Source organism: Centroberyx affinis, unplaced genomic scaffold (genome assembly GCF_046629955.1).
Source record: "Centroberyx affinis isolate AG114_WGS23_722 - 3 ecotype Tasmania unplaced genomic scaffold, CSIRO-AGI_Caff_v1 ptg001088l_1, whole genome shotgun sequence".
In the NCBI taxonomy this organism is placed as follows: Eukaryota; Metazoa; Chordata; class Actinopteri; order Beryciformes; family Berycidae; genus Centroberyx; species Centroberyx affinis.
The window spans coordinates 190-141,043 of NW_027279633.1; the positions used below are offsets into that span (position 1 = coordinate 190).

General features: G+C 43.1%; 11 protein-coding genes across 14 annotated transcripts; 4 read left to right on the forward strand and 7 right to left on the reverse strand.

Annotated features, from left to right (window-relative positions):
- The first annotated feature begins 10,128 nt into the window (after positions 1-10,128).
- On the forward strand, positions 10,129-34,149 carry LOC139647525 (adenosine kinase-like). Its single transcript, XM_071523441.1, has 6 exons — positions 10,129-10,243; positions 10,703-10,873; positions 22,703-22,738; positions 25,913-26,027; positions 32,295-32,381; positions 32,717-34,149. Exons 2-6 carry the CDS (start codon positions 10,781-10,783, stop codon positions 32,839-32,841), a joined length of 456 nt encoding a protein of 151 aa, XP_071379542.1. The 5' UTR covers positions 10,129-10,243; positions 10,703-10,780; the 3' UTR covers positions 32,842-34,149.
- Positions 34,150-35,856: 1,707 nt separating this feature from the next.
- Positions 35,857-55,605, forward strand: kat6b (K(lysine) acetyltransferase 6B). Of its 2 annotated transcripts, none has more exons than XM_071523397.1 (17): positions 35,857-35,995; positions 38,122-38,967; positions 42,571-42,679; positions 43,749-43,864; positions 44,092-44,173; positions 44,663-44,792; positions 44,972-45,939; positions 47,088-47,209; positions 47,357-47,469; positions 47,599-47,740; positions 47,870-48,031; positions 48,369-48,462; positions 50,013-50,244; positions 50,512-50,671; positions 51,134-51,418; positions 52,323-52,608; positions 52,750-55,605. In XM_071523397.1, exons 2-17 carry the CDS (start codon positions 38,350-38,352, stop codon positions 55,599-55,601), a joined length of 6,471 nt encoding a protein of 2,156 aa, XP_071379498.1. In that variant the 5' UTR covers positions 35,857-35,995; positions 38,122-38,349; the 3' UTR covers positions 55,602-55,605. The 2 variants fall into 2 exon arrangements, with proteins under 2 accessions (XP_071379498.1, XP_071379497.1); XM_071523396.1 differs by lacking the exon at positions 35,857-35,995 and adding an exon at positions 37,208-37,318.
- A 1,525-nt stretch (positions 55,606-57,130) lies between these two features.
- Positions 57,131-58,813, reverse strand: LOC139647496 (dual specificity phosphatase 29-like). The gene is made up of 4 exons (XM_071523398.1): positions 58,700-58,813; positions 58,333-58,546; positions 58,027-58,250; positions 57,131-57,402 (listed from the first exon to the last, which is right to left on the reverse strand). The coding sequence occupies exons 2-4, from the start codon at positions 58,506-58,508 to the stop codon at positions 57,149-57,151; spliced, it is 654 nt and encodes a 217-aa protein (XP_071379499.1). The 5' UTR covers positions 58,509-58,546; positions 58,700-58,813; the 3' UTR covers positions 57,131-57,148.
- Positions 58,814-59,986: 1,173 nt separating this feature from the next.
- Positions 59,987-61,201, reverse strand: LOC139647505 (dual specificity phosphatase 29-like). The gene is made up of 3 exons (XM_071523413.1): positions 61,074-61,201; positions 60,629-60,846; positions 59,987-60,189 (listed from the first exon to the last, which is right to left on the reverse strand). The coding sequence occupies exons 1-3, from the start codon at positions 61,199-61,201 to the stop codon at positions 59,987-59,989; spliced, it is 549 nt and encodes a 182-aa protein (XP_071379514.1).
- A 561-nt stretch (positions 61,202-61,762) lies between these two features.
- Positions 61,763-65,358, reverse strand: LOC139647504 (dual specificity phosphatase 29-like). Its single transcript, XM_071523412.1, has 4 exons — positions 65,287-65,358; positions 63,681-63,866; positions 62,907-63,127; positions 61,763-62,125 (listed from the first exon to the last, which is right to left on the reverse strand). Exons 2-4 carry the CDS (start codon positions 63,833-63,835, stop codon positions 61,929-61,931), a joined length of 573 nt encoding a protein of 190 aa, XP_071379513.1. The 5' UTR covers positions 63,836-63,866; positions 65,287-65,358; the 3' UTR covers positions 61,763-61,928.
- A 1,152-nt stretch (positions 65,359-66,510) lies between these two features.
- On the reverse strand, positions 66,511-67,883 carry LOC139647508 (dual specificity protein phosphatase 26-like). The gene is made up of 3 exons (XM_071523418.1): positions 67,756-67,883; positions 67,335-67,552; positions 66,511-66,722 (listed from the first exon to the last, which is right to left on the reverse strand). Exons 1-3 carry the CDS (start codon positions 67,881-67,883, stop codon positions 66,511-66,513), a joined length of 558 nt encoding a protein of 185 aa, XP_071379519.1.
- Positions 67,884-68,632: 749 nt separating this feature from the next.
- LOC139647507 (dual specificity protein phosphatase 13A-like) lies at positions 68,633-69,453 on the reverse strand. Its single transcript, XM_071523417.1, has 3 exons — positions 69,317-69,453; positions 68,945-69,162; positions 68,633-68,829 (listed from the first exon to the last, which is right to left on the reverse strand). The coding sequence occupies exons 1-3, from the start codon at positions 69,451-69,453 to the stop codon at positions 68,633-68,635; spliced, it is 552 nt and encodes a 183-aa protein (XP_071379518.1).
- A 448-nt stretch (positions 69,454-69,901) lies between these two features.
- On the forward strand, positions 69,902-75,395 carry LOC139647521 (sphingomyelin synthase-related protein 1-like). Its single transcript, XM_071523437.1, has 6 exons — positions 69,902-70,034; positions 71,130-71,705; positions 72,508-72,603; positions 72,768-72,885; positions 73,021-73,171; positions 73,482-75,395. The coding sequence occupies exons 2-6, from the start codon at positions 71,149-71,151 to the stop codon at positions 73,784-73,786; spliced, it is 1,227 nt and encodes a 408-aa protein (XP_071379538.1). The 5' UTR covers positions 69,902-70,034; positions 71,130-71,148; the 3' UTR covers positions 73,787-75,395.
- Positions 75,396-75,837: 442 nt separating this feature from the next.
- On the forward strand, positions 75,838-79,393 carry LOC139647498 (non-selective voltage-gated ion channel VDAC2-like). The gene is made up of 9 exons (XM_071523402.1): positions 75,838-75,973; positions 77,389-77,460; positions 77,583-77,632; positions 77,967-78,119; positions 78,211-78,263; positions 78,411-78,638; positions 78,782-78,932; positions 79,111-79,168; positions 79,253-79,393. Exons 2-9 carry the CDS (start codon positions 77,394-77,396, stop codon positions 79,342-79,344), a joined length of 852 nt encoding a protein of 283 aa, XP_071379503.1. The 5' UTR covers positions 75,838-75,973; positions 77,389-77,393; the 3' UTR covers positions 79,345-79,393.
- A 756-nt stretch (positions 79,394-80,149) lies between these two features.
- LOC139647500 (catechol O-methyltransferase domain-containing protein 1-like) lies at positions 80,150-84,674 on the reverse strand. Of its 3 annotated transcripts, none has more exons than XM_071523403.1 (7): positions 83,947-84,075; positions 83,269-83,399; positions 82,998-83,103; positions 82,679-82,797; positions 81,674-81,728; positions 81,028-81,161; positions 80,150-80,867 (listed from the first exon to the last, which is right to left on the reverse strand). In XM_071523403.1, the coding sequence occupies exons 1-7, from the start codon at positions 84,029-84,031 to the stop codon at positions 80,715-80,717; spliced, it is 783 nt and encodes a 260-aa protein (XP_071379504.1). In that variant the 5' UTR covers positions 84,032-84,075; the 3' UTR covers positions 80,150-80,714. The 3 variants fall into 3 exon arrangements, with proteins under 3 accessions (XP_071379504.1, XP_071379506.1, XP_071379505.1); XM_071523405.1 differs by lacking the exon at positions 83,947-84,075 and adding an exon at positions 84,513-84,674 and having other exon boundaries at positions 80,154-80,867; XM_071523404.1 differs by having other exon boundaries at positions 80,712-80,867; positions 83,269-83,374; positions 83,928-84,061.
- A 21,125-nt stretch (positions 84,675-105,799) lies between these two features.
- LOC139647524 (zinc finger protein 503-like) lies at positions 105,800-108,400 on the reverse strand. Its single transcript, XM_071523440.1, has 2 exons — positions 107,961-108,400; positions 105,800-107,297 (listed from the first exon to the last, which is right to left on the reverse strand). The coding sequence occupies exons 1-2, from the start codon at positions 108,213-108,215 to the stop codon at positions 105,858-105,860; spliced, it is 1,695 nt and encodes a 564-aa protein (XP_071379541.1). The 5' UTR covers positions 108,216-108,400; the 3' UTR covers positions 105,800-105,857.
- Positions 108,401-140,854: the final 32,454 nt, after the last annotated feature.

The window sequence follows — 140,854 nt, forward strand, 5'->3', positions numbered from 1 at the left end:
TGCCTGACAGATAAAGGACCTCGAAACATTGTGTATGGTCTGTGTGCGAGGGAGAGGGGGTGGGGGGTGGAGGGAGGAAACCTCTTCAGAGGAAGGACTGGGGTTTTCCACATACCGCCCAGACATTCTCACACATGTTGAGTTTGTCTGTGTGCATCTTTGAAGATGCAAATGTGTCAACCACATGTAACCAACCACCCAGAGAGAAGCTGAGATGCTCAACTGCCTTTCTCACGGCTCTTAAATGGCTGCCAGTGATCTTCAGCAGCCCTGCTTGTCTGTAAAGCCTGCAGTTCTTTTTTAATGAACAGATAAGTTTATGCTGGATATTGAATAATTTGTGCACATTTATTATTGAGCTCAAAAGTCAGTATAACCACATTAGAAGACAGAAGGGAGGTTGATTGTATAATTTTATTACCTCTCGTGTGTAGCAAACTATTATTATAGATTATCTGTGTAATCATGATACAAATGTGATACATAGGCCATTAATTGGCCATTAATATAAATCACAAGTTTAACTGAGTCAGTAAATGGATTCAGAAGTTATTAATGTTCCTACACGTGTTGCATGACATCCCAGATAGAATAGCTTATATTTTGCACATACCTCCTCAATTAAGAGAATATTTTTAGCTCAAACTAGCCAGCCAGCTTTGACTTCTGGTGTGAAAATGACAGCACATCATAGCTTGGCGTACCCTGACTGAGGAGGCTGTTCGTAAATTATTAATGTTTTCCCTTGCACTGTCACCTATCATTGCAATATCCCCTCTACTCTTGCATTTGAAATGCAGCTCCATCACCTAGTCCTGCAGTGTGGCAAGTCATGTTTCTGGCTCTCATTTCAATATCTAAAGTGAAAGGTCGGAATGATATATTCAGTCCTGCCGCGGTAAGAGTGACTTACATGGTACCAGTTCAAGATGGGTACACTTTCGCGAGGCCCACCCAGCCTGTCGAGCAAACTGATAATGAATCAATCTGTGTGAACGGTGTGAAACATTTATAGGTGCCCCCTGCGTGAGGCCAATTAGAGCGGCCTCGGTGGCCCCTGCCGTCTGAGCCAGGGAAGCCCCTCGCATTGTCATATCAATATTCCTCTGTTGATCTCCAGCTGAGACAAGTCCGGCTGCTCTTTCCACACATGCTAATTTGCATTCCCCAGCATGTGTGGGAGATGCCAGGCCGGCTGCCTCTCTCCCTTGTTCTCGAACCTACTGTTGCCTCTCTCTCCTTCTCTTTTTTTTTTTTTTTTTTGAGAGGGAAAGGTTTCTTTATTTCTGGCATGCCAGAGAAGGGCCCTCTGAGGATTACATTGGCTAAGCCCTTATCACTCCAGGAAATTCACTGCCTGCTTAAAAAAGTGGTAGGAGTAGAAAATCAAGGGGAAGTGTTATTCTTTTTAAGTTTCTCCCTATTCCCATGGAAAGTTATTACGGGTTTGAAGAAAAGTCCTTTTTTTGGCACTCAAGTTTTCTCGTAACTGCATTTCATATTTCACCCCTCTCTCTTTTTTTTTTTTTCCAAGCGGCTGGTGGAATTTTAGAAGTGGAAAATGTGAAGGCAGGTGCTTGAGAGAAAGAGAGGGAGAGGGAGAGAGGGAGGCTCAGGGAGGGCTGTGCTCACTGGGAAGCGATGTTAAACATCCAGGGGAAATGTTTGTTATTCTAATGGGATACCACCATGGTAACAGCTTTTAGAGACTCCCAAGGCTTTGTGCGGAGTATATGCAAGCTTTCATCAATCTCCCCTAATTTCTTTGGGGATTAACAAATATAATCAGGCCTTTCTCCAAGTCATCACCTGCTTATCGACATGAATATGATGCTGAAATTTAGCAGAACATACTCCTGTCGGATGCAGCAAAAGTGATACATAGGCCATTAATATAAATCACAAGTTCAAGTGAGTCAGTAAATGGATTTGCGAGTTATTACTGTTCCTTTTGTGTGACTACACTAGTGTTGCATGACATCCCAGACAGAATAGCTTACATTTTGCACATACCTACTCATTTTTATGAAATCCTTGCAACTGAGACCAAAGCACTTTTGCAAGCATTACATCTCAGTCTCCACTGTATAAGTTTTATATGTTTCAGATAGAGGTAATGAATTATGTTATTTTCGGTTTTAATACCTTTACAGGGATTAAAAGGCAATAGAGTGAACTCATTTACAAGACCGGGAAAAAAAGGAAAACCTGTCGGATGAGGAGCCCCCGTGTTTAAAAGGCTCCAATAACTCGTAAGCCCCTCTCAGTTTTATACCTTTTTCTCTCCCTCTGCAGATTTCCTTAAGTGGCTTATGTGAATTGCAATTGCCACATTGAAGCTAGGAATATACAGAATACATTTCTCCCCGGCCGTGACCAGCTAACAGCGCATTGAACTCGTGCGTGTGGTGATGGAGAGGTTTCACACACAGTACTGTAGCGCTCTACTCACTGCGCTGTGGGAGTATAGCCTGACCTAAAGCTAAGCCCCCAGCCGGAACAGCCTTCCATCAAACTCACAACACTGCTCTCTTATCTACTGGCATTTCTGTCTGATACAAATAGCCAAGAAGTGATATAGTTGGCTACATGTCATATCTGGCATTGTAGTATGCTCTATCTGCTCCCCCCTCTGTGAAATATAATGCTTTTAACTTACCAGCTTTTGGCTTGGCTATTTTTTACAACTGTAGCGGAGACAGAGACCAGTGTGTTTGCTCGTCTTGGCCAAAGGCCAGAGGCTCTTTCTGATATAATCCCCACCATCGATCAGACTTTGTTTACTCTAACATGGTTTCTCTCCCCTCCAGCAATTAGGAGGCAACCTTCCACCTCCTGCTCCTCAGACCAGCTTTATACGTTTATTTTTTCCTTAAGTGGTAATTTTTCATGTTGCGGGTAAGCTCTGAGAAGTGTGGGCGTATATTAAGTAATGGATACTCTTCAACCATAGAGTGACATATTGAATATGAAATTTAAAGTTTCTCTTAATATTTCTTTTTCTTATTGATTTCATGAAGTCTTTGAAGAGGAGTCCTCCAATCACAGAGCACTGGCAGGCGTGCACAGCACCGTCTCGTTTTCTGGATGATTCACACATTTGGAAGGCCCATGCAGAACTCCACAGCCCATGTGTTTCATTTAGGATGCTGCACTTAGGAATCTCAAGTACTATGAAATTTTAGAGAAATGTTGATAGGGAAGCTGAGGATGGCTCTCCTGTCCGTCTTGAGAGCCACTTGTCATGATACACCAGGCAAGAAATTGATATGTGATCGCAAACACAGTGGTGACCAGTTTGTGGGCCTGGTAGACATTGTCCTGGTGTATCATCTTGTCCTACAGAGAAGTAATATTAACACTAGGTGCCTTTGGCCCGTACTGCCAATGTTTACATGGTTTTTCATTTTTATGAGGTAAAGGATTACAATGTTTTTGATCAGTTTTAATTTTACATTTACAACTCATCCTGTTTCTTGTACTTTTGGCAGACTTCCCTGACGCCTACAAGCGAAATCTGAATTGTTGTGGGGTTTTTTTTGTTTGTTAGAAAGATTCATATTTCCTGGTTGCGCTTAAATCTATCTTGGTTCCAAGATGCCGTCCCCCAGTGGGCGAAGCTCTTAGTACAGTAGTGATATTTAAGTGCTTAGAGGAAGAAAGATTCCTGTGCTTTTTGAGTCCAGTGAACAACAGCTCTTTCACAAGAACTCGCAGAGAGATTGGTGAATGACTTTTTTTTTCAGCGGCATTATCTTTTAAAAGTTTAAAGCGGCTGCAAAAAAAAAGTTTAAAGCTGCTGCAACGTCTTATAGCCTCTGCCATTTTATTTCTTTGATCACTAAGATTTTGAAGTCCCGCTGTGGTATTTCCATCAGCTGTGATTAGCCGTGCGCAGGTAGGAAAGTGCCTCCTCCACTCCGCGGTGAATTGTGACAGCAATTTGAGTTTCAGCAGAAACCGGCCCCTCCTCTTACACAACAACAACCGCGGCGACAACAGAATCTTTATTTTAATAAAGATCCCGCGGAAAGAGATTATGCTTGCATCGATATGACTGGTAAACTCTCTGGCTCTGTGCACCGTTGCATCTCGCGGCCTGTTTTTGCCCCATGCTCTTCCTCTGTGTGTGTTTACATCATCTGTGTGTGCACTCAATATTTCTCCTGCCTCGCTCCGAAGAAAACAAAGACGATCAGAGTCGACTCCTAGCATCATCACAGTGCTGGGAAGAGAAAAACACAGGGAATAAATAAATGAACTCCAAAGTTTCCTGGCCTTGATGGTATTTCGTACTAGTAGTCATTTTATATAGCCATGTCATTTTTTTCTGCACAATTCCACAGTGCATTGGCTTTGCTTGATTTGATTTAGGACCTCCAGTTTCAAGGAAATTGGGCTAAGGGTATGAAAGTTCACACTTCTTGCCTCGAGGCAATTGATTTTTCTGAACTTGATTTTAGCGGTGTACCAATACCAGTATTGAGTATTAGCCCTGTTTTGTATCAGTGGAATCCAAAGTTTCTAAGAACCATGAGTGCAATACTATTTTATAATGCTGAAATGTTGTCAGCGGTTACAAAATTACATGGGGAAATCCATTCGATTATATTAACACTTACAAAGTCTGTAAAATCTAACAGTCTGTGCAGTTTTAAAGTCTGTAAAATCTTTTTTTTAGAATTATCTATAGATTAAAATAAAATATCTTGTTATTATCAAGAAAATGACTCATATTGTCCATTGGTACTACCAAGTAATCATGCTCAAAATGAGTATTAAAATGATATTGTGGTTTGTACTTTGGAAAGCTGCTGCAATATTCTACGACTCTCTACTCATTTCAAATTCTAATTTGGCGATTAGGCAAAAAGCTGTTGATCTGTTTGTGTTTTCATCCGGGGCCATCATATTACAGTTGCAATTAGATGATTCTTTAAACAGGCATGAATAATTAAGAGTTCTCTTTTCGCCATGTGCTCTCCTGTTTTGCTGGTGCTGAGCGCTCACAGTCAGAAGTTATTATTAGACTGAATTTAAGCAGCCCCATGTCCTCAACTCCAAACAGTGGGTACCAAGCTCCTGCATTGAGTTTGACAGCCTTCACACAATATTGTGCAGGGGCGCTCCCTTTGCTTCTCATGCTGGTTAAATGTAATATGGCAGATGGATAGTATTTGGAGGGAGAGCGGGGTCTCACCCTCCCTCTCGCTCTCTTTTCTCCGTCTCTTGCCAGTACCTCAGACATTTCAAGGGGGAGAAATATGTATCAAATTAACTCTAAGCAACAGGGCCTCCAAGCACCCTGCCCTTGTCTTTTCAGCAATCAGAGCTTTGTTATTTTAGTCTTTCAACCAAAACCAAATTTGATTCAATGGCTTCAGCAATTACCTGCAATTTTCCAACCTGGTGCGCTAGCCCTCACTGGAGTGACTGTGAACAGTGAAAGATTGTCTCGTCGGCTCCCCATCCTAGTGTTTAAGTTAAGTGCGCTAATTCATTTACATCCACGGAGTGGCACATTTGGAAATGTTCACTTCTGTGCAACGGCGTTGGGGAATGTCTGCAGAGATTTGGTTTCTGTCTGCGCAACCTCTGTGGTTACCAAGCCGTTGAAACTAGAAACCCCTCGGCAGTGTAGGCACCCCAACATTGAACCCCTGCTTTATACATCTGACCCATATATTAATATGTCCTTTCAAGCCAATTCAGCAGAGACAAGTCTGAAGTCTCGACATCTGTTTCCACATAGGTGTGTTTTGCAGACTTTTATTCCATTTTCCATCAACCCCCACCAACTCTTCTTCCATTCCCCATCCTGTACTGATGTAGTGTAGGAACTGCTCAAACTTGACTCCAGAAATATTTGTGTGTGTGTGTGTGTGCGTATGTGCGTGCGTGCGTGTGTGTGTGTGTGTGTGTGTGTGTGTGTGTGGTGTGTCAGAGTGATGTTTCCCCTTCAGAGGTACTGAAGGAGAGAGAACTGCTCGCACTAAAATGCTAATTAAGTGCAGTGTGGCAGACAAGGACACTTGAGAGTGTATGCATTAGCAAGTTTTAACTCCCTGCAAACCAAACAGTTTGTTCTTGCCTAAGCTCCTAGTCATGGAGGCAAAACAATAGTAGAAACCAAAGTGAAAGATAAACTTACTGCGGAACATGAAAGTCTGTGTGTGTGTGTGAGAGAGAGAGAGAGAAAGAGAAGCACAGTTCTTTATTGTGCTCCTTTTTCATTACCAACATAACATAGTTTTAGGAGAAAAAAAAGCATCTCTACTTTACTGGAATGATTTTTTTTTTGTTTCATCTCTTTACAGAGGTAACATATGGTATCTGTAAGGGAGTCAGTTTGTGCTATGCACTGAATTATTTTGTGGATTAGTATTGGCATTTAAATGCTCTTGGCTTTAAATCTTGTCTGTTTTAGATCTTAAGTACATTCCTTGGCATTCCCTCTCCCTCTCAGGCTGGCCTCTTACCCTGCCCAACACATTTTTGAAACTGTGGAGCTTAACAGGAGAGCAAAAGCCAGCCATTTGAGCAGACCCCGAAGCTGATCTCAAATTACCGTTGGTGAGATCCCGCTCAAATCACACCGATTCTTTCAATGTTGTGATGCCAGCAACATTTTAACCTCACGCTGGGGTTAAATAACATTTTTTTTTAATTTGTGCAAGTAGTTTGCTCCATTACTTTTATGCCGTGGAGGCAACTGAGGTTAATGTAATTATGTTCTCTGATGGCCGTACAAATTGCAGGCTGGTAGTGTGACACACACTCCCCTGAAGTGTTCTGCGGTTGGCTCTAATGTCTTGTTTTATCCACGCTCATTAGGATGACCTTGGCCAGGTATGTTTGGTTATCGCCATGACCTTCTAGGTGCATCTCTATATTTCATATGTGCCACAGGAGACCTTCACAACATCAGGGAAAAATATTTGCTAGTTTTGGAAATAGAGTAATATTTAAACCAGAGAAAATTCAGAGAAATAAATAGTGTAGCAGTAAGTAATGTCTCTGCCCAGTTGTTAAATCCAGCGTTTGTGGCACATTTATGTTGCCCTGGAGAGCCTGGCTGACATGATACCCCCTTCCCTCTTCTCCAAGTGGCCTTTAAAAGCACAGCCTCCCTTAGTTTCCAGTACAGTTGGCCTCCCTCCAGCTTCTTCAGAAGAAGTGGATGAATTCCTAGATGTCTGATAAGGTTGACCAGAACATGATTCTTAATGTTAGAGAAAGAAGAAGAAGAGGCAGATGCTATCAGTGCGGTTGGGTTGGATTGCCTTGCAGTCAGATCAAACATTCTAAAAGTGCCGGGAATGCTGAATCACGCCGCAAGTTTTTTTCCCCTCTGAAGTCCATTTGTTATCTTTTCTATTGGCTTAATTGAACTTGTTTCTAAATGAAACCAACTGGCCATTCCGATGCAAACAAAACATCATTAGCGCTATGAAAATCCCAGGTGCTTTGTAGCTTTCCACACTCATTTTCCTTTGAAACCGTTTCGGAGGAAAATAGAAAAGCCTTAAAAGAGTTCCTCTCCTTCATCCTCCTATTTTTTTTTTACCCACTCAAGGCACTTTGTGGCACCATTATTCACTTACCTGTGTTTGTCCTCTCTTTCTCCTATCTATCGAGCCAGAGACTGACACCGATTCCTGCACTCTCCTCATGTGTGAAGGTCTGTTTGTATGTGTGTATTTGTGTAAAACAGCAGGCCCTTGGATATAGGGGAGTAAAATATATCTTGCAACAGTAGCGTAGCGTGCCAGAGGTGTCTTGATGGAGATGGAGTCATACTGAGCTAATGAAGCGCCAAACCTTGGCTATCGATCCACCTCGCAACGGCGCTTTACAAAGATAACTGAGGAGGAGAACAGTGTGTGGCATCACGCACGCTCTGATCTGTGTGACATCTAATTCTGTGTAATGAACCCTCTGCACCAGAGATCATGATGGGGGGCTGTCTATGGTAATGACAGGGAGAGCATGGCCGGGGCAGCCTTTGAACAGCTTTGATAGAAACACTGCTGGTGAGCTTACTGGGCTTTCCAGACAATGAGGAAATTATCACTGGAACGAGCCCCTCTGTAAAAGAGCTGTGATTAGGGGACTTTGATGAAATTTAGTACAAATGTAGTGGTCATATTTACACTTTGCAACAAGGTGGCGATCGTTTGTACCCCCTCCATCTTTCCTCTGAGTAATGGGAAGTGTCAAACAAAAGCGTCATGATACAGTATTTTAAACACACCCCTTCCCCCGGCAGAATTAAAATAGACCTGGAAAAAAGCTTTTCCTTTTCCATGACCACCTCTGGTGGCGCAAATGAAAATGCCCTTCCCAAAATAGATCATTTTTACCCTTCAGATGTCCATTTTTATTTTAAGCCCGGTGACACCATGCCATCCATCACACCCAGCTTTTCAGATGTGAGGAGCCCCGGGAAAAACAGTGATACAATGCAGAGAAAGTGTGACTGTGTGCTGCCGCTGCAGAGTGAGACCTCTATGGTTAGATTACCACAAATTTCATCTCAGACTAGCATTTAGACATTTTCTTTGTGTGAGTAAAGTGGAAGTCATTTCTCTTTTAGGGTAAACATTGAAAATGGATGCGTTGCCTTCCAACTCTTCCCTCAAATTACCGCCTGACATGGCCAAACATTGCTCCGCATTATTGTTTGCCAGGAAAATGCATTTCTGAACGTTTTATTAAATGTTTTGGCTGGATGGAAATTGTACGAAGTGTACCCAGCACTTTGATCATCCTGACCTGGAAATGTGATAGTCACCCCACTTCACAAGGCTCTCTGACACCTGGGAAACTGGATCTGGTATTCTTGATACATGATCTGCACCACAGCACTAAAGACTTAACTTCTCCTATTTCTTAGTCCGCAAAGACTAAGTACTGAACTGGAATTTCACATGGCTCAGACTTCTGCTTTTTCCCACAAGCCGCTGGAGTCGCAATGTTTGGAGTTTGGTAGAAAAAAAATGTCCTGTATTGTTTTATGAACGGCATTCTTCAAGCTTTTCTGTTGCTTCAAACACAGAAACAAAAACCTTTTAATAGGGATTTTTTTGACAATATTTTTAGAAACTATATATGAATGCATGCACTGAAAAGAAACTCATACTGAGAACACTTCAGTGCCTTGAAGAAAAAAAGATGTCGAAGTCAAGTCCATAAGTAATGGAGCGGTTAATGTTAGTGCTTCACAATTTAAAAAAGTAGATATACTGTACATGAATGCATATAATTGACCCAGAAATCAACTAAACGGGTTGCAATTCTGGTTCACAGAGCATTAAGTTAGAGTTCTGTGCAATCTAATGCCATGGCATTGGCAGTGATAGTGAAGTTTAGAGGTAAATTACATAGAGCCAGTGTGTGATTAGAGAAGCCGTGGCACGGCTTTTAAAGTTCACCACCCCTCAGGATATTTGATCGAGCCGTGGGCCTTTGATCAGTGGTAACATTATGGTAACCATGACAGTTTATTTTCAACTACAAAAAGACCATTTGTGTCAGAAAACAATCTCCCCTCCTCTGACACATTGGCACACTGCAAAAGAAAAATGTCAGGGTCAATGATGGGCCATTAGCCCAGAGTGAGTTCCTTTTGTGTTCCCAGACCCATTCAAAACACCTTTAGTCTACAACAGATGGTACCATGACACAGCAACCACTTGCACTGACCCAGTCCTAAACTTAAAGACGTTTCCCAAAAAACACGTGACATACAGTACAGTAAAGTAATGAGAAAGTTAGAGAGTGAAAGACAGCATAAATGTGTAATAAAGTATTCACCCGCTTGGCACCACTGAGTTGTAATGCCTTGTACATTTGATTGACTACACCGTCACCCTCTATTCATTGGTATTATACCCTATTCTTTTTCATGAAGGTCGCTCTTCCATTGCTGCAAATGTCATACGTGCTTTAATGAGAACTGCACTGTTGCCCACAATGGAAGCTTTTCAGCAAGATTAAATGTATCACCATGCAGAAACTTTTTTTCCCCCCGCTTTCCCCTGCCCCTATTGTGACACAGTGGTTTTATAGAGAAGCTTGTTGCTGAAAAACAAGGTTAAGAAGATCAGTATCAAAGGAGGAGTGTTTTTGTGTGGTTTGCAGTAGAGTCTCGCTTCAGGTTTCAACCTGAAACACAAAGGTGTTTTCTTACCTGATTTGTATTCATTCACACAATGAGTGGACCTGCCTCTCTTGTTTCCAAGTAAGGAGAGTCCAGACGAGACTTTTGTTCCCCCTATCATCGGATACGTGCATGTTGCTTCCTCCAGTACAAGCCTTGGAGCCCGGCCACAAGCTTTGTCCTGGATGGATTTTTCCTGCCTTTTTCCTCTTCTTTGTTGCACTGTATATGTTCCAAGAAACCATTTCAGATAAATGCTTAAGAGAGCTACTGCTGTTTTTTGCTCTTGTGTTATTTTAATAATACCACACCTTGTCACCCTAAAATTGCCTTGTCAGAATCCAAAAGCCACAAATTAGCAGTTTGAAGTCTTTTAGTCCAAAGGAGGCTGTAGTTCAGTCCATTTTGGCCCATGTTCTGCTGTCAGGCCTCAAACGGTGCTGTCTGTGCAGCGGAGCTGTGGGGATTGTTTTTTTTCGGGTAGGGGCAATCAAAACACTGAAAACATGATGTGAGTGAATATTATTGTCTTGTTTCCAGGGTTTTTTCCTGACCGTGTCCCCGGAGTCGATCCTGAAGGTGGCTAAGCACGCTTCCGAGAACAACAAAGTCTTCTGCATGAACCTTTCTGCACCTTTCATCAGCCAGTTCTTTAAGGAGCCTTTGATGAAGGTCATGCCATACGTCGACATCTTGTTTGGCAACGAGACGGTAAGTGAAACAGGACGTTTGACGGGGCCTCTAGGATAGATATACCCTGTTTGCTAAGTTCAAAACACATTGTTCTGGTTTAGGTTTGGGTTTGTTTGTGTGTGTATGTGCTTACATTTTGAAGATCTTATCCTCTCACCTTGTTGAAAGGAAAATGAAATGCCCTGTCCGCTCTCACTCCTCTCCTTTCTCCCCAGTACCCATTTAACTTTTCACTTAGCCACTGTCCCATAAAGAGATGGATAAGAATTATCCCGGTAATCATTCATCTTAATCGCGTCACCATTTCATGCCAGTTAATCTATTGATTTTTCTCGCCGGTGTGGAAGCGAGTAGTCGGTTGGAGGTCGAGCTGTGGTCACAGGCTGCGGTGCTGCTGGGAAGTATCCTCTAACAGGCCGGCCGAGCCTGACTCGGAGGTACCGCCTCGACAAACTGCACCTTTGGGGGGGGTGTGGGGGTGTGTGTGTGCGTGTGTATGGGGAGGGGGAGAGGGGTGGGGGGGGGGGGTGTATCTGGACTGAACTCGCCTCCCCGCTGCTAAAGCTACTAAACAGAGCCCTTTCTTTACGTTAGAGATGGGGTCCACAGACCAGGATAGAATTGGAAGAAACTGCTCAGCATTTGAGGATTTATTGCTGTTGCTGACTTCAGCTTATCCGCTCTTTTCTTTTCTCTCCCTCCATAAGCTCCACAAGACCTCCTTTTTGCATATGCACCCCTCTCTCTCTCTCTCTCTCTCTCTCCTAATTGCCGTGAGGAACGATTTCTGTCTCCTAAAGCAGGGTGTACATTTTGCAAACGTTATGTATTTTCGGGTGGGTGGCACTGTAACTGTTTGCTTAAGAAGTTTGCTCACACCTCCAGTCATTACAGTTTAATGACTAGGGATAATTACAACGTGCGTTTGTTGAAGGAGATTATCTTTCTGAGACTCTGTCAGGGCTTGCTCCCCGGATTGAAGCTCGTTAAGCGCGGCGAAGTAACAGATTCGGTGGAAATCTGAGCATATAGTCGCCGCTAAGGCCCCCCCCCCCCCCCCCCTCAAGCGGCGAGGTCTTCCGGGGGTCTGCAGGACTAATGCCTGTCCAGACTGTTTTGACTCCTTTTGGCCTTCCCCCCCCCCGCCTGGAGGAGTGGACGGGGCGCGACTGCTCATACAGTCGAGCCCCGGACCTCCCGTTGCGCACGAGCCAGACGAGGTTGGCGGTCATGCAGCGGTGCATGGTGAGTGACAGGCAACGGGGCCGCCTCGTCCACGCTCACCCCCCCACCACCAGCCCCCCCACCCCCCACCCCCGGCCCCGCTCTCGCCCCAACTGCCCCTCCACCCACCCCCTCCACCCTCCCCCCTCCAGTGATGGATCAGCCTCAGCCCGTGATGCTTTCATAACAAGTCACTGACAGTCAGGATCATACAGACTGACTCCCATAGCCTTGCAGAATATGCCATGAGGGAAGGCTAATGTGTCTGCCTGTCTCTGTCTCTGTCTTCCTCTCCCAGAGTCAGAACAGATGAAGCCTCTGTTTTGAGCTTTTACTGAGTCACTGAGAGAATACGTTAACGCAGGTTTAAAATCTGATGTTTTGAAAATGACTAATAATCATTTTGGGTGAGATTGAAAATCCCCTTTCTTGAGAATTTAAACACTGTTCCAAGCGAGTCCTTTAATTGCCGTGATTAGGATCTTATTTCAGTCGGATCACAATTCTCGTTTGATCGTTTGAAATTTCAAAACAATCCGGCAACACCAGAGACTCCAAAATGTCAATAGCCTCTGTGTTTCTTTTCTTGTTTTTGCCTGCTTCTGATGTTGAAATGTGTCTGTGTTTCTGACTGAGGCTGCCCTGGGTAATTCTGCTGTAACTCGATCCTGCTGGTACTTGTTTGAAACCTGGCATCAGCAGGCCTGCCTGCCTGCCTGGCCTATCGGCAGCCGCGTACTTATATAACAGTCTCCCATCCGTCCTGTAATTACTGCCTTTTTGGGGCATAGTCTAGTGTCTGCTCCTCCGCTGTTGGGGAGGTGGAGAGGCGAGAGACGCAGTTTCTATGGTGCCAGGGCCTCTGAGGTGGTGGGGATGGAGGAGTCTGCGAGGCACAGAGACATCAGACGCTACTTCACTTAATTGGCAAACATGTCGTGTGATAACCTGGGAACAGCACAGGCCTAATTGAGTCCTCCTGTGCTGTCCTCTTCTGACTACCTGACATGGAACCCAGGGCATTACATTTCCCTCCATTTAATGGCTACAGTTAATTAGGCCTGAATGAGGGAATCATTACTGCTGGAAAAACCACATGCCAGTGGATTCACCGATAAAATTAGCCACAATTTGCTTTTGCCATTTGAGCATCGCAGATAAACCACACAATGGGGGGGAAAGGATTGGACCATTACCGCCGGATTTGTATTGTGGAATTTTAGACATATCATAGACAAATGGAACGATTAATTGAGACTGAATTAATCACCCTGACTGATGTTCCATAAGCCAGGATTCATGGCTGTCTCAATTTAGATCATTTCAAGTACTTGGGCCTTTTTTTTTTTTTTTTATCTGGGCAGCAGGAGTAACAGCGAAATGGTTTAAAAATGTGCTTCCCTCATAAAACGGTACCGCAGATGAGGAGCTTAGATTTTTGCCCCACAGCCAATACCCCTTCCTCCCACCTCCTCTCTCCTCTGCCATTGACATTATATACCACCCCCATACAGGAGCTCCACATGCCTTCCATTGCTGTCCAATCCGTTCTGCAACTCCACACTCAGAGGGAGCTTATTTATGTGGGTCCCAGCCCCGTCTTCCAAACGAGAGTCCGCCATTGTAATTGAATACTCAATAGGCGAGCCATTTAACAAAAGTGGAAATGGCATACGGCTATGTATTAATGTACTTTGCCGAGGCAAAAGGAGCCATCATCATTTCTATGTTCAAGCTGTTTTTAAAGAGCATTTAGCCCTCCATCTCCCCAGGCCATGAGAGCAAAATGACACGGATTTCTTCTTCCTCTGTACTTTGTGAATGTTCCTTGCCTAATATTTTGTATGGTTATCTTGCTTATTTTCCCATCCATCCCTCAGCACCTTTCCGTGATCTAGGTGGAGGGATACAAGCAGCTCTACAGAAGGTTATTGTCATGAAAAGCCCCTCAGGCGCTTTGGCTCTCAGCCCTGTTTTTCTCCATCTGCATGCAGTGTGTGTGAGGTGGTGGGGGCTCTAATGATTTTTCCAGGACAGGCTGAAGTGGGTGTGTGAGTAGATGTGTGTCTCTGTCTCTGTGTCTGTGTGTTTGTGCGCATGGAAAAAAAAAAAGAAGGCAGGCAGAGATACATGGGCAATATGGCGTCATTTCTTAACATCTCCATGGATTCGTCATCCGGCTTTGTTTGTTTGATGGACTGCTAGGAAGCCTTATCTCTGTGGCAAGGCCCGTGGCTGTTTATCGCCGCGGTGACGTGTGCGGGACTGTGGAAGTGCGTGCTCTCTGCTGTCAGTATGTGTGGGTGATGGCAAGTTCACTAAAGACCCCCGAGGGTATGAGGGGTGTTCTCGCAAAAAAAAAAAAAGAGAAAGAATTTCCCCTTGACAGCTCACCCACAGCGGACTGGAGATGTGCTTCTCAACAGTAGCTTGGGGAAAATATCCCGTCTCACTGCCTAAAACAAAGAGATGTGAGAGCCAGATTAGCGTATTACTGAAACAGCTTTCCTTTTAGGCTCTCGCTCTCCCTCGCTCGCTCTCTCCTCCTGTCAGAGCTGTCTGTAGAGAGAGGGAAGAACATGAGACATTAACCTCCATGTGTTTATTCACAAGGCCCCACAGGCCAACTGGGAGGACGAACACAGAACCATCTCTAAACCCCAGTCAAGCGGAACAATCACGATGTGTCATTGGAGGAAAAGACATGAAGTATTAGCTCCTGCTCTCCTTTGTGTCTTTCACGACTGAATTTTAATTGAATGTACTATTTCTGTGATGAGTCACATGCATTCCGTCAGTGCCAGAGTACATTGACCTTCAATGTGAGGTACACTCAGTGACTCGTATGATGAGTCATAGCGCGCATTAGCCGAGGTGAATTGCTAAATGCAAAGGCGGCCTTGTTTTTTAATTGAATAGTAGATCATATGAAGTGTCATTACAAGACACTGCAGCCACTGCAATTAAACAATCAGCCTCTTTCTGCATGTGTACACGCAGAGAGAAGATTGAGTATAGTGCAGGAGAAGTATTATCTCTCCGACATTCTTCTGTTTTTCCTGGCCTGCCTGTTTGCGAGTCATGGTACTTTGGGAGCCAGCATGGCTCCACCAGAGGAGTCCGGCTAACCACTGTAATTGTGCCGTGCCGAAGCCGCCTTCCCCAACCCCAGGATTGAACCATGAAATATTTGAAAATGCCGGGGTTAAAAGAAGGGGGTCTTTGGCAGTGCGACGTGAAATGTGAGACCATAGAGCATCTTTAACAAGGAGGCGGATAGAAAGGCAGCCAGCCGGACAGCCGGGGCACACGGTGGAGTCCTCTGAAGGAGAATAATTATGGATGTAAGAGGAGATATTGCGCTGGGAGCAGATCAATAGTGCCCGCGCTCTGCTGGCGCTGAGGCCAGTGTATTTCTGTCACAGCAGGAGCGAGTGCAGGATGTCGGCTTGTTGCTGGAGGGACTCGCAGAAGTTTGAACACCGGCGGGCTTCCCGATACCCTCGCAGCCCTCGTGCCTGTCCTTCTCCTGATTCAGTGGAACTCAGTGGATTCTGGCTGTTTGCTTCCCCCCCCCCCCCCCCCTCCTCCCCAATCCTCTTATCCACACGGAGTTGGCGGAGAGGACTGCCCTTTGTCTACTCGTGATTGTATTCCCACAGTCCAGGGAAAACAGTCATGTTTTCCAGCGCCTTTTGGTGGACTCCCCTACCCTCCTTATGGTTAGCAAATTCTGGATGAGAAATGGTATCCCACACCATGGAATGATTCCCCGCAGATTTCCAAATGACACAGACACTATCAGCATAATCTACCCACCCATAATACCGAATGAATTTGCTCCATGCCATGGAGGATGGAACCTATGGGCTTGTTTTAGAAACCTCACTTAGCTCAGTCTGCCCATCGCTCCCACTTGAACTGAATGAATTGGTTGTTTTTATGACCTAAATTATTGTGGGCCTTTTGATTGCATCATGCCAAGTATTTCCTTCTAGAAAAGCCCTGCGGTTATTTTCCTCTCCCTGCAGCACCTATCACATGCTAGCTGTGTGCATGCATGTGAAATGATTTAGCCTAGCTGTTGAAGGGCCCCTGCCCTGCATGCTGCTTTTCATCTGGCAAGTGGCCATCTCATGCCACATCAACAGATAACGCATTGGACATCATCTCAATTTTTGTATGGCCAATTTATTCAGACAAAGCTCTCATGTCCCTTGCACACACAAATGGTTTGAATTATTTTGAGGGCTTTTTTCTCCCCGGGTTTTTCATTGTCTGAAGCATGCAAATCCCTCCAGACCAGATCTTTGTTTCTCATTAGGAGGTAAATAGAGCAGGCCAAATGCTCATATGTTTATTATACACAGGAGGGCCCGATCGCCGTTCTCTCCAATTCAGCGCAGAAAAAAGCTGCTTGTTTTCTTGACCTTTTGTTTGCAGAGCCTGCAACCAAATATGTATCAAATAGATCAGATAATAAGCTTTGAGAAACTGATGGACTATTAGAAAATTGGATACAACCTCATCAGAACCTTTCATAGCACACTTTCATAGCAAGATAATATTTATCTAGCATGAAAAATGAATGTGTAATTACATAAATATAGATATGCAATTTACTAAATACATGGTTGAGCACTGTGAAATGGAAGCAAGCCAAACACAACTATGCATCATGCATTGGTTTGAGACTGAAGACATGTATTGGTTGTTAATAGTTCCTGTGATTAATAATAATAGTCATACTAATAGTAATAATGATAGTGCAGAGCACTTTTTGAAACAAAGTTATAAAGTGCTTTAATAAAAGAGCAGCAAAAAAAGAAATACAGCAAACACAATAACAAGCAACAACCAAAAGGGAATGAATCTTGGACTACAAACAAATCAACAAAATTGCAAAATCATAATGTTAGCGCTGCAGTTAACAGCAAGTTTATGAGGCGCTCAATGACCCCAAACTCCACCAATGCTGAACAATTCCCCAACTCATCATTCCTATCTCTTAAATTTGAAGTTTGATTTCTTGACCCTGCAAACATACCCTTAAGATTTGGAACCAAGTCTCTATCTCCGTTTGTTTCATAGTTATGGCTGAAAACAATAATTGTCTACTGCCGGTAATCCCAGGGCCAGATCACCAGCAAAATCTAATCAATTGTTCCTTGGCCCAAGGCCAAACTCTCAACCAAATTTCATGGAAATCTCTTTGCAAGTTTTTGAGATATCCTGCTGACAGACAAACAGGGCCGAAAACAAAACTTCATCGATGGAGGTAAAAATGAGTTTTCAGTTCAGAAGATAGAGAGTTAGCTACTTTCTTCAGGCAAGTTATTCCAATATTAAGGGGCGCTGATGGCAAACGCTCAATTACTTTTTAACTTTAGTCTAGACTTCAGAACAGTCAAGAGAGCTTTGTGTGTAGATCTAAGACTACGATTTTTTACATGGGGAGATAGCTTCATTATGTAAGCTGGGGCTAATCTATTTATTGCTTTAAAAGTAATTAGTAAAATCTCAATTCTAAATTCAACTGGAAGCAAATGTAATGCTTGAATGGGAGTTATATGATCTCTGCTTTTAGCTCTAGTTAAAAGCCATTAGCTCTACTTGGCGCGCAGAGGAGATCATCCGCCATTTTCCCCTCATCTCATTTCGTTCCTTGAGAGATAGCCAGTCTCTGGTACTCTGACGTTGTGTGCTGACCCCATGTTAAAGCCCAGAGGTGAGATGTGTGATAGAGGCCCTTAGTGCTGATAAGGCCATCAGGCTGATAACTAACTCCCCCCAGCACAAAGCTGCTACTACTGCTGCCACGGCATCCATTAGCCCCACCGGAGGAACCCGGTGCATGCCTGTTCCCTCCTGCTCTATCGGAGGTTACATCCTGTGTTCTGCAGCCCTTATGCAAACCCTGCTTTCCCATGCTGAGATCGCTATCAGCGGAGATATTTATGTACTGCACATGTTTCCGATTGTTTAACCTTTGGACCTGCGCTGTAGGTATTGGTGCGGTCTCTGTGGGCTTGGTAAGAGACCTCTCTCCTGCCCTTGTAGACAGACTGAGATAGATAGGAGCAGAGGCTGTTACTGGAGGTGTGTAATGGAATGGCAGGCAGGGGCACTGTTGAAATTGGCCAGATGAAAGCTTAGGTCAACCCTGCACTTGGTTGCTATCAAGCTTAGGCAAATCTCATCATACTGGATTTAAAGAAAAATATTGATGTTTTTCAATTTTGGGGTTATTTTCTTGATTTCATCCCATTTCCTAATTGCATAGCTCTGTCATGATTTGTAGCATCCCATTAATTCACATATTTTCATGCTGCTGATGCTGAGGTGTTTGCACACCCTGCAGTGTTGGTACATAATATAAGTGTACTGTATAATGAAACTTTAGCTATCAATTTAAACAAGACCCATATTATTCCTCCTGAGCGCATTGATTAAAATTCTACTTATCAGTTATCAACTTTATTCCTTAAAAGGAACAAGGCAACCGTTTTTCTAAGCAAAAGTGACATTGCAGTTTGCAGCAATGGATTATATAATGCACATAGCCTCGGGTTAATGGAGAGATTTGATGGAATTTCAAAAATAATACCATCTTATGTGATGTTCAAGGTATTACAAATTTAAATTTTCTATCTCACAATGCACCACGCACTGAACAATGGTCTAAGTCGGTCTAAAGCAGAGGGAAAATAAAAGAGATGAGCAAAAAATCTCACTATCAGGTGTTTTTTCTCTAAAGTGCTTTTTCCCAACTTTGCTTCGAGAGATCAGAAAAACACTGATAAGAAGACAAATTGGAGGGAATGCATTTGGGAGCTGGAAGACGCTCTAGTTTGGAATCAAGCTAAACTGTCTGTGCATGCCAGTTGTAAATTGTCAACAATAAACAACCTGACTTGCGGATTTAACCTATGCGATCGCACAGAATGTAAGAAATTAACTAGGCTGAGTCGAAACACGCCACTTAATGGCTCAGTAACAATAAAGTAATGCCATCATCTGTTGTCGAGTAAATTCCCAGAGGCAGTAACAGCGACTCCTGCCTCTCTGTAGTGTGTCGTTTGTTGCGTGTGCGCTCATCCCCCGTGTTTGTGGCATGTCACGCTTGAGCGGGAATGCTGCATTCTCCCGGGAGCTTCAGGAGGACCGGGGTACAGGTGATTTATTCCTCCTAATCTGTCCTCCGCAGTAGCAGGCGGCCGGCCCTCCTTTCCGCCCCGGCTGTAGGGAGGCGCTATCGGCTCGCGTTATCATATTAATAATCACCCGCAGCGCTTATCGCCGCCCACATCGGCAGCGTCCCGTTCCGACAGCACCCCGGGCCCCCGTGCTGTGCTGGGGGGGGGGGGGGGGTCGACACGCCGGCGTCCAGCGAGAGCCGCGTCGCTTGACCCCGAGGCCGCTTCAAGGGCACCCGCGTTCCCCGCCGACGCCGCTGCCTTGATTAGTTATTCATTTCCCACCACCACCCCCCCCCCCCCCCCGCCCTGTAATGTATGCTGTAGTAATCTGGGTGGAAGCGCTTGAATTGAATGCCAGATGTTGTTTTTTTTACTGGGCATTTATGAAAGCCGTCTGACTCGCCTCGCCGACGTCTTCGGTGAATCTGTCACATGCCGCGGTCTTACATGTGTAAATAGTGATAAACGGCTGAATTATTTGCGATGTCACGACCTGATCACGTTCAGTTCAGCTTAAAGGGATCGTAAGTGATTTGTCTTTTCCGACCGATCTGTCCCGGGCCCGATAATTTGTTTTCCTCCGGTTTGCACAGTTTGATCAGAGAGCCAGTCGAAAAGAAATATTTCACAACCTTGTCATATTGTGTTTCAAAAGAAGTCTATAACAGTGGAAATCAGTTCTTCTTCAAAATTGTTTCCATGGCTTAAAACTCGAAACAAGCTCTTATTGAAATGCCCAGAAAGGAAGAAGAAAACACAGGTCTTGTGGTAAATAACTTGTCAGGCTTACCCTCCTCAGTATCCCATCTCCCCCCCCCACCCAATGTCAAACACAATTCAATTTCTGCCTCAGCATCAGCTTGGGCTAACACGGTCAAGCAAATGCCTATTTTCTGAATGGCCTGGGGGAGTTACGCTTTTCAGCTTATCAACTTTTATTAACCTTAGCACTGAGGTTTACTCTTTGATTTAGATTCTTCGGGAAACTCTGAAATAGGATTTTTTTTTTTCTCGCTCTCCTTCTGTGACATATGCTCAACAACTTGTTACACAGAAGAGGGAAAAAAAAAACAAAGGCTTGTTGCGGTTTGTTAACGGTGTTATTTTAGCTCGAGGGCCAATAACTTCTCTAATTGTATTCATTTCTTTTCTTGTGGGTCTCCTTATCTGCCATGCCGCTTCAAGAGCAAACAAACACTTTTAACCCTGTTCAGGCCAAAGGGAATTGAGAGGAAATGTGAGTTGTGAGATATATTTGCGATAAGGTAATAGTTTGAATGTAAGTGCAGTGTATCTGCGGTTTCAGCAATTTATGTTCAGTGGAGAAAAGAAAAGAAAATCCATACAGCGTGGATAACTTCATGGAGGATACACCCATACTATGCCTGCTCAGAGCAGCTCTAAGCCATGCTTGTTGGCTCCTGTCACTTATGGTGTCAAGGAAAAAAAAAAAAAAATAGAAAGTGTGAAGCTTTGAAAAATGCCCTTTGCATGAAGTGTGTATTTCCTCTTTCATTTTGCTTGGCAAGAAATTGTAGGCTCCCGCCCCCCTGACTGGGCTTTGGATTATTAGCTTAAGCTCTCTAAAAATATCCCTTTGACTGTATGAGCCTCTGACAGCAGCAACATCTCACACATTCTGATAGCTTTATACTAACTATGGCTGCAGAGGGCTCACGCTCTCAGCCCGGCGTGTTATCTTTTACCTCGTTCGCCCAAGGAAGAGAACGAGGAGAACTCGTCGTCCCCCCCCCCCCCCCCCGAAATCTGCAACAGTCGTCTCTACTTAGGAATAAGACTTAGAGCGGATCATCAAAGGAGAGCACGCAATCGCTGCAATCTCCGAACAAATGAGATGCTTTTTTGAGGACGGGAGGATTTCGCCCAGATGTCACTCGAAGCACTTGTCATTGTAGTGACAGCTGTAGAGGCACATGGACCATCATTTGAAGACTGTCTACCACAACATACCAAAACACCACACATCAAATGTACAACATGCACAGCCTAAAATATGTTATCTATTAAACACTCTGAGCCCTTAAGGAATAGTGACTTTTATTGCCCATTAGTTCAGTTTTATTAGCTCGTCTGTGCAGTTGAAATAATTGCATATTTACCAACATATTTATCATACCAATATATTAGCTTCCGCTAAGCTTATAGTACCAAGTATTTTTGATGTAGGCATCCATAACAGCCCATAGAAATTAATAAATTCCTAAAAGGGATTACACTGCACACAGGTGGCTCATAGAAATTGCTTCAATTATCTTTTCTACTAACACCCACTCCCTCTTGAAAGGCTTTTCTCACAAATGTTACAGTTGCTAACTAGAGAGAGAGAGAGAGGGAGAGAGACGTGTGCCGCCCAGCAACACTGTTATTCAGCCTTCATTCATGTGTCGTTTTAAAGGCTTTCTAAAGACTTTGAGATGAAATATCTCTGTTTTGACAAGACATTTTTCAAGCTGCTCATGCCCCTGTGAGATGCCTCGTACTTGTCTGTGATGGAATGTTCCTGAGGAGAAAAGTCAATATGTGGTTGTAAATAAATGAAAACAAATGTGAGACCTAAACCCTCAATAGATTGAAGAGGCAGAGGGGAAAAAAAGACAGCTCACCTTTACTCATTATAAAAGGCTTGAGTACCGCACCTAATTGACTAGCCCCTCTGCCTGCCTGTGTGTGTGTGTGTGTGGTTGGGGGGTGATGAATTGACATATTGCTGGCGCTGTAATGTTGATCCAAGGCAGAGAGCCATGAGGCTTTTCTCCTGGGACCAGTAACCTTATTGTTCCATGTCATCTCCTCCCCTTCTGTTTGAGGACCAGGTTGTCAACCTCTCCCCAAGGTCACGCAAACACCAGCCCCCCTTTTCATATAATTGGATCATTTAGCATCATAGCATCGACTTATTGCTCTGTCTGGGGTCAAAAGTGAATTTAGTGCATGAAGTTGTCTCTCACGGTTTGCGGCAGCATATTGAATTGACATGCAACAGCTCCTGCTGTGGAATACAAGGAAGCAAGAGAACTACTTATTAGTAGACTAAAACCACATATAGCAGGTGCCGTATTTTATGTGACCGGCATTGAATTTCAGTGTTGGGGATTCCCCCATATCAACACATATTTATGGTTTCAGTGGTAGTTTCGTGGCTGCAGGCTGAAATGGTGTTGTTATCTCATGCTGCTGTTGTAAGATGAGATGAAGTGGGGCAATAGATTAAATGGGTGGGCTGCATGCCTAGTAAATCAGGAGTTGGCATAGCAATACCACCTCAAGTTACTCATTCTCAAGTGACACTGCCACACATGTGAGTAGCTGAAGGAAGTGAGATGTCTTTACTTTATGTCTAGAGTGTGACATCCTGCTCTGTTTGTGCCTCTATAATTAACTGCTCATATGTGTTTTATTTCAGGAAGCGGCCACTTTTGCCAAAGAGCAAGGCTTTGAGGTGAGTTGACCAGTAATTGCACACTAAACAGATCCTAAAGGTTTATTTTTGCTGATAATGAAGTTCTTTTTGGACAGTGATTGATGTGCTATTATACTCTCCAGGCCTTGCAGCAGTTGCTATGGAAACCTGGCAGTCGTCATGGTTTCTTTGTTCAGCCAGCTCTCTGTTATGACGCACTCTGCTAGGTCTGCACCCAACATCGCCTACAGATGTTATTTATTGAATTTTGAAAAGCCTCTTGGGAAGCTGAGAAGTTGGGCATGGTTTCAAGCCTTCCTCTGCAGGCTTGGGGCTCGTCAGGTTGCCTGGTTAAAAAGCCTCCTCATTAGCTTCATTGCACCCAGGGATGATATGTCTTCCCTTGCCTGCTATAGCACTACACCAAATTGAACCACACAGTAGTCTTTTAATAACCAAATTACAGCCACCTGTGGTTTTAGATTATGTAAATGAAAATTACAGCGCTTGTTACTCCATAGAATGTACAGTATGTGTTTTTTAAGTGGGGCTGCCTCTTAAGTGTAAAATGAATGTTCACTCAGTCGCTATTTTTTGCTTTTATTTTGCATATTCGCAGCGACACTCCGCCGCTTTTTAAATATGAAATCAAAAACACAAATAGCCTGCGTGCGAGTTTTGAAATGGGCTTAGGTATTTTAAGTGCCTTCTCCCTTTCAAAGGTAGAGCTGCCTTGAATATGGCTCTGCTCTGTGTGAATAATTGTCATCCAGAATCACTAACGGTGTGATCAACGTGACTGGAATAGAAATGCAATCCTGATGGCAGTGACAGGTTTAAGAGAGGAGAAGGGATGAAGGCAGGGGAAGAGGGGGGGGTGGGTGGCAGAGGAGGGGGGGGGGGGGGGGGGGGGCTCACATCACAAAAAATATATATAAAGGGCAAAGCGTAGACTCTCCTAGTAGTAACAATTCTTTGACATTTTCTATGTCAACTTGGGTCAGAACACTCTGCGAAATTGCATTGGATGAATGTGATTTCTCAGATAACATCGCTAGTATGTACTTATTTCTAGATGGTTGCAGTTCAAAGAGGTTTTCTCCACAAATTTGTCATTTTTTTTCTTGTCACTTTTTGATGACAATTTTGCTTGGTGTGTACGAGCAGGTCCCCATACAGGTTCACGTTGAATTAGGGCCCAACAGATACATTGGTACACCAGTGTTATTGGCTGAAATGAGACCGTCACAGATGCTGATATGCTGCTGATGATGCACCAGTAAAATTAGCACAAAATGTATTTTGCTACAGTTGCTTAGTCACATTTACACTAGAAAAAATAAGCACTAGTAGTCAAAAACTCAGTGTATACAAGTGTTTCTCACAATGCTATTTGTGACTTGTAAGGGAAGTAATGTTGATTTATATTCGACAACAGTGAAGTTTAATGGTCAGTATGGCCAAGTTTAAGGGATATAATTGGATATTATTATAATTCCTCTCCAGTTGTCAATATGTGACCCACAAATGTTGTATAACACACTCTAATGTTTCAGTAAGCTGTGTATTGTCACATTATGGAAAACTAACGAAAATGTCAGAAGCAGTTCTTCAGCTGAAATGCAAGATAAAAAGCTTGTCCTCTCCAAAACAGCAATCAGTAGATCCGAACACACTTAGTAGCCTGATTGTGATCTCTTTCCTTTAAATGCTCAAAGAAATATCTGCACAGCAGCAGTAATTGAATCTTTCCCTGGCAGTGTTTCACAACCAGCCTGCATTGGAGAGGATCAATTCCTCATTGGCTTCAATACAGAAACAGAATTTAACACCCTTATAAAGCTTTCATATTTCATGGTTTGTTGATTTATGTCTGATCAATTGCCTCACAATCATATTTATTGTTATTTGTCAGCAGTAAACCAAATTGACCATATAATTTGTCAATTCATTTGTTTTGCACTCACATTGAACGTTATTATTTTTCTGTATTGTTTTGCCATAGGAAGTTGTCAGGTAAGTGGTCTATTTCTGCCAGGCAAAGGGAGTTGTGTGTGTGTGTGTGTGTGTGAGTGAGAGTGTGTGTGTATTGCTTCCCCTGCTCAACAACCATGATGCTTACCCTTCCACCTCTGGCCCTAGAACCTTTTAGGTCCTAAACCTGAGTACAGTGCCTTTTTTATGTCAGCGAACATAAAACCAAAGGGTGACAATGTGCCAAAAGTCTTGTGTGGTTTTGCATTCGGTGTCTGGAGGAGTGCTTGTGGTTACATCCAGTCACAGTGACAAATTGCTTTTTTTGCCATTGCCTGCTAACAGCCTCTGTATTAACCTCACCATTAGCACTTACTTAGAGTGTTACACCCATTTTTCCTCTGCCCAAGGTCTCCCCGGACCTCTTAGGGCTGATTAAAGGACGTTTGGGAAGCATTTAGAGGTGTTAAACCTCATTGGCCTGAGTGAGCCAGTGTAGCTGGTGGTATTGGGTTGGAGCCTATCTCTCTGATTACTCCCATCACCGCAGTATTTGCTTGCCCCGAAGGTTCTCGAGTGTTAGCTATGATACTGATGCTAGAAAGCGTCCACGACCCTTAATGCTAGCTCTCAGTGTGCTGTATTACGGAAATGTAGAGTCCACCCCACTGCGAGATGGTGATAAAGACATTCCACCTGCTCATAGTACATCATGATGAGTTAATAATAAAGTAGCACTGACAGGTGTGGGTTTTTTTTATCCCTCTCATGATCAAAGGCAAGCACTCCGGAGAGTTCTGTCGTCTCCAGGCGAATATCCATTCTGTGCAGATGCTGAGGAGAGATGGCCTGTTTCAGGAAGAGAATGATACAGTACATGCACCACCTATCCCTTCAGCTCACAAAAGTAGCTTTATCTGACAACAGCATATCTTCACGAGGTTATTTTCATCTCACTTAGGGAATATGGCATTCTAATATTTTTCAGCCCTCTTTAATTCTTCTATAACTGCATCGAAGTACCATTGAGCCACCGCTATTGATCTCTTTTGAAATGGTTTCATAGCCCATCTATTTTCATTATCACTTGATCCCTCTGCCAATATTGGAAAAAGCTGACCCGTCTCAGTCACACTTGTGATCTTTGATTAACTCCCCAGAAATTGCTTCTCATTACTGTATTCATTTGGACGATGTTAAACTCTGTTACTTCAATCCACTGGTCCTGTATCTTCGCAGACGGATGACATTGCAGAGATTGCGAAGAAGGCCCAGAACCTGCCCAAGGAGAACAAGAAGAGACAGCGAGTGGTGGTCTTCACCCAGGGCAAGGACGACACTGTTGCAACTGTTGGTAGGCAAAACATTATTTTTTTTGCTTATCTCTGCATTGTTGCACTTAAGCACAACTCGAAGCCATCCCAACTTCGGCCCCTTTTGGACATCTTTACCCTTCACTTAAACCTCATATCTCAAAATTGCAGAACGCCGCCTTAAATAGATGATAGATCGCCGACTGAAGAGAGCTGAATGGTATCAGTAATTTCTTTGAAGTTAACCTCCAATATTGACACCAGATGTTTAAAAAAAAAAAAACCAGAATGCTTGCACTACATTCAGTCATTTCAGAGCATAAAAGACGTGTGGAGGATGCAGAGAGCAGGCATTGATTTGTGAAGTACTTCTAACTTTGTCTTGGACAGATTCCAGACCGGTCCTCAGCAATTTTTAATGCATCAACTCTTACATCCTGCCCTTTTTTCTCCCAAACGCTGGCAGCGTGACCTTGGGGAGAGGTTGACAACGTGGTCCTCAAATCAATCCAATTTCTTTGATACAGGGCATATTTGTTAGTGGACTTTAAAAGGCGGTGTCATCGCAACTGTGCAGGGGTTGCAGGGGTAAGCTATGTGGGGAGAGATGATAGTTTCCGATTACTGCTGGGAGCCTTTGCCTTTGTTTGGAGCCACGGGGTGTCTCTCCTCATTGCCCTTGCAGTTCAGACTAGTGAGACGTGCACAGGGAAAGATGGCCTCAGGTAAAGACTCCAACATATCACTCATCACTGGGGACTGCAGAGAAGCACAACTACAGCAGTACTGTTAGCACTCCTGGACACCAGCATTGATCCAACACTAGTCTTCAAATGTGTTGGATTGAATGTCTTCAGCTCCATACTGTTGGCAAGAACGGAAAAACATTTCCAAACACAAAGCTTTTAAAAGATATATATATATATATATATATACAGTATATGTTCTCACCTCAGGAAATATTATGCAATAGAATTATCAGCATGACTAGATAATGCCACAAAAGGTATATTCTCCATGATGAATAGCATTTTTTCAGCGAACAAACAAACTGGATTTTTCATTACGGAAGCGCAGTGTTATTGGAAGTTAAGTTCCCTTTCATGCGGATTTGAAAGAAGTCTTTTAGCGGAACTCCTGAAGCCCGGCGCTTTAAAAAGAAAATGAAGCCATCCATTGTCTTGGAGGTGTTTCACGGTGATGGATAATTCCTGCCTGCGTCTCTCATTGCTCCTGCATGGAGACAGAGCTGCGCGCCTCTGTGAACTTTATATAAAATACATGATGAATGCAGGCAGGATGAAAGACAATGTGTTTCAGATGTCATCTACAAAGGCAAACATGATAAATGTCATTGAATGTGCTATCATTGGGATGAAGCCGTTACAGTAGTAGGTGCAGAGGAATCGGTGTGTGTGCGAACATTGCTATTCACGCCAGCCAAATAAATGTCAATGTAAAAAGAGAATTAAAGATTTTCATTTCCCAGAGGCGGCGCTCTAATAAACTTGATCTCTCATTTTGTTTGCAATTTGTCCTCCTGTCAGGATTTGATCATTTGCCAGCCTCTGCATGTCATGTTAAACCATTTTATAGTGATTAAGGATGGGAGAATGCCTTCCCCTGTGGTATAATTCTCCAAAAAGAGATGTCAATTTGTTTTTGTTATCTGTTTTTTTTTTTTTCCTGCCGTTCATTTGCCGACTCAACCGGTCTTTCATCACGCCGCTGCTTCAAACGTGCCTTTTAAGAGCCGTGAGCAGGGGAAATGGTCCTTTATTTAGCTGCCACTGACACCGCTGAACTACACTGGGCTTTTGCTTATACACCCATTAAAGCACTAATTAAGATCATTGTGCCCTGAACCTTAACGGTGAGGAGATCTAATAAACGATCATTCAGTGGGGGTTGCCACTCTAATCGCTGATAAGGACTTGATAAAGCCTGAGTCGGCTCCTCGGCGGGTTTTTAGGGCTCTCGAGGGGGCAAGGCAGGCAGATTTTAACTCGGAGAAACAGGACCTGATCTATACATGTTAATCACATGAGGCGGAGGCGGTTAAGTTGCTGCAAATATTGGCTACAGGGCAAAGGCTTCATCTTATAGATTTTTTTCTCTCTCAAAAAGTAAAGAGTGATTAGTCATTCTCACCAGATATGGATTCAACTTTGCAGCATTATTTTAAGATTTAATTGAGAAAATCTTAAGATTGTCTGTGGGAAAAAAAAGAGTCTGTGTTTGTGTTCCAAATTCCAAAATAGACAGAATCAATTAACAGCTTACGCACCGAGAGTCACTTCCTCTCTTTTGCTTGGCATCTCACATCGGAGTGTTTTCTTTCATGTTTCGCTGAAGGATGTTGGTTTGCGATGATCTTTTGCCTGTGGTTACAGTAATTACAGGCATATGTATTTTTTTTCTAACTCAATTGTGAATAAAGATGCTGGTTATGATGAGGAAACAGATTGAATGTCAACTCGCTCCTAACCTGTCGTGTTTGCCAAGAAAGTGGTAATGTTGTTTTCCTCTCAGAGGCAGAGTTTGGCTAAAGCGCAAAAGGAAGCGTTCCAGAAGAAGTATTCTTGGGCAAGTTTCTCACATGGAGATATTGTGTTTAAACTCCGCAGTATACTTGAGTGCGTGCCTTCGAGCGAAGTAGTCATTTATAATTCCCAGCGACTTGGCAGGCCACGATTTATTATGATGTTTTAATTGTTGAATTTGTGTCGATAATAAAATGTTACATTGCCACGGTTGATTTTAATGACCTGCCAACCATTTGCTCTACCTGCTATCTGTCGAAACAACATCGGTGTCTCTTGGAAGAGAATCAAGTGAAGCATGTAATAATTTCACAGTCAAAACGATGCTTAATGTGCTCATTTTCCAATAAAGTTGACCTTGCCTTATTTGCATCAGCTTTTTTTTTTTTTTTTTTTAACAGGAGAGCATTTTCTCTGTCGTTGCTGTGGTGTGAATTGGCATTGTTAAAAAGAATAGCCAATAATAAAGGGCTTAATTGATACTCATTTCAAAGAGAGTCGCTTGTTGAAAGAATTTCTTGAGTTTAATCACCACCATTCAAGGGTTGTAATGAGGGAATTATGAGGAGTGAATTAACAAAAGCACACAATTACAGCTTATTGGAAGGAAGTATTTGAATTCTCAGAGCCTTACAGTTTCTCAGTATGTTACAGGTTAACTCAAACTACACACATACTATACTCCCTCACTTTCACAAGCTATCTGCTGGTTCACTTATTTTGTCAGACCAAAATCTTTGCCCTAGAAAACGTACGGCAGAGTTTTATTGACTGCAAATAATGGTGGCGCTCTCATTACAGTGAAATGTGAAATGAGTTCAGCAAAGCGATGTTTTCAGACATGCTACAAGCCAGTAACAACAGAGACACAGAGTTTTTGGCAGGAGAGTTTTTTATTGCCATTTCCATGACAGACCTTTGCCAATGAGCTCTTTGTTACAGACGGCCGGGGGAATTGGCGGACCGTAACCTGAGCTAACATGTCAGTCAAATTTAATAATTTGCCTCAAAGAGGTTATGTGAACTTTCCCGAGCGGCAAAGTGCAAGTATTGGCAACGATGATTGAAGGGAGAGGAACGGGGTATGCTGCGATGTCTCGTGCCATGTTTCCAGCGATGGCGGTTCGGCTTACTGTAAATGCCGTCAACTACATGATACAGGCCACATTGAGTGCGTTTAGACTATGAGCCTGGTCCTAGGCTAAGGTCTTAGTCAGGATATGGTGTTTACAGTAACCAGTTTCTTCATGTACCTGTGTACATGGAGATAGTCTAACGTTCTGCAGTTTCCTCACTGTGTTCATTAGTGACGCGTTATTGTGATGCGTGTGTCTCCGTGGAAACGGCACATGCACTGTTTACCAAACTCAACAATAAACAAGATATGGTGTTTACATGCCAGAATATGCCGGTTGATATCGGTGTATCCCAGCTAGCATGTTTTGGTTTTCTTATTTGGGATATGGGCTTATTCCGGTTATTGTAAACGGGACATGGCGTTTACATGTGTCAACTCATAAACATATTTGAATATCTATGTATCTATATATCTATATATATAGACACATCTTGAGTGTTACAAGCTCTTACACTTCTCCACCTGTTTTAAAAAGTATTTAGAGGATTTTAATAAGGATAACATAGCAAAATTGCTCAGTAATAACCCTGTAATTACATATAATTTATTACGGTAGTGAAATGGTGCCAGTCAGTGAAGTCGTTTTATCACACTGGCGAATATCTACTTGATGTGAGGTTACCTGGTAAGTCTTTCTTATGAGTGAGACTGCACCACCCACACTGGAGAGAATAACCATTTGTTTTAACCTGTGTAAACATATTTACCCAGTGAATTTTATTTGATGTTCCTGGGTCTGCCGAACAGCAGAATCCACGCTGAACAACTGCACCAGCTTCAGATTTTTCTCTCACAGTCCACATAGCACCTGGTCTCTGTTTTGAGTAGCGTGTCGCATAAGCAGAATCACAATTAATGATTTCAATTTCTTAACTGTGGCGTAATTGACAAACTATAATTTATTATTAGCACATTTTTCATGTAAGATGTGCGGTTAATCATTTCAAGAGGGAGGAGGATTCTCAAGCTTCATCTGCGACATTAATTAAGCAAAGTCGTTATGCTACTAATTAGCTGATCCTAAAAGGATCTTGGTCTATTGTAATTTATTATCAAAGTGACAATCAGCTGCTTTCCTGAAAAGGGGAAATGCTCTTTCAATCAAACCATATGTGTGCTTGTTATGTCATTATGAAAACAACGTCTCACTCGTTATCTGAAATACCTTTATCAAGCACCTGACCTTTAATCAAGTCACATTCTTCTGTGCAAGGTGTTGTAGTTCAGGATTATTTGATGGTGTTTCTTTCCCAATCGGTGTCTTACAGTAATTCACATGAATGATATCAGGTGTTGAGCATATGCCAGGCTGCAGGTTGTGCGCCTATTGCCCTGTAATACAAGGACAGGAGTGTATTCAAATTGATAAGGCGGAGTGTCTTGTCTGCAGCTCAAATATTCTGTGAGGCATAGTTAGATTAGCAGGGGGCCTCATTAAACTACTTTTGTAGTTTTTTCTCCTCATGTCTGCTTAAACTCCCAACCTCTTTTTCTCAATAAGAGGTCTGTCAGCCTCCTCGTGTTCCTTTCATCCACATGTCAGTCTTTTGTCTCCTGCACCTTTTTGAAGGTTCATGTCGGCACCAGAAACCTTGGATTGTTTGAAGCTTGTGTGTGTGGTTTAGATTGTTCTGACATAAGTTGCTGATTTAATGTCATTCTACACCTCAAGACTTTGTCATCTGGTAGATTTTTTGTTTCTTTTTTTTCTCTCCTTTTAACTGGAAGTTTCTTTGAAGTGCATATGCTACTGATAATTGAAGCAATATAATCCACTGAAGATAATAAAGAGACCCTCATTTAATGGATTCCATTTTGAATTGAAACAGCGTAACTGTTCTTGCGTTGTTAGTTATTCATCGTAGCGCTCGCCGAAAACTTCAGAGATGTCGAGGATTTGCTTTCAACTCATCTACTATTTATTCTAAGCCATTGCAGCATATCAGAGTATTTTATTTACAAAAGTCTCAGTTAATGTTTACATGACAAATTCAACATCTAATTGACCTGGGCATTGAAAAAAGATATAGGTAGAATTGCGTTTTCCACTCGTCTCTGTAATTTCAAATTCACATAGACATTTGTTCAATGCACGCAGCATGCTGTGAGATACAGACCTTTTGTGGCTTATAGGTTCCCATACTTTCTAAAACTGTTGGCAGATATTCAACTTTGTCAATCTGGGCATACAAAGCAAACTAAGCAGTGTAGAAATAGCTTCCATGTTCTGTTCAGGCAAAACTTTAACTTTGAGTTCCCACTTTGACTGGCTTTCAGTTCCTAATTAGTGTTTGAATCAATGCACTCAGCAGTAACAATGTAGTATGTGTTGGAATTGATTATTGGCATAATCTTATATTTTACACAGGTTATGTATCAGACATAAACGCAGCCTGTGCTTCTTGGATTTTAGCTCATGTGACCAATGGACTCATTTGACCAAGCAGGTGATGCTTGGTCAAATGAGTCACAAACGATAACAAAGCCATGGCGAGTGTAATGCCCAGTGAATAATGTAATAGCAACATCCAGTTAAGGAGATAATAAGCCAGAAATTTGAACACAAGTGTCCATTGGTGTTCTCCTTTAATTAGCAGTGTTCCCCTCTGTCTCTGTCCCTACTGTAGGTGAGAAGGTGACCATGTTCCCTGTTTTGGACATCGACCAGAATGATATTGTGGACACTAATGGAGCAGGAGATGCCTTCGTGGGAGGTACAGTGTGATCCAAACTTGCACAAATTAGTCTCTACACAGCTTGATTTCTATGTCCATTCCCAATTAACCTTTGATACAGGCCACCTATGTGACATCGTAATGGCTTTAGATTATATGAGCATGATATTTACCCTGCTGTTTTTACCCTGTATGAACTGATCATAGCACCACATAAAGTAGTCATCATTTGAATCCTGTTGAGGATGAAACGGGGTTGTGCCTTATTTCAAATGTCATTAGTACCAGGCTTGTGTGAACGGTGACTTTTCCCCCTAACTATTTCTGAGGTAATGAACGGTTATTGGTCGACCCCTGCACCTCTGTCTACCCAGGGTTCCTGTCCGAGCTGGTCCAGGAGAGAGCGTTGGAGGAGTGCATCCGGGCCGGACACTATGCGGCCAACGTCATCATCAGACGGGTCGGCTGCACCTTCCCGGAGAAGCCAGACTTCCATTGATGCATCCGAGCACTGTGCATTTCTGTGTCTTTTCCTAAGATGCTTGTATATGTATGCTAAGGTTTTGTGTACAATTTTTATATTTACAGTGACTCCGTGGGAGTAAGTCGGTGTTGCAACTTGAATATTTTTTTTCAGACTTCAATCTCAAATGTTTTAATACAATTTAAACAATATACTAGCTTCATTTTCCATATGTTGGAATACTGTGGTATTCAATAATTGACAATTCTAACTGGACGAAATGGGAGAAGAATATTTTACTGTTGTTATTACATAAATAAAATAAACAACATCAAGCTCATCCTACCAGGATACTACCCAGCTGTTTCCAAAAACCTTCAGTATCAACATTTAAGATTAGTTTCACAAGTAGAAAAAGTTTCTTGACATATGCCCACTTCTTTGCCCAATTTGAGCAAGAAATACAAAAACAATGTTGTAGCACACAGACTTTGTGTCTTTCCCTAGCATTATTTAATCAAGGACAGGCTCCATCATGCTAATCATTTTTGGACAGCTCAACCCCCCTCATTAGCAGGGGGGTCCAGGGCCAGCCTGGTGTCCTGGTTCCGCTCAGTAATCTCCACTGGTGCTCGCCCGGGTCCTAACTGGCCGCTCACACAGTCTGGATCTCCATCGCATAGCTAAAGGAGGTCATTTTTCTCAGTTAAGGGATTAGTGGTTGCTCTTCATGGTGATCATTAGAGGGACCTGAAAATTAGGCTGATCCTTCGTACCCAGCTGTGCTGTCGCTGGGGGTTGGAGACAAGGATCAGAGGGAGGCCCCTCCCCTCCCCCTCCCACTGAGCATGGGCCAGCACAAGTGTTGGCCGGTGTTTCTCAAAAGTGTTTTCAGAATCAATCATCTGCTCTAGAGAGACGTGTGACTGACTATACCATTTTATGTTATTAGAAAACAACCTGTTAGATCATATTTTCCTTTTTTACATTTTTTTTAAGAACATTATTAAATGTCAGGAGGAATTTTCACACTCCCTGCACCAGGGCTCCGTTTTCAGTAATAAGGCATAGTTTATGCATTTATGCTAATCGGGGGCATCTAGGTGAAAACATTCTCCAGCCAAAATGTTATTAACAACTTTGAGACACTTTTTTTTCATCAGCATTTTTAAGGTTTCACACAGATGCGCTTTGAAAAGGACCACATTTCTGATTGGGCAAGATCACACTCCATGGCAGCTGGTTCATTTGCTTCTCAAGATGACAGATGGCAAAACACAAACACAAAAAGAGGGAGCCATGATTAAGTAATGAGAATGCTTACCACAATAAGGAAACTGCTAAACATACTTTTCACACTTTTCCTAGTAAACTTTGCTTTACTCAATGAATGCAAGAGGTGGAAAAACAAACAATAAACCAACACATTTAATTTTCAATTTACAGTTGTTATAATATTGACTCATTTTTTTACAAGCTGAGGAACCCCAAACACAGAAAACAAACTTGAAAATGTTTAATGCCAGTTTGATTGTGTGGAAATCTGTCTTAGCTGTGAAGATTCTGGACAATATACGCTGTTAGCAACTTTGAAAGTAGGGAAGGAAAAACTTGACTCTCTGGTATTTGCCTACAAATGCGGGTTCACGACCAGAATCTCCTCTTTGAATGCAGGCAAAGGAGTAACTGGGGCCCCGGCCAGTGTTTTGCCCCGCAGATGGGCAGCAGTGTTTGTGAACACCAGTGTGGCAGTTGGCAGGGATTGAGTAGGGGGATGGGCAGATTGCAATGGCACATGCTCCAATTCAAATTATCCCTGGACCCATGCAGCAGTGGAGGACCTGCTGGGGCCCAGGGTGGCATTCATTATAACCAGACACAAGCGGGTTTGGTCAGTGCCTCTGTCCTGACACCAATCCTCACCTCATCAAACCACAACTCTCTTTATCCACATTTCCTCTCACTGTCTACCCTTACTACATAAACACATATTACAAAATAACTATTCATTTGTGTACATTCCTCAGAAACACTGTCAGTTAATAGATGAAAATGAATGTAATTAGTTGTATGGCAGGAAAAAATTAAATGCACTGCAATGGTGGCAAAGGCGCACAGGCAGATAGAAAACAGCAACAATATCATCAAGGTAATAAGCAGAGTATCTCATGGAGATGTGTGACCTAATCAGAGCATGACAAGTGTACTAAACAAATGAGTTTAGTGGATGTAAATGCACAAAAAGTCTGTTTTTTGTATAAGTTCAATGTTTTCAAAAGGCATATCTTCAATGTTGGCTATACAGTGCAGTATGTGTTTATAGTCCTATGGGAATTACCAATTCTCTCAGATTACACATGTATTGCTGCATGTAGAATAAGCATTCTGTCACTTCTAATACTGCTAAGGACTTTATGAATGATCTTTTTAAGATTGGAAATTTAATGGTCAACTTTATTGAAAACTATCCCTCTTCTTTGGGCATAGTCAGATAATTATTGGGTTAAGGTGTTGGTGTATAATATCCCATTCTACTGCCCAGGATACAGAAGGATAGTTATATGAGATAGTGCCACAATGACTCATTTCCTATATATATTTATTAAAAAAAAAAAAAGTCAGAATTTATATGTTTATATGAAAATCAAAAACATCTTGTAGTGGGCTTATCCAGCTCTATACACTGATTATTTTTTTATATCCATGGAAGTTAACATTGCCCATAGAGAGAATTAATGTTAACAGTAGACTGTTATGACATTAAAATGTGAGGCATGTTACTCCGCGCGACTAATCGGGAAACATGAAGTGCAAAATGTTTGCGCGTGCCATTCCTCACAGCTCATCACTGGACATGTTGATGGAGGGGAAAAAAAGTGAAATTGACAGTATCATTGTAGGAGCGCACTAAAGGGGCGACGGTCCGCTCCACTACACTGAAGTAGGGATGTCTACGGTGGAAGAAGAAGAAGGGGGAGGGTACCACTTTGTCACAGGCTGCTATGTAGATTAACCTTTCAATTAGTTGTTATCAGGTCCTCTCTATGTCTCGGTGCGAGCTTTTCAGCCTTCGTTTAAGAGATCAAATACCACGAAATCGCATGGATATGTCGCTGCATGTTTATCCTTCGACGTTTCAATCATCCCGATAATGAAGAGGAGTATCCGAGGGGGGGAAAAACTTGAAGAGGTAAACTACCAGCAAATATTTACGGTAGCCTGTGCCCTCTTTTTTCTTCCACACTAGTTATATGTTCATCCTTGCATGAAAACTTGGCGTAATTTGTTTTGCCTCCTCGCCCACGGCAGCGCGAGGTAGGTAGGTTCATCTAGCAAAACGATGTAAATTCAAGGAGGCTGTGTATCATTTCCTAATATAATATGGAAAACGAGAATAGAGCGGCTGAGAAATGGGAGCAAAAGAAACTAGCGATACATAATTGAGGAGCAGTGATGAAGGAGCTACTCTCCCGATAGTCGTGTAACTTCTATTTCCCCCAGAACATCTTTTTCTCCAGGGCTCATTATTTTTCTCATCGGAAATATTTGATAGGCTAGTTAATAGTGATAAAGAGGTCATGCCATCATTTTGCCTAGTCTAACACAGGACGTTAATATTGTCGTTGGCAGGCGTTGAGCGTACAGAAAACCTACTTTTTGCTCAACGGAAGGTTTATTTATGGCCGCATTTAACGCCACATAGTTTATATGTTAAATATTACGAAAAGAGGAGCTCTTGTCGGAGCTGGGGAAATAGTGAAAGGGAAGAATATACGAGATGAAGGGGGGGAAAGGCGATAGCTTGCACACATTTTAGCCTGCAGTAGTCTGTTTAACCCCAAGAATATGCTACCTGGAAAAAAAAACGTGCCGCTTTAAATCAATGGTCGAGCCTTTGCAGGTTTTATGCAAACAAATGATGGATTTAACAAACAGCCAATTAAAGTCTAAAATGATCCAAATCACTTTCAAGTGTAACCAACTGTTTCAAGGAGGAATCCAAGTAAAGGTGGGCTGGTGTTAAACGCTTTGCAACTAACGTTACATTTCTAACATATGTAATAAGTATTATGGCAATTATCACATGTCATAGTGTGTACCATAACTTGATAATAACCTGTCACTGCGATAGAACTGTTAGTCCAAATAACGTGAGTGGTAAAGGTAAATGATATCAATTCATTACACGAGGCACCTTAAGAGGCGGGTCAATTGAGTGAAGTGACAGATCATACAGCCAGTGCCGTGCCTTTTAGAGTGAGCTCATACATAAAGATTGACATGTGCTTTATCAAACCAGAAATCGGATCTTGTCTTTACAGCCAATATTGAAGTTGCTAGGGAGGGCACATTAGTGTAGGTAAGGTTTAATGAGACTCCATTGGATTGTAATCAGCGTCATGTCGGATTCATGTAAACTACAACATTGTAACAAAATGGCGACTGTTTAGGTGACATCAGTAATGCTGGCAACATTGTCATTATCTACTCAACTCAGCGGACACAACTCTAGGTTTGTTACACAGTTATTATCGGTTTCTTCGTTCGTTAGGCTGCGTAATGATTTGCAGACGTACTATAAACATCCAACGGCAGCTGTCAGGAAGTGAGCATTGATTATATGCAACTGTCATTAAAGCTCGCGCTGATCACTTTGTCGTTGCAGATGTCGAGCTGTCAAAGTCGCGTGCGGACAACTAACGGTTAAACTTTACAGTTTATCTCTTGTATATTTTTAATCAATTTCTCCACATTAGGCTATACTATAAACGATTATACGGAGACATTGGAATTTTCATCCACTAGAAGAAATGTTAACTTGCAAAATTTTTCTGTCGAAAAATATATATGAAACCGAAAATATATATATATATTTTCTATATTCGTCTATCGAGGAGACTGTCTACAGTTTTCTAAAGCTCAGTAGAAGTTGCTGCCTACCTGTTATAGTTAGTAGCCTAACTTGGTTCTTTAACAAAACTGTCTAGTATTTGAAATAGATATCATCTGGTTTGGTCTGTGGATTATGGTGTCAGGCTATGGATTAAGTCACTCTAATTTCCTTAGCAGCCAACTCAGCCCCTTGCATCTGTTTTTATCCATCTGTTTCTCATGTTTTATCACGTTTTAAAAGTTCTAGATTCCTCTATTGTATTTCCCATGTACTGTAGGCTAGAAACGGTAGGCCTAACCCAGGATCACAGGAAAGTTTGTGAATTACCCACATGTTAAGTAAATTAAGACAAATTACCATATAGTGACCAAGAGATGCTGGTGTGTTCTACGTATTTGACCAATTTGTGTTTTTTCCTTCAGATTTGAACTGGAACTTCAGTAAATAATGCTCCAGGTCAATTAGTAACTACCATTGTGGAATTTACTAGTGCCATTTTTTCATCAAGTTCCAGGATTGAGAAAAATATCTGGATGCTGCAGCGGAACATAACTTTTTGATCCTATCAAAGATGTGGATGTACCAAATGTTTAGCAGCAGAAAGGGGGAATCTGTATGGATCACTTTTTCGTGAATCTAATTATTCAACCATGGTAAAACTTGCAAACCCTCTGTACACGGAGTGGATTCTTGAAGCAATACAGAAGATCAAAAGGCAAAAGCAGAGGCCCTCGGAGGAGAGAATTTGTCATGCAGTGGCAACATCACATGGACTGGACAAGAGGACTGTTCTTGAGCAGTTGGAATTAAGTGTTCATGATGGCTCTATTCTCAAGGTTACAAATAAGGGGAGTGCCTCGTACAAGGACCCAGGAAACCCTGGGAGAGTTGGATCGCTCCCACCTGCAAACGTCTCTGTGCCATCAAAGGGATCTATATGGAATTCAAGTGATCTGCGCCATATTGATTGGAATAAAATTCTTAAGAGGGCCATTGAGGGCCTGGACGATACCCATGGCTCCTCACTGAAGAACATTGAGAGGTACCTGAGGAACCAGGACGACCTATCAAACATTGTTGATAACCCCGCTTTCCGGCAGAGGTTACGGCTGGCGGCCAAGCGGTGCGTTAACAACGGCAGGTTGCTAAAGAACGGCCCGCGGTATAAGCTCAACCATGGAAGTATGGAGGGAAGGGGCGCCAGGTGTCCAAGTGCTTCCCCCTTGGTCCTGTCAACAGTGACACTTCTCCCCCATGAGAGAGACCAGGTACACTCACCATGGCCTCTGCACTGTCACTCCATGACCACATGCTGATCTCCACTTCTTCTTAGCTTTCCCTGTGTCTTATGCTGGTCTCAATAATCAGTCTGAATAATCAGAAAGTCATGCTGACAGTGTGTGGCAGTCTGATGTAGGCTTCCCACAAGTTATGTAACTCTAGCCTAATGACCTTTAAGGATGTGACTGTTGGCTGTCTTGTGAGTTGCATGGTGTTAATGAGCAAAATTGGGATATTTTATTGGTTAACTTAAACATAAGCATTTATGAGGGCAAGTGGGGGAAGCCAGTCCCTGCCAGCCGGCCTGTAACATGCGAGGTAGGACCGAAGTTTCTGAGACTACACACAGCCATTATGACCTTTGTGTTTACCAAGATGCCTGAGAGAGGAAATAAAAGCTAGCATATAAACAAACTTTCAGGCTGCATGGTTTCCGCTGACACTGGCACCTAAGGGGTGCTTTTCAGCTTGCAGAGATTGAGTCTGTGTCACTGGCACTCAGCAGTAACACACACTGCAGATGAATGTCTCTAAAATTACAGCAGTTTTGTACTTGCTTGACAATTTGAAGACACTATCAAGTGCAGGAGGGTGTTGTATGGAAAATTGTTTTCTCTGTACGGTCCTAAAATGCAGGGCAGGGTCCCAGATAGTTTGTTGTGAATCTGTCTTTTGCAGATCATATCTCGATGCTTATGAAGATAAAGTGTGGTCTAATAGTGTGTGTTAAAGTCATGCATCTCAAATGGTGAACAGCGTCGGGCTACAGAGACATCACCCTGCTCCCCACCAGTTTCACAGTGAATAATCAGGAAATGACACCTTGATACTGCAGCCACAACTGTGACTGTGTCTGCGGTCAGGCCAAAAGTGAAACTGAGAACTGTTTAGAGACACAGTGTCCTGCAATGGTTCTCATAGCTGAAGTAGGCCCACTGTTTTCCATTTGGAACATTTCAACCTATTGCTCCCGGCTCGATGACATCACCTAGCCTAGTTCAGGTTTACCATTCACTTCAAAGGATGAGACGTCTCTCTGCCTGCACAGTTCTTGAAGCACAGCTAGCGTGTCTGTGTTGAGAATAAGAGATACTTGGAGGAAAAAAAGAGCAGTCTTGGTTTAGAGTTTATTAGATTCTGAAGAGACTCTGGCAGGAACAAAGGCAAGGAATGAGACTTTTTTTTCCTGCTGTGTTATGCAACCACTTGAGCTCTCTCTCTCTCTCTCTCTCTCTCTCTCTCTCTCTCCACCAGCAGTGTTCTAATAGGACCCCACCCCCTCACTCAGGACAGCCTGCTCTTTTGAAGCAGCATAATTTCCTGTAATGTACTTAATTTGGAATCCCCAAGTAAATCAGTAACATCTCCTCAGCCCCTGTTTGTTTCTGTATTTTCACATTTTTATGTTTTTTATTTAATCAATGAGCACTTTGAGCTATGCTTTCGGTTTAATCACCAGGCTGGAACATATTCCTAATGGAAATAAATTCTCCAGTGGCCTCTGGATTAGACTTCATAGTATAGTCAGTGGAGACCTATATTATAAAACTTGCCTATCAACCGTAGGCATTATACATGCAATATGCACACACAACACATGCTAGCAGGGATTATCAAGTTCAAACTCTATTTTCTCTCCTGTATTTCTAATTCTCTTCACACTGTAGAACTTGTGTATTTATGACATCTGTTAACCCTAATTCACCCTGATTGGTGGACCATTTCAACTTGTCTCTGCAGGGAACATAATATTAAACATGACTCACATGCAACTTCTTACCAAAGAGTCATACAGCGTGACTCTTCAGTAATGACAACAGTAAGGCCTTGTTTTTAACTGCAACTTCAGCAGAGCATTACTAGATTCTTTGGATTCATTTTAACAACTTGGCTTCTTATGTTAAATTGTCTTTTTGAGTATAGTAGAGATAAAGCACAATGGCTTGTGATCAAGAACAAAAGCTAATATTTGGCATGTCGTCTGCGTTTAGACAGAAAGCTCTGTAGAGAATGTGATTTGGACTTTGATGAGCCCTGTTTTTCACACTTTCTCCAGTCAGTTTAAGAAAACATAGGGTTTATGTGCATTTGGAATATGAACAGTATCTACAGTTAGGCCTGTTCAGCGAGATTGTTTCCAGTTGTAGACCTGACTAACATATCTAATCAGATGTGTTACTCCTACTTGAGACACGTATGAAAATCACTGATAACCTTTGAGCCGCTATGTTGTCTCCTACAGGTTCAGCCATCCCACACAGTAGCATTTACGTGTTTTTTTTATGTTGGGGAAAGTTTATATTCATGGCTCTGTGAGCAGCAATCAGCTCCTAATGCCAGTGCCTGCTTTCAAATATTGACCTGGCAGGTTGGAAAATAGAGTAATCATTGATGTGGCAGTAAACTGCTTTCCCTCACCGTATCAATCAATTGATACAACAGCCAGGAACAATGACCAAATTCCCACTGTACCCTTGCTGTATTTCCCCTCCCCGAGTTTCATTTGGATGGTATGACAGGTTGAAAGGATGGTCTTGTCGTGTGCCTGTTGGAGGGGGAAAAAAGATCTCCCTGATTGCCTGTGCAGGTCAGGAGGAGGTCGGGACCGATAGAGATTTGGAGGTCAAACATTTGTTTGAGGTCAGGATGTTGATCTGCCTCATAGAAACTAGGAACTAATTATGGGCATCCCCGGAGTGCCCTTCGAAGCCCCAGTCAATTGATGAGGCCTTAGTGTGTAAACTGATGATGAGGTGGGTTATTTATGGTCACACCCTGTGAGTGTTATTTTCCGTTAAGAACCTCCTCTCAGTCAAAGAGGCAGCAGTTTGTTTGATGCTCCTCAAGGGGCTCCTGTATGTAATATTGTGTTTAAAGGTGTGTCATATGAAAGCCATTTGGTTCAGTCTAAATTTAGTCTCATGATGATTTCAGCCAATGATTGGTTTGGCTTTGACCGGCTAGTATATGAAGAGTTGACACTAAGTCTTGCCCACTTTTCTGAAGTCTGCCTTTCTTAGGTCTAAGTGATCAATGGGGAAATCCTCTTAAACCTTGAGCTCATATTTTTCTACTTCTGAACTTAACTCTAAGCCCTTAAATGAGTGTTTGTTCTGAGACGTGCAGCATCTACAATGGATCGTTGCAGCAACAATGAGAGCATGTTTTATTATTGAGGTAATTTGATTACATGCTGGTTAATCCTTTCAGACTGTAGTGCAAGCTTTAAGAATTGGATTAAGCCCTTAAACTATGATTACTAAGATCACTTACCCATTCAGATGTGATGGATAAAGGAGGAGGACCTCGAATGCACCATCCCTCTTTGGATGAGACGTGTTAATGAGTCAGTTCTGGTCTGTGAGAACTCAAATCAGGGATGATCGTTTTATTCTTTGAGCTTCTAGGTTATCTTTTCGCCGCTTTCATTACAGCCACACAAAGGTTTTGTCTTCTGCCTCGATACCTTAACCAGCCGCATCTACATTGATCTCAAATCCACTTACTGACAAGAGAAAATGGTCCAAACAGACCGTCTTTGCATATTTCTATTTTTTAAACAGTTTCTCTCTGTTTGTTTTCCCACCCAGCTCCGGGTTGACCCTATCCCAATATGCAGTTTCTGTCTGGGAACGAAAGAGTCAAATCGGGACAAGCAGCCAGAGGAGCTGCTGTCCTGTGCAGACTGTGGGAGCAGTGGTAAGTTGCCTTGTGCATCACTTCACCTAACACAATGACAGGGAAGTTCTCCTAAGCCCAGCCCTCTACATAACAATATACTGAAAAATTGTGAGTATGTTAGCAAGGCTCAGGCAGTGAGGCCCTTTGCTGCAACAAGGTCATTCTGCAAAGTGTGAATGTATGGTTAAATACAGTGAGGCATGATACCTTTAGACTGGTAGCAGCAACTCTCAACATTGCTGGGGCAGATGCCAAATTCTTGCTCTATGTTTTGCACTGGGGTTGAATTCTTTCCCTTGAAGGGATTTGTTGGAAGAACAATGTTGAAATTGAGTAGCTGAGGGGATCCAAATTGCTTGCAACCCATAATGGGCTAAAGAAGGGCAGATGCTCCATAAGTGGCCATTAGAATTTGAAATCACCCAAGTCATTTTCGCTCAATTCAGATTGCACTAGCTTCTTATGGAGCACACTAGCCAGAGCGGATCAAAGATCAACCATTTTCCGCTGCAGATTGGTGGCATTTCCTTTACTGTTCTTTTGTTCCAGACAAAATTGCTAACCCTCCATAAAATTACCTCTCCTAAGGAGTCATTTGTGTTTGAACAATTATTTTAAATGCCGTAAGGAATTGTTCTCCCGGTGACATTTTTATAGCTCAAATTTGACTAAGTAGCGTTGAGGTGGTTTTCATTAACCGCTCATAGTGTACACAAATTGTGCTCTCACTGTAAAACAGCTGTTTTACAACCATGAGAGGGAGCCGGGTGAGGGAGAAGGCAAGCTTTTACATGACTTTCATGGATCGGCTTCCATTAGAATGAGTGCTGCTACTGTTTCTGCCTCATTAAGATCAAATTATCTGTAATTAGCGGCTCAGATGTTTGATCATACTGTTTTTAGACACAGCTTGTGTAAAAAAAAGAGTTCCGGACATACAGGCCCACCATTGTTGATGATGCAATATGTTAATATTTAACCTCCTTGTGTGAATAATGGGAAGGCCATGTCTCCAGCTCTGTAGCACTGACAGTCAAAGATGGTATAAATGTGTAACGCTAATATGCCTTTTTAATTACTTCTGAAGGGCATCCATCATGTCTGAAGTTTTCCCCTGAGTTAACCTCAAATGTGAAGAGATTACGGTGGCAATGTATCGAATGCAAAACCTGCAGTTCCTGTCGAATACAGGGGAAAAATGCTGTAAGTACTTTATTGCACAGTTCTTAAAACATAGCATTTTCACTGTTGTAGGCTTGGAGGTAGATCCCCTTTTGTGTCTCCCCAAGGATTTGTTGGTTTTCCCTCAGATTTGTAAAGCCTCTCTTGTGCACAATTGGGCTTATTTTTCCAAAAGACCTTCAATGACAGAGGGTGTTACATGTATGCAACAGGGACATCCCTAACACATGCCTCCTGTTCCCTTTCAGGATGAGATGCTGTTCTGCGATTCATGTGATCGGGGCTTTCACATGGAATGCTGTGACCCACCGCTTTCAAGAATGCCAAAAGGTAAGGTGTTTACACTGTCTGGCTTCTAGGTTTCCCTCTCTCCTGTCAATTCAAAGCCTTTTCTTTATAGAAGGCCTTTTGGGGCTGTCACTCAGCACAGTGAGGCAGCAATGGCTTATTAGGAGCTTTGCATGCATATCAAATTATTCTAGCATCCCTGGGGAGATTTGCTATCTCTGGATTACAGTACCGGCCCTACAGCTAGGCTTGTAATGATTGTGCACGTAGTAGGACATTTGGCAGGCAATTCATACAAGTCACATAGCTTTGCTTGAAACAAGCTGACACGAAGTCTATTTCAGTGGACAGTGAATTGACCCAATGTTTTTCTTATGGATTTTCCTTTTGTGCTGAGTAATTGATTGTCATTGTGAGCGGGAGGGATTCTCGCCAGCGCGCGGTATAAAAGGAAATGTTTCAAATGAATGTATGTCCTCTGAATTGATGAACCCACCTAAGCGATGCTCTCTGTATTTGGACACCCTCCAGGAACCTGGGTCTGCCAAGTCTGCAGGCCAAAGGAGAATGGGAAGAAATTGCTGCACAAGAAAGCCGATCAGATCAAACGTCGATATGCAAAGCCTATTGGAAGGCCCAGAAATAAGCTCAAACAAAGAATGTAAGTTTGCCATGACCTGAATATTGCAGTTTCTTTTTGCTAAAGAACAATTAATATGGTATGAACCCACCTCGTAGTTTTCCAGTGCATTGCACACCAGCTATTTCACCTTTTCTTATGTTTACATTTTATCTCTTCTCCTTTTTGTGAATTTTAATTTGGTTTGCTTCCCCTCGCAGGTCTGTAACCAGTGGTGACGGCTCCATGGTAGCACTTGGAGGAAGGGGGTCACCTGGTAGGGGTCAAAAGATTACCGTCTGTTCCACACCTTCATCTGGTCATGCTGCATCTGTGAAGGACGCCAGAGACAGATTGGCTGTTGCAGACCCCTGTTGGGCGGGCGACGCCACCCAATTCACCACCTCCACCCCCACCACCACTCCCCCCCTCACGCCCACCTCCACCCCAGCTACACTCACCGTTAACAAGAAAACCAAAGGGCTTATCGATGGGCTTTCCAAATTCTTTACCCCCTCCCCCGTCGGCCGTAGGTCGCGAGCTGTAACCTTAGAGTCGCCCGCCAAACAGTCTTGTTCTAGGGACAAGGGTCCACAGAAACTGCCCAAGCCACCGCAGTCGATCGCCTTCGTGGCCGACGGCGCTCAAAAGCTAACTCCCTCCCCCTCTGCACTTCCACCCCCTCCCACGTTGCCAGGACTTAGCCCCCCCTCGCAGGTGTCCAACAGCTCAACCTCTGCTAACTCCCCCCAGAGCTCTTCCAGCCAGTCTAGTGTTCCCTCCCTGAGTAGTCTCTGCAATAGCAACCAACTTAAGGGACTCTTTGATGGACTCTCGCACATATATGCCACTCAGGGACAGTCGCGGAAAAAGGGACTACCTTGCTACGCACCGCCTAAGCGCATGCACCGTAAGCAGGATTTGTCCTGTACGTCCAAAACGGGCCCCCAGCGCCTGGGAAAGAAAGAGTTTAACAAAAATAGGTTACTGTCTCACTCCACATCTGCTGGGCCGGGCCGACCCAGAGGACACCCGTTTAAGATGGTCAGTCATTTCAAACGTAACCCCTTTCTTAAAAAGCACAGGACGCTAGGCAGGCTGAGATATAAAGTGAGCCCTCAGAAGGGAGCCCCCTCACCAGGAAAGGGAGACTTGACAGACGGAAGAATTAAGCCTGAGCACAATCATGGTAAGCAAGGCTCTAACCTCCAACCAAGACCTGCGTCTCCACAATTTTAATCTTTTTTTATTTTTTTATTTTTTTTTAACTCAAAGCTTGACACTCGCAGTTATTATTTTTTCCAGACTTGAGCTAATCTTTTCTTTGAGAGAGAAGCTCATTTTGGCACCCTCAACATTTTAACAGTTCTCTACTAATCTTATGCCACCTAATTTGAATTCATTTAGTTTCTTAACCCAGTTTCGTTGCGTTTGACTTGGCTGCGGAATCTACGTGGCTTCCATCCTCTTGCCCGTCGGCTTTTGTCATAGTGCATGGCCCACTAACTCCCTCATGTTGCTCCTTGCTCTGTCCTTGACCCTCTGCAGTAGTCCGCACATTGTGATCGCTGCCTAGTAGTGACTGTAGTCGCATCAGCACTCTTCCTCCCATTCCACCCTCTCTCACAATCACTGTCACCACTCAACTTCACCTCCAATGGTCATTAGACACATACAACCCAGTGATTCACCCACCCAGGTTGACTCAGAGCTGACACGATGATTACAGCCACAAGGGCAATAACCCTTACATTTGACTGTCTTCAGGAGATAGTCGCAGTTTGAAAAACAAACAAGCAAGAAAAAACAAATGGATATATGTTTCAAGGGGTTCTAAACAATACAGTGCATAAGCACATCTGACAGTGTAACTCAAGTAGCTAATTTCCATAAATATGTTAATGACACATCACTTCCACTTGTAATGGATTTTTGTTTTGGTGGTTAACTCATGGTGTTGATGTATTTCATGAAATTACTGCTTGCTTTCCAACATCAGTTGCTTTTCATGTCTACACTAGCTCCCTTCACTGCATCTGCTTTTTAATTCATGGGAAACTGTCTTGGTGGATGACTAAGCACATGAAAGCAGTTACGCAATTAGAGTGATTTAGTTTCACTTCATTACATTAGGGATTTTCATATAAACATGCAAAGATGATACATTATGAAATTCCTCAGAGACATGGCCTCGAACAGGCTCAGCAACAATACTCACAGTATAAGCACATTTGCATAGAATGCATTTATGAGATTATTCAGCCACAGCTACTTCAAACAGGCCAGTGTTGATGCACTATCTGGTGTGTTGATGTTGTGTTATTGTGCCTGCAACAGGCCACAAGGGTGAGCTGCGTGTGAAGCAGGAGGCCCAAGCTGGCTTTGTGGCCATGTCCAGAGACCACGTCACAGAGGAGGATGTGGAGATGTTCACACGCGTCCAGGAACTCTCTGCGCAGGTGAGAAAACTGGCAAAAGGCCTCCGTACTTCCTCGCACGTCTAAACGCTGTGATCGAACACCTTTGAACACCATCTGGAAATTTAGCAGTCAGTCTGTCAGGGGGCACTACATTGATCCGTTTGCTTTTGTCGGATCTCTTTTCAGAGAACTGGATCTTTGATTAACACCGACTCAACACGATACCCCGCCATCATTGAGTTCGGGAAGTATGAGATTCAAACCTGGTACTCGTCACCTTACCCGCCTGAATATTCAAGGTAGAGCTAATCGCTAAGTTTCAAACAAATAATGCAAATTTCTTTGTTAGTGAAGCTGGAATCTACTTGTTCTTTGTAAAACCTGTTATACTGTGTACAAACTGCAGGTCTCCCTTTTGTCTCCATCAGATTGCAAAAGCTTTATCTGTGCGAGTTCTGTCTGAAGTACATGAGAAGCAAAAACATCCTCCAGAGACACACAAAGAAGTGTGGCTGGTTCCACCCACCAGCCAATGAGATCTACAGAAAGGATGACCTTTCTGTGTTTGAGGTCAGCTGCCCTTTACAGCAATAAAGCAATAACTGTATGCTGCATGAGATTCCACTGAATGGATTCTGGGAGGGGAAAAAATATAACTGTTTGAACAATGTCCTCTTGCTCTTTTTATTCCGCGTTTAGGTTGATGGAAATGTCAGCAAACTATTCTGCCAAAACCTCTGCCTGTTAGCCAAGCTTTTCCTGGATCACAAGACCTTGTATTATGATGTGGAGCCTTTCCTCTTCTACATACTTACAAAGAATGATGAGAAAGGCTGTCATCTTGTGGGCTATTTCTCCAAGGTAAGAATTATAGAGTGATTATATGGGAAATGAAGAAATACCGCACATAATTTCTGAATGGTGATACTGATACAGAGAGGCCTTGCTGTAATTTGTCAGTTTTTGTAATGTGGATTTAATGTATTCACAACGGATTGATATTTTTTAATGAAAGCTTATCACTCTGTGTGTGTATTTGTGTGTGTGGGTGTGTGCGCATATCTGTGTGTGTGTGTGTGTGTGTGTGTGTGTGTGTGTGTGTGCGTGCGCGCGCTCTAGACAAGGACAATGGCAGGTGCAGTAAATTGCCAGCTTCAGCAGAGCTCTGACATACTTGATCTGTTTCTCCTTCCCTCAGGAAAAGCTTTGCCAGCAGAAGTACAATGTCTCCTGCATAATGATCATGCCTCAGTACCAAAGGCAAGGATTTGGAAGGTTCCTTATTGATTTCAGTAAGTTCCTTAATGCGTTTTAGCCCACCAAACTGTGTTTTTTTTCTCTGTCTTTACAAACATTTTCAGATTAAGGGGTGAATTTGTGGCTTGTGGCAAGGTACTGTTATTTGGTTAAGGCTTTGAAGTGGCCAAATCAAGAGCATTCATGTTCAGTACTTAAGCAATCACATATGATTAGGAGTGAGAAAGCGTTAGATTCTTTCTGCATACATTATTATTTGATGGCCATAAGTATTGGCCTAAGCATTGCCTCAAGAGGTCTTTTGTTGAAAGTACCCCCCGTTCCCCCCCCCTTTGAATTCTGATGAGGTATTGAGGCTGATTTGGTTTTTATGTTTTAGTCCGGCAAAATGCAACACATGTAATATTTAAGGCCTTGCGGTCCACTTATGAAAACAAGTGCTGCCTTGAGTGGGTTTCTGTGTTTAGGCAGCGGATTTGGCCAGTTTTGTCATCATAGCACTTTTATTAGTTCAAGGGTTTTCTCTTTGCCGAGGTTGTGCGAGTGTGAGGAAGAGAGAGAAAAGGGGAGAGCGAGGGGAGGGTGAGCGGTAATGGAGCATTTGATTTCCTGTTCACTTTGGGAGCCATTGAGACACAGAGATGCGAGAGGATCTGTGATATTGAGAGTGTGCTGATAACAAAGACAGGGATTAAGGGAGATTGAACACAGCTGAGTTCTGAGCTCTTTGAAGGCTTTATTGGAAAATGTAGCTTTGGAGCTGGAAGTTGTTTAGATTAAGATTTTCTGTTATATTGGATTGTATTAGAGGAACACTTTGTCTCAGGTAGCTCTGAGAGGAGAGCATTAGTGGTTGCCAGTGTGAAAAATGTTCCCTTTCAAATCATAATTCAAAGGATTCAGAGTAGCTATTTTGTTTTGGTTTATTAATGGTAATATACTTGTAAAATGACATGGAATGAAATATGACTTTTTGTAATTAGTTTATTTGAATATTCATTGCTCTGTGTTTGTTATCACTGGCTCCTCTTCTCAGCTTTGGTAATGAATGTTGTCACGATTACTGGAATATTATGTGTTCACTGTTTGGTGATTAGATTTGCTTGTTTGGTTCTCGGTAGTGGGTGCACATTAAAAGGCATTAATTAATTTCATGCTGCTCATAATGGATGACCCTTGACATGGCCGCTATAAAACTAATTACACACAGATACCTTTTAGTATTAGTTTTTTTTCTTGTTCATTATCTCTCTTAAGTACAGCCTCTTGTGAGAAATGACATCCAGCTGCTTCTCTGTTTTGCTCTGTAGATTTGTTTCCTCTTTTCTCCCCTCTTTCAACCTCTTTTGTTGCCCTTGCCAGCATGTATCATAGCGTCTGACAGAGGTTGAAGGAGAGGAAAACTGATTGCCTCACCTCCCTTTATACTATTTGAAGGTGAAATCCCAACCAGGGTTTCATGTCACATCCTTACATGAATATGTAATTCATAAGGGAGGGGGAAATTGAATTGCAATCTGAAATAACCCAGCAGCCTCTGGCTTGACTAAAGCATTTTGTTTTTGTTTGAATTGTGTCTTTTTAGGTTACCTTCTCACCAGGCAAGAAGGACAAGCCGGCTCCCCGGAGAAGCCGCTGTCAGATCTGGGTCGCTTATCCTACCTGGCATATTGGAAAAGTGTCATACTGGAGTACCTTTATAAGCACCCAGATAAACACATCAGCGTTAAAGGAATAAGCAGGGCCACTGGGATGTGTCCACATGACATCGCCGCTACTCTCCAGCAGCTCGGCATGATTGACAGACAGGATGGCAGGTCAGTTTCCAAGCCGCAGCCTCCTTCAGCCTGTGCTGCCGCTTCTGCATGCTGTCTGACTTATCCAGGCCAGCGGGTATTTTTAACAGCGTATCCATTAATGCCGCTGAATATTGACAGAAGTAAGTCAGGTTAAGCACCCCCAAGGACACGGAGCACCTGCTCTCCCAAAGAGCCTGTCTTTATGCTCGTATTTAACCACTCGTCACCTAGTACTTCTCTCTTTACTGGACGCGTACTCATGGCTGTTTTCTTCCTATCGCCTAGGATCGTGGTGATCAGAAGAGAGCGATTGATCCAGAGGCACATGGAGAGGCTGAGGGCCAACGCGCGTCTGAACGAAGTGGACCCCGACGCCCTCCACTGGACTCCTGCCACGACCCTCAACGCCGTCCTGTCTGAGGAGGAGAGGGAGGCAGAGATGGATGTACGTTCCCTTGTTAAGCAGCAGAAACTGGCGCCCGCTGCTCCATTAGAGACTAGGGATCAGGTTATTTGTGTACAAATGCCTGCGATGCTTTTGTTGGTTGTCTGTTTGATTAGCCGGGGAGTTCAAATAGAGGCCATTAATGGGTAAAGCATGCTCACTGTCAGTAGGCATTTAATGTTGTGCAAAATTGCCCTAAATCAGTTCACTACATAATTGATAGCACTAAATATTCCATGAAATGCAATCTCTCCATGGTTGCTTAACGGAAATGTTTCCCTCCACAATCGGCAAACATCCAATCAAGAGGCTGTTCTTATTATCAGGAGGAACCTGCGGTGATTCATTTGTCATGATGTTAATTCCAATCTCTTGTTTTCCCATTAGCCTCGTTGCTCAGATGTTGGAGCGGCGCGTGCGTCTTTTCCCAGAGATAATGCCTCTTGTCTGTTTAATTACCAGGCTGAGCGGCTGAAGGAGCAGGCCAGTTGCTGGGAGAAGGAGGAGCGAGAGGGCTACATCATGACTCATGGTAGCAGGCATCCCCCCACTAAGGTCCACTGCAAGGTCCCCTACAGGACCTACGAGCGCCGCGCCGCACCCTCCTGGGACAGGGGCCTTCAGGAATTAGAGGACGCCAGCGAGGATGACGAAGCTGATGATGATGATGACGACGATGACGACGACTCTGATGTCTCACCGCCCATCCTGACAAAAGCCCATGCAATGCTTGCAGCGAAGAGAAAGGTGACTGTTTTTGTTTGTTGATGTGAATCATACTCCCTTTTGCATCACCACAAGTCGGCTATTTCCCCAATGGGATTATCTCATTGATTGTCTGGAGTGTTATTCCAGTACGAAGTGGAATTGAATTTATATCATCAGATATTTTCTGTCATTAGGGAGCATGTTGTGTACTCGGGTGAGATTGAAGGGTTTGATAAATATTCATGAATTCAGTGGAGGGTTCACTGCCTTCCCCATGTCATCTGGAGCCTCCCTGTGGGCCTGCAGCTGTAGATAATAGATTGTGTTTTCACTGCTGGTGTCGAGACTGTGCAGGCTAAACCTTGTACCATTGTCAATGGTCATGGTTAATTTACTGCCCTCCTCTGTGCTGCTCACATCTGTTCTGTCTATATGGCACTGCCCCCTTGTGCTGGAGATAATATTACAGCCTGATGTCAGGGAGAGCGTTCAACAATAACAGTATGGAATCCAGGAAAAGAATGGCAGTGGCTGTCAGAGTTTATTTAGTGCATTAGTTACAGTATTGATTTCACATTCTTCTTGTAAATGATTCAGAGAGGAGAACGGTTGTTATCTGTAGTAGGCAGCCAGTGGGAAACGCTGGAGAATGTAGAATATGGACTGTGGTTTTAGTTTACTCTGCCTGTCTCATTTGTGGTTTTCCACACCAGGCCGTCCTCATCTGTGGGAATGCATTGCTCAAACATTTAGGCTCACAGTGTGGTTTTAACATTTTACATTTAGCACAAAAGCCTGAATGGATTTCCTCTATCCTCATAGAGGTCGTCCAACTAGTGCCCTACTTTGCAGTCTTCATTTCTACAAAACAAAATCTAGTTTGATGGGGGTTTTACTCTACGTTCATTGTTTATTGTTTCTTGTTTTGTCTTGTGTGTTTCAGAGAACCATTGTGCTCAAGAAGAGAGGGCGTAAGAGAAAACAAATAAACAGCAGCGTGACAACAGAAACCATCTCCGAGACGACGGAGGTGCTGAATGAGCCTTTCGATAACTCTGAGGATGAGCGCCCCATGCCCCTGCTGGAGCGCACCTGCAGAGTGGGCGAGATGGAGGAGGAAGAGGAGGAGGAGGAGGTCAAGACACCGATTATACCAGTGAAACGCCGGAGAGGTCGCCCGAGGCTGGAGAAAAATGTGCAGAAAGACAATCTGGAACACTGGAAAGAAGGTATTTGCATCTTGACTGATATTTGTATTTTTTTCCGCAAGGCACAGTATGTGTTATTAACAAATTGTTCTATAACTGGCTATGTATTGAATCTCTCTGGTGAAATAGAAGTACTACATTGTGTTTTTTTCCCCACTTTAGGAGCTGATCGGCTCTCCAAGAGACCCAGCAGACCACGTCCAGTGAAACGGAAGAAAGGCTGGCCCAAAGGAGTGAAACGGGGCCCTCCCAAATGGAGGCTAAAGAACGAGCGCAAGATGGGCTTCAAGCTCAACCTTTACACTCCCCCTGAAACTCCCATGGAGGCCGAGCAGCACCACATCCAGACCGAGGAGCCGAAGGGGGAATCGGACCAGGACCCCGTCGGCGCAGAGGAGGGCAGCAAAGCCGGCAGAGAGCTGGCTAGTCCTGATACGACGCTAGAGAGGCTCCCCTCTAGGCCCCAAAGTCCCGTCGACCACGGCTCACATAAGATGAGCTCCCCCGAGGGCTCGCCCATGGCCTCTCCACTGTGCTCTCCTGCCGGCTCTCCTGCCGCCATGTCCCCCAGGCAAGAGGACAGAAGTGCGTCCCCAGAGCCACCTGAGGACGACCCGCAGGAGAGCGAGCACGAGCAGGACTCCCCAGCCAAAGACCTGGAACATAGCACCGAGGGCGCCGTATTACTGGAGAATGACAATGAGGAAGAGGATGAGGAAGAAGAGCATAGGACTCGCGCCGAGGATCAGGACGCAGACGATGAAGACGAAAGTCACATCAAGGCGACGGAGCCTGAGAACAGCAAGGCAGAGCTGGAACCAAGTTCGAAAGAAATGCCCGAATGCACCCCACCTTTTTTAGATCCAAAAGAAGACAATGACTCTGAGTTGAGTCAGCAGGTTTCTACAGTACCGTGTAGTGAAGAGCTACCAGCTACCACTGCAGAAAGCATCCAGGACGCGATGACAGAAACGGCAGTAGCAACAACAACAGCAGCAGTAGCAGTCGCTTCAGTAGCAGCCGTAGACTCTGACAACCCTGTGGATTCTGAGTCAGAGGAGGAGAGTGCTCCCAGTCCTTGTCCTGATCATCCACCTCCTCAGCCACTAGAGAGGCCAGCACTTAGTCCAGTGCTGAGGGAGGACCCCCCAATCTGCCCAGAGATCGACTCTGAGACGGCCCAGGCCGTTCAGTCCCTAACCCAGGAGACTGAGCAGGAAAGTGTGTTCCAGGACTGTGTGGAGAGCCAGGAGGCCTGCAGGAGCCTCCAGACTTACGCCCATGTGGCCCAGAGCCCCCAGCTCACCTCCATGGACGATTGCCCCCAGTCAGACCACAGCAGTCCCCTTTCCTCAGCACACTCCCACCCCAGCCAGTCGGTACGCTCCGTCAACAGCCCTGCCGTCTCCATCCTGGAGAGCGGCTACACCCAGATCAGCCCGGACCACAGTGCTATCTCGGTACCCTCGCTCCACAACATGGAGACTAGTCCCATGATGGACGTGCCGTCGGTGTCGGACCACTCGCAGCAGGTGGTGGACAGCGGCTTCAGCGACCTGGGCAGCATCGAGAGCACCACGGAAAACTACGAGAACCCCAGCAGCTACGATTCCACCATGGGGGGCAGCATCTGTGGGGCGGGCCCCTCCCAGAACAGCTGCTCCTATGGCAGCATCCCCCCCAGTGGCCTGGCCCAGAGCAGCTGCGCCGTGAGCCAGCAAATGGCTGCTGTCAACCCGGGCAGCTGTGGCATGATTCAGCAGAACAGCCTGAGTTCGCCACAGCACTGCAACGTCAAGTCGCCGCAGGGTTGCGTGGTGGTGGAGAGGCCCCCTAGCAACAGCCAGCACAGCCAACACAGTCAACACAGCCAGCGCAGCCAGCATAGTCAACACAGTCAACATAGTCAACACAACCCCCACAGCAGGCATGGCCCACACAATCAGCATAGCCAACACAATCAGCACGGTCCACACAATCAGCTTAGCCAGCACAGTCAACACAATCCCCACAACCAGCATAGTCACCACCACAATCATCACCTCCAGCACAATCAGCTCAGCCAGCACAATCAGCATGCTCAGCATAGCCTTCACAATCAACACAGTCAACACAGCCAGCAGCAGCCTATGGCACAGTGTGCCATGCCCACCAACTTTGCCACGCCCATGCAGCTGGCAGACATTCCCGAATCTGGCAACCCAAACCTTGCCATTTATGAGAGGATGAACCACCAGGGGGAATATGGCAGCGGGCACTACTCCCAGCCCTCTGCCACCTTCAGTCTGGCCAAACTGCAGCAGCTCACCAACACACTGATGGACCACCCTCACTCGCTGCCTTTCAACCACTCGGCCTCACACCCCATCACATCTTATGCAAACAGTCCTTCCCTGTCATCGCAGCACTCTGGCCTGGTGTCCTTGTCCCAGTCCCCGCACAGGGTGCCCAACCCCCAGGTGCAGGCCACCATGACCCCGCCCCCCAACCTCAGCTCCCCGCCCCCCATGATGCTGCAGCGCAACATGGGCATCCCCCCCTCCCAAAGGATCCAGACTCAGATGGCGTCCAAGAGCCACATCTCCATGCGCTCCAAGTCGGCCCCGCTGTCCCACCACCAGCAACAGATGTATGCCCGCCCGCCCCAGACTGTGGCCATGCAGGCGCCCTCCAGGACGCTGGCAGCCATGCCACGCATGAACATGAGCGTAAACATCATGCCGGCACCAGCCTACAATGTCAACTCCATGAACATGCCCTCCCTCAATGCCATGAATGGCTACAGCATGAGCCAGCCCATGATGAACAGTGGCTACCATGGCAACCATGCCTATATGAACCAGTCGCCCCAGTACTCTATGCAGATGGGCATGATGGGAACACAGCCATACCCCCAGCAGCCCATGCAGGCTCCACCACATGGCAACATGGTGTACACTCCAGCTGGTCACCATGGCTACATGAACACAGGCATGTCCAAGCAGTCCCTCAAAGGGCCTTTCATCAGGCGGTAACTCTCAGTCGGACTGGGCTGGTTCTTCTCGTGTGCATTTTACTATTTCAAGATGCACAGATTTGGCCTTTTTTTTGTTGGTGTCTTTTTGTTATCATTGTTTGTTATTACTTAAAAACCAGCAGCACTTGGAAAGAATGCAAAAATTTTCATCAATGAGTAAACTTTAAAGCTATGTATAAGTATTTTTGTTCCTCCAGATGGGAAGCCTTACATCATTACGATGAAAATCTATTTAATTAGTGTTAGTGTCTCTGATGTGTCTTTAGAGCAGGTGGGTTCAGAGCTCGGGGGTAGAGATTTCATCAGTGGTATTGCAGTTGTGTAGCAGCCTCAAATGAAGCCATTTAATGTGCCTGCTACAAGTGGAGTTAGTGGCTATATGAACCTGTTCAGTGTACCTGTCTAACAGTGCTGACAATTAGTTTGTACTATACTCATGCCTTTGTATATTTAAATTATTGTACTTATTTTGTAAAGTGACAACTAGCATGCTTCAGTCTCTGTTAGTGACAGTGCATTGAGTAGTACTGTACAAGTGTTGTGCTTAATAGCAAGCCATTTTAAAGATATCTGGCCTTTATTAGGTTTCCCTCCACAGGGAGAAAGATGAAACTATATTTTGTTAATTCTAATAATGTAAAAAAATGTAAACTTAGTCCTGTTTTCTGTTCTGTTTGAGAGGTTTTATTGCTATGTATGTATAATTCTGAAGTCTTTTGTAACAGATCTCCTTGAGGCAGCTTTCTGTTTTATAAAGCAGACTGATTTCTGTCAAAATAACAAAGCATATCTCAGTGTTTGTACCCTGACAATTCTAAAACATTTCAAAGTGTCCGGAAGTGTGGCAGAATTTAAAAAGAACTAAATGATTATAATGATGAATAACAATAAAGAAAAATATAAATTTAGTCCAAAGTTGATATTTTACATAATGCCTTTAAAGTTACATTTTCATTCCATCTGTAGATTTGTTTTCTATCTTTATAAAATGTTGGATTTATATTTTACCGAAGTGTAGAAGAGTAGAGCCTGTGAATAGACCAAACTAAGCTAATGGATTGCATGTAAAACGCAACTTGTACTTGTGTTTTTGTTTATATTGCTCTTTTGTAGCCTTTGTACCTGTACAGAGTTGCTGGTAAGAACAGGGGGGAAATACCTGGCTATGTGCACAAAAATTGGACAGAATGACATTCTTGTATTTATGACTTTTCTCCTTTTGTCAGTCACTTAAAATGCTGTACATTTTAGCATAAGAATAAATTATGATTGACCATGTACATGATTCTGCTCTGTTGATTTAATACATTTACTGAGTGGGAGGGGACAAACGTTGAAAGCCTTTATCCCCCTTGAAAGTTTGTTGACAAGATAGATTTTGAATCTATAGTAATGCAAGCAGTTCTTTTCGCTACAGAAAAGTATTTTGAAGTAATACAGGAAACCCTCATGTTGCTTCTTACTACCTACTTGTTAGCCTATCATCTCTGTGCACATGCAGTTTTTGTGTAATCGATCCAAATTAAATGCTTCCTTTGGGGTGCGTCATGTTTCGCTCTTGTCGTGGTCATCTTTCCTCTCGTCATGTTGTCCGTCTGCGGAGCCTGTCCTTTCTTCCAGGAGACGCGTGTCCAGCTGTCTCAGCTGTTTCAGGAAGCCCCAGTTGGGTACGATGCGCCTGCGTTTCTTCACGTGCTCGATGGCGTCCACCACTGTCATGTTCTTGCAGATCATTAGGTAGGCCAGGAAAAGGGTGGCGGACCGACTCCTTCCCATGACACAGTGTACCAGGAGTTTATCTGGAGATACATAAAATCACTTTATGAATTAACTGATCAATTCCAATTCAACTGAGGAACTGGAATTGGAATTGGAATTTGAAAAAAAATACAGGAAACAGAATTGAATTGGAATTTGGGGAAGTTTCATTCAATGGAATTCTGCGAAATTCTGTGTTTTTTTTGTTTCTTCTTACCTTTTCATATCTGAGAATACACATAGTGTTATATATTATCAATACTGAATATAATAAAATATTGAAAGTACCTTTCAGGTGGTATTTGATACATAACGTAATGGTAATACGTACATTATGATTGAATATATTTGTTCAACTGTCTTTTATTTGATTCCTAATGTTTGATTTATAATATTTATCAAGTCAAGACAACCTCTCTTAGAAGTGGAATTTCACAGAATTTAATGAAATTCAATTCAATTCCAATTCTGTTTCCTTAGAGCTGGGTGCAATTCCAATTCCAACTCCAGGAACTGAATTGGAATTTGTCATGCATTCTCAATTCAATTCATGAATGGCCCCAACCCTGATATAAATGATAGTAGTTAAAATTAGGGAATTGTTATAACATTACACAGATTTTTTTTTTGTGTGTGTGTTTGTCCATGCAAGTCTATTGTCTTACTCTGAGGTTTGCTTAGTGTTTCATCAATGAATTGGGCAGCAGAGAAGAAGTACTGGCTGAGGTCAAAGGTGGGAACGTCCTCTGCCACCACGCCATAGTAGACGATGTCCATGTCGCTGTAGTACTCGGCTCCTGTGTCCACGTTGTTCCATGTCCCCTCTGCTGCGTTCAAGATGTGTGTCACGTCCAACTTCCTCAGATTATACTTGTCTTTCGCTGTCTCCCTGTAAGAGGTCGGTGTGAATATTCTAATTCGGATCAGCTGTTATCTTGTGTTTTATTCAGGCTTTCTACTGTCTTACTCACTCATCCCCGATGTAGACATTAGGCCAGACCTCGTTGACGTGAGTGTACGCCACACTCCCACGGTTAAGGATTTTCTCCAGCTCATAGCCCCCAGGTGTGACATATTCATCCATAGATGCCTCCGCTGCCTTTGCAACATTTATCTTCATGCCAGTCTTTGACTCGTGAGAAGTCATTTTCTCACTGTAGCTTCCTTTCACACATGATGCATTACCTTGAGGGGGGGAAGAAAAAAAAGAATTTGGTTTGCCACAGTTCCCTTTTCCCTCCACCATTTTTCCATATACAATGATATACTCGCATTATATTTCTTTCACATGCATCACTGATGCTTCCGCTGTTACAATGCAGGCAAAGCACAACTCACCGGGAGATTGAAATCCTCGCTTTTCCTACAGGAGAATTTGGTTTATTCATTTTGATAACGTGTTGTCAAGCCGTCCTTAAAAACAGAACGAGTTGAGGTTTAATTCTGGCAGGCTTGAGTCGGGGCAGAGATTGTGTAACTGGTCTGTGACGGGCATCAAATGCAGGGGATATTTTTAGGGCTGTGATGTGGCAGCCCCCCCTGACCTTAGCTGCCGCGCTCCCTGCCTGTGGGGAAAACTTCCACCCAGTCCCTGCCATCCACTTCTAAACACACAACTTTAATCTCCGCTGCTGGCAGGAAGCCGTGCTTATCCAAACTTTGCACTTGCCAAAGGATACCCATATTCACTGGAGTGAACAGGGCATTCCGAGCTTCTGCTCAGCCATATGAGCGACTCCTTGAAATTGTGTCAGTCTCTCTCAGCCCTTTCTGCATATCTTAGACTCCAGGAGAAAGCGGCTCCACAATACCCGTTAAGGATGTTCTGCATCTTCTCGGGCCCCCCGGGGCAAAGAGAACCGAAATGTGTCAGACTGTTAGACAGATGAGGTTTTTCACAAGATGGCACATGCCTTTGATTCTCTGTTATATGATATGCATGGTCCATTCACTGATCTAAATGCAAGCCCCAAAAGTGAGAGTGTGATGATGGCTGTATTGCAGAATGGCTGGATGAAGCTGGTAACATGTCAGGCAGAGTTTTCACACCATCAGACTCCTTTATTTTTCCCTCATATCTTCATACTCTGCCATCATTCATTCTGACAGTGAAATCATTAAACCTGTGATATCCAATTCCTTTTATTTTGACAGCATCTCTCCCTCTCTCTCTCTCTCTCTCTCTCTCTCTCTCTCCGCGTGCTCTGGAGAGTATTTCTTATTAAGATGGCTTCAGTGTTTCATCTCTTTTCAAAGTCTGACCTGAATCTGTATACACGCTCAAAACCATGCTGGCATATTTCTGTCATCTTGTATCAAGCCTCTTAAGACATCACAGTTTTAATAGTACGCCGCTGGATTTCAGCAGTTTAGACACAGTATTTTGAGAAAAAGTGAATAAATAAGTGGAGCATTGTTTATTTATAGGCAGACGCCGGCTTTGTGTTGTTCAAGCGCGGGAAGGGTTTCGTCTGTTGTGTTGCGTTTGTTCGAGCGGCTCTAACAAGCAGGAGCCAAATTCTGAAATTTGTTGTGATATTGATTGTGTTAGACGCAAACTATGCCTTAACACCCAGAAGTCCGGGCTATGAGGAAACTCTCTTGATGCGTCAGTCTATAATAATATCACTTCCTCTTCCTCTCCGGGGCCAGGGACGAGTCCAGGTGGCAGAGCTGGCTCAGAAATCCAGCGTTTGGGAGGATGTTTCTGTGCCTGCGGACGGCCTGGACTGCCTCCACGAGGGTGAGCCTCTCCCTGATCATGAGGAAGGCTAACACAAGAGCGGCCGACCGGCTGATTCCCCTCGCACAGTGGACCAGCACCTTCCCTGCATGGATGATAGAGAGAAATCACCTCAACTGTCAGCTGTTTCTACAAGGATTGCACTCTGTAGCTCATACAGCCAAATAACTAGCATAGTCAGTGATTCTCAACCTTTTTCATATCAAGGACCCCTAATTTATCACACATTAGGGCCTGAGAATATTTTTTATTGTTAGATATGATTTTGTCCAGAATTCCATGACTATCTGTATTGTAGATAGAGAGATAACAGTGAAACTATGATCAAAAGAGTCATTCTTCTACATTCTCTAATTGTGTTAACATCTTGTAAATTAAATAATGGTGGGGACCCCCTGGAACCCCCCTCACGGACCCCCCGGTGGTCCCCGGACCCCACGTCGAGAACCACTAACTGACTATGAAGGACACGTGCTCCTAACGTCTTGTATTCGGATCCGTCTGTGGCTCAGCTGGACCCGCACCTTGTTGGGCCAGAGCTTTGTGAATGAAATCGGCAGTCTGAGTGAAGAATGGGCTCAGGTCAAAGTCTTTATGGTCTGCTGCTTGCACTCCATGATACAGTATGTTGGTGTCTTTGTAGAAGCCTGGGCCGGTGTCGATGTGCTGCGGCCCGTCGGCGGCATTCACCACATGCGTCACCCCGAGATTCACTAGGAGGCATTTATCCTGAGCAGTTGCCCTACACACACACACACACACACACACACACACACACACACACACAAATGGCAGCTGTGTTTCCCTGCTGTAAACCCCAATAAATACACTTTCCAGCTCTGACTCAAACGTACAGATTTCCACATTTTCCATTCTTTAGCCAAATGAAGAGCGTGCTTGCATTTGTCACAGTGTCACACCGAAATTACCATATTGCAGCTGAACCCCCGAGGTGCGAATGTCACTTACGCATCTCCAACGTAGAGGTTGGGCCAAACCTCGTTGACGGCGCCGGTGGGCCGTCTGTTCTTCAGCAGAAGGCCGAGCAGATCGCAGGTGGGCGGTGTCTGATACCCTGGCTCCTCCTCTGGGCTCATCTCTGCTTCCTTCACACAGCCCTTAGCCATATTGTATAATTATGGCAAATTATACCAAACACAAAGGTTTCACAGTTAGATTACTTACCGAAATTCTCTTTTTTGATTTGCTTGATTTGGAAAGTTGTGCAAAATTCTGAAGTTTTTTTTGCTGTTTTTGATCCTCCCAAGTAATTTTTTTTGCTTCCTGTAGGCGTTAGGAAAGGAACTAGAGTCAACTCTATTGGTGTAGCTGGCTCTGTTTTACATTTGAGCTAGTGGATAATGTTGTTTCAAGGCTGCACCTTGTTGGAAAGGGACAGCTGAGTATGCCTATGTCTAGGCAGGAGGGGTGCAGGCTATTTATTCCTCAGATGATGATGACAGAAGCCAGACTGCTTGTGTTGTGACAACTTTTACTATCCACCCACAGCAGTGTTTCCAGTTGGAATAGTGTACTTGAATCACACCATTATAAAATATATTGTCAGGTTTCATTCAAAGCAAAGCAAATTGTAACAAATGTAGGAATTTATTGCAGTATCAAGCACTTCAATTACTTCACACATTGTCAATGGGCAAAAATGGAATTAATAATGAAATATACTTAAAATGTGCTTTTCTTTACATTCATATCCTCTACTTCTAAACCAGATATTGACAGGAAGACAGTGTGGAAATCCAAAGTAATGGATTCATGGATTTTTTTTGGTATCTCAAGTCCATCCGCTGAGGCTCCAGGAGCTCGTCATCGTCCCTGGCAGCGGAGCTTTTTGTCCAGATCTCGGAGCTGCTCCAGGAAGCCCTCGTTAGGGCAGATGTTCCTGTTGGCGCTGACGGCTTTGATAGCCTCCACCAGGGTCATGTCCTCGTGGATCATCAGGTAGGCCAGGACCAAGGTGGAGGAGCGGCTCAGGCCCATGGCGCAGTGGACGAACACTTTACCTGGCAAGCAATCCAAACAAGACTCAGCATCAGTGAGGTTTTGGCTCTGCGTGCCTCGGCTCTAGCGGCTCTCCGTGTCTCATTTTCTACCCTAGCTGAGGAACAACCAGTGGATTATTGTTGTTAACTTTTTCTAACTGTCTAATTTGTTACTCCTCCGTGGATTAAAAGCCCCGCACATCACAGAGTGGAGCACTTCTAACTACTGCCTAAAAGTTTTCAACAATGTTGCAACAAATGTTTCTACACACGGTAATCCCTGGTTCCTTATCATGCCTGAGGATTAGGGCGCAGAGGAGCGCGTAATTGAACTGTCTTGGCGGCTGTGTATTTCTACTGGGGATTACTGTAGGCCCCGCCACACACTGGAGCCCCCGATCAGCCAGCATGTGAAGGAGGAGGCCTCATCTTATTACTGTCATGTCAGATACTGCCTTCACTTTGCATAACAGGAGCAGCACAGGCCACAAACATAATTGTGTAATTTCCATGTCCAATGAAAGTGTTGCTTACAAATTACCAGGGCAATCCATTTAAAACCAATTTTCCTGTCCAAGGTCTGAGCTTATGAGAAGATTACCGTGGGGGAAAGATATTAGCTTGATATTATGTTTAGTGTTTGATTTGCATTTTAATGACTAATACAACTGGGGGTTGCTGTAATGGGAATTGACTGACAAATGTTTCCGTACCTGTTCTTACAGAAAAAAAAAACTGTCTTCTACTGAGTTCACGTTAAAAAATGATGAGAAATAGCCTGTGCATGTGGAGAGTTCCTCACCTGTGGGCGAGCTCAAAGCGTTCTTTATGAAATTGGCCGCCGGGTAAAAGAAGGGACTCAAGTTAAAGGACGGCATGTCAAAAGCCTCCACTCCATGATAAGTGATTTTTGTGTCTCGGTAGAAGCTGGCCCCCGTGTTCACGCTGAACTTCCCATCAGCGGCGTTAAGCACATGGGTGATGTGGTGCGCCTGGAGTGTCCTCTTGTCTTTGGCTGCATACCTAATGGGAAAAGCAGAATTATATGTCAGCTCAGATAAGTACAGGAAGAGGTATCTCTATCTTCACAGCATCACAGTCCAGGACTGTAAACAGAAAGGGGCGTAAAAACACATGCTGACTTAAAGGGGAAGTTCTATCGATGTTGTTTCTGTAGAGGCTGATAGAGGTCATGGATTACTTAAAGCTGCAATAAGCAAAATTTTCTGACTGTAAGAGGGTGACAGAAACATTACGCAACACATTTGTAAATAACACACAGCAAAGCCTTTGCACTACAGAGGCCTACCAAGGACAAACATTGCAAAGCACCGTGCATAAATGCTAACAGCTAAGCTAACCATACCTATAGAGAAGTCTCGCAGGTTACCAGTCTCCCATTACCAGATCTTTCTCCCACTAAAGGTTACAAGTCCCACAATGACAAGTGAAGGTTTATATCATTATGTCTCAATGAAACCTCCACATAGCACACATTCATGTCAGGATTGGTTATGAGGTCTGATATCGCTTATTGCAGGTTTAATGCCACTTTAAACATGATGCGCAGTCTCACATGTCTCCTATATAGATCCTGGGCTGGACCTCATCCAGGTGGCCGCTCGTCCCTTTCTTTGTCCACATCAGCCTGTGGAGCTCGGAGGCCGGGGGGGTCTCATACCTGCTGCCCGCCCCCTCAGGACTGGCCAAGCAGCTGATGCCTCTGGGCATACCTGGATGATCCACCTTCTGGCTTTGCAACCTGTCGCATAGAAGCACCGCGTATTGCAATCTCAGAATACCACGACTGGGAATTTCATTCAGCATTGTCATTTAACCGACAGCATTCGCATGTGCTACGAAATGGTCCTGTGCCAAGTGCTGAGCAAGTCATCAAAAAGGGGGGCAGGAGATGTCTCCATATGCTCTGGGTAAGGGCAAAATAAAGGAAACACATGTACATGACTGTTGTATGGTGAACTGTTGGGCATGGTGGTGGTAAATGTTTTAGACACCATCTGAATCTCCTGTGAATTCTCAACAGGGTGACTACTGATGACGACTAATAGGGTGTCTTATAGTGGGAGTATTGTCATCCTAAATGACACTGCTACTATTAGGAGTGAAATGCATTGTGGGATGAAAGTGATCTGAGAAGACGTTAAGCTTGGCCTAGGCTTTTAATGTACACAATGATTATCCTAAACCATGCCAAGAAGTGCACCCCACACTGGGAAAGAACCACCGGAACAGACAATAGTAAGAAGACTTCATGATGATCTTTTTTTTTTTTATCCACAGCCTGCACACAGTAGCTCTTGGTAAATGTATCTATCTCTTGAGATACGGTAGATTGGTATTCAAGGACTATAAACGTCAGCTTTTCATTTCCTCGAGGCAAACCCGACCTGTGCATTTACAATTTACACACTGGGCATTGGCGAGGCTTATACTATGCATACTGTATACATTTGCATCCACTTAGGCAGCTGTGTGATTCTGCTCTAGGCTGGCGACCATACTAATGTTGTGTATGCATTGTCATTGTAAAGAAACGGATGGCGGCTCAGCTGCCGATATGCATTCTGCCGGTTTATGGAGACATAATGTGGCACTCAGCAGCGGGGGTTTGGAGACTTATTGTCGCGTCCATAGGGATGAGTCATTGAGACCAAATCTGTTTCAGTGACCTTTTGTAAAGCTGCCGTGGCACATGGAGGTGCACTCAAACATCTTGATGGCTTTATCCATCACAGGGCTTTAAACAAGTGTATACATGCATGTGTGTCACTTCTCAAATGCATAAGAACATGAATATGCAAGAAAACCTGTACCTAACCTTGCAAATGCTCCATGCACTTGTGTGTATGTGCATGTGTTAATCTGCATGAATCTTGAAGGCACCGCAACGTGTGTCTCTGCACAAGTACAACATGTGCCTAGAGTACCTGGAGGCTCTTCTTTCTCCTCATTGATCTATAAGTACAACCCTTCCCTCCCTCCCACAGTCAGGGCAGAGAACTGATTTCCCTGGTGCACATGTTGAGCCGCAGCACTGCTTTCATAGCCTTCCCCCCTTAGGCTAACCTGTCCTTCCTGCTCCACTTCTGTGTAATTAAAGATGCTATGTATGGGAAAGTGCCCACGGTTAACATGGAGGGCAAATAAAAATGGCTTTTTACCTCCTCCAGGCCTCCTCTTGCCGGCTTTATGAATTACAGTTCCCTCTTTAGCCTTGCGGATATGGTTCGTCTGGATTTGTGGGCAAATTAATAAAAGAAAAAAAGTGGGGGTGATCCATCATGCAATGCAATATCATCAAAGTACATCCTCATTTATAAAAGTGCTTCATAAACATGTTTACCTTGCAAATGAAGGGAACATATACAGTACAATATGTAAATATATACACTGCACTTTATATATACTGTACATAGTAATAAATACTTTGCAACATGGGCTTATATCTCCAACACAGCTGGTAAGAATTACATTGTTAGTAGACACACTTGCCTTGGATGGAAACGCCGCTTGTCAAGGTCTCTCGCTCTCTCTCTCTCTCTCTCTCGCAAGAGCTACATGTAGGTCGACAGCACAACTGTCGGCGTTCGCCTTGGTGATCTACCCCACAACCTTTTTTGCTATTTTAACATCTGAATCCCGGCTCAAAATAATTCTGGCATCATCTTCTGCATTCCTTAAAGGTTATCCGAGCTACCAGCACAGGGAGTGGGATAGGACACTGGTTTTTCAATAGCAGGAGGATTACATCAGAGGTGCTATTTGTGCATATCTCTGCCACAGTGATTATTCTCTATGGGGAAATATGTTTATATCCACACATGTACACTGGGTGATGTCAGTGTCCCAGTTTCTGATCTCTCTCCTTTAGTTTATATGTTGATCATTTAGTGAAAGAATGCAAAAAAAAACAGACACGAGGTTTACTTTTTTTTTTTTTTACATGTCCAATAAATTTCAATAACTTCAATAACTCATTGGAATTATCAGCTATTTAACACTTACAACTGAGGTAAAGTGGAAAAAGTGATATGCTGTAGATTGATTCCCATTATGAATTTTGCATTGTTGGACTTTTCTATGATGCATCACCTATAGAGTTTACAAAAATGTGATACATGGTCAAGCATTTTCCTTTATAACATTTGGTCCATTCTGCTGTAATACAAAATGAGGTGCTGAAAAATAGACCATCGCACAAGCATGAGAGATAAAGGTTTCAAGACTTAAGTAATCATCACATCCCCTTATCCTTAATCCTTAATTCACAGTAAACTTGTGTTGGTTCTGCAACCAAACTCCATTTTTGGTAAGACGTTCTTGTTTTTTTGTTTTTTTTGCTGCTTCCAAAAACATAAAAAAAAAAATGTACGAAATTCCCATCATCACAGGATCTGACATGTTTTCTTTTTCCTCGTCATCTGAAGATCCAGATCCAGCAGCAGCGCCAGGAAATTCCTATTGGGGTAGATGGCTCTCTTCTGGACCAGCTTCTGCAGGGCCCGCTTGAGGGGCAGGTGATGGTAGATCATGAGGTACGCTAGCACCAAGGTGGATGACCGGCTCATTCCCATGATGCAGTGCACCAGAACCTTCCCTGAAGAACAGAGGGGACGAGGGGGGGGAGAGAGGGACGTGGAGGAAGGATTAGCGAGAGGCCTCCATCTTATTAATATCATACATGACTGCCCGTCTCAAACTGTGGCCCTTCTCTTTTCCCCCGCTGTGAGCTAAAAATAGTGTCCACAATTCATCGCCTTTGTTCATTTGAGGTCCCTTTGCAGACTGGGCCTGACTGTCACTTTAATCCCATCCTGTCCTCTGCTTGATAGCTACTCTGAAAGGAGCCATGGTCACATTATAGACTTAAATTCTGCAAGGTAAGACCCTTATTATTACTGCTGGGTGAAAATAAGGCTCTAATAAGTTCTATACCATTACAAGCTGCGTTGCATTGTGACGACCGGTGACTTTGAAAAGACAGCATGGGACACTAGGAAGTTGAATGAACAGGTTTATTAAGGATTTATGAAGTGGCATAAAGGATATGATGTGATGTGCAGGAAACTCAAATGAAAAGAACTGCCATATTTTGCATCAAATTACTCAATCAGACTTCTTTATAGCTATTGAATGGCATTGAATCACTCACCGCACAGTAATTGTAATAATTCATATATTATTAGAGAGAAGCCTCAAGGAGTCTTACCATCAGGTGATTTCAGTGCTTTATGAATGAAATCGGCAGCAGGCTGGAAGTACATGTCCAGATCAAAGTGAGTGGAGTCATCTGCTGGAATGCCACAATACACAAAGTCGTTGCCATAAAACCTTTGGTCCCCTATGCTGCCTCGCTTGGAGTGAGCAGCATTTAATACATGAGTTATGCCTAATTTCTGCAAGGCAGTCCTGTTTTGGGCTATTGCCCTAGCAAGACAGAGAGACAAAAAAAGGTTCAACACCGGTGTGAGTGCGGAGAAGCATGACAGCACAGTATTTCATGTCAGAATTTGTCAGTAGATATGTCATGAAATATGACCTTGGGAAATAGTTTCATTTTATATCACATTAAAGAAGGCATGGTTTCACATTTGCTTACAGGGCAAAGTTGAGATAAAATGCATACTCACACATTCCCTATGTATATGTTGGGCCAAACCTCATCAATTTGATTTAGCTGCAGTCTGCATGTGTCCAAAAGCTTTTGCAGATCCTTCACAGTGAGATACTCTTTCCTCTTGTCTTTCAGTGCTGACATTTTAATTCAAAATCCCCCTCTTGGATCAATTACTATCCCAAATGTTTGTTGTATTAAAGCTGTTACTGTCTACTCCCGCTCAGGATGATCTGTATGAGCAGGTGTTCATCTGCTGTCACTGGACAGTTACCCAATTTAGTGCTTAACCTAGCGTGTAGTCTTACTCATGCAGAGGGCATAACAACAACCGCCGCAGCCCGGGCCTGTTTTTCCACACTACTGTGGGACTCTAATTTAATAAACCTCAAATACAGATGAATCATTCCATAAAGCAGTGATAATTGGATGTAATTATGGACAAATGTTAAAGTGCATTGCTTACACTGGATCACAGCGCGCTGTAATACTGCAGCAGAAATAATGGCTCATGCAGCGGGTTCACCGCTCTGACTGCTCAGAGCAAATGTCTCATGAAAGCAAATGGGATGTAGAGGAAAGAGAGTAAGCTGTGCTGTGAGCTGCGCCCAATACCAAATAGTCCTCACATTGCAAAAAAATCTCTCATATTTCATTTAGTCTCATATTCATGACAACAAGGGTCAAAATCTTGAAACAAGGCAGAATAATGCAGATCAAATACTGCACTAGTATCAAGAAAATGACACTTGATTCAATAAAGTTCTAAAAGTGAAATTACCTCCTTCAACAAGCTTTTAAGATTCAATACCAGATTAAATAACTTTTAAAAGATGGATACTTTTTGTTGACATGACTGTGGTTAGAGTGCAGCCATTGTTCATTTTCTCTTTTCATGATGTCTTCTTGTGTAATTTCATATCCAAAGCACGAAGCTGTTTCAGGAATCCCCTGTTTGGGAAAATCCACCTGCGCTCTTTGATCTTTCTGATGGCATCCAGTAGAGAGTAGCGGTGGTGGATCATTAGATAGGCCAGGACCAGGGAGGCAGACCTGCTCACTCCAACTGCACAGTGGACAACAATCCTGGCTGGGGAAGAAGAAGATTAAAATGAGTTTAAAGCATGAGCGGATACTGGGATTTTTTATTTTGTACACAGTCTGACATAAAAACAGATAATAAGGCAGCAGGATGGGATATTTACCACCAGGCGTGTCAAGCGCATTCTGAATGTACTCAGCAGAGGGGAAGAAGTAGCAAGAGAGGTCAAAGGATGGCGAGTCATCAGCAGGCACTCCATGGTAATCCACAGTGGATCCATAGAAGTCATGACTTCCCTGACAGTGCATCCTCCCATGAGCCACATTCAGAACATGAGTGATTCCCAGCTTCCATAAACTGTAGCGATCATTAGCAACTGACCTGTGCAGAGAGGAGAACGTTTAGGAATCTCTGCCATAAAAACATAATGGGGCAAATAATCTGCTATAAAAAAAATGTCCTAGTCTAAAGAACAAGACATATGATTAATTCACTTGCATTTTATTTTATAAGCTGTTGAGATTGTTAAACTTACATATCTCCAATGAACAGGTTAGGCCAAACTTCATCCACATGGTTGCCAAACCTCTTTCCACCATACAAAACCTTCTCCAAGTCTTTCACAGAAGGAGTGTCAGGGGAGGCATCACTCTTTTCCTGGAGATTGTTCATGACTGACTGGCCTCTTATAGTAGCCTACACAACAATATGCTGCAGTTAAACTATCTATTAGTGAGCTTTCCTACATTTACTTTCAAAGTCCATTGGGGCTTTACTACAACCATGTTGGTAGTGACAAGGACAGGTGTTCCTATAGTCTAAAATTAAACAGTGACCCAATTTCTGAATGTTGGTCAACTTTAGATCTAAAGATCCTTACGGACTGATTTTTGTCTGTAGCCATGATTGTTAACACAACAGCTTACAGCTGCGTATTGCTTTTTTGCAAGGACAGTCACAACACTGCAGCACTAGCCACACTGCACTACATTCTTTTGACCAGTAGCCGTCACTGTTTGCTAGCTTGTGTCAAGACCATTGTACCTGAATTCATGTGCGCAGCTTTTCTGGATATTACGACTGTGTGTTTTCTACAGTGATGCTAACCAGCGAAGCCAAGGCGAAATGATCTCCAACAAAGCTGCTATCATTGTAGCAAATGTCAATACGATTTCTTCAGACTCTTGTGAGATGCCATATAGCTAGCTAACCAAATAGCTTGTCGCTTCATCTACTGTTACATCTGAATCCCGGTGAGTTCATGGTACCCGCATTAACACGCTAGTAAATGGTTAGCTAACATTAGCTAGCTAGCAAAGGGTACTCAGCATAAGCTGAATTAGCCTGCTGGCCAATAATACTGTGATAGCAGAGGGGGTGTTTTGGTTGGGTGTCATACCACTCTTAAACATGCATGTTGTCAGATACATTGTTAACTAACAGGTTAGCTAATTTACTACCCATTGAGCCAGCATCACCATCCCCTGGCCCCACCTTTTGTATAGCCATTGATGTGTTATTTGCATTGAACAAAGATGGGTTTAACTGGACTGCTGACCGTCTATCATGAGCTGTATGACAGCGTTGTGAACACTCGAACATAACGGTAGTCAGAGTGCTATCGTATCATTTCACATCTTACCGGGTAGGTGTCATTGTATGAATGTAGTGTCTATCTGTTGAGGACAGACTTGTGAAACACTGTGTTGGCCTAATAACGGTATAGTTGGGCTCAAAAGTTTGAGATTTGATCAGTCTAGATGGCACAAGTAGACCGATGCTAATGTTGCTTATGGCAAGTGTAGCATTTAGGGTAGGGCTATAACAGTCATGAGATAGGACAAGATAAGATAAGATAGCACTTTATTAATCCCCTTGGGGAAATTCAGGAAGGTGAATCCATGACAAGCAGAGAAGCTCTTTGTGTCATGGGTCTGGCCTAAGGACAGCTTGCCCCCTCACCTACATCACTGGAGCCAATAGAGGGTGTGGTTTTCATTGTGCAAACTATTGTTTTTCAGATTCTATTGCGAAAGCTTGCCTCATAAGTTTGCTCAAGTTATGAAAATCTCTGCTTGCCTGTCTAGGTCACGACTTGTCTTGAACTTGTTTGTCTGAAACTAAAGTTATTTTCTGTCTATGTGGCAGTCTTGCATGGTTCATGTGGATTCCTTATTGCTGATTCAGTGGAAATAAAGTGTGCCTAATAGTTCCTACTTCTCTTTAGGATTCCACTGTTTTTTGTCAGCAAGTCGACATGTCACTGATATTGACAAGAGGGGAAAACACAATTGTTTGACTTGCATTTAGAGCGTTCGATGTGTTGAAATCTTCTTCGCTCCCCACAGCCTTCAGAGTGAGGAAGAAATGACCCAACTGAGTGTCCGTCGCTGGACCACCAAACACGTAGCCAAGTGGCTGAAGGAAGAGGGCTTCTGTGACTATGTAGACCTGCTTTGCAACAAGCACCGCCTGGACGGCACCAGCCTGCTGACCCTCAGTGAGTATGACCTCCGCTCGCCGCCCTTGGAGCTCAAGGTGCTGGGGGATATCAAGCGGCTGATGGTGTCCATCCGCAAACTCCAGAAACAGAACATTGACGTGTTGGAGGAGCTAGGTCTTCCCTTTGATGGCCACTCTCCGACAGGCTCTGGAGGTAGTTTGGACTGGCTGTGTAACGGAGACCCGGGCAGAGACTGTGACAACACTGAGACGGCACCGGTTGGAGAGGAGTACCACCAGTACACTAATGGGAAGTACAAGCAGCAGACGAGGCGCCTGGATCCGGAGTACTGGAAGACGGTGCTGAGTTCTGTCTATGTGGTGTTCGTGTTCGGGTTCACGTCCTTCGTCATGGTCATAGTGCACGAGAGGGTGCCTGACATGCGCACGTACCCCCCGCTGCCAGATATTTTCCTCGACAGGTGGGTTTCTGACCACTCTCATTAGATATGAAGACACTCTCAAGTCTTATCCAGGTAGCCCAGGAAGAACAACAAAGACATTGCTTTCATGACAGAGTTAGTCAGCTCCCAAATGCCAAAGTCAGGGTGAAGCAAGAAAGATTTTTTTTTAATCAACTGTCGGAATATCATACCAGATGGTGGACACTATAATTGCCCTACTTTCTAGTAGCAAGTTTCTATTATTGTCCTCACGTATTCCTGATAGGCCAGCTTTGGTTCAAAGAGATCTTTTAGAGTGACCTACTTTACGGTAAACGGTATGACCCATTGTTTATGGCCAGCTTTGAGCTGCTCATGGAATGTCTTGGCTTGCTGTGAGAGCTAATTTCTGGAAAATGCCAGCGTGCTTTTGGCAAGATGAGGCGTTGTGAGGCAGGTTGTCCAGGCTCCCGATGCTTTGGCTGCATAACTGGTTATCGTAACTTAAACTTAAAATGTGACATTTAGTTAGTCTTATAGATTGTGCATGAATCTAGTGATTTTAGTGTATCACTTAAGTGCATGTTTGGCTATTTGAAATCAAGTCATGAAAGTGGAAAAGGTGGAAACACAGAAATCTATTTTAGCTTTAACTAGTGTTCATTGATTAACCCCTAAAGCAATCTGTTGGTTGTTTCATGCTAGGGATATGGTTAGTTAAAGTTTTCTTAGCTTGCATTTAGAAGTATTCAAGTACCTATATCTAGCTAATTAACTATCAGTAACAAAACACAATGATGCAGTACAGTGTGCAACAAAATAAATCATTTTCTTTTAACAGTGTGCCTAGAATACCATGGGCCTTTGCCATGGCCGAGGCATGCGGAGTGATCCTCTGCAATATCTGGCTGCTGGTCCTGCTGCTGCATAAACACAGGTAGAGTACTGACAGTCACGAGCATTAATAAATCACCACCCACTTTGTTTTATCTCTCACTTCACTGTAACGGTGTCACTTTGAGGACTGTGCTGCCAGATACGCATGTCCCTTAAATCAATAACACAGGGGACCCGGGTCAACTATGTTCTCACAACTTGTAGGTCAATCCTGCTGCGGCGCCTGTGCAGCCTCATGGGGACGGTGTTCATGCTGCGCTGCATCACCATGTTTGTCACCTCCCTGTCTGTGCCAGGACAGCACCTGCAGTGCTCAGGAAAGGTAACATTGGGTTGACTGTATACTATCTCACTTACAGCTTGTTAACCCTGATGTATGCACCATCTCTTAAACACGTCACCGTCTCCTTCAGAGGCTGCAGTGTTGACAGAGTTATCTTTGCTTCTCCCTCTCTAGATATACGGTGATATGTGGGCCAAACTGCAACGAGCCGTGGCCATCTGGAGTGGCTTTGGAATGACCCTGACAGGAGTCCATACATGTGGTGACTACATGTTCAGCGGCCACACGGTGGTCCTCACCATGCTCAACTTCTTTGTCACTGAGTGTGAGTGGCCCCTCTTGATATGTGGTGGCTGTTACAGTACTTAGGGAAACAAAGGTGGAAGAACAGGGTAACCATTGGAAACATTGGCCTTTTGTTGCCATCCAGTGTCCTTCATTGGTACTGCAACTAAAATCAAAAACAACCAGACTTGCCTCAGACTGATTGTGCAATATTGGTCTGTCCAATAAAAAGTGCTAGATGTAGGGGAGATGTAAAAATCCAGTGTTTTGCAAAGCTCAGAGATTTAAACTATCCACAGCTAGAGCCAGAATTCTGACAATGTTCTCTTTGCTTCTTGTTTCCCTGACAGACACTCCAAGGAGCTGGAACTTCATTCACACCCTGTCCTGGGTCCTCAATCTGTTTGGCATCTTCTTCATCCTGGCCGCCCATGAACACTACTCCATTGACGTCTTCATAGCGTTCTACATCACTACCAGACTCTTCCTGTACTACCACACTCTAGCCAACACCCGGGCCTACCAGCAGAGCCGCCGCGCTCGCATCTGGTTCCCCATGTTCTCCTTCTTCGAGTGCAACGTCAACGGGCCCGTGCCCAACGAGTACGGCTGGCCCTTCTCCAGGCCCACTGTGATGAGGAGGCTGCTTGGGTAGGGGGTGCAGCCGCCGCAGCACTGATAGACACTGCTTAGCCTGTGCTATTTTGTCTGCTCTCTCAATTTGCCAACTGTGGTGGTGCGCGATAGCTTCATTGATATAACTCCAGAGTACTGAAGACGGCTTACGTGATCCTATCAGTGCCATGGTCTGACAGGGTACAGAGTCATAACTCCTCATATTCCGGGAATTAGCTGTTGCGTGCTTCTCCCTGTCACTATTTTCAGGGGGGATTAAACAAAATCCACAAAAGTTAAAAGTCCTATAGGCTCCCTTTTGCGTCATTTGAAAAGTGAACATGAGGGATATGTCGCATTTATTAGTTCATCATTTTTCCCTCAAAAAGGGAAACGTTTTTGTAGTATGCATTGCATTTTTCAGTACCTCCCAACATGCAGTAGTATCTGTCTGGAAGTATTCGGATAGCACATGTTAGTGGTAAAGGGAATCCACAACAAAAATCCTCAGGCATCATTTTACCAAATCCTGTTCAGCGATTTAGCATTATTGTCCAAGTAAAAGATCTGATTTTGTCTTGGTTTGGATCAGGATACATCAATGAAAATTTTGTCTTAATTTCCCCTTTAGTAATCTATCCAAACAAAACTCTATGGACCACAGTAAAAGCAATATTTAAAGGATCTACATAACACTGTTGCTCATTTCTGTATAGCAATATATAGTTCATCATGTTGTGCAACAGATGTTACTTGTCTGCCATTGCTTTAAAGTATTGCAAAGTCTTCTGCATTCCTTGAGATCGTTCTGTGCTTTTTGACCATGTTACTAAAGGCTGAAAGAGTAATTCATGGTTCATTGTAAGATAAACTACAGCAGACCTGGATTTCCTTTGTTTGCATCGTTCGGTTATCCTGCCGTTTCCTTACCAGGCCTAGCGAAGAATAGGATCAAGAAAATTTCGAAATCAGCCAAAAATACGGAATGAAAAATGTTTTACAGTTGTCTTAAATATCATTCCATTTGCCAATTACCTTAGGTGTTACAGTACGTTTGTCTGTATAAAAAATGTCCCGTATCTTTCATGTGTAATGTTGGGTAGTTGTATAGTTTTGTATCAGTATGATATGGTGTAAATGACCAGACTGAAGTACAATTTGAATCAGGATATGAATCCCTTGGCATTGTTTTCTGAATTTCTAGTATTAGTTCCTCAGAAGGACCCTTAAATTTGTATGTATTTGTTTATATTGTATTAATTTATTTCATTTTGTAAATGTCAATAGGTATTTTTATATTTCATATACAAAGTTATTGCAACATGCACATTGAGAAATACGTTTACAGTTGCTCATAATAACTATGTATTTGTTTTAAACACAATGTGCTTTTTTTTTTTTTTAAGTGTAAGGTTGATTTCAGATTTGCCTCCACAATTAATTTAGTTAATACATATAACAACTTGCCACTATAATAGAGTTGTAATTGATTTGGTCATTATGGCATGATAGCATAGGCCTACATGATTTTTCTAAATGGAGTTGAGCTACAAACCATCCATTCATTGAGGCATGATGGTGTTGTGTTGATACGCTCTTGCATAGCCACATTAACTAATTCCATGTGTCTTTCAGTCTTTTCCATCATTAAACAGTTGAAATCAAAGGCAGGACTCTTATCTTTTTATAGCCATGGAGTGAGTGACTGAGCGTGTGTGTGTGTGTGTGTGTGAGTGAGAGAGAAAGAGAGAGTTCAGCATGAAAGACGTTTTAAAAAGATACTAATGTTTACCAGGCAATACAACCAATTAAATCCAATACCACTCACAAAAGTATGGATGGACTTACTTGCAGTGCTTCTGAATATCGATCAGCCTAAATACACGCACGTCGGTTACCATGGTGATATAGAGGGCTTCCGGTTGCCGTGTAGGAGTTGCACAAAATTGTAATAAGAAAATGTTGACTTTTGCAGATTATGTGAATTAAGTTTATTGCTCTTCAATAACCGACCAAATATTTAATACACTAGCGAAGAATCACACCAACTACTCGTCGCGCTTCAATTTCAAATGGGCATAAAAATAAACAGCTATATTTTGGGTCCTGCGCTGCCGAGGTCAGGAGGGTGTTGGTTGCGGTGTCTCCTTCACATCGCCCTACAGCAGTCCGGGCTGTTTTTCTTCACCAAAGTTGACAGTAACATTAAAAGTACCACAGCGCCTCGGTAAGTAACTACTTTAGTTGAAAATACTATGCTGTGACGCGCCAATTCGCAAGTGCGCATGATGTTTTTTTTGCAAATATGTGTTTGCAGTATTAGCAAGATGGCTATCAAACGTCTCATTTGCTAGCCAGAAAAACGCCCCCTACTAGGTAGATTCCCTCTTGCATGGAGTGAACGTCACGCCAAACTGTCAGTCTAATGTTGTCCTTCTCATCGGCAAACGTACACAGCTCGTAAAACATAACTTTAAATATTTTATGAATCACTGGCGGACACTCTTCAATTCGGTATGCATATAATCCACAAAGTAATACTGATTTACATAAGAGTTCGACCTTTAGAATTGGTTCACCTTCTAGTACCACAGACCTCCTCCAAAATCTTACAGAATAAACTGCTGCTTGGTGGATTATATGTATGCTGAATTTAACAGTTGGATCAATTCAGAAAAGGTCTTAAGTGGTGTTCTACCAGGTATGTGTCGTTTTTTTCGTAAGACAACATTAAATTGCCAAATTTTTGAATGTAGTAGAACGGCACATATCGAGGGTATGCCCATACTAGCTCACTAACCATCACGCCAACATTACTGGTGGTGTCAGTGGCTGCTGTATGTTGTAGACAGTGATTGTGTTTAAAAACAAGGCACCTGTGTCCTGTCAACGTTGACGTCTAACCTTGACAATGAGAGGGGAACGACGCGAGTGAAGGGAAAGGCAGACACCACAGGAGAGTCCCCATTAACGCTAAAATTCACTGTTCTGTCTCTTGCTACTGAAACCGCCATAACCTTTCCTGTATTCGGACATTGAATACGAAATCTTTGTCTTGTCCTCGGCCACTTGTCATGCATTTGAGAACCAGATGCATGACAAGTGAACCCCAGTGGCCACTAAAATGCTAACTGGCTAACGGTACACATATACTTTTATACATTTGATATGTGTATTTTTGGTGCATAAAGGTGCACAGCAGCTGTTTGGCATTTTCAAAATTGACTGCATGAGGAGATAAAAACGTTAGCTTGTTAGCTGTCGTTTGTCTGTTTGACGTCACAACTATGCGACACATTTTCTATCCCGTTAGTATTTTCTTACAATGAATTAAGTAAGGTTTCTGTGGACGTGCAGTTATCTGACAACACAAACAGAAAGATACTTTAGGGCAACGGCAACACTTGCATAAGTGATGACAGACTAAGTCGGACGATAAGTAGACTTCTTAACATTACTGGGAAGGGTGAGAATCTCTTCTCTTCCCCTGAAAAAAATAGTGGTAGTGTTTTCCATCATAAGACTAGTTTGTACTACATCCTTTGGGTTAGTGCTTTTCATTTGACACATGCTGTGCTTCATGATGGTTTAGGAAATGTGCCTATGTCACTATTTAATTCTCTGCCAAATTTTGTGTGACAGGCATAATGGCAGTCCCTCCACCATATGCAGACCTTGGAAAATCTGCAAAGGATATCTTCAACAAAGGATATGGTAATTCAAAGCATGATAAAGCATTTTGATAAGTGTGTATTTATTGACCTTCAGAGAGTAGGCCTACTCTTTGAAATACACTACCAGGCCTAATTGGTTTATCACTGTGAATGTCTTTGCAGGGTTTGGACTGGTGAAACTTGATGTGAAGACCAAGTCTTCAAGTGGAGTGGTGAGTTTAACAGTTATTCCAGGCATATAGTCATGGAGAGACCTAATGGTCAACAGTGAGAATAGTAGTCAAACTAAATTTACATGCAATATTTACATGGTTTTCAGTGTTTCCTCCTGCTTTTAACAATTTTTGTCAGTTAATTTATCTGTATCTTATAATTGAGTTCAGCCTAGAATGGTAATTGACAATGTTATTTATGTCTTTCTTTACTTTTTTTTTTTAGATGTGTCAGTTGGCTTCTTGTCTGGGTCAGACACCAGTGACAGTAGTTAAAGTTCTCAACACTGCTGTAGGTCCCAAGTCGGCTTAATTTCCCCTCTATTCTCTATAGGAATTCAAAACGTCTGGATCGTCCAACACAGACACCAGCAAGGTCAATGGAACCCTGGAAACCAAGTACAAGTGGGGTGAATATGGACTGACATTCACAGAGAAGTGGACCACCGACAACACACTTGGGACAGAAATTTGTGTTGAGGATCAGGTAAATTAATAACACCGGCATGCCACTGATGATTTCACAAATCGAATTACATTAAATTAAATGTACCTAACTAAATGATTTTCTTCTTTAGATCACCAAAGGACTGAAACTTACTTTTGACACTACATTTTCACCAAATACTGGGTATGCTACAGTCAGTCTGTTTAATGAAAAATAATTATTCATCAAAATATTGCTTGGAAAAAATCCTGCCACGGTGATGCTAAGTAATCAAACTTGATGTAGCCTAATTAATTCTCTTGATTTTTCTTTGTTTTTGTCATCTGACAGCAAGAAGAGTGGCAAAGTCAAGACGGCCTATAAACGTGAATACCTTAATCTTGGCGTCGATGTGGACTTTGACTTTGCCGGTCCTGCGATCCACGGAGCAGCAGTGGCCGGCTACGAGGGATGGCTGGCTGGCTACCAGATGACCTTTGACACAGCCAAATCCAAGATGACCCAGAGCAACTTTGCAGTTGGCTACAAGACCGGCGACTTCCAGCTCCACACTAATGTGTACGTTTTGGCATCAACGAATGACTGATCCAAGCACTATCGAGTATTGACCTGATCAATTTCGCATATGGTAATTTGTCAACTGAGACTGTTTAAGAATACTGAAGTTCTGTTGTCTCTGTGCCTGTCTTTCCTTTTTCCAGTAATGATGGTTCAGAGTTTGGCGGGTCCATTTACCAGAAGGTAAACGACCAACTGGAGACTGCTGTGAACCTTGCATGGACAGCAGGCAGCAACAGCACTCGCTTCGGCATTGCTGCCAAATACCAGTTAGACTCCAGTGCCTCCCTGTCAGTAAGTGCCTTTTCTACTGAATCCTGATGTCCCTTCTACTCTGTGGACATAGATTAAATGGCACAGTTAGGTTATAGAACTAAATAATTAAGACAAATGGCATTATAATGACGAGGAAACACATATTTCAATTGGTTTGTTTTATATGGAACGATTTAATGTTTTGTTTTTTTTTCAGGCTAAAGTGAATAACGCCAGCTTGGTAGGAATTGGCTACACCCAGACTCTGCGGCCCGGTAAGAACTATCTCCTCTTTATGATCCATTCAACTCCAGTGATTGTGGACTTTGTTTCCAGTAACTTCTTTACACCCCCCCCAGGTATGAAACTAGTCCTGTCAGCACTGGTGGATGGAAAGAGCATCAATGCCGGTGGCCACAAACTAGGTCTGGGGCTGGAACTGGAGGCGTGAGGATCTGCCCGGCCATTTCGTACGAAGAGGAACATCGGCAGAATCCGGCCTTGCGTGTTTCCTACCCGGTCAGCAGAAGATCTTTCAAAGAGATGAATCCAAAGCAAAAGAAACCCACTTCTCAAGTACTGTTAGACACCCACCTCTCCACCACCCTCTTTTCCATTTTGGGTTATAATCACTCATCATGTTTCTATCAGATGTGTTATTAAATGAATGCTTGTATCACTTTGTTCTCCATAGTAAAATGTATCCTCCTCCAAGGCAGACATCTCCATGGTCTTTGGCTTCATCGGTATGACAATCCATGAATGGTTCCTCATTACTTTATTCAAGCGCGATAATGTTGTAGAATGTAAACTTAAGCTGTAATTTTGCACAGTAGCATATACCTTTATTTAAGCTCTTCCTCCCTTGTTTTATTTGCACATTTTGTTTGTTCTTTCTTTTGGTAGTGATGTTCTGCCGTCAAAAGGGTTGCTCCTGCAAAATATGCTTATCAAGATGATGCCATTCTACTGGTTGGTCTTTATTTATCTTATATCTTAGAGAGGCTTAACCATGCTGTGTGGTTAGTTTCACACCTCTACTATCTCGAGTACCTGCTTCTAAGTTATAAATGATAAAGAAGTTGCAAGACAATGCCAAAAGGATTTTCTGTTTCCTCGGTGTGACTAGAGCGAAAGAATATCTGAGTGAATCAGGAACAAAATCCCTGTGCGCATGTGTGTGTGTGTGGGCATGTGTGTATGTCTACCTTTGCAATAAAGTCTTTAAATCAGTCTTTTCTGTTTATTTGTGTTCCTCTTTCCTGTAAAATTGCAATATAATACATTTTGCACAGCATGGAGGATGGTATTAAATCAACACATAATCTGATAATGATGTACTACAATGACAATTTACAATTTGTTTTATTATATATACACAATCAGTTTTAAGAATTAGATTGTGTATGTAATTTGTAAACACTGCTTTTACCAAGTTGATTTTAGTTATTTCCATCATTCCAAGACCACTCGAATGCCCAATTTTGCATTGTAACAGAAGCTGATGAGAGTTGGGAAGCTCATGAAGTTACTATAGTTTCAGAGTTTCTGTGACTTTGGTGAAGGGAGACAGTTTAATTACCACTTCCAAGCATTAAGACTGGTTAGAAATGCACATTGTTCTATAATTTTGACAGTAAAATTTGTTTTAAAGCTGTAGTGAAACATGAGTCTAGAAGGTAGACTTAGTTTCTGGTACCACCACATACTCCACATAATCTGAAAGGTAATGCACTACTTGATCTCTTGTTAAGATGATGAGCACTTCTCACCATTACCAGAACCTTCATTTGTAGCATGAAGGACTGCGATTATCTTCAACTACAGTTTGATTGCTATTGTGAGCCCGTCTCCCACAGTGAGCATGCTGAGGTTGATCCGAGCGTCTCGGTACAGCTTCTTGTTCAGCTTGTCTATGGCCTGGGTGTCCGCATCATCAGGGGCAGGGTTCACCACCCTCCCACTCCACAACACCTGCAGGGTAAGAAACAAGGGATTCAGAGGGTAATCAGCTTGATATGATCCTTACATGAATATCTAAAGTGTTCACAATGGGCGTTCTGTTGTGATTCTATGAACACCATAGTTCAAAATTAAACTTTTGTCTTTGATAAACTTTGGAAGCACCACTTACATTATCAATAGCAATGATGCCTCCTCTCCGCAACAGCTGCAGAGACTTTTCATAGTAGTTATCGTAATTTACTTTGTCTGCGTCAATAAAGACAAAGTCGAACGTTTCAGCCTCACCAGCTGCCAGGAGATCATCTGAAAACGAAGCAGAGAGGGATTATACTTGTGATTTATGGAAGATCTGGAAAAGCCAATGGGCCAATTCAATCAGACTTGTCCCTTTAAAGCTAGACCATGTGATGCGTGGTCACATGACTGCTTATCAATCCAGGAAGTACAGTCCATGGTGTCAGCTAGCTGAGAGCTGAGAAGCTTATCTGCCAGTGAGATGCTGGATGGAGTTTCAGACTGATCAGATTGTACCAGCAGTGAAAGGTAACACATCCTCACATTGCATGTATCAGCACACACTTTGTAGTACACAAAGCTTTAAGTGGGTCGAGAAGTAACAGAGAACTCAAAACTCAATAACGCTGGTATTTTAAGGTATTTTTTACTGTTTAGCATCCCAACATATAGGCCTGTCTACACGCCCAGGGTGACTGATTGATGAATTTAGTTTATTTTCCTTTAGGCCATCCCTCATGTTGAAAACAAACTTCCTCATGTGAAGAAGTGCCTTCAGAAAACAATTGTATTTACCATACCTAGAGTTTGCAATGCTGGTTGAATGCGTAGATCGATTTTATGATCAACCCCAGCCTGTAAACAAAAAAAGAAACAAGAATATTTTCAAAAGAGGCATTTCTCCAGGGTTTGGCCTGAAAGTGGCGGGACAGTAAAGTGCACACGTAATCTGATAACAGATGAGAGATGGTAGACCAAGACATGTATCCTTGTATATGAGGATTTCTTACCTGAGTGTGTTTACATGCATGACAAGATTCTGTTTTTATTCAGGATATTAATATTCTGTTGGCTTAGAAACCTAAATAAGATATAGCGACATCAGCCTGGATACTGCAGGTTTTCATATTCTGCATAATCTGAGTTTATATGGTATTAATTTGAATATTCAAATTATTCATGTATACAGGGATATTTGTGAAAGGGATATGAAGACGCACATAAGCAGCTTTACCCCCAATAATATCTAAATTTGGATATTAGATATTATCCAGAATACTGCATGCTTGTAAACACAGTCATTGAGAAGCAGGTGGAGGTGTGTGTTCAAGGACTGGCACCAATCAGTGCAAATTCAGTATTTGAAGGCAGTGCTGATGCAAATTCACACATTCCTTTTCATTGAAATGAAATGTATTGCAATCATGCTTCTTTCACCCAGTTTTCATCACACTTCAAATCATCCGAAAAAGGATTACAAAAAGATGTGGTTTGTAATATTTTAGAGTGCCGCCTCCTTTGGCTGGCTGATGTCAAGACAAATGTTTAATCGAGCCTGTGTCACATGCAGATGCACAGACTAGCTTTAAACAGAACCATGTCTATTACCTGTTGTGCATGATACTCCTCTGCACTGATCAGCACTTAACGGAATGGGAGTAATACAGCAGTGTTACACATGATGTATTCAACCCAGTGGTTACATGTATTCAGCAGTTATCTGCAAAGTTCCAATGACGAGTGCATGAAGCAACAGACAGTAGAGCATCAAACAGAGTCCAGAAATGAAAAAGTTTGAATTTTACCTCTTTCCAGAAGGGTTTCCCAATGTTGGTGTAGTTTTCGTTGACATCACAGGCCACCATAACTCCATCATCAGGTAGAGCCAGTGCCACATTCAAAGTATTGTAACCTGTGTACACCCCTGCAAATGCAACAAGCAGGTCATAAAGTCAACGACTGATCTTCAATGGAAGCAAAATAGTTACTTTTACTAATTAGATATGGACCCAACATCATTGTATTTCTGCACAATGTCTTCCTAATAGATAAAGGATAGTGTAATCTTAACCATGAAAGCCGTGCTTCAGCGATTGCATGTGATGTAGAATCTAATTCCATTACCGATCTCTATTGCTTTCTTGGTTTTTATTAGTTTTGCCAGATTAGCCATGAACTGTGACTGCTCACAGGCGACCATAATGAAATTCCAGGAATCCTCCATTGTCCTCTGAAAAGCATGAGGGGAAACGGATTATATTAGTTTCAGAAATTACATTGTAAAACATCATTACGGCCTATGTGATGATTTTTTTTTTTGTGTGTGTGCCAGAGCAGATTTCGAGAATATAGGGCCTAAATTTAATGATGAGCACTAATACCATGACTTCCTCACCAGTCTGAGTTTTTTCAGGGCCGGATGCTCCCTCAGTGAGTGATTGAGGACGTACTGCATCAGCGGGTTGTCTTTCGCCCCACAGTGACTTTTGAAAATGTCCATACTGGAATATGTGGATTTCCTTTTCCCTGAGGGAGAACATGAGACAATCATGACGATCTAAAGAGCATGACATCATGGTACCAATGATCTAGCTTGGTTTATTGAACAGTATATTTTTTTACTCTTTAATGACTGCCTAGTACATCCTCCAGGAAATTGAACTCTGGTCTAGTCTAATTATTTGATTTAGATTTAGATTAGATGAAACTTTAATGATCCCTGTGGGGAAATTGGGTTATTGCAGCAGCAGAGAACAGGATAAAGAATAGAGCCAATAGTGAGTACTGGAGATAATACAACTAATAATTACAACAAAAGGACATGTTCAGGATAATGCAAGAAATCAATAAAGATTTACAGGTTAGCAGATGTTTGCTCTTTAATGATTACAATTTACAGTATATACGCACAGTGTGTAAAATATGCATCATTGGCTCTCCACATTATTATATCTACATAGTAGATGTGAAAGTGTGTATCACTGGCTGCTCACACACATCTTATGGCTGCTACCTAGTACAGTAGGTTATGTAGCTTTAAGTGAACCATGAGGCTTTATGTCTTCGTTCTTACCAAAGTAATAACCAGCGACAAAAAACACTCCTAATGTGGCGGATCCAATCAGTGCCTCTTTGGAAATACTGCGAAAAGACATCATGACAGCTAGTGCTGTCTTAACTGACCTACTACGACAAGGGCTTGTTAGCATTTCCGTGTTTGCTGTGCACGCTACTGTAATACTGCGAGTAGAAGCGCAGCTCCATCATGACTGAAGCTGCATGAAGGCAGTAAGGACTTCTGTTGGCGCATGTATTACACTCGCGTTTCACAGTCATGTGACTGTCATTCAGTCGCAACAATTACAAAATACAAAGAAAACAGGCTCTAATCATGTAAGCTACTGTTGTTCAGCGTTTGGTGAGAACAAAAAAACAAAAAACAAAAGTCAGACATCATATTCGGAAAAAGCAGCTTTTAAATGTCTAATGCGTATTATCCCTTTGAACAAGACAGGTCCATACTATAAAAACATAACATTAGGGTTTCTATATCCCACGATAACGACAAGGCGTTGCACTAAATAGCCTACATGTGCGAAACCTAGCATGTTAAAATGGAAAAAACATAAAGCAACTCACCCAAAATGAAGGCAGACTGAGACTTGCAGCGGTTGTGATGCCGTACTCTGACTTTCGCTATGGCTGTGTGTATGTGGATGGTGGGAGGGTCTGACGGAGACTAGTCACATTAATTCCTGTTATTCCAAATTTACCATTTCACAATGCCAGTCAACATAAGACCTTCTGTAGCTCACAGATAGGGCCGACACGCCCACAGCTGGATTCCCCTGTTGCATTAGCTCGTATAGCAAAACAAGTCTAGCTACATTTTACAACTATCACAGTAAAACATACCCCGATATAGGTTTATTAGTGATTCCATAAAGTATAAGATCGCTATTCTTGCTACCACAGACATGCAGTATTAATATCATATTATCATAGGGATACCATAGGAAAGGAAAAAATACATAAAATCAGATGATCACTATAAACTATTACAAATATGTTTTTCGTTAGGGGCAGTGCAATCCAGAATGTTTTACTTTTTTCCAATTCGAAAAGTTTCCACAAGAATGCTGTATCCTAAGAATTGCAAATCCCATTAAAATATTTCCCCCTGATTCCAGGGAGCAATACAACCTGTCAATTAAACTGCACATTTCTTTAATTGCAACAGGCATAGCTGCTTTAATGAGGTAAAAGTGCAGATGACAGAATATTCAAGATTTGCCTGGTTGCATAATGTGTGAACAGTCTGACTCTGCAAACATTTTACTCTGTTTGAACAAGATGTTTGTGCAGCATATAGAACTTTGGCTTGACTTAATCAGTCCAGACTGCAGGCTGTTGCATGGAATGTAATAGAAAATAATAAACACATCATCCATATTATCACAATTATTATCCCATCCACGTCACTGCTGAAATTATATTTTTATATGGATAAAAACAATCTATACCCACAACAAAAGGGTGAATGTGCAGAAATGCGATGCAGCCGTTCATACAGAGAGGGGCAGTATTGTCCTGGTGATGAAGCTCAGAAAAGCCTCGACTCAGGCTGATGTTTAGAAATGGATCCACCCAGCTTATAATGGTTTGTTTGCTCTCTGTTGATTGCAGCTGTGAAGGCATTATGCTGCTGTTTCATGACTTACACCATAAGTCATGCTGACATTGGCGTTGAGTCTCAGTTTCAGTCTTGTTTACAGCTAATCCAATCACTCCTGATGGGCTGAACAATTTATTTTGGTTGTATAAATTAGGGTTCCACTGATTTTTGAAGGCCGATAGCAATATGTTTAGACTGAAGTCACCTGCAGCCAATATGTTGGGCTGATATTCAATATCTTTAAATTGAAGTTTTCTCCTTTCTCTCACCCTATCTATTCCAATGGTAGGGAAAACTCTAGGACACTCTAGAAAGCCTTTAAATGAATAATTAATATTAAATTATAATATTAATATTAATTCAATTGAACAATTCATTGACTAAATAAAATGTGCAAAGAAAATAAAATATATCAGGTTTTACAGACTTTTTCTGTAGCTGTAGTCACGGAAGAACCTCCGTCATATCAGCATATCAGATGGCATGGCTGGCCAATATCCCATATTTAATAAAAGGCTAATATCGGTCTGATATATTGGCGAACCCCATATATTGATCTAATCATAATATCAGTGTGCATTATCAAAAAATAACATAAGGCTCCAATAGAATGAACTGGTGAACAAGCCCACAAGGCCTGATTGTGATTTGTAGCTAAAGAGCAAAACACAGCCAAGATGTCTAACACCCTATAGAAGTCTGTGACCATGTGATAGTAGTAAATGTGTGTCTGTCTGTGTGTTTCTGATAGTGGGAGCCAGGGTTTGTGTGTGTGTGTGTGTGTGTGTGTGTGTGTGGCATATATTTTCACGGGTGTGTGCATGCATGCCACGCTGCTCCCTGCATTAACCCCAGACACACACCATATCTGCCATTAATCCCATCATGAGGGCCTGTCGCTCGCTCTCATGTGCGTAAAGACACATGAGCAGGGGGTCAAGAGCGGCTCGTATTATTAACCATGATGTCAGAGGGAAGTGGTGTAGATAATTGACTTCAGGGAGGCGAGCAGCCAGTCATCCAAGGGGGGGCAAAAATGCATGTCAAACACATGGCTTTTGTTTATTGGGCCTAAATCTTTGTCTATTTACACAATGAGTGCTGTCCCTACACTAGAACATGAAGATGAACTAAATGTATGTTTTTGTGAAAAGCAGGGCATGTTACTATTCTTACAATTTAACCACTATGCAGCAATCTGCCAATATGTGCTATTATTAATGTAGTTTATAATGTTCTGTTTCCATTCATCTCCTTGTTTTCCAGTAAAGCAGGAAACGCACTGGTTGAAATGTTTCCACTAGAGGGGACTCATGAGCATCAACAGCTGTTTTGATAGGCTGCCGAATACCAGGAAATAACATGACCTCAATATAATCCACTATTAATAACTGAAGGGCCTTGCAAGAACTAATGACTGACAAAGGAAATCCATGTAGCAAATGCAAACAGTGTCAACAGATTTTTATTCCAGTGTCCCAGTGATATTACTGTTCAACAGTGACAGCATGGATAGAGTAGGGTCTCATCCTCATAGAGTAGCAGGATTTGGACCGGTGCTGTTTTCTGCATTACAGCTATTCTTTACCTGCTGTATCTGATGAATGGCTCGCTAGCTGATCCACTCTCTGCACACTGATCTCCAGTTCCCCGGCAGGCAGGCGCTGGCCGCCCGCCTGCAGCTGCTGGTAACCGACAGAGTCTGGACAGCAGGGGGAGGATAGAGTATTTCCTCCAGGGGGGGACTGGGAAACTTACAACTGGGCCATCGAGGTGTGGAGCCCGCCTTGGGGTGCGCCTCTTGTGTGAGTAAACACCATAACAATCCAGCAGAGAGACACGCTCGCTGCGTTGGGGGAATTTTCCCGGTATGCCAGCACAATGTCTGACACCGTTGTGATGATTGCATTTTATAGGCCGGGCTCGAGTCGTTTCTGTCGGCTGAGGAAAGTGTTTTATGGTGTGACATGCCGGCGTGATTCATGCGCTCTGAAACGCGCCGGCCCTTCTTGTATGTGTGATGAGCCGGTGTTCTGTTTTACATCACAGATTACAGGAAACCTCATGAGCTATTATCTCCCTTTACATGGTATTTGCGAGGACTCGTTAAGTGCTAAATGATGAGGACACTCCTCGGCTTGGTGGACCATAAACCATCCACCTCCTTGTTACTCTCCAATATACTTTATAACAAAGCCAAAATGCCCCAACAATTTTTTAACAAGAGTTGAACTATGTCCTTCAGACATCTCTGCATTCCCAGACAATGAAATGTTGGCTTGTCATGTAACTCTGCTCCTCTCAACTCTTGAATTTGACTTTGGCAGCAGTCTTTCTCTTTGATTGACAGATGAGCGAGCGATACGACTCCATCAAAAAGTGCAGCCTGACAGTTTGATTTGACAGCCCTCTTCAAACTAAATATACTCCTTGTTCCCGGCACTACATCAACTTGACAAGAAGAAAGTGGTAAAAAAAAAAAGATGTAGATATCTCTATACTCTAATACACATTTCACTTTAAAATAACAGATAACAATTGTCCATATACTGTAGTAGCCAGTGTTCAGTTCCCCCATGCATGTGTCCTTCATACTGTTAGACAAAACTTGTGCCTGTCAAACAGCTGGTTGCCAGATTATTCCTTGTGCTCCTGTAATGGCTGAATATTTAGATAAAAATTTCCTTTTCCAAACAATTCCTCTCATTGCTTGAGCAACAACGCATGGGACAAAAAGTGCGACTTCGAGGATGGCTGCATCTGTAAGCTCATGTTATATATATAGAATGTGAATGTTTTTGTGATAATCATGTATAATGCAGTGCTAGAATCCTAATGTATACACTGTGAAACTGTGGCCTATAGGTAAACATAACCCTTTAATAGCCATTAAACAACCTCTTTTGTCAATTATTCATTAATCTGGAATGTTTTTACCATTAGCAAGGGGCCTATATGCAGTTGTGATATGGTCACTAAATATTCTCTTACTTCTGCTGTCATCACTTGAGAGTGTACATCCTCATCATTGTGATATGCCTACATTCTCTTCCCCCATTTAGTTAATAAAATGCATAGGCCTAAATGATTCATGGCATCCATTTACATAATTCATAATTAAATCACAACCCAATGAGTTGGAATTTATTAATTGTGAAAACGCATGTGCCGCCATCATAATATACTAATTAATATCTTTAGTTATCATTGGCACATTGCTCGCTCAGCTGGAGTCTGGGTATGGGCTGGGAATAATGCAATGCAACAACAAATTATCTGTGCATTTAAGTGGGAAAGTCTCAGAGTGATGGCCACAATATGCATTTGCCTTAAGAACTTAATGGGGGAATCTGTTTTATTGGAGTTGTCACATGCTCTGGCTAATCATTTTGAACACTGTAAAGATTAGGGCTAATGCATTTCCATCCTGGAGCTCCGGCGTAGGGCTGCGGGGCTTTTCTAATCGCGTTGTTCACTTTTTTTCCCCACAGCCCACAAAGCATATGCCGCACATGGCTTCGGCAGGGACACACTTCAACATAGACAAGAAGAGAAAACTGAGAACGGCATTGCGAACATAACAGATTGATTTCTGGATTGATCGCTGATTCGCAGCCCGTAACAAAATACATCGCCTGTTCCTCGCAAAATAGCAAGCTGATGCGGGTTTTAAAACCACAGTGCCATCCCACTGTTTTGAGAATACACAGCCTAATGATCTCTTGTCACCTTTCTTTGTTCCTCTCTGTTATGAACTCAATGTATTCTTAGTTTAGACAGTTAATTCAAACGCCAACACCCACTTACTCTCCCCAGCGCCAGACAAACAAAGGGGTCCTCTTCACTAATGGTCCCTCAGGGTTCACCACTATCTATTGATCTGCTGTCACCCAATTTCTCTGTGACTTATGCCCTGCTTAATTCCCATTACTGTGCACACTGAAGCCTTATCAGGGAGAACAATAGGCTTGTTGTCACTGAGGGCAAAAATATGAGCGGGGCCTGCGACAGTGTGAGCGCAAACTCGTGATTTCAACCCGCCGAGCCCTCCCGGTGACCTCTAGGCTCGCGCAGGCCCCGGGTTTTGGAGCCGGCATCAGAATACTAAACTCAATCTGGACCATTTGCAGATGAATCAGAAAATTGGATCTCGCTCGTTTCGTGAAGAGCAGCCCAAAAACAGAGGGCCAGTTCCTTAGCCATAAAACTGTCACCGTGATATGTCTCCAGCAATGATGACTCTCAATCCCTCCGCGCCCCCCCCCCTCTCCAGCTCTTCCACCCGCTAGCTGCTATCTCTTCCTTTCAATTATACGTTTCTCTGCTCTTTTAGACAAAGAGTAATAAAGCTATAAATCGTGTATCCTGCAGAAGGTATGGACATTCTGTCTCTGAACTGCTGTTGAAACTGCCATAAACCACCCACAAAGTCAAAGATAAGGATTTACAGTTATTTAACATCATCCTTGTCCCCTAAATCACAGTGATAAGAGAATTAAGTGATGGCTATAGGTTCTTTGTCCTCTAGCTATTGATTTTTTTAACAGAGAGGGCCAGTGAAATGTTTTTATTGAGCATCCTATTTGCTTTAAGCTTCAAGTGGAAAAGGGCCTGTTTGGGTTGTTTCACTCAGCCGCAGAATATACGTTGTGAATTAATTTATCTGATAAGTGAGCCTTGTTGTTTTTTAATTTTCATTCACTATAGTGTGTTTTCAAATGTAAAGTCAAACAACATGATGAAGATCTCGCTAATAGAAATCTAACAGCAGGGCTAGAAAGTCTGCCAAGCAGAGGTAAATGGCTCCCTTTAAGTGCCATAGACAATATGGAGCAATAATTTTACACAATTAAGGATAATTCAACCATCCATGTACCTCTTCCTTATGCCAAGTGCCTTAAGTCAAGTGGTACTGGACATGGTACAATTATTATAGTAATCTCCAGTTCAGGTATGAGAACTGTGTATAAGCCTACAGTGGATGTGCTGGATTTATCCAATCAGAATAGGAATCATTCCTCCTGGTCTGCCTCTCCACAGAAAACAAATGACTTTACTCTCAGGAACAATCCATCCATCCATCCAATCCATGCATAATAGTCAGTGGTATTAATATCAAATTCTGCAAATAATCTGCTTGTTAAAGCGGCCATTGTTTTGCCAACCCAAGAGTATATCTCCCTCTTAGCACATAGTGTCCCAGTTCGAACAAAGACGTGTTTAGCTTAGCGGAAGTTAGTCACTCATTTCAGCATGAAAACACTTATGTCAATGCCTCGGAGACGGCAACGCTGCGGCCATTCACATTTAATGATTCAGTTGCTGTTTAGCTTCAAGTTCATGACCCTGGAGCTATGATAAATGTCAAGCGCAACAATGTCCCGCTAACTAGACATGCCACTGCCAACCAATCATCTTGTTATTGACTGGGAAAGCATACGGCACTGTAATGTGACTCTAAATGCTACATTACAGTATATCTGTCTGAATGAGGATGTAGGCCATTTATTCAGTCTGCTCTCTATTGTTCATTTGGCCCAGAGCGCCACTGTCACTTTCTACTCCACATCACGCGGCAAGCGTTAGGGGCAGTTCTCTGATTATGTGTCAATACCTTCATCAGTCATGAAAATATCAGGGTTACACTGATGCTTCATTAAGGCAATAGTGCATTCATCCAGTCATAGAGGCTTTGTATTGTTAACCTACAGTATGTTCTTGTGGGATCTCACTCCTCCTACTAGGATTTGTGTAGATTTGTGTTCCCTTGTTTCAGGAATGACATGGCTCCTATTTGTTGAAAGCTATAAATTTAGTCCCGCCACAAAAAAATAGTGTCATTTCATTTAGCTCGGCCTTGGATTGAAGTGATGACAGCAATTATGAATTTGATACTGTGTATTAAAATAGCCTTGCGTCAGTGCGCCATCAACTTATCTTCGACATAAGAATAAAGTGTTGACACCGAGGCCTAAGCTGTTGATGAAAGTGTCATGAACAAATGAGTGTGAGGTTTGAGAACTGAATAGATTAGACTTTGCGTGAAACATACTATCAGCGTAATTGCACCACAATAGTGACACACCCTGCTATGTGAAAGGAGGAATTTATGACTAGCGAAGCTGCAAGCTTAGAGCTGGCTGGGTGGGACAGTCCTCTGCGACCATATATCAATCCCAGAGTAAGCTAAAGGGGCACTTACTTCTCTATGTTTAGCTCAGCAGGGTTTTATTTTGGGTGGGGGGGGGTATTTCATCTTGTAGACAGACCCCCCTGGGTGTCAGCCTCAGTATAGCGCCTACTGAACAGGGGTTAAGCAGGTGGCAAGGTGTTAACAGCACCGGCAGCATATATCCTTGAGTAATCCTTTAACTCTGTTTTCAAATAGAAATCTTTCAAACTGCAGTCATGAGGCAGTGATAAATAATTCAAAAATCTCTATACTCGACTATACTCACATGTTTAGGTCCATCAGTGTAAGTAAATACTATACTGCTATATACTCCTAAGCTGATTACTATCAGCTTGTATTATAGTGAATATATCCATCTGGATCTGGAGTGACTCAGTTAATTGTATAATTTGATCCTCATATTTTGGAGACTGATTCTAACCTCAAAAGTCTTGGCTCATCTCTAACATTAGTTGTGCTACATTGAATGTACAGCCCAAATCCATCAATGATCCTCAACCGCTTTAACTGGCCAAAGCCAATTTATTTCCTGGAGATCTTTTTAAAAATTGAAGCTTTTTTGTTTAGGATCTTTTCCTTTATCTCAATCACAAACCTGTTTTGAGAAATGCTTCACTGTTATTAGGGTGACCGCATCTCAGAATCCCGTACAAACTGTCCTTTGAGGCAAACATGGCCGCCGTTAGTGCTTTCCCTCATTACTGTGCTGTGAGAACAAAGGACTCTGGACGGACGAGTCCAAAACCCACATAAATACAACCAAGCGGGAATTCCGCTCAAATGTAAAATTGCCAAACAAATGAGATTGCAAAACTCTCCTGGGCGTCTTCTAAACTTTGCCTTTGTCATCAATCAAGAATATTGCCATGCAAGTCCATGCAGGACTTGGACAAACGGCTTCTTTAAGCATTTCTCCGGGAGGCATAAAAGTGTATTTATGGTCACTGCGGGCAGGTATAAAAGAAGACTGGCAAACATGAAAATCAAGTCCTCTCATGGGTGCCATCGAGCCATGCTCCGCTGTGTTAAATCATAGATGGAAAGAACAACAGTGTGGTGGTGCGGCGGTCCGGTCTGAGCCGAGTGACAAAGCAATGCCTAGGGCTCGCCTTCTCCATTCTCTCCAACAAGCGGTTATTGCAGTCAATGTTTTGCCTGCATCTGAACACGCCCATAATGAACTTCATCTGTCTTATTCTGCACGTCAATGACATGTTTCAGTTTAATGTAATATACAGTTCAGCGTATATTACCTAATGCCAAGATTTAAGGCTACGAAAGATCCTGTTTCTGCACTTAGCTGATGTGGGATTGATTTCCTTTACGAATATATGAATCACGGTGGTCATTACTAAGCTGGACTCTTTCATTAAAATGAGCTATATCCTCTGCTTCAACAGGGCCTTCTGAGAGCCCTCCACCAAGAATATACATCCATGGGAGGAAAAAAAAGCCACTCTGAAAACAGCAACACGCCCGGGTAAAGTATTACTTAATTTATCCCACTAATGCAGAACATTGATCCTCTGCAGAGAAAATAGGCGACAACACACTCTCGGAGCCTACATTGTTAAGGTTTTAATAATTCAGATGTAGTTGGTGGGATAATAAATATACTGATGAATGGATCCGGGTGATGAATGGAGAAGCAAAACCTTGCACTTATCCGAATGAGTAATATCAACAGTGGTGGAAATTCATTAATACAAATATAATGACACACCCCACTCACATAAATGCCAGCATACTTTAATGTTCGACAAGGGATACTTTCCAAAACACTTTTAATTGGGCGGCTTTATAACTGATAACTCCACTGAAGGTCGCTCTCACTCGAATATTTCTCCCTCTCACACACAGGCAGTATTGACTTTTCAAATAAAAAGACATTAATGTAGATAACGGCCATTTTGAATCCTCATTAGTCACTGGTAATCTAGGAACATGGGCGATATATTAAGAGCGGTGTTCACGGCTAGTCATTAAAGGAGAAATAAAAGACAAAATAAATCCAATCTTGGAGCTGGAACGCCTGCGATTAATCTTGTTGGCTACCACTGGCTGCCTGCTTAACAGTTTTATTTAGTCATTTATGCCGGCTTCCTGATAATCCATTTATTCTGAATAATGCCTCCCTTCATGTTCAAAGTGCTGTGTTCAGGAGATGCTGCTATAAACTGTGTTTTTTACTCCGTCCCCAACAGACAAACATATATTACAACAATTATATATCATGACTGAGAGAAGAAAAGCAAAGATCGGACATTATTCGGTGTAGCATTTAATGAAAGTGTTAACTTTCAATGAATCCCTGTGTTGATCACAGCGAAACAAAGATGGAACCACAGATCATTTGTGTCTTAAATACATTTTTAATGCAATTTGGCTTCCAGAGAACAAAGAGTATCACTAAACAAGATGAACAACGTGAGGGGAAATGTTCATGGGGTGGGGGGTCCCTGAAATAGCACACGGCGGCCCGCGCATAACGTCATGCGATGTGAGACAACGGAGCGATAAGCGATGATTAAGATGTTCCACTGTACAACACAGGGGAGGATCACATGCAGCCGCTGCGGAGCACAAGCCCGCTATCCAGACTCCTGAAGTGGCTCTGACAGCCGAGCATCCGCACCTCTGGGAGTTGACAAGAGCCCCGAGATCCAAACGGGAATGCCAGGGCCCAGAATTAGCCCCCCTGCCCCCCACTACACTACCCCCCCCCCCCCCCCCCCCCACACCACCACACCACCACACCACCACCACCGCCACCCGTCTGCAGTGAGAAGCTCCTGTGTCCAAATGCATGGGGTTTACATGGGAGGGGGAACGTTCTGACAGATTTCTCAGGCAGCTCTGTCAGCAACATCCTGGCACCTGACTGCAGATTGACTGCTGTGAATCACTGATGACAAATGACGCCGACACTCACAGCTCAACTCCTTGATTAATTATGTGATAGAGCTATTCTCGGGACCTGGGCTTTAGCCAAAATACACACAAAGGGGGAAAATATACCCGCTGGCGCATAGCTTCTTCCATCAAGATTTCCTTACTGAGTAAAAACTGTTGACTTACTTTAAGATCCTTTGATCCTTGTTACCTGGTAAACAGTTCAGAGCAGAACTGTACACTCCCAGTATCGATATTAATAATCTGTGACATTTGCATATAAAGAAATGTCTGTTTTTGCTACTCTCTAGTGCAGATTGATATAAGACAACAGTGATTCTACCTATAGCCAGTTGATGAAAGCTCTTCCATTTTTTTTTTCCACGTGAGAAAGAAAAGAGCGCCACCTACATAAACTCAAAACACTCAAACAAAATAGAAAATCCAAGCCCCGCCCACACTGTTTGATTGACAGGTGATCTCTGGGACGTGCAGTGCAGAAACACCATAGCGATGTCCGGTTAGCACCAAAGATGCCAAAATAAAAAAAAATGAGGATCTGGAGGATTACCACTTTAAGCCCTTAAGTTTAAGAAAATTCACAGCTGTTAGACATTTCAAGTCAAACGTGACTGGTCCGTTTCCGTTTCACATTAGCAGATCCGCGGCTGTATATTCAGTAATGAGGAGTTTGAGTGTTCTCGGCGGCGTCTCAGGAGACTGTTTCAGGAGGTCTCCGCTGAAACCCTGAACCCTATCACGTATCCCACGGAGCGCAAGTCATAGCACCTGACGACACGGTTCTGCAGGGAGTTTCTGCTGTCACAATAAATCAGCAGCAGACAGGATACAGTATAATCACGGCGGGGTCCTGTTTCACTCAGCCTCCGCCGGACGGTTCAGCAAAAATCTAAGCAGCACGTGGCGGCGCACACCGCAACTGTGCATACATCGCCATACCCACAGTGTTTGATGGTTGACTTGAGAGGAATAAGCCATGGGAGATAATATACAAAGACCCGTTGATGGTTTATGTTGCATGTCTTCCATTGTGCAAAATGATGTACTATATAGTGCCAGTAGCTCTCCTTATTCTCCAACCTCTCTTGCTTTGATAGTAGATGGAATAAATGGGATGCCTTCAAGTGAAAATAAGCCTAGAAGGCCTGTGTTTTATCTCAACATGTAGGCTCCTACCTTAGCACTAAGACGCTGAAGACGTTTGACGGCATTTGGAAACAAAGCGTTCCAGTCTGTAACCATATGAAGCCGATACTTCAAACCAAAACAAATTGAGACGCCTGAAATATCAGAGCGGGGACTCGTGCTGTGCTTATATCTAAGGCTCCTTTCCTTCATAAAGATGAATAATAATGTCTAATTCCCGCAAATTACCCAAACATTATGTAGCCCTTTCATTTTCAACACTGTTTAATCTGTGTCTGGAGTATTTGCTGTCACATCGTGTTGCGAACACTCCTTTACTCTGGCAGTTCATTGTCTTTTGATGGGCCATAAAAGGCTTGGCTTGATGGATGATAACTTGGGGCATCTCTCTTTGTTGTGGGATGTGATGACTGAGTGCATGTGAGATGTGAGGAGAAGACGCAGTGTGAATGGAAGATGTCATCGACGTCTTGCGCTGACACCGAGGCCCTTAGCGTGCGCTTTGATCTCTGTGAATGATTGCAAAGCAAACACAAATAAAAGATTCCAGTGTGTTTCTGTTTCCAGTCAGAAAGTTGCAGTGTGCAAGCTGTTTCCAAGATTTCCCAATAGGTCGCTCGCTTATTGGAGATGGATTTCTGCTCGTAGTATAGGAAGAAGTTGCAAACGCTTCTGATTTTCAGAACAATTTAGAGGCTGACAGAGTGGAAGAGGTGTTTTTATGCAGGTGGAGCACGCTTTGAGTTCTACCTGTATGTAAAACATGATTTAGTGAGAGAGGAGACAGATCATGTCATTGCCTTCTGATCTGGCCCAATAAATATTGAGTGCTGTAAAGCCAGCTAGGTCCTGGGCTCCCTGCTGACCCTACAACATCTGCTGAGGCACTTACTAGTTAATATATTAGCTGTGAGAACAGGGCAGGTGTTTTCAGCTGCAGCCAGAGAACATCAAAAACAGATTGTGCTCCAGTTCATGCAATTGAATTAAAATGAGTCACCACCAGCCTTTCTCATAAAATAAACCACAAATAATGTTAGCATGAAGGGCAGGTGGGAATATTTCATAGGTCTACTTTTCTTTGCTTGATGATGGCTTGCAAACTGAAAATATAATTGATTGCAGCTAGCATGAGGAATCCATTGTGGGGTCCAGATTACTGAGATAAATGTATATAAATCATCATAATTAAAAACTAAGGCTTATACTGCACTATAAATTGTTTTCCACTATATTACAGACATTTGTTGCTAAAAGGAGGCACTGTGGCTGCACTGAACCTCTGCATGTCCACAGGAGGCTTTCTGTGATGTTGCTTTGATGTTTACTTAACCAACTGAGCATAATGTGTTTTCTTGGTCTTTACATTATAGACTGCAAAGAGGAAGACATTAAAGGTCTAATCGTGCTGTTATTTAGGCACATGAGCGAGCATTATAGGCTATAGACTGTACCTATCAGGAATTAAACGCAGTGGGCTGATCCTTGTTTGCTCAAGTGATGCTGACCTTGTGTTTAGTCTATGGCGAATAGCAGATACAGCATTAGTCAGCGGTGACTTAACCAAAATTTAAAATCAAAACTGTACTGCACACCCTTCCACAGCTAGTTAAGTTTACCATTTTGCGAGAGGGGAAACAATTAGTTCAAACATTTTGCTTCACATATATGAAAATGATGGAATGTGTAGTAATAGAGGTACAATCCATTTGCTCGACTAATTGATAAGGCCTATATCTGTTTTGATCAATAGATTGTCACGTCATTGCACAACAGAAAAGTCAGTTGAAGACTTTAGAGTTAGACTAGTGATCTCAGTATAATGGATATGTTTAGTTGCCCTGCTTCTGACTTCATCAGGATCTTGTAATTGAATTTGACATCCAACCATGAGAGAATAATAAAAAAAACGAACTGCCTCTGATAGAGAAAGTAATTGAACTTTTCGGTTAAAGTCAATTCAAGTCGAGGTAAAAGTCATTTAGGAATAAAATGTGCCGAGTTGGTTAATCTCTTTCAAAGCCTAGTGGGAATCGTTTCAGCTTTCTCTCGAATTCTTCACTAATAGCGTGGACTGTTGTCTCGGTGGCATCTGGTGTCCATGTTGTGAGCAAGCAAAAGATCTCAAAGTCATCAACCAAATAATCTCTTAGCACTGTGTTTCTTTTATAGTAACGGGTTAGCTCCCAACAAATCTTCTTAGTTATTGTTCCTATTGTCAGTCTTAAGTGTGGTGGTCTTGGGAGTTATTTTCAGTTCTCTCTCTTGCCCACAGCCTGTGTATCAAGCCATTAGCCACAAATCTATGGTCAACAACATACCAGACTTTATTGAAGAAGAGTCAGGGAAAGCCAGCTGAAAAGTAATGTGAGCTAGTCACAAAAGCCAAAGCGGAACAATTAGGAAAATACCCATAAGGCATTGGGAGAGATTGACCAAACTGACTACAAAACATGATAAAACGTCTGCTGTCATGTGAGATTTACTGATCGCTGTATTATTCCAGAGTTAGGGGTTAGCTTTTCCCTCAGAGAACATGTTTTCCATATTTGTGTTTTACTATTCATAGTCAAAGCTGTGTATTATCGATCGAATCATCATCCTTCACCTGTGTTAAGCATTACATGATGATCAAATGTGACTTTAGACAGAAATGAAGACCTTAAGAGAGTTCACATACTTCAACTTGCCGCTACAGCTCATTAAATAGACTTGGAATACAATGGCCTACTTCTTGATTTTGTTTTCCAAGATGGCGTTCAGTCGAATTTCTGACTCAAGAACCATGACTATAGCCAACAAAGAAGAGGCTGGCACTTGCGCTCACCTGTGTGGGTGTAACGCAGACTACAACCACATTTCAGCTCTTGTGTCAGTCGAAAATGAGTAATGTGCTGCTGATCGTAGCCTCGGGATAAAGCCGTATTTGAACCGGCATTCGAAGGATATCAAAAGCCTGGGATACCTCAAATTGACCCCTGTCATTTCCCTCGACGATGTATATGCTTTTTCTTTTTTTTTTTGACTCTTTTGTGTCTCTTACTCCCATGCGATCCCGGCTTTATGGTATACACAGCGATCTTAAGCCATCTGGTTTTCATTTCCTGTGAGGTTCAAGATGGTAGGAGAGTTAAAAAAAAAAAAAGGAGCCTCGTTTGAACTGGGGGCTAATGTAGTCAGGATGGAATCTGTCACTCAGTCTATTGCATGTTGATGACTAAGGGCAGTTTCAGCTGTAAGCAGTCCATGATTTATGGACACCAAGTGAACTCTCGTAAGCAAAAGCCAACTAAGAGTTCAGAGCAGCAACTGGGCCCTTTTTTGGCTACAGCTCGCCTGCGTTTTCTTTCCATTCATGCCAAAGTATTTCGCACGGCAATTAGCTCTGTCCTCATTTGGGTTTGCAGTCCCAAAGGGTTAGGAGAGCCATTCATCATCCTCAGGGCTTGGAGCTACGCAGCTCCGTCTCAGGTACTTTTTTTTGTAAACAGTCATTGGCCTGGCAGAGAGCGGCTTATTCCATCTCGCCGAACGAGGAGACGATACAGTAGTTTTCAGGTTCCGCCATCCGTCCATCTGTCACGCGCTTTTCTTTTTTCTCTACAGGTGTGAAGGCAAAAGGGAAATGTCATTTCACATGGCTCATTTGTCATATGGTAACTGCATAGCTGGAGTGAATGGAGTGTTGACAACGCGGCCCCTCGCCTTTTTTCGGGGGGTCAACTGCTTTAGATTTGAGCGTCGGAGTGTAGAGGTTGGACTAAAAAAAAAGCTACATTCTGTACATGGCTAATGAGGAGTACACTTCAAGGAAAAAGGATGTTAGATGTTAGTATTTTTTTTTAGATCATTAATAATATTGAATTTTCAGGAAGCAAAATTTATGGCGCTTTTTAATAGGCGACTTGACATTTAGCACATGTTTACACAGATACAGATGTAAGATATGTAACCTCGTTAGAAGCGCATTAAAGAACTATCCATGTTTTATGTTGATCTATGCCTTGAGTTATATTGAAACATAAGTGCTGGCTCCACTAGAACTATTTATATAGCTTCCAAATGCCTGTGGGGCGTCATTAATACACATATTTGAGCAGGCAGAGCCATAAACATATGCTGGATACATTTTTGTGTTCTTAACCACAACATCTACAGAGGCAGCCAGGAAAATAATTGAGCTACAGTGTGTGCATTTTTTTCTATTTTCAGATCTATCCGCAGAGACCCATTACTTTACAAAGAGCTTGCCAACTGATTCTGTATCCATCATGTGTTGAACCAATCTATTGCTGTGTCTGTCGCTAGTATGTCTATATCAATCAGAATTAAGGAATTAGATTAAGCTCTTTGGTTTTTCCCCTCATAGTCCTTAAGTGGAGTCACACTGCAGTGCAGGCCCAGGGGTTACAGGGAGTATCAGAGGGGACTAATTGTCAAGGTTATGTCTCAGCGGATGATTGATGTGGGGCCAGGCTGTTTTTGTCAGCCTGTCAGGTGGCTGGAATGTTTAATGTTCTCATTATTGGTTGCTCTGTTGTGTATATTTCTCTGTCAGCGCCGCTGAGCCATCTGAACTGCCAGAGCACTTCAAAGGCCTGCAGGTCATCCGTCTTCCTCCTGACGCCCTGAATGTTCAGCCTCAGCTGAGTGCTAGTGATTTGTTATGACTTGAGAGCCAGCTGACAGACAGGTCTCCTATAAAAAAACACCGACCCATTTCCCTTTTGTCGTGCGGTGAAAGCATCGCCGCTCCCGTAATGGGGGACAACTGTCACAGTAGGCTGGCACCTGACAATTGTGTCATCTCACTAATTTGCAGACGGGGATGACTTGAAGTATTTTTTTTTTCGTCGTCTTCTTTTTGCCTCGGTGTAGATTTTAGGTTCTGGTGTCATAGACGCTCACAGGTCACCATCTGTTGTGGAGTGCCAGGGGGGGGACCAGCGCTGGAGAGGGATCACTATATTAAGGCACATTTTCATATTCATCATTAGTCCGGGGCCTAGTTTGCCGTGTGATGGCAGCGAGCAGAGAGCATCATGGGAAGCATGCTGATAGCTACAATGGCATGTCTTGCACAGAAAGAGAGAGGTGAGACGTGAGACTAAAAACAAGAGGGAGGGAAATGAAATCCAAATCTCAATTCTTTTCCCAGGCCCTTGACAAGATTGATTGTTTTCTGCTGATCTAATTTTGGATCATAAGAAAACAGTGCATTTGTCTTGAAGAAAAATGATGTGCCACATGGTGCAGATGGAAATTTTTTTGAAAGCTGAAAAAGATTAAAGAGAAACTCTGCTCCTCAGCCCTAATCACGAGCTGTAGATTACTCTGTCGATTTAACCAGATGGCAGGCTTGATTCTGCAGGCCCTCCTGTATATTAATGAACAGCAGTCTGTTATATTTGACTTAGGTAAGTGAAATGTCCATCACCTGTAATGGTCTGCCAGCTGGCATTATGCATGTTGTACCACTTTGGGTCCAAGCGGCATTTTTCATTTGCTACATTATTGGAGGAACATTTCTGTTTCCCACTATTTTCCATCATTGTCATTGGCCTGCTAAATATTTTGCACCAGGAAGAAAAGCCACCAAGTTGTGTCCACGGCTAATTTCCTCCCATAGGTCAAGGCAATAATTCTGGCACTAAAACTGTCGCATTGGGCGAAGCGCACAAGTTCGATAGTAACTTGATTAAGTTAGCCTGCCGACATGACTGCAAACACGGCAATATGTTAACAAACCTAATTATAGGAAGGGAGGGATAAAGTGTAGCTGCAGAATATCTGGCCAGTTGTGTGTCTGCCGCTGACCTAAAGGAAGCGCTTGCATGGCCTCTCTTTCTAGTTAGGTTTATTATTAGTCAGCATGTAGTCTAATGTTTTCTTTCTCTTGCTTACAAAGGGATTTCATTTTGTTTATGATTATTCCAGTTAGATTTCTTCACGTGGGCAGCCTGCTTAGCGTAGTTAAGACTAATACGCTAAAGAAACGGATTGTCTTTGTCTCACATATGTCAGTCTGAAGGAACTGCTGAAAACTCAAAGAGGCAACGAACACATGCTTGCCAGCCCCAGTACCCAGAAACTCCCTACATGAATACGCCAAGCCTAATTTTAAACCAACAGCGGGGGGAAACTTTGGCTCCGCTTCCCGACCGGAGAGCACGAACGGCGAGCGAGCACAATGCCAGTATGTCATACATTTAAATACTGTTAAATTAAAGGCTGTTTACTGTTCTTGGAGGCCATTCATCTTACTCAACGTTGGTCTGCTTCTTGCAAATTTGTCAGTAAGAGCTTCCACATGCCAAGCCGGAGAGGAAGGGAAAAGTTGGGGTTATCAGAGGAGGTTTTCATAGCGTGTCTTCAGTCAGTCTGTAGTTAATTAGCCACCTCCACACAATAAGGGCATAAGTCATTAATCACCCGGCCCCTACCAGTAGTCAGCTCACTGTGAGCAAGACGTTCGGAGACAAAAAGTTTGCTCCCTATGACGGACTTCAAAATGGCCCCTGTCAGTGGTGTGTAAATTATAGGGCATGTCGAGTGCTGACAGACAAGGGCCCACTGTTTAACTCACTGTTGCTCTTTCCTTAGCTTTTTGTGTTGACAGACTCTCTTCAAGGGAAAATTCCCCTTCTCTCCATTTCCCATTGGCTCGCATATAATTCAAGAGGACACGCATACTTTACTGCGAATGCATTGGCTACACACACACACACACACACACACACTCTTTAAAGCTTTATCTGTGTCAAGGTAAGCACAGTATAGCAAACTCGTTCCCTTCGTTTTACGCTGCCTAACTAAATATTCCGACTAGTTTCAACAAGGAAAGAGGAAGACTTGTTCCAAAGGGTCGGCGGCTCCGGCCCGTGTGATGTAAAAAGCAGCTTTAACTTTGTATTCATAAGGTTTACTTTGCTTGTCAAGGGGAGGAAATGATGGAGCAATGATAAATACGGGGCTTGTTTGGAGAAGCAAAGCCGTTCTCCTGCAAAAATAAACCGCCGTGTGTCTCGGGATGATGGAAGACACACTTCTCAGTTGATTGAACATGCAAAAAGTCGTCTATTTTTCCTTTTGGATCTGTAAACACTGATCCGCCTGCCTTTCCAGAGTACATAAGCATTGCGGACGGTTTATTCAAACCACCAAAAAGTTTATGTAACAACTGGGAATCTCTTGATTGGATCATTAATATTGCTGACAAGATTGTGTTAAATTCATTATATAGCTACAACATGTATAACAACTGTATACAGCTTTGAAAACTACTTGATGTGTGGTGTTGATGTATGTATTTAATGTATGAACACATGAACCCATATAGCAAGCACGCAGCCTCGTGAAAAGTCCATTTCTGTGCATCTCTGTGGCCGTTTTGAGGCGTTCCGGCGTTTCGAGGAGTAGCATCAGGGTTCAGCTCAGTGTGGCGGCGATGATGTCCACTGCCTTCAACAATAACAGCCCCCAGACAGCACAACACATGGCGTGCAGCTGTGCAGAAGTGATGGGCATGCCGTAACGCATACACACACACCGTTCTGAACGGTCTGTGAGCGGTCAGAAGGCTTCCTCATGCTGCAGTTCAAAGCAGAACAGGTGGCCGCCCCGGTGATTCAGCACGGACTCACAGAGCCGTCCCATCTCTCACGGCCCTGTCAGTGTTTTACATTCGGAACATGTGGGAAAGAGATTCTCTGTTGCTACTATGAGATTGATAGGCTTTACCATGGTGGGGTGGATGTATGTGAGGTCACTGAGTCCACCGAGGGAGGCAATGTAAGAAGCAGAGATGTACCCATTACCTAAGTCCATATCTATGCTAATACAAATTCAGCTATTAATATTATAAAATCCTGGACTTTGTAATTTATTACTAATTTTCAGATCATATACACCCAATGTACAAAGCAGAGATGCACTGTCTACCTTAACCCACAGATTTTAAATCCATTCCTATGCTAAAACTAATGCAAAAAATAATACTATAAAATCCCAATCCTCTTAATAATTTACATACTAATTAAATAGGTATATAAGTTAATATGTAAGGGGATGTGAGTTTATATTCCAGTGTCATACATTAATAAAACGGTGTGAAATAATGTTCAAGAGTGTTAATCCCATTTATTCCCATCACATTGATGTGCTGTTTGTAAATGAAAAAAGAGGCATCATGCAGCTTATTATCCAAGCTGGCTTCATGGCTGACTGGCTGCAGTGGTGAATTGTGTGTTAGGGGCTTTATTACTATATATCATTGAGCTATGTTTAGGACTAATCTCCAAGAGGGAGGGGTGGATTTGATGAATATGACATCTGACCATTAATGATGGTGATTTTATCGCTTGAGAATAGCATGATTTACTGAGACTAGCTAATGACGTTGTTGGCTTGATTTAGTTGATTTGTTTTAAGGGGCTGATTAAATTGCGAGGCCTTGCTTTATTTCATGCTCTCTGCTTCATGGCTTCATTACAGCAATCACAAAAGCTGTGGAAATGTCCCACATCAGGTGTCACCATAAATCATTGTTTTGCACGCTCGCCATTTATATCAGTTGCCCATTTGTCTTTGTTAATGAAACGATAATCCATGACCTCATGATTGAGAAAATTAAACATTCTTTGATAAGTCCCAGAGACACTGCGTCTGTGTGAAATACAAGACAGGCACAGACACACACACACACACACACACACACACACACACACACACACACACACACACTCTCTCTCTCTCTCTCTTTCACTCTCTCTCTCTCTCTCTCTCTCTCTCTCTCTCTCACACACACATAGGACACTGTACACCACTTTGGCCTACTTTAAAAAATAATGATCCACCAAAATGTTTTATCTTATTGTAAACCTAAATTGATTAAACAAAATATGTATATGCTGATTGTGATGAAGAAGCCTCTCTAATTTAAGATATTATCTTGTATTAAATATAAAAGTGAAGTATTTTTTTTCTAAAATTCAGTAACTGGCTGTTTACATGAAACGAATTGTCAGTTTGATCTTCAACACCAAAACATAAAATACAAAACAGACGTGATATTGTTGACTCAGTGCAAATGGAGTTCCCAATTCCCAATAAAACAATATCTATAACCTCTAGACGGACTTGTGTTTGCTTGAGCATCTAATTAAAAACATAATAAAACAACATAAATGTGGTTTATTAAAACCTAACTCTCCATGTATGCAGCTTCATTGCAGCCAAACCAACGTCCAAAAAACAAAGCGAGAGGAAAAACAAAATGATAAGGAATAAATTCCTCGAATTAAAGCGTTTTTGTTTCATAACATGTGGGCATTGTAAACGGCGAGATGTTTATTTCTGTCTTTGTAATGGTAAGATAATATCAGAGCTAGGTTTGTCCTAATTGATGACTCGGTTTATGTATAATTGTATAATCATAGGTGTGTGCTTACAATTCTCGTCTCTATAATTAAAAAATAGTACAAATAGACCCAAGGACTGCCCCAAGTTTTAGAAGTGACAGCGGGACGTGTGTAAAACGGGCTTCATGAAATGTTATTCTCCTCGGGCGGAAGGCCACAGCAGCGCCACAAAGTAAATCAATGACAATTTTGAAGACGCTCCGTTGTTTGATTGATTTTCCACATCCATCATTCTGGCATATCCCTCATAACAGGCTGCTATAACCCGTCCATGTAAGGCATAATTAAACTATTTTTTTGAAAGACCCCTAACACTTGTCTATTCAGCAGAAAGCATAAAATCTATACCACATATTATGGTAGGAATATAGGCCCCTTCCTGAAGTAACAATCTGAGCAAAAAAAGGTTTCAATACACAGTACACGTAAACATAACTCAATAACTTCTCCCATGTAAAATAATGCACATTGAGTCTTTTGAAAGTTATATTATAATTAATTTTTATTTTAGTCACGCTTGGAGCTATCGCAAATAAATACATTGATCCCCACATGGATCCCGTCCCTGCATGAAGTACAATATAAAACTCATTGGGCCTAAATCTCCTTTTATAAATGTTATGTATAATTCTCTGTCTCTACTGGTATCCTAAGGCCGATGCTGTCGTCAGTCTTTGTCCATACAAGGCGTACGGGGAGTAATATGGGCCGGTGGCTGCAGGCACCGGCACCGGGGCCCCGGGAGTGGGCAGCGGGCTCTTTGAATACGGGTGATAGCGACTGCTCAGTCCGAGGGGGTGGTGCGGGCCGCGGAGGCCCAGCGTGCCGGGGCTGCCCGGGCTGCCGTTTGGAGGCATATGCATGTGGCAGGCCATGGCAGCGGCGGCAGCGGCGTTGGCGAGCGATGACGAGCCCGGGTACCCCGATATCAACTTCTCCGTCCCGGCAAAGGCCGTGTGAGTCCGCAAGTGACTGAGAAGCTCCTCGGAGGAAGAAAAGCGCTTGTCGCAAGGTCCGTTCGCAGACACCCAGTTACACACGTGCGGCAGGGGGTCGTTGGGGAGGATAAAGCCATAGGGATACAACGGGTGCCCGCTGAAAGAGGGTGCCGAGGTGTGTACACTGTGTAAGGGGTGCGTCGGGTACATGAGTGGGTATCCAGATTTCAGCGCAGAGGCGGCCGCAGCAGCAGCCGCAGAGTCATGTGCGCAGTTGGCGCTGGGTGCGCCGGACAAATGGCTTGCGCAGTGGTAGCTCAGGCAGTACGGGTCTCTACATAGACTGGCAGACATTAGAGACGGGGGTGAAGCTCCAGCTAAGGGACTCGTCCCTGCCTTACTGGATCCAAGTGAGCTGGCAGCAGCGAATTGTGCGCTTAAAAGCTGGCTGCTGGATTTGGTGGGGTCTAGAGTCATTCCATGAGGGAGGAACGGTTGGTGATAACCTGCATAGGCACCTGCTAAACTTCCAGGGTAGGAAATACCAGCAGGTGGCAAGGGGAAAACTGTATGGCCGGGCTTGTAGGGGGAAACAGGGGCCACCAGTCCAGACCCGAGGACGGAGGAGGACGATGAGGTTACAGATATTGAGTCTGATGTAACAGTCTTGGACCCAGATGTGCTCTCCTGGTGCTGGTTTGCATCAGAGTTAATCCCACTTATCCTATGGCTACCATTGTTTTCCGACGAACTGGTTTTATTGCTATCAGACTCCTTCTTTTCCTCCTTGTCGCCCGCTTTGCCTTCAGACGGCAGTGGCGAGACGGAGGTGCAGGAGCTGGGGCTGCCTGTCCTGGGGGTGAACGGCTGGCAGGTGGCGCTAGGCACTCGGAAACTAGTTTTATCTCCACTGAGGCTGCTGCTCGAGTCCTTCTTCTCTGACGATTTGGAGTAGGGTTTGAAGCTAGACTTGTCTTCGGCTCCGATGTCGCTCATTTTCAGCGGCCCGGATTTCGTCTCCTTGTCACTAGATCCATTTGAGGTTACAGACGACAGTTTGGAGGAGGACGGCGGATCCGGTTTACCAATCTGAGAGCACGTTTGAGCCAAAAGAGCCAGTGGACTTTTCTTGGCATCCAGCTGTGAAACAGGGCAACACACAGTTAATGCAAATTCATACAAACACTTGACCATATCGTGTTTTTTTATGGCAAATACGGGCATATGACCATTACGCGTATTTTACGCATTGCGCATAAACTTGTCTCAGGATGAAAGTCTAAATAAGACAGCGGACTGGCTGCACACACACCAGAGCTGTTTTACATCAGATTGGAGATAGGATGAACACTGCCACACATTCAAAATGACATTGTACAGACATGGGCGTCAATTACGGCAAGGCAATGGGCACTCCGCCATACCTTAGTCTAAGTGAGTCCGAATTTGATCGTGTAGTTTTCTGTCATTATAATGGAGGGCAAGGATCCATTATAAATAGTCAGAAAACTATCTGGAAGCCATATCTGAAAATCACACCAGGGGATCATTCAGTACCAATGTTCCCTCCAGCAGTCGAAGGATTTACCACACTGCCTAAATATATAATAATATCTTGTTAGTCATCACTTTGTCCCCAGAAATTTAGCCGATAAAGGCGAGTTGGAAGTTTTGGTGCCAAATGATGTTAGATGCGGGGACTTTGCTTTAGCTTAGAGTTTAGGGAATCGACGCCCGTGCTGTGTACAGACGTTTTCACATAAATTGTCACCAGTTCACCGCAGTTTTCAGCGTAGCGCTTACCTCGATAGGACTGATAGGGGTGGACGGTAAAGGCTGAAGGTACTCCGGGTGTAAAATGTGTCCTGCCCGAGCCGTCAACATTTTCAAAACCTTTATGGGAAGACGACTGGCTTGTCGCGAAGGATCTGCGGGAGAGACGGAGTTGTGAAAGGATAGCTGGCTGATCTTTATTGCGCCCTTCTCCCCCGAGGAGCCGCTCTCCCAGGCTGGATTCGTGCTATTTCTCAGGACAGAGACCGTGGGCGATGTGATCATGACCCAATTCTCGTGGAAATGGTTGAAAAATACATGTGTAGGGTAAAGCAAAACCAAGAGTCAAAGCGTCATGCGGTTAAAAAAAAGAAGCCTTTCGCCCGAGGTCAAAGCAATAACGTTAAATCCTTAAGAGAGACGCGGAGTGTCTGAGCAGAATCCGTGCGTTATCACAGCCGCGACCGTGTGGCTTCATCCCCGGCGTCGCTCTGACAGTGTGGCTGCGGGTCCGAGAGCAGCCTCGGTATACGTGGGTCGTGGGCAGGAAAAAACACTCCCCCCCTCCCCTCCGGCAGCGTCTGAATTAGTCCCGAGATCACAGCCCTTGCCGCCTTCCAATCAAAATGAGACCCCGAGGTGATCGGAGGGTCGAGGGAATGTGACGTTTACCTCCTCACGCGGGCGTGTATTTCAATATTTCACACACAACCGAGCGCTTTTAGTTTTGAGTTTTATATGCGCCTTTGCGTAATTGGGGCTTTTACGCATGCGCCTCCGCTGCGTCCTGTGTGGTTTTTGGGTAGGTGGACTGTTATTAAGGATAACTAGGGTATATCTTACGCAACGGTTGACCAAAAGTTTTTCATGGATACACTTTAGACCGCAGAACCCCATTTAATTACGGTTTATCCCAGATAATCTGAAAGGAGTTTTGTTATTTGTTTCTACTGCAGAGTGAAACCTCTGACTAAAACAGTCATTCTCATACATTATCGCCTTGTGCTAATTTCTAGTGAATGAAGTAACAGTGAATTTGAAATAATTCTCAATTGGCTCCTGTGACCTAAATTTGGAAACCACCGTTTGAATGCGTTACGTGCGTTACAAAACACTCTAAAAGTGATAGCCTTTGCCCTAGTGAGTCATTGGTGAACAGCATAGCCTCCCCACACACAAGATAAATACCAACTGAGCGCTTCTCTGGAGTTTCTGGTTAGGCTTTCACTCTAAAACACGCACTGATATCCATCGGCATGCGCATGTTCCACATTTCCAGTAACTTTTTCTCCTCTCAATCACACGGTCTGTCATCTGTCAGTTCTGTCCCGCATGCCAGTTATCTGTCAGCTGTCTACAGATTTTTTTTCGTTCTTTCTTTCTTTCTTTCCCGCAGTCAGATTCAGGTCAACTACTGTAAAGTGAATCCAGTGAGAGGTGGAGAGAAGAAGGTATGTGTCTCTTTCCTCACGCCTCCATCATAATTTAGGCCTATTAGGTTTCCTGGGCCTTTTAAAGCTCACCAGTGCGATTTGTTTAATAGGAGATAAGCTCTGCCAACCAACAAAAACCCCGAGGCATTTTTACAGAATCTTAATTCTTTTAGGCATCTATTTAATAGGCTATAATTTTTCAAGCTTTTCTTTTTTCCCTCTCTCTCTCTCTCTCTCTCTCTGAAATCAAAAAACACCGCATACCCGCCGCGCTCAAGCCAAAAAATATAATTTTTTTTCCAAGAAGACTAAAAAAAAACCTTCCCGTGCCTGTCATTAATCATTAAAGCTTACACATTTCTTCCCATCGAAATAGACCCACTTATCTTATTACTCAATAGCCTATAAATGTCTTGCTGATCAGGCGAAAGTTAAACATATGCAAGTGTTTTTTGATTGATAACAGGGGTGCTGTTTTCGGCAACGGCTGTCAGGCTCTGACACAGTGGTTTGAGTTATTAGGGCAGAGAAGGGCGACCATAAATTTCTACCGTCAGGCAAAAACTCCTTTATTGTGGACGTGATGGATGGCCCGCTGCACCAGACACCAAATTCTCGGCATTATCCTTAAATGGCTGCACATTTTTTCGTTGCCATAATTCATTACGTTTAAACAGAAAAGTTTGAAATCCCCACCCGTATTTCACACAAGGACACGTTTATGAATCACCCAAGTCCATGCAAATACATCATGCAATCATTTACAGCCAGTGGTGGTGTGGTAAATAAACGATGACCTCCAGTCGGTGATCATCATGGGGGAAACAAGCACCAATATAAAAATCAATTTCAGGAAAGGATTAATTCATGTTTTTTCCCCCCCTTGCAAATCCCTATCTGATGTAACTCACTGCAGTTTGACGTGAATTTGTGCCTAAAAAAGATGGCTAACTCTATTCTGCAAATGAAAAGGTGGAAAAACTGAGTTTATTTGGGTTCACCCCCAATACATGCCTTTTTCAACATGTAAAGTCCCCTTATTGTAGGCCTATAAAAACATATTTCATCAGTTTGCAGCCTAGTTGCAGACTAATTTTATCATCCTCCAGATTAACTATTTTCCTGTGGCATTTTTTTTATCTTGGAAAAAAAAAATCTGTTCATGATACATTTTTTAACAACTATCCTTGAACAGTTATTTCTTTTATTGACTTAAGTACGTAAAAAGTTGTTTATTATATGCTAATGTTGACTTAAAAATTACAACAGGACTACTGACCAGCCCAGGGACAAAGATAAGATAGGATAGGAATAAATAAATATAAAAATAAAAATAAATAATAATAATTAAATAAGTTACCAAACCAGCTTGTGAACACCTTATGGTGAAGAATAATCATTTTCAGAATATTATTACTTCATAATATGTTCTAAGACCATATTTTGATAAAGCTGATTGTACATTGTATAATGTGTTCTATGACTTGATTTAGATTGATATCAATTTAAAATGTGCTAAATATGACTGAGATTATCCTCTATGTGCTCCAGTGCATCATTATTTGCACAGGGAAACTTTTTTTGTTGTTGTTTTGCACAGTAACTAGAGCAGCTCCATGCAGAAAAGACCTCATCTCTCTGTTGGAGGCAGAGTCACAATTAATCTTTGTGGTTGATTTGATTAAAAATTTAAGAAAATGGTGATCAAACTCACAATGGCAGGAGCTGCTATTATCATGACTATATTCATGTATTGTACGTGACTACAGACACAAAGCAGTGCAAAATATAATTCAGGTTTACAGGCTGATGGTTAATCTGCACTCTGGTCTGGAAGGTTCTTGATGTTTTAATTAACACTCATGTTAGATTAAACAAATGTACGCATAATGTGATATACAGTAGTTCAGAGAATGAATTGTTGACTTGCAATTTTCATTCATCAAATTTCAACAATATTTATTCCTCGATATGACAATTGAAATACTGATTTAGAAAATGTATGATTTTCAAAAGTGTGGAAGTGTTGCTGAACATCTGCTTATCTTTTCTACAGACCCTGAGGTTGCAGGCAGCAGTGAAGCTTTTACCCAGCATGAAGGTAACCTAGTGCCCCAGACTAACCACTCTGCTCTCTAGGCAAACACATATACATTAAATGCACCATTAAAGGCCATGCAATTCAAACTATCAAACCCCCCCAAAAAAAGAGGTGCAAAGCCCTGATAGGTTTCAAGAAAGGATCTGGTCGATAAACGTGGCATTGTAATGTTGAGCAAATGGAATAAAAAATCCCCTTGACATGACATGAAAATTCACCTTGTGGCAGCCGGCGCGGGGCACGCCACGTCAGCGGCGAGACGGGCCGACTCGATCTGACAGGTAAAAAGGGGAGATGATGGTTAGAAGGTGCTATTGTTTCATACCGCTTTTCTTGACCTGTCAGGTCCTAGCGCCGAGGCCCGAGTCGAGGACCTCCTTGTCGCACGAAAAACAGCCTTAAAAGGCCGCTATCCAGACTATGGTGATTGCTCCTGTTTAATTGATTTGCTTTGCACTGAGGCCTGTCACATTAATAATGGTTAAGTACGGGCCCCAGTGTGTCACCCAGAGTGGTGCGCCTATCAGGAAATTAACAGCCTTAACTAACTGGTGTCTGCGGAGCCAGAACTGCATGATCATCTGAGGTGCGGTGGCTTCATATTGATGCTGAGACTATGCGATTTATAATATAGTTAAGTGCATGTTGATGTGCGGCGGCGTTAGTCATTCAGTCCATTTCTGCTTCTGTTCCTACCTCATCTCCACTGATATCTTTTAATTCCGCCGTTACATTGTAGTATGACCTCTTCGCTTTATGTGGCTATGTATGCCTATATCTGTACCATCATCCCATTATGAACTATTATGTGTCCAGAGTAAAACAGAAAGCTACACTGACAAGTAAATGGCTCTGAGTGAATAAGACTCCGATTATTCTCTCCATCACTGTACGAGAGCCTCTGACAGGCTACAGCAGACATTAAGTCTCTCTGATATTTCTGTGACTGACTGGCAGGTTGAAATTGCTCCCATCGCCTTGATAGCGTGGTAATGCACCTTGCATGTGGACTGTCTTAAAAGTGTAGGAAATTAGACTCCCGAGTTGAGAGTTGCCTTTCAACCCCCCCCCATGAAAAAAATGACAGGAAACCAGACCGCTTTCTTCTGTGCCCGGAGAGGGAAAAAAAGCCCCACAGAAGCTGTCACAGAATAAGAGGTTAGGAGAATGTGTCGGGAAGTATTACGGATATTATGTGTTCAGGACAGGACATTTCAGATACTTAGAAGTCATACCCATTCCCCTTGACTACACCCAACATATATATATATATATATTTTTGCATCTCTGTCAGATACTGTAGCGCTGACACCATTTGCAAAAACTCAACTCGGAGCTGACACAAAATACTTACACTATCTCGCCGGAAGTCAGGCGGCGGAGGCGCAGCGTGACGGGAAGAGTTAGAAAAGTTGAGGTGCAGCCAAGATCGCGTCGGCATGAAGGCTCTTTTTCACTTTGTCTCCTCAATTAGTCAAAGCTGGTGGGGAGAAGGGAGTAAAGCCCGCGGAAAGATTACGCTGTCGTCCACTTGCCACCAGGTAGGTGAGGAGCTTGGCATGTTGCAGTCATGCTGTAGAGTGGAGTTAACTTCACCTACCCCTCCCTGGCAGCGCTGGAACCAATGGCTAGCACAGCCGCCACAATTCAACGTGACAGCTGCCATATTACAGGCCTCAGAACTTTGTGGAAACTTCAGGGAGCTCCTTTAAGACCTATCTCCTCGTCTAAGAGCCTTAGGGAGCGAGGGAATTCGATGACACCCAAGCATGGCACATGACTCGGTTTTGCTATTTTGATCACCATCAGCTGCATCTAACTTAATGATTATGACTGTGTTTATGGAACAATTCAGAAGCCAGTGTAAAATCAACACTTCCCACACGTGTGCAGCACCGGATCCTTCACATCTACTTGTCTAGATTTAATTTATGGAGCTTAAGCCGGGGTTAAAAAAAAAACGTACAGGTAGCTGTGTTATGACACTGGGAGCACCGCGCTGGTCGGGATGAACGTCTGTGATGGGCAGATTATTCCGACTAAAGTAGCCCCGAAGAATGATCTTGTCACATTTCGCAGTCGGGATTAGGGATATACAGGAGGAGCGCTTCAGTCAGGAATTAGCGTCATGTGGTCGGCTGGAGACGAGCGTGCGAGGGATCCGTGAAGACAGGCCTGGACACTTACTGCTCCATTTGTCTCCTTGGTGATCAAATACCGAGGCTGATGGTTATTTCCGCGTCGTGTTTGGTTTATAGAGCCGATACGCGTTTGTCTGTGTGTATTCCCGTGTCGCAAAATAGCATGGATTTCAGAGATCAGAAGACATTGTGGACATGCAGCAACCAGCTCATGACACCTCCTGGAACTGTATTATCCTGAGATGCCATACATAGATTATATACCATATATACACTGTGATATATTTGAATAAAACAGACGATCCCTTCTCATCTCCCTTGGTGATGAACAAGTGTAGACTATCCCAGCACCTATTTGCGGCTTTGCATTTTAAATGGAAGTGAGCAATGTCTCCAGGCTATCAGAATGAGCTATTACAACAATGATTGAGGGAGGGAGGGAGAGAGCGGGAGAGAGAGAGAGAGAGAGCTGAAAGACAAAGTAGAAGAGGCCTGACTGGAGTGACAAATGAAATCAAACTTCATAAGACCTGCCATCGGTGTCAGTTGTTATCCATATCTCAAGCGCATTACGGTACCGCAATGCAGCGTGTAGCCTTCTCATCTGTCGGCTCAAATTCATCACATTCCTGACTGTTTCTTTTAAGTCACAAGTGTCAGTGTGAGGAGGACTCCTAATTGACAACTGAGTGGCACAGACGCAGACCGCTGCCTTTATTTTGGTGCCAAGAAGTGTTGTGTTGTTCTGATGAGCTATTATTGGCAAAAGCCAGTAGGAGATAGCAGTCTGCCTGGAAATGGGAAGTGACATCAGACAGAGAGGAGCTTGTCATTGTCTTCAGGCAAGTTCAATCTGCCGCACTGTAACTCGGGAACCGCCTGTTGAAATGTCATTGATGAGACTTCTTATCTTTTTAGGGAGGAGAAATTCGGTTTGGTTTGGTGAAAATTTTTAGCTCAAATCATTTACATTTGCCATCCTCTTTTTGAATAGCTACAACAATTTGGCGTCGTTTCAGAGAATTTTCTTTCAGGCAAATTAGATTTATTATACATAGAAAGCTTCCGACCTTCTAATGCAGTGAATTTAATAAGATCTGTTGCCCCCAAATTTGCGGCAGTAAATCTCAGCATGTTATTCGTCAACTTTCCCTGGAAGACTTATTCACTATTGTAGTGTTGGGTGAAGGTAAACATAAATAATATGAGTATAACAGAGCTTGGGGACTGGATTGAGCTCACCACAGTGGATGACTGTGGGCTATTGTAGACCGCTGTACTTGATGCTATATCTAGCACTCTGGGCACATCTGGCATTCATGACTAACTCACTGTAAATCAATGAGGCATCTGTAACACGCAGCTCAATAGAACCACTTCATAATCACAATGTTCTCTTATAGCGTTCGCTCAGCTGGAGCACAGTGTAAATAAATAGCTCTCAGTGCCATGTGTCTTGCTGTACATTGATCATGAGCACGGGACCCCGGGCAACAATGCACAATGGAAAAATGGCTTCCTTATTTTCACTCATCCAAGGCTCTGTTTGGCCCCTAATAGATAGAATCAGAATGTCTGCTGTGGTGTTGCAGGGTTTATGAGACCATTACCGCTTTTTATTGTGTATCCCTGGACTAATGGCTTTCTATAGTCCCACTGATTTACTGCCTGTCAGCTTTGTGGCTGTCCATTAGAAAGGGAGGCTGACATCCAGCCAGTGGTTGAAGTGCCCACTGTTCAAAATAAGGAAGTCAAGTCTCACACATAGCAGCCAGTCTCTTAAAAATCTCTGTTCCAAGACACATTTATATAATAACTTGCTTTCCAGTCTTTTTTTTTTTTTTTTCTGCTGTCCTTCTGCTTCATGGGTGGTTTAATAAGTCGTTTACAGTTGACAAACATTACTGTGCTCCTGAGTGACATAACTGACACATGTGCCATTATTAGGAAAATGAAAGTCTGTAGAATCCATTAATTGACTTTCACTCTGAACTTTTATGTTTGGAAACAGCTTCATTAAGCTGGATTTTTATGGCCGCTTTATTATATTGCATAAACTGTGGTCCCAGCATATAAACACATCATTAAATATTAGTTTCTCATTAGGATTTTATTTTCAGGTTTTTTTAATGTGTTTATGGCATGGGTGTTGTCCTTTTTTGTAAAGTATGAATCACTCGCACCGAGAACAGCTTTCTGGTGGAACACAGCCCTAGCTTTTTTTTACTTAACATGGGGTGGAAAATAGTATTCAGCATTCAACATTAGAATAGAATCAGCTCACAATGTTTTCCCCTCCTATCTGTGACTGTTAGCTAACAAGTGAATGCAGAACTAGAAATATTGGATTTGCATTGCAATTCCAATCTGATCGATTTTGAATTCTTACTGGACCATACTCAGATGGCGATAGCTAGTTCAGAGATCAGAATTGAGAGCAATTCCCAAAACAAAAAGGAACAGATCAGAAGTGAAAATGTGAACCTGAACCTAGTGCTACCTGCCCTGTGTTACAGTTGCATGTCAGGATGCGCACATGCACAGGAAACAGGAAAGAATGTTTAATTTAAAGGGGATCGTAAATGGATCAGGCTACAAGAAAGCCACCTCAGACTTTTATCTCTGCTGGCTCTTCCGTGACCTTTCATACTGCATTTTTTTAATGTACAGCTGGCCTAACTTTAAAGCCCGCTCCGTCGCAGGACAATGCCCTTACCTCCGATAATCTGCTCTGAGTCTTCTCATAAACCTCACTTTATTAGCTCATACACGAGGATCATCCTCGCAGAATTAGAGCAAAGTTAACCATGACAATTTAGACTCCTTCGGCGGGTCTTGACAGCAAATCGCGCGGCTGCGTGCTTTGCAGTCGTACGGAGTGTGATAAAATAATCAGCGGAATTCAATATGAAAACCACAGTTATACGGTCAATATTTGGCTGTTTTCCCCCTCTTTTCCTGCCTATCTCTTTTCTGACGGCCCGTATTAATTGTTAGCGCTGTATCGGAGCCACAGGCGGGGGTTAGGCAGGTGATCCCTGAAGGAGGTGGAGCTGGTCCTGCTTCACACAAAATCAATTCTGGCCTTTGGTGTTGGCAAGCCAGCGGGGTTGTGGGGGTGGGGGGTGGAAGGGGGTTTGTGGGGTGGTGAGGTGGGGGAACACATGTCTGACACCTCCTGACTTTTTCATGAGGTACTGTTTGAAGTTTTAAACCCCCACCGAGGATTCTTGGGGCGATGAATATAAAAGGGGGGTACGGCTTAAAGCTCGGGCATATTATCATCAATGAAGACCCGGTTTGATGGAAGCAAACGAGAAAAGTCAAATGAGAACCGTTTTGGCAGAGCTCAGTAAGTCATGACAAACACATAACCTTATAATTTGAAATGTTTTGGGAAGACCTTAAAATCCAAACAATCTGACATTCTTTTAAATAAATCGATCATTTATTTGAATATCGTCACAGCGGCCCTCTCATAATTGCACGCGCTTTTCTTTCACGACGGACTCCTTTTCATCGTAAGCTCCTCTTAAGCGCTTCTCGTCCTGAGTGGCTCTGTTCTCTCCCCTCGGTTCACGCGGTGTGGCGGGCACAAAGAAGAGGAGCATGACCTCAAAGCATCTTTTGTTGCAGAGGCGGCGGAGGGTGGTGGCGAGGATTCATGTGATGGGGGGTGAGGAGGTGTGGTAGGTAGTGAGGGGGGGTGGGGGGGGGGGGAGTGGGCCCGACGACGATGCCGGTGGTCTTGTCTTTCAGCCGGTTCTTTGAAAGCGCTCCACTCCGTTTGATATTAACGTGTTCATCTCCCGGCATGCCGCTGTTTTGCAAAGTGATTACTTGTGCGATTGAAGTCTTTTTTAGAATACAAAAAGTGGAGGGAAGTGCTAAGGGCGATGACTTGGTAGATAGTTTTGTATAAGAGGAAAAACAAGAGATTCTCTGGCTTAGGATATTTGTTTTAGCGTACAGTAGCGGACACGCAGTACGCCGAACAGCGCTCCAAATCCCAAGAAGTGTCAGTTGCAGACCTCCACTAACAGATGCTGGTGCTAGTCTTATGGAAGTGCAATGTCCTGGATCTGGTAGCACTGCCTTATAACTGCTGTATAAATAGATTCCTGTGACAGAGCCATTCATCTCCAGCCATGAACACATCAACATTAAAAGACAGCTCGCCGAGACCTCTGCGCTTGTTAGGGCCAGATCAGCAGTCCAGATGCCCGAGATGTAAACTCATGAAGGGAAGATTAATCTATCTGTCATCCCCGCCTTTGACAGTAGTTATAAATCTGATTTAGCCGTTGAGCAGGGGCCATGGAGAAGGGCAGTTGGACATTAAGATTTCAAAGGAGTGATATCAAGCGGACTAACTCCTGACTCATGGCCTGCCAGAAATGGGTCAAAAGTTCTAGCGGGATGTATGTGTGGTGTGATGTTTTGCAACTTCAGGAAAAAAAAAAAAGCCCCTTCATGCTCGTCTCCTCTTCCTTGTGTTATTTTCAAGATGGCGGCAGTCATGTGAGATGCCCCGGACAAAAAAGCACGCACAGGGTGTCAAAGGAGCTATTTACTGGTAGATTGATGGGAACAGGCGATACGAGGTGGTCACATCCTGTGACCATCTGCACGGGAGTCATGCTAGTTATTCAGATCGGACACAGATGCTTGGGCATAACATGAGCCTCTATGCAGATATCTGGATGCGTGACAAAATGTTTATTGCCGCAGTTCATGGAATGTCAAGTGGATTCTGACTTGCCAGCGTTTTCTACAGGTTCATTTGTGTGTTTGCCAACACTGGCTGCTTACTCACCAGCATTTGTTGTTCCTATATGCCTGATAAACACCCAGAGATATGAAGTCCCGTATGAAGTATTCCTCTTTACTTGAAATTAACTTCATCTTCTACAAGGCTTCTAATTCTAAGCTCTCTGCCGCTATAGGTTCTGGCAACGTCAACTTCCCCCTGTTTCACACTGTTTTCAGGACGTTCCCTCTCTTTATTCGTGACTAAACCTATCCGAGGGTTAAAGAATCTTTAAGGCATTTGCTGACACTCAAATTACTCTGTGCATAGCACGCGGCTTTAAGATGCTTAAGGTGGGGATAAAATGTCATACCACATTAACCAGTTAAATGACCTGATCACAGCTATGTGTAGGTGTCTGTGCGGGTGGGAGAGGCGACGCACGGTGATGAATCCCTTCCTTTGAAGCCGAGCCTTTTCAGCGCGTCCGTGTTGCTTTCACTCAAACCGAACCGCACTCTTTGTACGGTAAACAAGATGGTTTTGTGACGGTAACAAAGAGTGAATAGGGGTTTCCAAGAGTGTCTACTAGTGCATTGTTATTTTAGCATATGGATGTCAACTGAAGGGACACTGAATACACTGAGAAATCCTATATGCCTTTCACATAGTTGGCCGGTGTAGTCTGCTGCATAAAAACAGCAGTAATTTCTCATCCTCAGCTGCAGTAACTCACTTACTGTTAATAACGTAAATTTCAGTGGTCTCCCCTTCCTTCTAAACTCCCATACATTACAGTACAAAGTAAGTCATAACATACTGCTGACTTAGTGAACCTAATTACTTTAATGATGGCATCAATTACTCCAGCGGTGAGGTTTGGCCACTGCGGCCCGTTTCCCCAGCGCTGTGGCACCGAGGACAGTGAGAATTTCGACATGTCAAAGCGTCCAGGGCCAGAAACAGAATTAATGGCCGGCTGCCTGCATCCAAGGTCCTTCAGCAGTAATTGCAAGCAGAATCTGACTCTATGATCTCAGCAGCGGTATGCGCCATGCCAAAACAGCCTGCCTTTGACAGATTGCCTTCCCGCAGTAATAACTTAAGCATGTTCGTCCTCTCAAATGAGGCTGCGCATCCCTCCCACAGCACAAAATAGGAGCGATGATTTCTTTCCATCCCCTACAAAATATATCTCGGTATATATTTTCCTGCTCTGACAGATCTCTGTTGAAATCATTTTTGGTTCACAACACCTGCTTTCTTGGCAGGATTGCTTAACCCGCTGCGGACCAGTGCTGGGGAAATGAAATGTTGTGAATGGTCTGAATAAAAGATATAATATTCATGTCTTCCTGCAATACAATGTAGACCTAATGAAGTGCTTTTAAAGGATCGCACTACCAGCGTCTTAAAGCCTTTTGAAGGTTGGGGCAGAGTCACTGTTCTAGCAGCTCTGCTAGCTAGCCTCCAGGCTCCTGCAGGAAGAAATCCCACTGCGGTTCTCTCTCATTCTCTCAGGTGATAGTTTGTGTCCAGCCTCGGGACAGAGGGACTCCTGTGTGCCGCTCTGTGGTGGGTTGTGTTCTCTGGAGCAGTTAAAAGCCTGGCAGCTCCACCCCATGACTGTCCAAACACAGTTGACTCTAGGCGTCCACATCAAACGGGGCTCTCTGCGAAGCCCATTGGAAAGTGAACCGCAGGGTGTTGAGCTTATTTATTTATTTTCCATGTATAAAAATGTGTCAGGCTGCAGCTTTTTTATATCTTTAACAGACATTCGCTCATTAGCGTCTGTAATTTATGGGCCTAGGCTGTATTTCAAGAGTCGTTTTGACATCGCACCCGGTTCTACTCAGCGTTGCTGGATCGAGTCGAAAGTGGGATTCAGAGCGGGTAACAAGAAAAGACAAGTTAATGAAAGATCCTTTCAGTCTACCCTTCAGTGGCGCTCACAACGGACATGTCAGAGCGAAATGAACTTTCCCAGCAATGTGTGTTTTAGAGAGCATGCAATGCAATCACTAATTCATCCTGCCTTGAAATACTTCGACATTGACGTTCGAGGGTGGATGCTATGTGAAAATGTAAATAAACTTTAGAGGAGCTTTGGGTCAGTGTGGGATGAAATTTATAGTTTTGGCATTTACTCTGCAGTCATCATTCATCCCCCTGTCGTGAGCGGAGGCCTTGATCAGCAGAGCCTCCGTTGGCCCTCAGATGACCTACAGTCTATCTGACCAGCTGTGGTTCAGATGCCTCAGTCAGAGATGTTCGCATTACTGTAATAACTGAGACCGTTAACCCCTTCAGCACGAAGACAGGCTCAACAAGGCTTCGTCTCTCTGTGACGGTCTTACGCTGGCAAGACACGAGTCTGAGCGTGAGATATGGCCTCATAATTCGGATCTTTGGGGTAAACATTAAAGAGGAAATAAGATGTGCTCAATGTAGCCTAGACTATAATGGATTTGGCAGCCGTTCAAAACTCTACAGGGTGCGCACACTTTGTAACAAAATGTGCAGCCCTGTAAAAGCTAAATCAAAGCCTAATAATGGGAAGGTGGCCTCTAAGCGCAGTGCCATTCATATTAAATGACTCCAATAAAGACAGCAATCACATAATTGTGTCATGCTAGCTTTTCCATCATTTGGACATAACGGCGCACTCGCGGTAGTTCAAGTTCACTTGGGTGTAACTACAGTATAATAAACACACATGGTTTTGAATAAGCTGGGTGTCAACTTACTATAACAGATGCCATTGACTGACAATGGTAATGGCTGCAATATCAGGCAGGAATGAGAGTGACGTAAGCATTTTCTCACCTTAAACATTTCATTGAAGAGAACAAAGCCACTTGCTGTTTTTCCTGCTTTTAACAGGTGAGCGCTCCAGCTATTAATTTGTGGAGGGCCACCTACTTTAATTGGTCTTAATCTGGAGTGAGTGGCTTTGATCTCTCTGACAGTTTGACTGCATTAGCACGAGTGTGCTGGCTAATCCTTTGCGTAGCTTGTTCTTTTGGCACAGCCAGAGGCCTGTCCAACGATAATATGTCAGCTGAGGGATAAGCCCTCATCAAACAACCAGGTCTAAGCTTCTGGAAAATGGGGGTTGAAGGGCCACCATCATGCTGTGGCTTCAAACAAAGATAGAGACGTGAACCAACACTGGCTTGCACAGAGTGCGCTGCTTAGCCCGCTCTTACACTGCAACCCTCAGAGGGACATTCTCAAAGGTTCGTGTCCTTTTCACAAACATGTTGTTGTGTCTCAAGTTTTCCTGTCTTATGACCAGTGTGCAGATATTTCCTCCTTCACGCGGCCGCTTTACAATCATCACTATTAAGTTGTCATCTTACCCCCAGTGAGTCCCAGGTTTCTTTATTTCCATCACACCGCCATTGTCCGTGCATTCTGCATACTAATCCACATGTCTGAACAATGATGTTGTCTGTGCTGTGTCATCGCATTAGGAAGTAACAAGCGTCTGAAGTGTTTGTCCTGAACTCAAGTTGAACCCCCATGAATTATGATAACCATCTCACAGGCAACAATATCTGCTTTCAGGAAAGGAAGAGAAAGATAGTGTTTGAAATGAAGAAAATAGAATCGCTTGTGCTTCCGTAGAGATGATATCTCACATCACGGTGCTTTACCTATCAAGGCCGGTATGTAATCTTGACTTCAGTAGACCTTTTGTTATATTATTGTGTGACAGAGGAATGTTAGCCGATCATTCTTCAGAGATGCACGCAAAATGCAAAGTGCATCAATTAATACTAATTCAAAGAGTTAGGAAACAATTCGGTTTACAAAGGATATTGTAATAACTCGATGTCAGAATCATTCTTTGTTTGTCTTTTATATCTGCTGCCTGTGAGTTGAGTTGCTGGCAGTATCTCTGTGAGCTTCAAGATTTATTTGACCTTTTTGGCGTTGGCTCACATTTTAAAACTCATGTACAAATCATTTGACTTGCTTGGAGTATGAAGTTTAGGCCTTGAGTAAAGCAAGCTGAGACTGTGTGCATTTTAATTCAAAACTGAATTTTGCAGTTATTTCATATTATGTTACATTTGATATTTTAGGCATTTAGCTGACTCTTATCCAGAGTGACTTGCAGTGAGTCATATGTCTATATTTATAATTATCTCCTTTGAAAGTGTATAGCCTGTGAGCTATGAGCAGCACAGTCTGTTTTCATTTCTTATGTATAGGATCTAAACTGACCCATTGAGAGACTTATGAAAGAAGGCTTTCTTCTCAATATTGGCTTTATTTTACATATTGAATTGTTACACTGAGGACTTTTCTAACTGAAATTTACCTGAGTTTTTGATACTTATAACAGCTAAACACAAGATGTTAATGTAAAGTATACTGAAGCTGTAAAAGGTTTGTTCAAATTGGAAATTAATCGGAAATTATGCCACAATGCAAAAATCTGTATTGTTTTAATTGCATCAGACTTTGCCCATAAGATTCCAGCCAAATACCTTCTCTTGGTTACTGACCAAATCTCTTCACCTCAGTGCTTCTGGACCCTGGTGGCCACCTGTAAATAGTCATCTGCTTTCATTTGTATTTGGGGCCATTTGGCCGATCCGTCATCCATCAAGAAATAGGAAAAATATTTGGTACGCTGGGGACACTATTGGAAGGTGACTCGCCAGTCATGGGCACAAGGTAAAGATTAATCAAATGTTATGTGTACTATCACCAGCTGGCAGCACCAGCCTCTAAGCCTTTGAGTGAGTAAGTCCACAGAGAGGCCCGTGGCACAGCTGAGTTTGTCTTGTAAAAGTGCAGCTGTCCAAGACATGACAGCTACAGCATTAGCAGGGCCATTAAGAGGTGTAGAACATTTCCAGGGAAACCATTTGAAAAATGACAACCCCCGGCACTGGTGAGATATTAATTATACGCAGCACCCATGGAAAATAAGCGAAAACAGTTGGTAAGACAAAAGATGCCTTGTTGTCTCACAAGATGCCTCGTTGTTGCATCAAGCATTTAATAAGCAGCAAAAAAAAAAAGGAAAAAAATAACTGAATGTAGCCAGTAGCAAACATTTTTGTAACATGGATGACTGGAGTAATGATGAGTTACCTTAAGGTTTTATATTCCAAAATGAAATAATAATTCAAAAAGGACTAGATGTAGCTCTTGAGTACAATAAACAAATAAAAAAAATAAGTGAGCAGTGACAATCTGTGTGTGACTGTTCACCTACTGCTTTAGTTTAGTGATTCAAAGTCATTGTAATTTGTTCATCTATATCTTAGACTAGCAAATCCCCCAAATAGTACTGTAGGAAAATGTACTATTTATAAACTAGCCTGAGCAATACTATGTCCACTAGTATGACTGCTGCTATATATAAGCAAATATGCTAATTATGCCATTCCCAGAGGTTTAGTGCAAGATAGTACTGATCATTCTGATGGTTCTTGGTTCAAATCTAGCAGCAGATCAATTGTAAAACTGGATTCACTCTGTATCAATAAATGTATTAAACCTGGGTGAATTTGAAGCATTCAAGGCTCTAAAGTGTAGAGAGACATCACACAAAACAAATTTCAACATCTCTTGTCCTGTAACCTTAAACTTTAGTAACACAACCTAATTACACAATGCAAGGAAACTAAGGAGTGTGGGCTGCTGGAGATTTACAGTTCCTTTCTAATATCTAGTCTGTCAGCTATTGATCCTTTCCTGGCTATTAATCCCTCTGACATTATTTGCTGTTCTGAGTGCATGTAGGAAAGCTGGAGAAGAAAAATAAAAAGTGCTTGTCAGGTATAATTGATAAAAACTGTTCAGTTGTGCAGGTTGTAAAGCTGACATAGAGATTTGCCATAAAAGATGAGTCATTTTATTATAAATCAGCATCATAAAGCAGCTCCCAGCTAGTCCTGTGAAGCTGTAAGGGAAGGGTTGTGGAGGTCAGGCCGGGGCCGGCCATGCCTTGGTCCTGTAGGGGGAAGGGTGTACAGGATATGGTGCTCCATCACAGAATAAAGATTAATCAGTTCTCATATGGGTTATTTTCATCCCTTTATACAGAAAGCGGATTCATAATGACTAAATCTGCCCATTCCATTAATTGGGGATTAATTTGCCATGTTTTCAGTAAGTTGAATGCATTAACTAGGATCCAATGAGGTACCTCCTAATTAAAATCACAAGTCCCAGAGAGTGTTATAATTCCCATAAGAATATAGTCCATTAATTGGTCATAACTAAACCCTGTAAAGACTTGATTACAGTGATGGAAGTAAGCGTGGTATAACAGTTTAAACTCTGCAGCTATTGCCTATACTGGAGCCACTGCATGTCCTCTTCTCAAGGGAATGAGAGGAACTGATGATGGCCACATAATATCTATTCACAGAGACTCATAAATAAAGAGCTGCCCCCCGGTGCAAACTATGTTTATTATAGCCGCCTGAACCTTCGTGCCGGCCCTTGGAGTTACTTATGCAGATAAATGCAGCACCATTCATCATCACTTCTATTCATAAATAGCCAATAACTCATCTCTCTCCATATGGAAGATTAGACCTTGGAAATGTGACTTAAGCACAGGAAGTATTCAGTTCATGAAAAACATGAGCGATCACACGCGGCGATCTCCCCTTTACTCATTATATCTTATTCCACATGTCATTTCCTTGCTCACCTATCATCTACAAGGCCCATAAAGAATGGTAAGGGAAGCTTCTCGGTGGTATGCTGACTGAGAGCAGATGAGGTGTTTTTTTTCCTACTGTAGTGTGCTGGTTTGCAGGGAAGGGGCCACAGAGGTGCATAGACTGATGAGAAGGGATGATATATGTAGCGCCTGTGTCCCAGCTCTCCTCTGGCCCATTGTCATTAATCACGGCCATTAGGCTCCCCCCCCCCACCCCTCCACCCCTCCCCTCCACCCGCCCGCCTTGTCTGCGCCCAGCCATCACAGCCTCCCTTTTGTCTCATATCCATAAAGGGAAAGGCCTAATACTTTCACCTCGCCTCCCACTGCAGAAATAGAGGGCTGCTAAAAAGGGTTCTAGCATGTGTTTTGGGGAATTAAAAGTTATAATTTATCTCATTATGCTGCGAGAAGGTATTTTGTTGCTCTTCAGAGGTTTTTCCGAGAAGCTGGAATCCTGAGGTTAAACACTGTATTGTACTGCCAGTGTCTTTTCCATGTGCACGCTGATAAACAACCCTGGTCTGATGCGTGTTTTATTAAAATATAGCTCCATGAATGCATATATAGTCTATGCGCCGGTGTTATCGTCAAATCAAGTGGGGCTGTTTTGATCTAACCATTCAATTTGCACATTATCATGCGCTTGTCTTGGCTGTGCTGTGTGTCCTGTGTGGTACGAGCTAATCAGCAGTCTGCGCCACTCTCTTCAGCAGAGTCTTCACATCGTTAAGTCTCTCCCTCTCTTCGCCCCATCCTCCATGTCATCAAACCCAAGAGGTCTGATATGATAATATGTGTGAACTGAAATGTGAAAGCAATTCATATCACTTTCCAAGGGCTTTGAATGTTTGATTTGCATAACTAGAGAAAATGATATTAGATGGGCATATTGATTTAATTTCATCCTAGAGCGCTGTTAATTATGGTATCATAAAAGTGTCATCTCTTTATTATCGGTTTCAGAATGGGGGTTGATGGCTGGTGTTAGCGAAGTGCTCGCATTGCTACGGGAAGGCTATCGTCGCGATAATGTCTAGCATAATTTTACATTATGAGCCCGGGTCAGGATGCGGCATAGATATGGTTTTGTTCCGCGGTATCGTCTTTGATCAAAGTTCTTTGACTTTAAAGCTGGATTAGCTGTATCTGTTTTTGCTTTAGAGCAGGCCCAGTTGTTTGATATTGGATTAATATTTCTTCCCAGCGCTTCGTTCTGAATGTTTTACGTCTGCTTCCCTTCGCATGCATCGCCTCCTGTGTGCCATCGCTTTGACTTACATACCAGTTTTAATAGTATTATATGCTTTACATCATATGACAAGAATAGGAGTGCATTTTGCTTTCAAGTCAATGAGTAACATGTGTCTTACACAGGGCATTTGTGTGTGTTTTCATATCATAAAGACTGCAATATGTATGGGATTATGGGATGTATACCTTTCCCTGTATACCTTTCCCATGCATAGCTTTGAAAGGACTTATGCCCTGTAATGTTCACTGTGAGGATGCTGAACAAATGAAGTATCCCCCCCTCTGCTTCCAGCTGAATTCAGATCTTTACAAATGGATTCCCTGAGTGCAATTTATCTAAATGAACAGTGATCATTATTCTAGATCTACCCCATCCTTAATGCTGGAGCACTATTGAGCAGATATCTCTTTAAACACAGCAAATAGGTGGTCTGGGCTGAAGGAAGGCTGAGTGCATTCATTACTTCTCTTCCCTTCCCTTTTTTTTCTTCCACAGGAACACAAAGCAGTGCATAATGTGCAATCTGATAAGTGTTCTCTTGCGCGCGCCAGGCCCCCCCTGTCCTATACATCACTGGCTGGCTCAGCTGTGGTTTGCGAGAGGAGAACTCGGGGATTGGTGTGGCTGAAGTTGATGAATAGGCCTGTGAGGGTGAGAAACTCCAGGGCCAAGCTGTAGGTCCATCCCCATGGCATGTGATGCTGATTGGCTTTGTCCTGTGCGGCCGCTCTGGAGAAGCGGACATTAAGATTAAGTGATGCTGTCGTGTCGGGGAGCAGTGCACTGCATCATCCTGGGGAAGAGACAGCTGCGGTGGTTAATCCTTCATCACCAGGGGAGCGCTGCCAGAGCAGAGATATACAGCCAAAGATAACCCTCCATAACTTCTGCTAAAGATCAGAAACTTTGAGTTCGTATCCATCTGTCCTCAATCCTCACTTAAAAATGAGAAATGAGCAGAAATGGCGCGGCAGACAGTGGGAAACAAATGGAACAAATAACATCAAGATGAGGCGAATGTATTAGTCAGAGGTAATCCCTCTCTAACTAACAGTGAGCAAAAAACGCTCATTGTACATAGCTTCTGCGAGAGGAGGGAGAAGAAACAAGGGAAAACAAACAGAAACCCATTTATACGGCTGCTGCAATTCCTCTCATGTCACCCGCTAACTGACAGAAGTGTACTTTATCACACATTCTGGGCTGTGGGAATTCCCAGTAGATGGGAAATCTAGTTTAAACAGAGAAAAAGCCACTCAGGGCAAAGCTAGTCTGTATTTATGTGTCTGTGCATGGCGTCAGCATATTTTAGACTGCTGGGTTTGCATGTTTGTTGTTGGTTTGATGTAGCTGTCGTGATGTGATGGATGAGCATCATCATGTAAAGAGTAAAAGGAAAGGTCTGAGCTCCCGCAAGAAGGCCGACATGTTATATTGCCCGGGATGGCCTGAAAAGACATTACAGTGGGATCAGTCTCTTTCTATCCGCTTCACCCTCTCCACTGCCCACAGGCAGCCTGTTTGAGCTGTGCCGTTTACATTTTCATACCACTTGCACTACCACTTTTTTGAATATGGTAATTTCCCCAAGAAAGCCTCTGAGATCTTGTGGGATGATATATTTGGTATGGCTGAGGCAGACCTGCAGAGAGCACTTGTGACAGTGACATATTAGTTATGGTGTCTCTTGGAATCTGATAACTTCAAATTTGCCACCTTGTTAAGTTTTGATTTATGTGATACCATTTCACTAAAGTAATTGGCCTGGCCTGTTGTAGAAAATAATCAGCCTCTCCACAGAACAAATGCTGGGCCATGCTAATGAGGCAGCCAGAGTGTTGAACTGATGCTGCCGACTGACAGTTATTAATGATTGTTATGATATACAGACGAGTGTAGATTGGACGGAGTTGGGTGAAAAGTGACATTTAAAAAATACGGCATATTGGGAAGTACTAATGAAGTAATATACTGCTAGGAAAACAATCATGTGCGTTGTCAAGGCAATGTGTAATTACCCAGCAGCCACCCTGGCTGGCTGTTTGGCAGGCTGGCGGGGGGAGAGCTGAACAACCTGGCCGGTAATGGATGGAGCTCTGCTGGCAAGGGGCTAAAATGCACTAGGCAGTGACAGAGGAGTACAGATTGATGAATTAATTGGGTCTTTCTTGGGACATAAGGGGAACCGCTGCGGCATATGCTCAGCTTGTTACTTTGGAAAGTCTACTGACCCTGAAAGTGAAGCCATCCCATGCAGGGAGTTGTGGCTTTTTTATTGCTCTTTTTTTTCCTGGGGGGGTTGGATTGCACAGACTGAAGTGTAGTCATTTGCAATTTGTCACAGTTTTCTAATATGATAAGCAGGGCAAAATCAATAAAGCACTGTACTAAAAAAGGCCAAAGCTGCACAGATTCCATTTATTATCAGAATATCCACTTCAGTAGTAGGTGCTGTCATCTATCTAGTATCATGTGTTAGAACTGGCAGAAAGGTTGAAGAGCAGTAATGAGGTAGATTACATTATTAGAATATTTTGGTTGGCTCTAAACCAGAGGCATGAATGGTGAATCAAAGAGGCATTAAAATGAAGCCATCACCATCCTCCTGATTGGTCAACTGGACTGTAGCTCTACACATAGTTGCCATTTCATCGCGGCGTTGCGACACCCCTCTGTCAAACCCCTCAAATGTTCGTACTTAGCGCCGACTCCCGCTGAGCGCGAGTGAAAGTTCACACAGCTGCTAACTGTCACTGTGGTCTTACTTCAGCAAGCGCCCATTGGCTGCGATCGCTCCCCCTTGCCCATCTCCCATCAAGCCGGTGCATTAGGGCCGACTGCCGACCGCATCAGTGGGCCTCCTCGGCCCGCGGAGAGTCCCAGGCCCATCACCGTGAATTAAACGAGAGGGTTTGGTAGTGGCGCTGCTTTTGGTGCCACTGAGCATTACACTGACACAAATGCTGAGGATCTTTGTCAGCTATTATTTCAATACATGAGTGTGTGGTGCCTTGTCCATCCCGTTTTCTTTGAAGCTCACATATCCTCCTTCCCGCTCGGTACAACTCCCTTTGAAGTAATGGTACAAGCGCTCGGATATTGATGATGTATTAGCCCGCTGTTTGCTCATATCTGGTCTTTATGGAGGTGCTGTTTTCATCATAAAAGGAGCTCAGACTGTTTTGTTTTTTTTAAGCAACATATTGATTTGATAGTCTTGGTTTTGTGTTTTCTAATGTCTCATGGTTTGATATTCGGCATTGTATCTTTATCTTCCAGTTTTTGTTGCTTGACTGTTAAACCAGTATTTGGTAGATCCTTAGAGGTAAGCCTGCTGAGAAAGAATATATCCAACCAGTTTTTATGTCGTATTCTCCACTACAAACCTTCCCTACTTCCCTTCCCTGCCCTCTCTCTCTACTCTCTTTCTCCCTCCCTCTTTGTTCCATTTTTACACTTATCAGAAGAGACAGGTGAGTTAGTACACGCTCAACTTCAAACCGGCGTAATTGTTTTTCATACGGAATGAGAGCCGTGGACTAGACATGGATTGTAGAGGAACAACAGGGCTGATTAGCGAGGGTTAGATTTGCTTGCTGGACCATTTTGACACCTGTCTCCCTGCTTTCCCTGCAAGCTGGACCTGATCCCTCTATACTGTCAGTCACATCACTGGGTAGAGAGAGAGGAGGATAGGAGATAATGGATTGAATAAGAGCGGGAGACTCAAGACCATCATCATAGCTCTTCTTGAAAGTCTCCAGGATGGAGCTGTTACACTGTACTTATGCTGTGTAGGGTCATGTTCTGGAGAGAATACAGGTTAGGAGCCATTGATCCAAATGATAAAGTAATGTAGTTAGAGAGTTATTTCAAATGGATTCTGCAGTGTCAATGAGGCGATGGAAAAGTTTGTAGAATGTTTTATGCTCTCTCATTATACATCACAAACTATTACAGCATTTAAATAAAACTAATATTAGGCATATTTGAAATTGTGTTGAATAATTGTGTAGCCCTATGTTCTGGAAAACTAATGTATAATATTCATGTGCAAAATATGCATCCCATCTGGCTGCATCTTGTTTACAGAACACAGTGGCAGCTTGGGGTTATTAATCATGCTTGTCTTAATTACCGCGTGTAGCTGCTCCATCCCCAACTCTGAATTTGACCTTTTTTCTGGATCCTTTTAAACCATTAATCATGCAAAGATCAACGCCAGCCAAATAAGAGTAGATTGCATTGCATTGCATTGCTTAAGCTCCTTATGGGTGCACACGGTCCAGTTAGAAACAAACTTTTGTGTGAATATCTGCTACTAACTGCTGTTTGTGTTGTTCAAAACTGCACAGCTGCTTTTCCTTTTCACTACCTGCATTTAATAAAGTAAAATCAAGCAAAGTTTTACAGTAAAAAGTTAAATTATGGTCTATTGTGACAAGGAAGTCCTTTATCTTTTTCTGCAAAATAAACATAGTTGGCTTAGCACGCCTTGCTTGCTAACGTGTCTTGATTTTCGTGAATTAATGAGCGTTGACATTTTAGGAGACAAATAGTTCTTTCTCCAAGTACAATTTCTGGTTTCTTGCCATATGGCCTGGAGCAGACTCACTCCTAACGTTAATCTGACAGGTAAATGAGAGGCTGTGTGTGGTCTATCTGTTGACGAGGGACAGTTTAGACCTGTGGGCTTCAATGTCCTTGCCAGAAAGTCAATACAATTTACTGAGAAGTCTTAACCCAGGCTGTGGCTTATCGTGGAAGAAAACAGTCATCTTTTCAGCCAATTTTTATGTGTCGGCACCTCCCTGAAGAAGTTGAACGTTTGTGTAATGAGATATCGCCATCTTTGCACAAATGATACGGCAACCGCCCGGTGTATTGAGGAAAAGTGCATGAAGAATAGTAATTAGAGGGTTGTTTTTGTTTCAAGGAATAGCTTTTGATTTTAACAATTATATCTGATGACCTGGAAAGGTGGACTAGAAAGGTGGTTTGTCAACAAATTTCGCAAACTCTCAAAAGAATACTAATTCGACTTTCACATTCAAGTGTTGCCTCCGCTGTCTTTCTTTAAAAACTGCAAATCACATCATCTATCATTGACGTCAACCAAGCAATGGCTAACATTTGCATCACACCATGCATTGCTGTGATGTACGATGAAGGAGAAGATGAAGGAGGTGATGATGAAGGAGAATTCCCTTTTCCACTCCTCCTCACCTCCAGTCAGTTAAACAGATGAACTATTGCGGGACTGAGATTAAACAGTAACCGGGGGTGCCATAGCACAATGTGAATGGGGCCTGACAGACATTTTATCAGTAAACCAATTAACATGATTTATGGTTGGGGGTAACCATGAGACTTGCCCATAAATACAAAGGGCTGGCTGAACAGCTCCTTCTAAAGGGAGATGTTATCAGAGCCCTCTCGATTCCGCTTTGCTGGCATGGAGTCAGCATGCATTTGTAAATGCAGCTACTGTGCATGGAGGGCCTCTCCCCCTGGTGGGTCAGGAGTTCAAAGCCCAGCCTGAAGAGTTGAAGAGTGGGGCGTGAACTCCTGACCCCCCCTAATGTAACGGGGCATGCACTGGAAAGCCGGTTCTTATCGGGCCTCTCCCACCCAGGTGCCTGTCTAATCTATCCTCCCCTGCTAGGTGCAGCGTTTGGCGTTGCGGCAAACTAATTTTAGGATACCCCACGGGGCCGAATCCGGAAATACCAGCTGAAATGATTTAGGAGATCAGATTCAAATGTCAGAGTGTTTTTTTGAATAATTCAGTAAGTTCAATGAGGAAAAACTCGGGTGGCACATTTCTGTCAAGCGCAGTCTAAAGGTCTGACGCATGCTTCAGTTCCCCAAACATTCGCTCCCAGGCCGTGTGGAATTTTGTCCTTTCCCGTGAGTTCAGGTACAGTGTTTGCCTGGGAAAGATTTACTGCTTCCCAAAAACATGCTAATTGGCTCCCGTCTCTTTCTAGGTGATGTATTGGTTCTAATAAGGCAGCCAGAGATCAGTGCTTTAACATGCGCTGCCTCAGATGTGGGTGAGACGCGTTGATTTTGACAAAAGCAAAACTGACAAGTGGGTTTATGTCACGGCGTTGTCTCATTTTATACAGTAGATAATGCTGAGATGTTAAGGAAGTATTATCAGTCAGAAGAGCTATTCCATCATTAACTAGAGGCTGCACTGCATATATTGTGCTTGAATGGGTTATTCTCATCTTTGAAATACATTATGCTGCCGTACCATATCTTTTACCACTCATATAGGTGCCGTATTTAGGCTTGTAAATGATCTGGCGACACATCAGTCAATGAATTAGCACTTTCTTGTGATTGAAATTTACCTTTAGTGTATGGCAGCACTTTAAAATGGTGACAGTTAATGTTATGAGACAGCAATGGTGAGTTTTGTACTCACCATTGCCATTTGTACTCATGGATTGGTGTGGTCTAGTACTTAGAATTAAGCATGGCCCAGTGATTCGATGATTAATGTTTGTACAACCCCTAAAGGAGCTGCGTGGACATACACTCACATCCCTCAGCATGTTTACAGTTTTACACCTATTATCAGGCAAGATGGAGCGCCGCATTTACAGTTCAGTAACCTTTATGACAGCGGGCTCTCATCAGCATTTTATTTTCTGTGTAACACTCCGAGCCATCTACAAATGTCAGAATAAAACAGGCCCATGAAATATTCAGGATCAACTTTCAAAAGAGCGACGCGCCGTGATTTAGTCGAGGGCGTTCCGCTCTCACGTCCGTGTGTGTTGTTTTTTTTTTTTTACGAGCGCTTTTAATTTTTATTGAAGGACAGCGCTAAGTAAATGCTTCCTCGTCTAAGGAAGATTAAACGCTCTTATACAATTTACAGAAACACGAGGGCACGCGGGACAAAGGGCCGAAATGTGCTCCGCGGCACGTCCGCTCCATAATGCGATGGGAGGTGGCGGCGCACAGGGAGACGAGAAGTAAGGAGGATGTGTTTCTTTGCAGACACATGTAAATCAATTTGTATTGATCCCAACAATACAGCCAGCAGCTCTGCACATTTATTGATTAAACAATTAGATAACCGTTGCTTCTATCCAAATAGAAAATGATATTTGATTTAGCTAAGGCCTGCCAGTCATATTGTGTTCATACTTTGATGTTCCATGCCTATTTTATAGGATATACGCATATCTTTGATATACACTCACCGAGCACTTTATTAGGAACACTGTGTTCCTACATAGGGAATACATGATGGGGCCCTTCTAAATTCAATGAATATTGAGAATATCAGGATGTTTATAACCATGGAGGTTGCTGAGCAGCATTGCATTTTGTTTTTGTACTCTCTGTTGTTTGATTCACGACTGCGCCGCTGCCATACACTCCCTCATATCTTTCACATCTTTGGCTGCTGTGTGTCTTTTTTTTTCCCCACTGTCTCTCAAAGTTTCAGAGGGCCAGTAAACCATGGCTTTCAATTCCCCCGCTCTGGTGTTTTCACTCAGGAATAGGAGTGATGAGCAAACGGTTTCAGACTCAATCCTTGAGCAAAGGGCTGTGCTGACAGGGATTATTATTTATTTGTCATGGTGGATGTAATAAGCTGTAGATACAGGATGGAGGGCCTGTGATTTATTGCTCTGTCAACCGCCACTAGCAGGACGTGCGCTCTAGCGTGCAGGATGAATACCACACTGTCAGTTCTGTCCATCCGTCACCATCACCTCTCCCAGCGCTCCCTTTCCCACAACTCCCCCATTTCATGCCACAATACATAAACAATCTTTCATTATTTTGATACCTTCTTCTCCATATTTGTTCCTGCACATAACATGGGGCCTTGGTTTTATGTGTCCCATTATTTTGATGCACTAGCTTTGAGGTTGCACTCCTCAGAGTTATCGGGGAATGGCGTGCGGTTGGCGTTTTTATCGAGCTGACATTAAGGGAATCGAATCTGCTTCCATTCAGGTTTCGGTGTTCGCCATACAGCACACACACACACACACACTTATTTTCCCATTATATATATTGAATGATAGAATTAGTGTTCCTTAGTATGAGCGATGTTAGCTTCTCGTAAAGTCCCACTCCATTCAAATAATAAGCTGCTTTTCCTTAGAAGAGGGGCTTTGCAATATCTTATTTCATAGTTATAGACATGCAGTCTTCAGTGTTGTTTGTCCACTGGCACCGGCTACTAGGAAGGTTGTACTCCATGTAATTATGGTCATATTTTGGTATAGCTTTTAATGTTATTGAGCAGCATCTTACAGAATGGGTGACTCACTTGCCTCTCTATAGGTCATGTAATCTTGTTAAAAGCCTTCATGGTTTTAGGATTATGTTATTGAAGTGTCACGTAATTGGATAAACATTTTTTTTTTTTTTTTTTTTTTTCTTTCCCCCACGCCGTAAACATCCAGCGCTAGCTAGCGTTTAGTCGGCGCGGATATTGTTTACACGGCAGGGGATTTGCGTAAGTGGAACCGACTCTGTAAACAGCGGCTCCCACTAGAGGCTTTATGTGAAAAGCAGGCCCGAGAGTGAGGCATCAGGGAAAACACTTAGCCCACATATCAGAGCGGCGGACATGTGCTTGGCGAGAGGGAGCGAGCATGTCGGTGACAGCGCTTAATTAATATGAGGAATTGCCTTTGTGTCCGGGTAAACGACTTGAGCAGGAGCCGCTTTGTTGTTTAAGCCCACTCAGCTGAGTGTTTGATGGGGGGGGGGGGGGTCGGTGGGGGGGTTTGTGGTGTAAGCTGTAATCTGCGAATAACATTACACCCCTTGCATGGGACGACCAACCCCCCCCCCCCCCGTGGGCCGGGCCGATCGGAGCGGACAAATGCTCATTCCGGGGGATGAGACTTGATCGCCATGTATCCATACTTCCCTTTTCTCCTTTTTTTTTTTTTTTTTTTACCCCAACAGCAGCCTCTTCCTTTTTCTCTGCAGGCGCTCACATGTCATTTGCCGCAGCTCAGCTTGGTATCTATCTTATTTATGGGTCCATTTTTCCTCGGCAAATTGTTATTTATGGACTTTTGTTTGTTTTCGGCCATCATTACTAACAATACGGTTAATAGCAATCATTTGTTATCCGGCACTGGTGCTGATGCTTGGGATGGGGGCAGTGAAGTGAGAATACTCATTTGGAGGTTGAGGAAAGCCTTGACAGGGCCCATTTATAACAAGATCATTCTGGAATGTCCAGCCTATTAATAACCCTCCATTGCAGTCTAATTAGTGCTCCCTGATGTAAACGACTCTGCATAGAGGAGTTGTGTGAATTTCTCTTGTACAGATCATTGTTGGTGCCATCGCCGTTTCTTTTTAAGTAGTCGGATTGTAGAACCCTAGATAATGGATTAGATGAACTTTATTCTGCTGCAGTATATTAGTCTTTGTCCATAGCTAATTGTGTCATAATATATGTTTCAAGCATTGCTCATATGTTAGCCTAAGTGGCACTTAGAGCTATTCACATAACACCCCGAAAACAAATTAAACTGAGAGAATATTGTATTGAACCAAAGTATATTACTCATTATATTATTCACATAACATTAGGTGTCTGAAAACACTCCACTGAAACCTCAGTGTTGCTAACAACCATGCAGGATTGCCGTCTCTCTCTCTCCTTCTCTCTCTCTCTGTCTCTCTCTCCTTCTCCTCGTTTCTGTCTCTCTCCCTGCCTCTCTCTCTCCCTCCAAAGTACAGTTGACTTGCAGCTTATCAAGCCTTAATTAGTGATACATTTTCTACCCGTGATGTCTATTGATGTATTTGAGAAGAAAAGGCAAATTGAGTTGTAGCCTGACTGGAGAGCCAATTCTTTTTGAAAATTTTCCCCCTCTTTACCTCCCTGCCTCTCTCAATCTCACCTCATTCACTCTCCCTCTCTCTTTCCCCCCCCTCGCTCGCTCTATTGCCGCGCGAGGCCGGGAGTAGTCTGGAGAAATGAGGTGCAGCATTAGTGTTTTTTGCTTGCCTGTGCAATAGAAAACGCTGCACGTCAGGGGCCCCGTCAGCAGATCGGGGAGATGCAGATGGGAGGTGAAAAAGCTCCCTAGTGGCAGTCAGGCCCTGCTCGGATGTGATTGCAGCCGCCAGGATGAAGTCAGCACTGACAAAGTGCGCCCATTGATGGATGGACAAAGCCGGGAACTGGATGTGAGAATGGATGGGGCCAGAGTGGGAACTTAACACAGACAAACAAAATGAAAGACAGAGAGGAATTACCTGCTAAAGCATTCCGGCAATACAAATCCCAGAGCAATTTACTTACTGCTAACTGAGCACAGGAGGATTGTTTGCATCGGTACAAGTGGGCCTGACGCGGGGAATGGCTTTCATTCAGCCGACAGAACCTGCCTGATTTTACACTGTTGTTTTATGATTGCCTGTTTTTCCACATATAGTCAAATTTATACATATTAAGTGTAAAGGCACACTCTCACTTAATCCTCCCTACACACACACACACACACACACACACATCAAGACTGTGCATCTAGGCTGTGTAAAAGAGCTTTAAATCGTGTGTGTGCTCAAGCACAGTTTAATTTGTAGTGCCTCAAAGTGGACCGTAAAACACAAGATACTTTAGGTACCTCATGGCCTGCAGAGAACTAATAACCCCTGAAACTCAGGGCCAATAACCTTCCCAAATCCAGGGCCTATGTGGGGGGTAGAGGAGTCAGCTCCCTTGTTGGGGAATGAATTATCATTACCATTGCACTAGCACTACATTAAATGTCAGTGTTGGTGGTGGATGGGGCCTGGAAGATTAAGACTAATGCTGTTGGCCTCAGGAACTCCGATTAGAACTATTCTCATTAATCAGAGTCTCAGAGATGGAAGCAATTTAAAGCCCTGGTCCTCTCAGAGCAAGGGGCAGGGCAGCACCCTGTCACCGACTAGGGGGGAACACACTCGCACCAATTCACTATCCCTTCATTACGGCCACCAAGGACATGTGAAGGCCAGCCGCCCTTTGCTCCTCGCTTCCAATTAATCTGACCACAGAAGCTCCCTTTTCACTCGCGGGCTTGTCGGATCGGGATAAACAAAGCTCTTTTTCCTTTATTTTTTATCTTGTGTGTGTTTGTACGATGTATGATCCATGAGGAGCATCTTATGATATGTGTCTTTGTATCTGTGCTCAAGGTTATCGACTGTACTCATTGGCCAGAGTGGGGAACAGAGGGGCAAAAAGCAGCCCCGAGGTTTAAACTGGATGCAACCTGTGTTTGGTTCTCAATTAGCACCTGTCACAGGAGACAAGCTGCTGGGCACATGCTCTGGGTGACACCCAATAGATGGCTACCGCATTGTAAACCGCCGGGGATTGAAGCAGCCCCTCCATGGGAGTCAATGTATTCTGTAAACAGGGAGGGAAATGGGAGTGAATCTCTCATAAATCTTGTGGTCTAGCGGTATCATTTCCTTCAGCTGACCTTGGCAAGGTTGCAGGATAGAAAGCCTGGGTGGGAGAAAAAAGTACGATATGATATATGGGCAAGAGGAGCGAGGTGCGCCATGAATCAGAGCGGCCAGTGATTAGCTGTGAAATCCTACACATGTGAACTCTCTCTCTTTGCTGTTGGTCGTCACCCCGACTGTTTACCTCCCATCTCCATGTTGATCCGGCAACTCTGTGTCACCGAGTATGAGCGGCTGAAAATAACTTTGAACACGATAATAATTTCAGTTAAGAAAAGGTCAATAATGCTTCACTGATTAGATATGTCTTTGTGAACGGCTCCACATGGTCAGAAATGTCTCTGGCAGATTGGTTCCTCCATGCAGGCTGCGGAACAGGCCATCTAGCACCTTTTCTCTCCCCCCTTTCCCTTTCAAACAAATACTTATCAACAGGCCATGAAGTAATCAATGGGGATAATCCATCTCGGGGCCTGTCGATATGGTAATGACTCTGTCTCATCGTTATTGCTACACAGCCATAAATCATTCCCTTTACCAGAATGCTTAGCAGCTGTTGCAACAAACCCCTGGTTGTGTGGAATAAAATACTGCCTTTTGTGATTAATGCCTCAGCACTCTGCCGCGCTGCACCTTGATTGTTTTCAGATTTTCTAAAAAAAGCCGGACGGATTGTATATCAATAAGTCAAGGGGGCTCTAACAAAAAGAGAGGTCGCAGGTAAATCACTCTCACTTATTCAATGCTCTGTTGAGGTCATTATGCTTTGTTAATGGTGCACTTATACATGCAGTTGTGCTGGATTGATGTTAGAAAGAAACACACACTGAGGAAAAACAATTAAGTTGCCATCGTGTATTTTCTGCAGTCTATTCAGAGCCTGCTACTAGATTCTGTTGTAGGTGTTGGATGTCTATTTCTGTGCCTCTTACCTGTTAACAACTAAATATTGGAAACATAAGCCTAGCATCAGCTATATAGTGTAGATTTAATATGCAGGTGCTGTAATAAAAAATGTTTAAGAGTAATTTATAGTCTTTTTTTGGTGAAAATGAGTTATGTGCAACGCTTACTTTACAGTCATTTCTTTGATCAGCGAAATTAACTGAATGCTGCATAGCTGATTTTGCTCTTGATCTTTTGCTAATACTGTAGAAACCCCTTAAGCTCCTAGCAGATGTGAAATAGTTCATGAAACATTTGCGCGGTTGTGCTCAGTCATGTCGGTGCTCGCAAAGGCCAAATCTCTGTTTTGAACTTCATTTCTTTTGGCCTTGTATGCCAAGCGAGGCAGGAAGGAGTCGCCGACGCGGGCTGAGTGAGGGAAGAAAGACAATTAAAACTGATAGGAGTCGTCACACGAGTGTCAACAGCAGCCAGGATGGAAGCAATTTATTCAACCCAATCGTCCAAGTACATGAAGTGCGCCGGTGTTCTGCCGCTGCAGCGGGACGGTGGAAAATGTGATAGTTGTTTCCTCCCTATGAATCACTGGAGGCAGGATGCTCGCCGGACGCAAAGTGGATTGTTCGGCGTCCTGATAACAATTTAAATCCTGTTATGGATAATGCCGGGTAATGCCGTCTTGAAAATTGAACATGACACTCGAGCGATTTATTATCTCTTGTGTTCTTAACCTTGGATATCGGATTGTTTGTCCAACCATATCCTTTTGATGTTCTGGAAAGTGTTCTCTTGATAAAAGCGCGCATTTTTCATTGCATGTAGATTGCAGTTGTGTACGAGCAGATAGGACCGAGTGGGAGAGATGGAGAGAAGGTGATATATGTGTCTGCGAGCAAAAAAAAAAAAAAAAGGATGGTGCATGATGCCATTACTCCAACCGATCCCAAAATACTTTCAGATGTCGCCCCAAAGCAGGTGATATACTGTATTTATCTATGGTGAAACAGTTACATCTTTCATGGTGTAATTCGGCACATTGTGATTCAAGCCACTGTGACAGCTTCAGAGTGAGAAAAAAGCAGTTGTGGGGCTAAGAATACAACAACGATCCAATAAATCATTTGAAGAACCCGTTACAAAGCTTTTTTGAATGAACAAAGCCGATCATGATTTTGAATGCATCGCCCCTTTAAACTCCTACAGTGCCATTCATGTGAGAGAATTTGTGGATAACCAATCGTTTCCCGGTCCTCATGACCCGGAGGCATGTGCCTGCCCCCTCTCCGCCTCGACCTTTCATACTGTAGCCTCTTTTTTTCGTCCAGCTGCTTTTTCAGGCCCAGCTGGTAATGCCAAAAAAAAAAAAAAGAAAATCCCACAACAAATAGGGCCTGCAGTCAGCCCCTCCTCATTGTTGTCGAGAGTTTCCTCCCCCTCTGGTCCTAAACTGACACTGGGGCTGGCCTTTGGTCTGATTTAAGACCCTGGCCTACTGATGACCCTGTTTGCCTCTCTCTCCTTCCCCTGCTCTATCTCTGGCTCTGGTTTAGCTTGACTTAGGGAAATGCTTGCTCATTCTCTCCACCGCTCATTAATCCACCGAACAATGAAAGGAGCTGCGCGTAAACACTGCTGTGTGTAAATCTTTAATGTCGAGCTTTTACTTTTCTGTCCTTTGTTTTATGGGGCCAGCGGTTTTGTCATAAATGGAAATAGATTTTGAAATATATTCCATCTCTAATGCAGCTACTCCGAAAGAACGCCATTATTGCTTCCAGTATTTCATAGTTTGGTTTGCACATTATCTGCTTTTCTGTCAGAGGCTGGGAATCAAAGTGATCCTGACTTTCCTGCTCTTGACTTTTGGCTTCAGACTGCGTGTTCGGTGATTCATGTGCTCCCACTGAACGTCATTACTTTGGACAAATGGCCAGCCCTTGACCTTGGCGCTCAGGCTCTTATAATAGTTCTCGGACAGAGATGTGTAGTATGTAAATACATATATATTATTTATGTGTGCTTAAGTTGGTGCTATTGTTGTCTCAGCACAAACAAAGGCCAGAGCTGTGGCCTGACGACAGCACAATTTGTCATGCTTTTTCATTCTCATGCATAATTAAAAAACTTAAATTACTTGCCATGTACAAAATTATAATGCTGCAGGAAACA

Coding starts and splice junctions, on each gene's coding strand:
- LOC139647525 (XM_071523441.1), top strand. CDS start 10,781: ATGAACCTTTCTGCACCTTTCATCAGCCAGTTCTTTAAGGAGCCTTTG. Junction 22,739..25,912: donor CCAAAGAGCAAGGCTTTGAG/GTGAGTTGACCA, acceptor GTATCTTCGCAG/ACGGATGACATTGCAGAGAT. Junction 32,382..32,716: donor AGGAGATGCCTTCGTGGGAG/GTACAGTGTGAT, acceptor CTGTCTACCCAG/GGTTCCTGTCCGAGCTGGTC.
- kat6b (XM_071523397.1), top strand. CDS start 38,350: ATGGTAAAACTTGCAAACCCTCTGTACACGGAGTGGATTCTTGAAGCA. Junction 44,793..44,971: donor AATAAGCTCAAACAAAGAAT/GTAAGTTTGCCA, acceptor TTCCCCTCGCAG/GTCTGTAACCAGTGGTGACG. Junction 48,463..50,012: donor AAGGTTCCTTATTGATTTCA/GTAAGTTCCTTA, acceptor GTGTCTTTTTAG/GTTACCTTCTCACCAGGCAA.
- LOC139647496 (XM_071523398.1), bottom strand. CDS start 58,508: ATGACTTCTCACGAGTCAAAGACTGGCATGAAGATAAATGTTGCAAAG. Junction 58,251..58,332: donor AATGTCTACATCGGGGATGA/GTGAGTAAGACA, acceptor GACCTCTTACAG/GGAGACAGCGAAAGACAAGT. Junction 57,403..58,026: donor AACACTAAGCAAACCTCAGA/GTAAGACAATAG, acceptor ATGTATCTCCAG/ATAAACTCCTGGTACACTGT.
- LOC139647505 (XM_071523413.1), bottom strand. CDS start 61,201: ATGAGCCCAGAGGAGGAGCCAGGGTATCAGACACCGCCCACCTGCGAT. Junction 60,847..61,073: donor AACCTCTACGTTGGAGATGC/GTAAGTGACATT, acceptor GTGTGTGTGTAG/GGCAACTGCTCAGGATAAAT. Junction 60,190..60,628: donor CAAAGCTCTGGCCCAACAAG/GTGCGGGTCCAG, acceptor TCATCCATGCAG/GGAAGGTGCTGGTCCACTGT.
- LOC139647504 (XM_071523412.1), bottom strand. CDS start 63,835: ATGCCCAGAGGCATCAGCTGCTTGGCCAGTCCTGAGGGGGCGGGCAGC. Junction 63,128..63,680: donor AGGATCTATATAGGAGACAT/GTGAGACTGCGC, acceptor TTTTCCCATTAG/GTATGCAGCCAAAGACAAGA. Junction 62,126..62,906: donor CGCTTTGAGCTCGCCCACAG/GTGAGGAACTCT, acceptor ATTGCTTGCCAG/GTAAAGTGTTCGTCCACTGC.
- LOC139647508 (XM_071523418.1), bottom strand. CDS start 67,883: ATGTCAGCACTGAAAGACAAGAGGAAAGAGTATCTCACTGTGAAGGAT. Junction 67,553..67,755: donor AACATATACATAGGGAATGT/GTGAGTATGCAT, acceptor CTGTCTTGCTAG/GGCAATAGCCCAAAACAGGA. Junction 66,723..67,334: donor AGCACTGAAATCACCTGATG/GTAAGACTCCTT, acceptor TCTGTTCTTCAG/GGAAGGTTCTGGTGCACTGC.
- LOC139647507 (XM_071523417.1), bottom strand. CDS start 69,453: ATGAACAATCTCCAGGAAAAGAGTGATGCCTCCCCTGACACTCCTTCT. Junction 69,163..69,316: donor AACCTGTTCATTGGAGATAT/GTAAGTTTAACA, acceptor CTCTCTGCACAG/GTCAGTTGCTAATGATCGCT. Junction 68,830..68,944: donor TGCGCTTGACACGCCTGGTG/GTAAATATCCCA, acceptor CTTCTTCCCCAG/CCAGGATTGTTGTCCACTGT.
- LOC139647521 (XM_071523437.1), top strand. CDS start 71,149: ATGACCCAACTGAGTGTCCGTCGCTGGACCACCAAACACGTAGCCAAG. Junction 71,706..72,507: donor CCAGATATTTTCCTCGACAG/GTGGGTTTCTGA, acceptor TTCTTTTAACAG/TGTGCCTAGAATACCATGGG. Junction 72,604..72,767: donor CTGCTGCTGCATAAACACAG/GTAGAGTACTGA, acceptor CACAACTTGTAG/GTCAATCCTGCTGCGGCGCC.
- LOC139647498 (XM_071523402.1), top strand. CDS start 77,394: ATGGCAGTCCCTCCACCATATGCAGACCTTGGAAAATCTGCAAAGGAT. Junction 77,461..77,582: donor TATCTTCAACAAAGGATATG/GTAATTCAAAGC, acceptor ATGTCTTTGCAG/GGTTTGGACTGGTGAAACTT. Junction 77,633..77,966: donor CCAAGTCTTCAAGTGGAGTG/GTGAGTTTAACA, acceptor TATTCTCTATAG/GAATTCAAAACGTCTGGATC.
- LOC139647500 (XM_071523403.1), bottom strand. CDS start 84,031: ATGATGTCTTTTCGCAGTATTTCCAAAGAGGCACTGATTGGATCCGCC. Junction 81,162..81,673: donor ACCAGCATTGCAAACTCTAG/GTATGGTAAATA, acceptor CTTCGTTTTCAG/ATGATCTCCTGGCAGCTGGT. Junction 80,868..81,027: donor GCATCATTGCTATTGATAAT/GTAAGTGGTGCT, acceptor CTTACCCTGCAG/GTGTTGTGGAGTGGGAGGGT.
- LOC139647524 (XM_071523440.1), bottom strand. CDS start 108,215: ATGATCACATCGCCCACGGTCTCTGTCCTGAGAAATAGCACGAATCCA. Junction 107,298..107,960: donor CCCCTATCAGTCCTATCGAG/GTAAGCGCTACG, acceptor CCTGTTTCACAG/CTGGATGCCAAGAAAAGTCC.